Here is a 144,179-nt window from a genome sequence, read left to right on the forward strand (position 1 = left end):
GGAACAATCCATCTGTACTTTGAAAACACGTCGATCACCATGAGCAAATATTTTACGCCGTTGTTGAATTTTGAAAACGATTGCATGTCAACCAAATCTGCAGCTCATATTTCATCAACGTCATTCACACTCACCCTTCTTCTTTTAAAATAGCGAATGACCGGTTTATGAAGCTCCTCTGCAAGCTGATCCGACTATTTCAGACTGCTCTCGGGCATTTTGTTTTTTTTTCGCAGAGACACCCAATCCAAATTTTCCTTTGGCTTTGATCACCGGTGTAATGCGCTTTCTCTCGTTGATTTCTTTTTGAGTGGGATTGGGTATCGAACTCATCTCTTCAAGCATCATTTGATCCACCACATTCCTGTTTTGTCTATCGTTGAAATATTTATAAGCCAAATCATGGTGATACGCTGCATTATCCACTCTGTTCATCAGCTTACTCCATTCTTGATACATGTCCGTGGAAGTCAGTCTCTTGTCCAAATTGGTGCCCGGCCCTGCAAAGTTCGTTCCAGGAATGTGCATTTCTCCTGGAAATTTCGCCCACGGAAGATTGATTTTGCTCGACAGCTTATTAATCGATTCCACCAAGTCTCCTCCTTTTGTCGCTGAAGAAAGAAACTTGCATTTGGTCGTTCCGCAAACATCGCAAGTCCCTTTCAACATATGTCTGTTGTTTTTACTCATCTCGTTTTTCAAGTGAGTCGTCTCTGTCTCTCTTTTGCATTTAGCGCAGTTCATTTTAAATATAATAAAAATTTTATCATAATATAAAAATGGAAGTCATTGATTTGTCATGGAATATCGGCAAAACCAAAAGAAACAACAACGCGCTTTTGCCGGGATGCATTCGAGGAATCATCGTTGGAAATTCCGGTTGCGGAAAAACAACGTTGCTACTCAATTTGCTGCTTAGACCTGGATGACTGGATTATAACCGCTTGCAAGTCTTTGGCAAATCCCTTTTCCAACCCGAGTACAAAATACTCAAAAGCACCTTTGAAAAGAAACTGCGAAAAGAAATCATTCTTGAATTGTTCAACATTCAAAACAAAATCGAACAAAAAAAACGCGAATCCTGAAGCCGTCATTGAAGAAATCTCGAAAAAATGGAACGGAGAAACAGACATGGAGTGCAAGTTTTTCGAAAGTGAAGAAGACTTTCCTGAACCTGAATCCTTAGACTCGACCAAAAACAATTTGATGATCTTTGACGATTTGCAACTGACCAAATAAATGGTAATGCGAAAAATATTGCATCAAAGGAAGACATTCCAACGCCGACTGCTTTTACCTTGCTCAAAATTATTTCATGCTACCCTGACAAACCATCCGAGAAAATGCCAACTTTATTTGCCTCTTTCCACAAGACCAAAAAAACGTCGAACTCATTTATCAAGATCACGTTTCGAGCGACATGAAAAAAGAAGAATGTAAAAAGTTTTGCAGACATTGCTGGTCTCAACCTCACGGATTTGCCGTCATTGATTTGTGCTCCACAATGATCCGTGGAAAATACAGAAGCGGGTTTGACGATTTTTATTTTCCAAACGTATAAAAAACATGTCCGGATTTTATTTGCTTGCAAAATCGAAAAATGATACACCCACGGTATCAAACAGCTTCATCAAAACATACTTTAGAAGACCCATCGAGCTGGATTTAAACAAACAGTACGAAATGGCGCTTGTGGGGCTCGAAACCTATCACAGTTACCCCAACATCACCTTCTAAAAATAACGTTTTCAGATACAGTCCGAACGCTGGCTCAAAAAGCTACCCCATTTACATTCAAGAAAGAGCCTATGACATCAACCAGATCAACGAATACCTTCAAACTGAGTCACCATTACAGCAAACGAGTCTGCTCTGAAATCTGTATTGACATTTGGAAAAGCCTAGAGCAACGACAAAATACTGGGTAGATTTTAACGTGAATTACAGCATAGGACCACTCCTTGGATTCGACAAAAACGAATACACCTATGTTGAAAAAAGAGAAGACCCTTCCAATCCCAATAAAGTCACAAGTGTGATCGACACTTACGAGTCTGAAAACATCGCGAGAATTGAAGATACTGCAGTGATCCGAGTAACCAACGACATTATCGGCTCGTCTTATTTAGACGGAAAAACAACAAACGACATTTACTCCTTTTACCCACAGGTTGAACCCGGCTACAAAATTGTTGAATTACCTTTTCACTTGATATACCTTCCCATAGTTGTAAGCAAAATTTCAAGAATGGAAACGCAAATTGTCGACCAAAATGGAAACTTGATCGATTTTACAGGAGAAGATATCATCGTCAGATATCACATCAGAGAAAGAATATCCTTAACTCTATCCGATCTTTTCTCCGGAAGCGCTTTCAATCAATAATTTTTTTTCCTTTTCTATTAAAAATGAGCATTTATCAAAAGATCAGGTTAAACATTTCGCAAGGACAAGCTGACAAAATTAAAGAAGCCATTCAAGACAAAACCGTCGTCAGCATAAAACTCACTCATTCAGATTTAGAAGGAAATCACATCATCGCAGTCACAAATTCGCAATTGAACAAAATTAGAAAAGCCTACAGCAATGGAATCGGTGTCACGCTTAAACTCAGCAAAAAACAACTCATGCACAACTCTAAAGTAGAAGGAGGATTTATCGGTGCACTACTCCCTTTGCTCGGCATGCTTGGAAGCACTCTAGCCACAAGAGTTGTCCCTGCTCTTGCCACTGGACTTCTTGCCGGTGTTGGCTCTTCTGCCGGTTCTGCCATAATCGACAAAATTGCCGGAAGTGGTGTGGTTTACTTGAACAAAAACGGAAAAGGAATGAAATTAACCGCAGCTGGCTCTGGCTTATACTTAAGACCTTGGTCTAAAAGCGTCAACGGAGACGGGCTCTTCTTAAAAACTTGCAAAGGTTAAGAATCTGTTGGATCCGGTTTATTGCTCGGACCCAATTCACCCTTTTCAAGCATACCCTTTTTAGGCGCCATTCTCTAAAATTTTTTATTTGACAAGAATAAAAAATTTAAAGAAAATACACTTTTACCGTTCAAATTTCTCCTGTGGACGAAATCATCAACGGTCTGCCCTCTTCTACAAACACATCCAACACGCTTGAAAAAGAAACTATTTTTGAAACTCGATACAGCTGCTCAGACCGATGCATTAAATGAACTTTCACTTCATCCTCAGTCTCTTCTCCAAACTTAAAGCTCTCCGAAAAAATACCGCTAGTCTCCATTGAAAATATCAACACCCCTTTCTCTAAAGCCACTCTAAATTCCGATGTAGGCTTTATCATCTTACGCATATCGCTAAACCTCGAAGCCAAAATTCTTCTCTTTGACCGAAAAGAATAGCGCTCACTCAAATTCATGTTTTGAACGCTTTCCGTCGCCACCTTAATATTATACGCAAACTGGTCTAAAGATCTCACGGCGATTTCCAAACTTCCCGCATTCAAAATAGACAAAGTCAACTCGCTACCACTTTTCATCGTTTTAAACGCCTTGCTCATATAACTCTCAATACCCACATGCAACGGCTCCTCAAAATCAAACACGTACTCGTCAAACTGATCTGCAAAAAGTTCCACTTTTGCAGATCAGTTTGACGAGTACGTGTTTGTTCCAATTTATCGTTGTTTTTGTTTTCACACGAATTCCTTCTTTGCCAATGCTCAAACACACCATCCTCATATTATTGAACAAAAGATCAAACAACGCTTTCATTTCACCTGCATGCTTTGTTCTCGTTAAAAACTTTTTTTTTTAAAGAAGAAAATAAATCTAAATCATTGCGGAAGAAATTTTTATTATCACGGCAACAAATATGATGAATTTTATAATTTCAACATAAGAAGAAAACAAATATTATTCCAGCGCACATTTTTTGAAAAAAAGGTAAGTCAACAAAAAAAACCAATCAAACTTATCAACCTGTAGTATGTAAAAATGCTAATGGCTCAGAACCCGCATTTTATATCTACTTTTGTATCGATTCTCTTAGGAATTACTTTTAATGTTTTAATAGTTAAAAAGCTCAATAATAACTCATGTGATGCTACGCCACATAAGTTAAATTTAAAATAAGAAAACTGCACAAACATTTCTTTGAAAAAAAAAAATCAAATAGTTACTAAACTTTAATGATCTAGCCATTCATTTCCTCCTATGCAACGTAGTGAGTTTTTTTATGCAGTTTTACTTTCCAAATTATCAATGTTTACGCAAAGGCTTTTGTTTATTTGTATTCATAAATGAAAGGATATTTTGTTAAAAATTACGTTACAGGAGCTGGGTAAAAAACCACTGATGGCATTTACTTTAAAAAAGACAACTCAGAAACAAGTGCGCCCTAGAAAAACCTAATGGTAATTTACTAAATTAAATCGCAAACAAATCAACTTTAAAAGCTCTTTCTAGATAACAGTTTTTAAGTTTTGCAATGCCGGTTTTTTATGCAGCTTAACATTCGTTTTATTGGTTTTATTTTATGTTAATCTTAAATTTTTTGTTATCTTTTTGCTGTTAGGGTTTTTTTATTTCAAAGAATTTGTAGAAAAAGAATTTTTACTAGCACAATGTTCTTGTAAAAACGATTCGGTTTTTCAGTGGTTTTTTGAAAAACTCCTTGGTTTTTTAAAAAACGATAACATGTTTTTTGGTTTTTTGAAAATCCAATCAGTTTTATGCGCAAGTATTAAACGGGTCGCGGTTTTTCAAAAAACTAATTGTTGCATTCGTCGTGAGCTTTTCGTAAAGTTTTTAAGTTTTGAAAAACTATTATGATAAAGACTACCTCGTTCTATCACTTCAAGATGATGGAATTCCTATTTTATCTGCTAAAACACTCTGAAAAATGGTATTTTGTTAGAAATATTTGCAACTGCTCACAACTTTTAAACTACTGCCATTAATATTGCTTAACAGCATCATCCACATTATGCATCCTACCAGTGGAAAGTGAAGCCTCTCCTGAACCACTTGATGGGTATATAACATCAGTAGGATGCTTGGTTGCTTTAAAAAGTCAGGTTATGTAATAGGTATTGTGTCCGGACTCTCGATTCGATAAAAACTAGTTCTGAACGGAACGGAATAATAATCTTATTCCAACTTACGGTAAAAATCAGTTTCGAGAAAAAAATCTTTCTCGAAAGTCGGAAATTTATCGAATTTATCGAGAATGTTCGTAATGTTTCGGCAATCATACTTTGTCAAAAAAGTGTAAGTTTTTGTCGAATTTTTTTTTTACTTTAATCCACAACATTTTTGAAGTAATTAGCTTATAGGATATAAAAAGTCTAAGGCATAAATTAACAGTTCTAATTGTTAGTTTTTAATTCCACAGCTTTTTACAGAAATAAAAAAAATATTTTATGATAAAACAAACTTTATTTATTGTAATAATTAATCAGTGGACCTAAAATTCAACATTTTATCACTTTTTTAATCTTTTATATCACTTAGAGGAACTCCGCATTTGAGCTTTGACCTTCTCTGGCTTTTGACTGGGTTTGGAACAAATCCTCTGGTCTAATGGACATTCTCTTTTTTTTTTTTGTTGTGAACCTTGTTCTTATGTTTTATTTCTCTTTAGAGGTTTTGGGGTTGATGATGCTTCTGGTGGTTTGGGGCTATCCTCCTTTTCTTCGACTTCCTCTTCCATCATTGCGTCGGCCTCTTCTCTCTCTTCTGGTTTGGGGCTATCCTACTTCTCTTCAACTCCCTCTTCTCTCTCCTCATCATTCAACAGTTTGACCTTAATTTTTTTAACCACCAACTCGTACTTGACCTTGATGAGGGTAAATTTTTTGGAGGTGGAAGGATCTAAGTTCTGCATTTTTGAACTGATGATGTTTCCACTCTGTGAGTAGAGCCTTTCACTACTGCTTGAAGCTGCTGGGACACAAAGCCATTCTCTCGCCAATTCTGACAGAAGAGGCAGATGTCCTTTTTTTTGCTTCCCACCATTTTAATTGGTCCACCTTATGTCTGTCTGGTGCTTGAGGCATTGCTTGGTAAGCATCAAACTCACTCTGCAGAGATGGCTTTTGTTGGCTGAAAGAAAATATTTGTTTTAAAATTGAATTTGTTTTAACAAGATCTAAACAATGGATTTTTCTCTGGTTATATTATATCAGAAAAAAAGTTTATTTTTATATATCTTAAAAAATAGTAAAATGTTTAACTCATAAATATCTTGGGTAGAAGGATGCTCATCTACCAACTACCTGACAATCTCCTCATACAGCTTGTACTCTTTCAGAAGAAGACCGCGGTAGTGAGGGTGAAACAGGTTTCAAAGTGCGTTTCTGGCTCAGCCTTGAATGACTCAAAGTACTTTGTCATTTTGTAGATGGTGATCATGACAATATGCATGACAGGTTCACTGTCTGTTGAGAACTTTTCACTTACGAGTTTCAATGACTTAAGAGCTGGGAGTAATCCTTGCATCAATTCAAAGTCATTATTTGATGGAATAACATCCTGAAACAAAATTGAAACTAAAGTAAAAAATACTTTAATAAAATTATTGGCTATTATTTACTTTCGTTCAATATTTCTATTAAAATATAAACCTATTTTCAAAAGAAGGTGTTTGTAAAAAGTATTCCTATTTGTCACAAAATAACTTTCCAAAAATGTTTTTTTCTTTTTTCTTCTTCTCGAAAGCATAAAAAAATTATCACGCACCTCAAGAAGTTGGTTTCCTTTCTCTCTAAATTGGATCAATGCCCTCTTCATCCTCACAATTGACTCCAACATCATATAGTTGGAGTTCCACCTTGTTGCAGCAGGAGAGATTATTTTGATGTAATCACAATCAATTTCTCTACATTCTTTCATAATAGCTTGACATGCCAGTGATGATCTGTGGACTTTGTTTGACAATTTGGTCGCATTTTCAAGCATTTCCTTGAGCTCTTTGATGTTGTTGATGGACCTGCTGAGGGCTGTGTTCTACAGGTGGTCACCACACAGCAATGAAGAACAGCCACAAACAGTCAGTAATGGGATTGCAGCTTTCATTGGTGCTGCTGCATTATGAACAATTATTTTTCGATTGACATCTGTCAAAACAGGGTATTCTGCCGTCATTTCATCAAGACCCTATATTTTTTTAGAAATTTTTAATTTGTTCAAGATATTTTTGAATTACATGAATTGAACGATAAGTTGATCATTTTAGTTTTTAAACATCATATTATATTTTTGAAAATAGATAAAGTATTTTTACAAAGCGTTAAAATTTTTAGAAAAAAAAAAAAAAAGTTACCTTGGCAATCATGTAGGATGTATGGCGGCCAGTAAAGGTTTCAAAATTCAAAATAAATTTTTTCAAGTCAGTAGTCAGTGCCACACCTCTGCAATCTGGTAGATCCATTTCGAATTCAGACTTAATTACACCCATGATAGCTGAATACAAAAGTGGCAACTTGTACTTCTTAAAAGTGGTTGGGTCCTTGATTGACACCCTAGGATTGAAGAACTTGAAAAAGTCTCTTAAGGATGGGTTACTTGCAACTTCAAAGACCTGATCCTTAAAAAAGAAAAATGCTAACCATATTACAAAACCTGAGGCATTTTCTGGATTTATGCTATCCAAGGTATTAAAACATTTTAGATTAATTTGAAATGAAAATGAAATGCTTTTTGAACTTTTTAAAAGTATATGACTTATAATGTTCTCATTAATAAGCATTTTTAATTTCGCTTGTTAAAAAATTTTATATCTCTTTAAAAATTACTGGTAATTTTTATCTCAATCTAACGCAATTTAAATTGTACTTTTGTTTAAAATACAACTTACAAATTTTTTACCTGTTCTGGCAATTAACTTCATAATTTCCATGTCAGCCTCCAACTGATTTTTGTGTTGAGAGGAGTACTTTCCAAGGGCATATTCTGCAAGAGTTTTCTGAGACCCCATGGCTTTCATTTTCTCATTCTGAGAAAGGGTATAGTGGGCTACCTTGTCTTGAGCTTCGTCAAGGCCAACAGTTGCCTCATGGATTTCTTTGAGGTGCTCAGCCCTATTCTCCTCCCGTTCAGCCATCAGTTTGGTCAACTTTGCAAAGTCTTGTGGGTGCTTTGACTTAAGGTGGTACCTGGCACTGGAGGTTGAAGATTGCTGCATTTTTAATTTTTGTCCACTTTTTTTACATTCAGCAAGGGGGTATTCTAATTTAGGAACAATTTCCTTGTCAAAGAAACTCCAGAAAGCATTATTTGATTTTGGCATTTTGATTTGAGTTCACTAATAATTTTTTAAACTTTATCACAAAAATTTCAACGAACAACAAAATTTCCACGAACAATAAAAAGTTTTTTTTATTCAATATTTTCTTCAAATTTTTGGCTTCTTGCCTTTATCAAAACAAGAGTAGACTGAAGAAAATTTTCTTCATCCTTTATTTTCAACAAACTTAGAAATTTTAAATTAAAAATTAATAATTGACTAGAAATTATTATCAACATCAATATATTTTTTTTTTCGATAAAAGTTTTTACAATCGAGATCATTTACAAATTGTTAAAAACTAACCTTAAGTAAATGCCATGATATAGCATTAATGATACAAATAACAATGATAATAATAGTGATGATAAATTATAAGAATAATAAGAAAATTATATGATAATAAATCAATATCAACTTTAAAATAACAATTGAAAATAAAGCACAGACAGGAAAGTTACAAACAGTTATGTACTGAAAAAATGTAACAGCCTTCCATGTAACTTAAACAATTACTGCAAAAAAAGTAACAATTTTTTAATAAATATAATAATCTTGATATCAATAATCATATAAATAAAAGTAGTATAAATATTTCATTAAAAAAAAACAGTAAATAAACAAATAAAAAACTTTCAATAATACTCACAAATAACGTGTCACCCACTTACACACAAACATTTAGTCACGAAAAATATAGAGTTTTCTCAATAAATGACAATAATAAAATAATAAAGTAAATCATATCAAGCAAACACATATAGTCTTTCAAAGATAATAAAATTTAAAAAATATTCTTTTTCCTTTCTTCATAAACGGAGCAGTTTTTATATATTATTAAAATTCATTTTAATTACTTTCCATTTTCGAATGTTTATTTTCGAATTTTTTTCGAAAATACTCGAACAGAAATTTATAAATATTTTATTCATTCCGACGTTACAAAAAAACTCTGAAACGAGAAATAATAATTTATTTTGTCCGAACTTTTGAGTTTTTATAGAAAATTTCTCGAAATTTCTGGTAAACCAAAATTTTATTCGACAAAGTCAGTACACTAAATTTGTATATTTAATCATGGCTTGCTGAACATTGATGATTTTACACTGAATGAACTGATTTCTAGCATCAAATTATGAACCAAACTCAAAATAGAACTCGGTATTCTTAAAACATTATGTACTCAAGTTATCCATTCTGATTCACCAACACTTGATTAAATATCAAAAATATTTCATTTTAATGTATAATTTATATACTAATACTATATATTAACTGATTTACCTATTAGATTAACTAATCATTACCTATATTTTTCAATTGAAAAAAAATATGCATGTGTGTGTGTGTGTGTGTCTATATACTCACACAAAAGAAAATTATGGCTGAACCAAGAAGAAGACATTGAAGTCCTCTCACCAGGCATCATTTTTGTTGGGTATTTACAATTGTAAATATAAAATGTGTGTAAAACTCTCAATGTGGAATGTTTTATAACTTACTGATATTTATTTTTTAAGTATTCATTTTAGAGGAAGATATAGATAGCACAATTTTGTTTGACATTGATGATTTCATACTCAAGGAGCTGATTTCTAGTATTAAATTAATAATCACATTCAAAAAGAACTCAATATTCTTAAAAGATGCTCTCAAATAGTTCATTCTGATTCACCAATATGACTCAGTGCTTTCAACACATAATTGATTTTAGCCCTCCAGTTATAAATTCAACATCAACGTAAAATTTTATAAGATTTATATAATCATAAGTATGGAATAAATATAACAATAAACATGATAAACAAGAGGGTTGAGTTTATTTGTAAAGCAAAATTACATATATTTAAATACATAACATAACATTACATACATTTAATTAAATTCCCTAAAAATTAATAAACAGGGGGAATCCTAAAAAACTCTGGGAGAAGGGGGTTCAAAAAAGTTAAAAGCATCCTTAGAGTTTTTTGTTATTGTATAAAATTTTATTGATGGAAATATATCTTTGACCTCTGTATTTAATAATTTAAATCATCCTGCATAAATTAACTTAGTTTGCATACTTTTGATTTATTATAACTGTAAGGATTCCTAGATGTTGTTGTACCAATGTAAATACAAAAAAAATCACATTTGTAGAAATATGTTATGTATATTTTTATGTAACATGTCTTGTTTATTTTTTTATTATCTTCATATTTTCAATAATAAAAAACTGTTGTTAGATGATGTTATATATAATACATTTTAGTGGTGAACAACTGCAACTTCCGAATTTCTTGGTGAATGCAATTTCCAGGAAAGAACTAAATTTTGATGTTCCTGAAAAATCAAAATTGAAAACCTCTTTTTTTGACATTATGTTCAATGTTATTCAAAGTTGTAAAATTTTGTGCGCATTAAGTTCATGATATAATATTGATAGGATCTTTTATTTTGCTGTTCAATTTTTTTTATGCTTTTATCAAACAAAATCGAGAACAGCATTTTGTTAAATTGTATTTTTATAATTATATATTTAAATTATAACATTTTCAAATTTAAGAGTGAAATAATAAATTATTATAAAATTTAATATTTATCTTTAATATTTTTAGTGAAATGATAAAAGACTTCAAATCCTAATTTTATATCATCTACTTTTTTTTTTAAAAGAGACTTTTATTCACTAATTGTGGCATTGATTATTACTTCTGATAAGTAACTCTGTTCATTATTGTTTAATTTTCCTTTTTAGTTGTTCTATTGTTAATTTGTATAATTGTTAATTGGTGTAAGGTTGTATTGTGACATCTATTTATTTTAAGTAGCCAAGTAGTGCACAGTTGAGATATGATATAGCACATGAAGTGATTTTACGTTATCTAAATGTTAAGCCAACACATTGAAATGGCTCAGTAAACACAATGTTTTTCTTTTATTTAATTTTTAATTTCAAAATTGTATTGTTTTTTTTTCAAAGTTATAATTGCATTTTATTATGTTATAACTACACTAAGTTTTAAAAATCCAAGTTGGTGTAATCATTAGCACTCTTAAGAAGCATTGTCAAAACAGCACTGTGAAGGATGTTTTGGATAAATTTTCTTGTCTCAAGTTTGAGAAAGTTGTGAGCTAGTATTAGTTTAAAGAAACATGTGCAGTGTTTGTTTATAAATGTAATTTGTCTATATTTAAATTTAGCTGCTTGAAGCTTCAAATGCATTGACCAATGTGGATATCGATAAGAACTTTTTACGGCTTTTTTAAGAGAATGACTGATCGCTTTCAAACTTTAATAGAATTAACGATGAGTCTAAAGACGAAGTGTAGATCGCTTTGAACTGATATCACTGAAGAATCAGTTGAGAGTAAGTGATACGCTTAATTAGTAAATTCATTATATATATATATATATATATATATATATATATATATATATATATATATATATATATATATATATATATATATGTATACATGCATATATATATAAATATATATAATAACCGAAGGTTTAATCTTTTTGTAAGCAACGTCTTATTATTTTTAGGCATCTCAAACAATTTAAGGGCTGCTATGCTTGTTCATCTGTTCTCAGAGAAGAGAAGTCTACTATGTCTTTGACGGTCTTAATGGTCTTGTCATAAGTATGACTAGTGAAAATATTTTGTTCATTACAGTTTATTTACAACTAGATGTTTTACTTTGATTTAGGATCCGGCTTGTCTCACTCCTATTCTCCGGATTAGAGGCCCTGCTCTAAGACCAATATAAATAGATCTTTCTGTTTATAATATACTTGTTGCGAAAGACACCCTAGATTTTTCTTGTGGCGTCAGTGTGGTTAAGGCAGCATATTTTTTATTCGATATTGCTTATCCTAAGCCATCGGAAAAAACACTAAGTTTTATCAAACACCATGTTATTTCTGATAAAGTTAAACTTTGCAAAACTGCTAAACAAATTTCAAAGTTGTGAAAACTCTAATTACAAAAATTGTAATCATCTCAAGAATATTTTCAGCATACAGATTTTTTTTTTCTTAACATTAAAAATTCTTTGTAAATATGATATATGTTAACCGGTATCGTTGATGGTAGTATCGCACATGCGAGACTTCCGATATTCCGATGCTTAATCCCTTTAATGGAATAATGAACTTACCTATTACAAAGATTGATCCTAGCCGTTCATTTTGAAATTAGACAATACAGTGAAGTTGCTTGCTTAGAATTTATTCAGTTGGACTTTGTAAAGGTATATATTTCAAATGCAATATATAAAATAATAATAAAAAATATATAAAAAAGGAAGTTCCTCTTCTAGAACATCCTTTGTAAGTGTGTATAAGCTATTAATGTTTCAATAAAGCACTAATTGAAGCTACCTAAAAATACATTCATACTCCAAGGTACACAAAAGAAAACTTCAAAAATGAAAAAACATGCATACTAAAAAAAAATAGTTTCGTGATTTCTTTACAAAACAGGTAAACAGAACAGTTTTGCGGACGCACAATGCGTATATAGACCAAGACTTTTTAGTTTATCAAACATTCAAAGTGAAACCTTTAGCGCTCACAGTCATTTTTTTTTGTTTTATAATTCTATCAACCTTCTTGTCGAAACACAACACAAAACATTCGATGGCGATAAATGACTAATGGAAAAACTAGGACAAAGGTTAGGGGTTAGGGTTTGAAGGCTAAATACGGCTGAGGGTTCAGCTTAACAATTTTCACCGCTTGTAGTTGTATTTAGCTAAAGTGAAGGATAAAAGCGAGTTTTTTTAATTTTAACAATGCAACGGACACTATTTTTCTATTTGGTCGTACACGACAACCAAATAGAAAATCTGTACTTCCAATACCTAAACATAACCTTTAACCGTAATCTTAAACCTAACCTTAAACCTGACTCTAAACTTCACCCTAACCCTAAGGTAAACTCAATATTTAACACTAATAAATTTAATTAGTTTATGAATATCCCAATTAGTTTATGGGAATCCCAATTTTTAACATAGCCTTTTAAGATAACTTTTTTTTTAGAACTCTAAGAAACCACACAATTACTAGAATACCCAGGGACAAAAGAGTTTTCAATTTCCCCTTTAACAGTTTGCTCGTTAATGAGTTCAATAGAGTTAAACTTGATGTTAGTTTTCCAGTTTTGATTTTCAATATCGCAGAACTCAAATTCCAACTCAGAATCATCTTCAACACTAAATGATTCTAGCTCAAGGAAGTACCAACCTGCATGCAATGTGTCAGCAGCAATATTGCTATGAGATAGTCGGCTATTGTCAAAAACTGATTGGATAACTGTGTGCCAGATACTAGAAGGTATGTTTTCTTCGACTAGAACTGTGTTGCCAGCTTCCTCAACTTTTATAATTCTAACGTATGTCCTGTGATTTTCAGATGTTTGAGGCCAGTCTGCATCTGCCCCAAGATACATGTGAAGACTAACACGATAACGTCCTTTTGAGCAAATGGGAATTCTTTTGATGAAATGTAGCCAGCAAACATTTTTGACGACCACTATGATTTGTTGAAAAGATTCGTTCCATTCTTTAACAAAACAGTCTGGGTTGTCAATATGCGCAAATTCTTCTGCCTCAGCAACAGGAACCTGAAGCGTCTTCCCATTGTCAGATGTTTTGTCTTTTTCCACTTAAATAATAAAAGAACTTTTATTAGATTTTGTTATTTATTTTTAAACTTAAAATTTTCTTTTAAAAGAAGCAAAAAATGATTTAATTCCATGACTTTTGTTTTTGACGAGATATGAAATGAACTGCTGTATAAATGGTGAGAAAATATCAAGCATAGGAATTTTTTATAACTTGCTTATTGGGCTGCAAGTAAAATAGTTGCTTAAATGGTATATATTTAATAACTGGATCAACGTGATGATTCAATTGCACAATATTTCCAGATGAATGGAGAAAATCATATTATATCAAAATTTAAATTTAATGTTAATTAATCGTTAGTAAAAGGAGTTATCGACGATTATAGATTCACTGTATGTTATAAAGATATAGAATTGCTTTTAGGCCAGCATGATGCCAATATGTGCTCACTGAATGTGAGGGACAACTATGAAAGGAAATCAAAATGTTAATTAAGTAATTTTGACAAAATGAATAAAATGAAAGAAGGTTAACTTCTTGAAAACGACTTACTTTTTAAATATGTAAAATAGTATGTGATGGAAAACAATATTTAAAAATATTTCTCATGTAAGAGCATTACAGAGACTCTTGTTTTACCTAGCAATAGCCGTGCTTTTGAAAACAAACATTTCCCAAAAAATTTATAGAATGTTGAGTCATTCTTTAATGATTAAATAATGAATAATTATATATAATTAAATATATTATTTTGCTTCAAAAGTACAATTATGTTTGAAAAAGTGGAATTTAAGTAAAAGAATATTTAATGATATTAACCAATTATATTTATTGAGAAATATATACAATTAGAGAAACTAGTTGTAAAATTAAGGTTTGACTAAGGTTTGCTTATATTATTACTCTTTCAATAGTCTCATAAAAGATTAAAAAACTGGTCATTATTTTCCTGAAAGACATTAACTTTTTTTATTGTCAAAATATTTTAAGAGTATAGCTTTAGTTTTAAAAATGTTTTAGCTTTAATATTTCATTTGAAGTTTATTTTCTTTTAAAATAATGAACTCATTTGTAATAAATATAATTTATTTTGTGATGTAGTGTTTTTCACTCCTTATATTGGCTATGCATTGAAAAAATTACTTTAATACATTTCGTGAAAAATTAGCTGTATCTTGCTCTGTTTGTTTTTAGCTGTCTCTTGTATATTATTATCAAAAAAATATATATATTATATATATATATATATATATATATATATATAAGGGTGTCCCAGAAAGAAAAAAAGTTTTGAATTTTATATTGTGCACTAATTCAATCATCCTTATTTGGTCCCAGTAGATCACCATAAAAATATCCGGGCTCAAAGTCACTGTTTAGCTGAAGAAGGTGTTTTAGAAAAAACTTGCATATAAATTTTAATGAGGTATTTTTCCATTTATTTATTGAAATTCCGGTAGTATTCAATATTTAATAAAAAATTCAAATAAAATTAAAGTTAATCATCCAAATTATTAATTCTGACTGCTATACTTACTGCAACTTTGAAAAAATTTTATAATTATTTGATTTTTTATAATAACTTCATTGTTTTAAAATGTTTTTTAAAATAAAATATAAAAAATACAAAAAAAAAAAAAAAAAAAAAAATAGGTGGTGCAAAAATTATTAAACCTTTGTTGGAAAAAATATATTTCAAAAATAAAAATATATGCAAAATGTGCTTTTTTTTATCTAAATATTTTTCAAGTCTTGTTTAGTGGCATTTTTAGACACCTTCTGCCGGTTGTCTAAAACCACCACCATCGTGTCTTGGAGCCTGTCTTCAGAATGTGTCCTTCCAATGAAATCCTGCACCAATTTCATGTGTCTTTCAGCTCTGTCATTAACAGCAGCTAATTGACGTACACTGGACACAAATGTCTTAAAAGATTTATTGTTGAGATTTTTCTCAAAATTTGGCATTACTGTTCCTTCCATGAGAGAATGTCATCTTTGGTTATACCAAGATGAAGAAAAAAGAGATAAGACTCCTGAGAAACAAAGTCTGATAGCTTTGAGAGGAGACAGACCTGTGTAAAAGGTTTTGGTAGTTCTTTGTCAAAGCTCTTCATTTCTGGAACATCATATTTTAATAATTCTACAAGAATATCCGTCCTCACTTTCTTCTCTAAGTGCTGGTCAGCTAAAGCAAAGATAACACACTGTGGTGTAAAATACCAAGTGTGTCTGAGAACACTAAGATTAAGAGGCTTGGCAATCTTTCCGTTCTTCTTGGAATAAAGTGAGTCTTTCATGATCTGCGATGAAATCTTGAATGCTCTAAGATCATTGGATGGAGCCTGTGCTGCCATTGGACTCTTTAGAAAGAATAAACAGTGAAAGATCACTATATAGTCTGTTGCATCCTGTATCATCTTAATCTCATTGATACTGAGTTGCTTGTTGTAATTCTTGGTAATTTGAATTGCTAACAGATAAAATAAATCAGCAATAAATCTTGCTTCGTGATGAGAACCTGGTTGTAGAAATCTGAAGTTCAGCAAATCTGCTCCAAGGTAAAAAGCTACCAGTTGACATAAATACTTGTAATCCCCTCTGTCAAAAATGTTTGCTTTAAGAGCAGTCGTGCAGAACTCCATTGTTTTATTTGCAAAGTTGTACAAGAGGGTTCCAAACGCAAACTCAGGTCTGTTCCAATCAAATTTCTCAATGTTGGCCAATGTATTCACGTCTTTTTTAATCTTAGACCAAAGATCTTGATATTTTTTGTATAAAGATCGACTGGGTCCCTTTTTTTCTCCCTGTAATTCCATCAAAACATGATGAACATGTCTTTCCATTATATGGTGCCTAAATTTATTACTATTATCATTTTCTATCATTACTCTCAGAAAAAAAAAAAAAAGAAAAAAAATATCTGTAAATATCAGTAAAGCATCATACCTGCAGATTAGCCAAAGAATTGGACAAGGTAGAGAATAAACTGCAATATTTCTAATTGCACCATAATGTTTTCCAGTGTTTGAGCGAATTGTGTCAGCACAACAAGCTATGATCTGGTCTTTTAAGTCATAATATTCCACAAGAGTTTGGATAGCCAGTGCTTGTTCTTTCCCTTTGGAGGAGGGTACCTCAAGTATTCCCAGAAGAAAGTCAAGTGAGTGGGTCTCTGGAGAGGAAACACTAATTGCCAACCTGTCTACTGTTTCCGAAATCTTTACCTCTGTCCTGTACTGCTTGACCAACTTTGTGTCAAAGTGAAGAACAAGTTTTAAGCCCCTTACCTTACCCAAGTTCTGCTCTCTCACTATAAGTGCTTCATTCTCTATAATTTCATGGTTTTTTCTTGCCATCTGTGACTTAGAAATGTTCAAAATGTCAGTATCTACTCCCCCAGCTTGGAATAAGGAAGACAACATTGCTGTTTCAACTCTCACACTAACTTGATACCTAAAAAAAAATACAGAGCATTGTCATTTTTTAAATTATGTAACACTTAAGTTGTTTAAACTTGAAGTTTTATATATACTTTAAATATACTTAACTTTTTTATATATAAACTTCTTTACCTTGTCATAAATGGAATCCACTTATCCAAAACATTAATCAGACTGAGTTGAAGACAAATCTTGGTTGAATCACACAACCTTTTTTTTTATAGTAGGAGTTTCAGTCTGAACCATAATCTGTTCCACTACACCCACTGGAGAATTCCTGCTCAAAATTTCTTCTTCTGCTGCTTTTTCCAGTAATTGACTCTTTTTTTTTTGTTCAACAACTGCTTTCAGTCTCTCCTGCTGTTGCTCTTCTTCTTCCATCTTCCTCAGCAGATTTTTCATTCTTTCCTCACCTTCAGCAAATGTTTTGTCATTTTTGTAAAACATTTTGACCATGTCCCCTTTCAAACATCTTTTCAAAAAATTGAATCCTCCTTCATGGTTTCTTTGCTCATCTCTAAGGTTCTCATCTTTAAAATTTTAGTATACTGGGTATACAGAGCAATGATTCTATTTTTAAATTAAAAGTTACAACATTTAAAAAATGTCAACGTTTTAAAATATAGTATAAAAACTTATGTAATTGTATTTCACCGATAAATGTTTCACAGAATACTTAATTTTTATGAGAGATTTTCACAAGAGAAAATTGCTCAAGGATATTTAGTAACTTACTTAATCGATCGTTCACTGATGCTAAAATTTTCATCAAAGCCTGTCTTATTCCAAATATTAATCAGTTCCCTTATGATGCACACATTTGTTATTTCGTTTCTGCTATCAGCATAACACATACCACCACTGCATTTAAGTTTGCCTGTACTCTCCAGAGGACATCCAATTTTAGATGACAATGTTTTGATTGCAGTTGCATGACTTTAGTTAATCCAGGAAATTCTGCGACAAACTTCCCCGCCGGTTGAAAGTCTATTTGGAGAAAATATCTGGAGAGGGTACCCCAACAGAAAAAGAATTCTTCTTCTACTAGCTTTTAAAACAAGCCCTGCACTTGCCATATTTAATACTATTTTCTATATTATAAAATACAACAGAATTGATCACAATTAAATGTTAAATTACAGAAATGATCACAATGTTTTTGTATGTATTTTACATATATTTAAAAATTGTTACAATTAAATTCATATTACTCAAATTAGAATTAAGTAGCAGTATACAATATATACTGCTAATGTTTTTCAACATCCTAATAACTGATATTTTATTACTTTATATTTTTGCAGAGTTTTAATCAAAAAATGCAAAAAAATTCTCTAAACTCATTAAAATTTATATGAAACATTTTTCTAAATAAACTTCCTCAGCTTAACAATCATTTTAAGCCCAGATATTTTTATAGTGGTCTACTGGGACCAAATTAGGAGGATTGACGTAGTGCACAATATTAAATTCAAAAATTTTCTTTTTCTGGGACACCCTAATATATATATATATATATATATATATATATATATATATATATATATATATATATATATATATATATATATATATATATATATATATATATATATCTTGCCATGTTTAAAAAACGAACAAAGCTTTAACTTGACCAAAATAGTATGGAGGATGACGTAATATAACGCGTTTATCGTGTTTTGAAGGCAAAGCAGAAGCTGACTGTAAATACTTTAAGCTCAGGATAGTGACGCAAAACAGAAAAAAGTCCTTATTTATGGAAATAAGAAGCAGAATAAAACTTTAGTAAGAACAATGGAAAAAACTCCTGATTTGCAGAAGCTTTTACATTTGTAATAATTATCTGTAGTTTCAATACGTATTGATTTAAAGGGCAACTATCCTGGAGTACTGTTCAAATATATGTTTTGATTTATATCTTCTTTGCTTTATAATATTCTGTTTCTCATTATATTCAAACTTAGGCCTTTTACAATTGCTATTTTATCAAGTAATCAAAGCTAATTTATCCAACAGCAGAAACAAAAAAATATGATAAAACCCTTTGGATGTTTTGGATAATTTGGATGTTTTTAGAAACATAAAAATGAATGATGGAGTAAAGCAGAGAACAAAATACCACAAAAAAAGAAGAGTATTTAATGTGCAGAAAAATTAAAATGCATGAAATGTAAGTGGATGTGTGTTAAATGACAGTAATACTTTTGGCGCATATGTTAAGAAAGTTAAATTCATTACAAATGTACCAAGTAAAAACATTAAAAAAATTAGTGGTTTCAGAATTATAGACACTGAAATTCTATCTAAAGTTCTTTCACTGTTAATGTGTCCCCAATGTGAAAATTATGCACTGTACCTTGGTGATCACCATGAAAAAAAGAAAGGTCCAGGATCATAGCTATCTTTGAAGTGTACTACACAATCTTTTGATTACAAACATGAATTTTATACATCATATAATTGTTATAAAGGGTTTGATATTAACAACAGGACAATATATGCAATGAAAATATTATGACATGGTCATACTGGAATTGAAAAATTTAGTCAGCTCATGAATATCCCTAAATCCAAGACACCCAAAAACAAAAAACTAAAAAATAGCAACAAAAATAAAAAACGTTGTAAAAAGTGTTGCAAACGAGACAATGTCAGATGCTGCAACTGAAATAAAAGAAAATGCAACTGGTGAGGATATTGTTGATGTTGGTGTATCATGCAATGGATAGTGGCAGAAAAGAGGATATTAGTCAATGAATGGTGCTTTTACCGTAATTTTAAGAGATAGTGGAAATATAATTGATGTTGAACCTATGAATAAGTCATGCAAAGCATGCTGTATGAAGTAAAATTAAGAAAATCAAATCTTGATGCATATGCTAATTGGAAAAACAAGCATATTTGCTTGTACAATTATCAAGGTACAGCTGGTGGTATGGAATCTGTTGGTGCAGTGAGGGTTTTTAAACGTTCCATTGAAAAGCACAAGTTAAGATAGGGTAGGGTGGTGCAATGTGGTCTTCGGGGTCATCTGGGTCTTATTCGTAATTATATGTTATATTGATAATGATTTTAGTTTTAAAGTTGTAATTTTTACCACTTTGTTATAACATATTAGGCTTATTGATTTTAAAATATAACCTAGCTATGCTGATAGAAACGGCACTTTTTTAGCTAAGATGCGAGATACATCAACAAAGTCTTTTTTTTTCTGTTTTTAAACTTCAGAGAAAATATATTCAAATAAGCCGTAAGCGTATGAAAAATGGTTATTTTGAAAGTTAAATTACTTTATTTTAAGGATAGTATACCTTTAAGACAATAACGCACATGGTTTGTTTAAAGTTTAAAACATAATCAGGTGGGCTAAAGTGTGTCTTTGTATGTATAATATTGATATGTAATTATATTATCGAAGTTGTTGTTAATAACATTATATACCTATCAGCTTCATCAGACCTCACTAATTTCGTGTTAATAGTCCTTTTGTACTCTTATGTTTGAAGTTTATATCTTTGAAGTTTACATTAAGAAACGTGTAATTATTTGTATGAAAGAATACGTTCTCCTACATCAAAAAAAGTCAAATAAAATATTATATAAAACCTATTTGGTGTTAAAATATTTTTTTTGTGATATGTTATGGTTTATGCTTATATTTCACTAAAAATTTAACAGATTTTTCATAAATATTAGTTTAGAAAGTATTTAAAAATGCCAAGATGTTACAATAAAAAAATAAAACCCAAATGCAATTCTGATAGTTTGGAAAGAGCAATTATGTTAGTTTGTGAGAAAAAAAAAAGACCATTTATCATGCTGCTAAAGAATGTTCTGTTCCTAAAGTAACATTGAGACGAAGAATAAAATTTAATGCAAAAAAGCGTGAAGGTCGAAAAAGTGTGCTGAGTGATAATGATGAAGCTATAATTGTAGCTGCGGCGTAGTATTGTCAAAGATATGGTCTTCCATTAGATTCTCTTGACAATAGTAATTTAGTTGCCCAATTTTGCACAGCGATGAGGATAAAAACTCTTTTTAAAAATGGAATTCCTAGGAAAGATTGGACAATTTCTTTTTAGAAGCGTCATGTTGATTAACTTCGATTATACAAACCTGAAGTACTTACATTTTCAAAAGCTAAAGGTTTAACACGTGAAGTTGTAGATAAATTTTTTACTGCTTTATCTGATGTGATTCATAGTAATAACATTGTACCAAGTAGTATATACAAGCTTGACGAGACTGGGCTCTCTTCAAATCACTTAACGAAGAGAGTATTTGGACATCCAAAAAGCAAAGATGCTAATGAACTGGCTGCTTGTTCTGGTAAAGCTATGTACTTTATGCTGTTTTGTGTGTGGAAGACATCTTCCACCATTTGCTGTTTTCAAGGGAGAAGGCTGTCTATATTCTAAATGGATAGAAAATGGACCACCAGGATGTGCTTTTGGGGTAACAGCGAGTGGATGGATGCAAGACTTTCTATTTGAAAACTGGTATTTTTATTGAATTTTATAATTTTAATTTTTTTTCTTTCAACTTTTTTTTTCTTTCCCTTTTTTCTTAATGTATTTACACTGATTAGCCTTTGTTGTTCTTGAAGACGGTATAAATGATTCAGTAGAAGTAAATACATTCTTCGTTTAGGTTTATCGAGCACTTTTTAGCATTTGTTGACTAAGATCAAAAACCAATACTCTTGCTTTATGATGGTCATGGCAGTCATTTAACATATGGTACTATAAAAGCGGCCATGGACAACCATATCCAAGTTGTTTGTTTTCCGCCAAATTGCTCACACGAATTGTTCATTTTGCCAATATTTATGATATGATCGGAATAGAATTTCTAACATGACTTAGGCTTTTGAGTTATTAAGTTTTGTTCTATGGATTTTTACCTTTTTTTGAAAAACCTATTTTGTCTGTAGTCTTTTATTGAAAAAAAAAACACTTTTCAAAAAACTGCTTCGTTCATATCACAATTTTAGATATTTAGAACAGTTCTGCAAAACTTCATTGACACTCCTTTAATTACAAATCTTTATTGTTTTTACGGCGTAAACACAGTTTTTGTTGTATTTTCAGCTATTTTTTTGGTTACCATAGCAACGAGCTACAATTTTATGTGTTTTTGGTATTTTTAATGTCAGTATATTATTTCCTATGTGACTAAAGAGAAAGTAACTTTATTCGTGTAGTTTTGAAATTTGAGGGTAGTTGCCCCTTAAAACCAAAAGAATGTTCTCCAAATACTACCACACAAAATTCTTTCGCTTCAATAAAAATATTCGAAATGACGAGAGACGAATGCGACAAAGAAAAATAAAACAAAGCCGTTTGAGTGAAAAATAAAGCAAACTCGTTTACTCTACTCAACATCTAAGTACAACCAATATTTATATTCAATATCAATTGTTTGACCGATCAATTGTTTTAGCTTCTTTCTAACTTTAAGAAAAAAATAGTACTTACATCATGATAATTGAACAAATTACCACACAAAAAATTTTTTAAAAATTTTTTGCAAAAAAAAACTATTTTAGGTACCTTTGATTGGGCATCTTTTCATGAAGTAACTGTCAATTTCTTTTAAAATTCTTTTCATATTTTCTTCCTTCTTTTCATATAGTTGATAATACATCTTTCCTGAAATTATGAAAGCTAATTTAGAAGAAGATAATTTTAAACTTGTATGGGTATGATTTTTTTCCGGCAAGTTCTAGCATGAGTATACTCTCCTTCACAGTGATATGATTTCTCGTATTCCTCTGAAATTAAAAATAAAATAATATCAGAGTTTGCTACCCCTTTTGCCATTTGACTTTCTAAATCACCAATCATGTTCTTTTTATCAATCCAAACTTTATAACCATTTTCAGTCAAAACTTTGTATAAATCATCTGCACATTTTTCACCCGTTTTCCAATTATATGACACCATTACGTCCCATTTTTTGTTTTCTGCAGTCATTTTGTGCTGTCAATGTATGAAAACTAAATTCAGTTAAAACTCTCAACGTAAAAATTTAAACCTTATAAAAGCTTGTGAAAAGTCTTAACACGTTATTGACTATGTATTGTTGACAAAATGACTTAAACCAGCACGATCAGGAACATGACAACAAAAACATACATCAATCTTAAATGTTTTATTAACGCAAAGTAAATGAAAATTAAATGAAAATTTTTATTGTTTCATGGCAAAACTATAGACATTATTTGGTTAAACCCCGCCCACAATCATTCAAATATAATAAATGTTTACAACCGTTAGGGTTTAGAAAGGGTTAGGAGTAGGGTTAAGGGAAGGGTTAGGTTTAAGGGTTAGGGTTAAAATCTAACCATATATCGTATATCGCCATCAAATTCTTAATGTAGTGCTTTTAGAAAAGTGTTTGCAACAAAAAAAATAAAATAAAAATTTTCTGTTAGAGTAAAAGTTTCATTTGATAATTGGAAAAACCAATTAGCTAAAAACTAGCAGTTTAAGATGGAAGAATTGCGGAAAGTGCACAAATTTAAGCTCTGGGAAGATCCGGCGTCTTGTCAAATCTCTTTACATCTTAACTCTTTAAGAATGCAACCTTAACATGCAGTACTTTCAGAGAACAGGAGTAGTGTAATTTGCTGTGGAAATTAAACAAAATACTAAATCTATGAGATTTAGGGATTAAGGTGGCTTACCCCCGTTTAAAATCAAAAAAAGATTTTTAATTATGTTATTTTAAGTATTGAAGTACAAAATCCATAATATATTTTTACTATTACATGCTTAAAAAGTAACAAAAAATACCATTATTGTGGCTAATACAATTTCCTACTCCTTAGCAACGCCATAGCAATCGTGTAAACAACAAATTTATTCATTCCTTATAGAAGGTTTCAACTTGAAATTTTGAAGTATTTTTCAATGTTAGATCTATTATGCTTTTCTACTGTTCTTTAAAATATAATATTTCTTAAAAATTTCATTGTATCATTAATACGGTTAGCAGATAAAAGTATCGCTCAATAGGCGATCAAAGTTCCTTGCTAATTTAATATAATTGATGTGGAAATTATTCCGATAATAAAAAAATGTGAAAGCATTTAAAAATGGCAAAACAGATTGTTTTTCTGTTTTCAAAAATAATTCTTTTTTAAGTGCTAATATACTAATGTGCAATTTCAAAATAAGACGAGGCAGCCATACATCCTGTGCAAAATAGAAAAAGATGTGTGTTTTTCCTTTTTATCGCAATGAGATAGATGATTTAAACGAAATTTCTCTTCATGTTTATTATCCAATAAAGTACTATGTGCTGTAAATATATCACACAAATGTGTTAGCTCATTTTCAAATTATTCTATTGACTCTAGTCAGATATCAGATGAAGGTATCATATAAACCAGTTACAGAAGCAGAAGGTTGAATGTTGAAAGGTTTTATTATCTTTTTCTTTTTCCTTGTGATTTATTTTTGTTTTAATAAAGTTTTCATCTACTTTCAGCTAGCATAATTCATTTTATCCTACTTAATTTAAAATATTAGATCTATATTTACATCTCAAAAGAACCAGTTTTTTCAGTATCCTAAATTCTGTTAAATTTGCTGCCCATTCAACCCCAAGGAATGTTGAAGTTGAAAAGTATATGTAAAAGTACATATTCGCAGGAGAAACATATTTTAGACTGTTAACAAACAAACTTAATTAAGAATATAATTTTTAGAGGCTTATTAGTGATTTCAAAAGGTTTATAGATAGTAGTTCTCAATTTAATAAATTTGGCATAAAATTTAAAAAAAAAAACTTTATGTTAAATTATTTAGCGCTTAAATTTAAACTATGTTTAATGAATTCGCTTGCATTTCTAGTTTGAATGCTCAGAGTTTACTCCCACATATATTTTTTAGTCAGATATGGACTATTAATTTCTTTAAGTGACTTTAAATGCTAAAAATAATTTGTTCAATGAACCGAAAACCATACGAAGTGTCTTCGTAGAGTGCAATGCGCTCTACGTAGCCATAGGCTGCTCAGAGCGCAATATTGTACACGCATGCGCAATTATTTTATTATAACAGTGCTATTTATATTTCACAATAAAGCTGGTTAGATAGACGATTAGGGTAAGGGTTAGGGATAGGGATAGGGATAGGGATAGGGATAGGGATAGGGATAGGGATAGGGATAGGGATAGGGATAGGGATAGGGATAGGGATAGGGATAGGGATAGGGATAGGGATAGGGATAGGGATAGGGATAGGGATAGGGATAGGGATAGGGATAGGGATAGGGATAGGGATAGGGATAGGGATAGGGATAGGGATAGGGATAGGGATAGGGATAGGGATAGGGATAGGGATAGGGATAACTTCAACAAGATTTAAAAAAAAGAAAAAAAAAATTTAGCGCATGCGTACAAGGTATTGCGCTCCGAGTAGCATATGACTGCATAGAGCGCATCGCGCTCTAAGTAGCAACGGCCAAAACCATATCAGGAATTACGTAGAAACAAAAGCTAATGAAACTGCAGGGTTGCTACACATATCAACTTTGAAAAGATTTTATATTTGGCCACTATGCATCTATTATCAATTTTGTTATGGAAATTTGATGAAAAAAGGAAATACATTTGCACATTTCCTAAAAAACAAATCTTATTTTACAGTTTTTGCTAAATGTGCATAAATTTTGCTCCAACCACTACGACCCCGTATTGCAATCAAATAGTTTTTTTATGTGCCAAGCATTAATTTTCCTTGTTGGCATAAAAATTATGCTGAACTCAATGTTCCCAAATAGCTTCAAATATCAGAGCTTCTTACTAAAATTTAAGTGATTAAAATCTTGTACAAAAAAAATAGTGTTGGAAGATATTTGCCTCATTGCCAAGTAGAAGAACTAATGTCAAGTCTGCAATACTTTTATGATTAAGCAATTTATTTGTAATGTCATTAACAAGCAAAATTTATCATTGCTTTTTTGTTTCTAATTGTATTATTGATTGTCACGTATTAAATCAGCTCTTTTCTTCTTGATCCAGTTTTTGGGAGATTACAGCAAGAAGCAACTGTCTAAATGAGGTTAAAGATTGGTTGCAGCCTGTGGCTCAGAAAATTACTGTTCTCTGCTTAACAAGTTACCAAAGTCACCTTATTAGTGAAGGAATTGTTGAATATTCTGACTCAGTTTGTTCATGCTGTAGGCAGTGGTAAGAGTACCCCAATTATACTTTTTAGTTTTTCTTGTCTATTAAATGGCAGTCAGACATTTTTAAAATCTTTTTAACCTATTTTAAAGAAATTCTGTATGAAAAATTGCTCCTTTACTAACAGTTTTCTTTTTTTTCTTTTTTCAGACAGCATTAGTGAAATGATGAGGCTTTAAAAAAAGCAAAAGAAATGAATAGAAAAAAGCTGATATCTCCATTTACACATACCTTCGATCTAAACATAGAGATAAATGACAAGCCCTTATTTATGCATGCCAAGCACGTTTGCTTAAGAAATGCTGTCCTAGTTGGATTATACCAATATGAAATGGACTTTTGCGACCAATGTCCTACGTTGCTAATTTATTTCTTTAACCTTCTTATCTTTACTGTTTGTAATTCAAATATGACAAAGAATTGTAAATTTTACCGTAGAAGCATAACTTTAATGTACATTACAATACGTTTGTGTACAACTGAAAATATTATAAGATAAATATATGTTAGAATAAATCTGTTACATAAAAATGTTACGTAAAAATTAGTATTCTTCATAGAAAAACTGAATAAGTTGGATTTGGAAGTGTTTTATCCTCGCTGTATATCATATCAAAATAAAGTAGCACGAATACCTCACCAAAATGTCAACATAATTTGTAATTAAAAAACTTTTAAACCCAAATACATTTGTAAAAAAAACACTCTGGCTGTCTAAATAAACGCCAGTATAACACATAAATACAAAAAATAAAATGCTTATATTATTGAACAAGCAATACATCTTAAGAGACACAAAATGTCATCTTTTCTGGCAGAGCAACCACTGGAGAACTTTTTTAGTCAACAATTCCAAGACTTTTCTCTGTGAAAGTCACAGATAAAAACTTCACATCCTAATCATATGGATTCAGAATAAATGCGTTTTAATTGATAGAAATGCAACAATAATAGAAATGGTTTATGCATTGCAGGTGTGTTAATATGATTTAACTTTATGAGAAATAAATAGAAACTAAACTTCTGGTATAAATACATAACAAAAATAGTTTCAAGAGCACGTATCTCAGCAGTGGATTAGTCAGCCATGCAATAAAGAGGTTAAAAGTCTTCATTCGAAGACTTTATGATGGGAAGTGCTTCAGTTATTGCTTAAAAAGTTTTACTTTCACTAACAAAAGTTGCTACAATTTTATAAACAACATTTGTTTTGATTACCAAGAAAAACAAAGGTAAAGAATATCGTGTGGTCTTGTAAGTTTCATCCAAAATAGCCATATCATTCCCATAATTCTTTAAGAGCTTTTTTTGCCAAAATGCTTGTTATACAAACAGGAATTCATCACTAATATCCTTATCCTGTAAATATCTACTTCCAACCTTTCCAAACATTCTTGATCGATGATTGAGTGTCTGAAACATTAAAAAAAGTAAGTCAACAAAAACAATTTAAGCCAATTATAGGATAAAAGAAGCACTGATTAATAGGAATATTTAAAAATCCCTAGTATATAAATAGTTTAACGCAAATAAGTGAAAAACTAGACTTAATTATAAAAATTTGAGACGAAAATTACTCTAATAATATACACAAATCATGCTTGAAAAAAAAAATTAAAATGCTTAGCAGATTTCTATCGTTCATTCGAGGCTATTTCATGCACAAGCATGTGTCTCTGTTAAAGGACCCAAATTTAGCATTATTTGTATAATTTTGCATAAATAATTTCCGCATATATAAGTATAATTTGCAAGTGGACTTTGATCGCCTTTTGAGTGATACTTTTATCTGCTAACCCATTAATGTAATGTAATTTAACTGAAAACTATCTATCTGGATATGGAGAAGAAAAAAATGAAATTAGAAATTTAAAGAGAAAGTATTAAGGAAATAGGTAGATAAGGAGAGCAGAGGAAGTAAATGGTTGTAGCAGGAAATCAGAAACAACAAGTGCATCAAAGCTTAAGAGAGAACATAACTTGAGTGCTGCAACAAATTGTGATACCGAAGTTGACAATTTTTTCTTTATTTGTAACTTTAGAATTATTAAAAGTGTATTTGAACAGTGTTCTACAGGCAGTGAGTGCAATAGCAGAATAACTATTTTTCATAATGAATATATACGTGTGGCATTTTCTATTGGAATTATAATACAATGTTCTAACTGTGACTTTGAAAGTACATTTTATTCATCACCATCTAAAAATCGAAGTGTTTCTAGTTCAAAACTATTAACGCAATGTAGAATTTGTTGGAATGGCTATAAGAAAAAATAAAAATAACCTGCTGAGTATAAAAAATTCTGTAATAGCTGTACTTTACCATATTACAAACTTTCCATATAAAGTCATTTGTCATCATTTTTTTTAAAAGGGAAAAATAGTTGGTGACAATGGCAATAAGATAAAGTTACGGGTAAAACAAGCCATATGGCTTGTTTATGTATGTCTATGTAGACAAATAATTAATTTACCTGTGGCAATTCTGCAGGAAATTAAAACCTATTTCTCAAGAACTGTCAAATCCTAAAATGCTAAGAAAGTGTTTACATGGAATGACACAAAACTGCAAAGAGTCATTTAATGGTTTCATATGCAACGATGCCCAAAAACTACTTTCACTGCGAGGAAAATTCTTGAAGAATTGTTTCTTCTTCTATTTTAAATTTAAATTTATTTAAAACTGTTTCGAAATAGGAACTTACAAAAAAGATAAAAAGCGATTATCAAATATGTGAAGAAAATTGACTGATGTTAATAAAAAAAAAAAACATGTAAGATCAATAAAGAAAGATTATTTAGACACTGCGAAGGAAAATGATAATGTGAATTCTTATGCTAGTGGCAGGTTTTAGTAACTTTTTATAAAGAAAACTTTTTTTTTTTTTAATGTGTTTTTTTAGACTTTCTTATTTTAATGTTTTTCTTTCGAAAACGTTAATATCTTGAGTTTGGTTAAAACTTTTATCTTCAAATTTTTACTGTATGTTGATTAATTTATTTATAAGGGCTGGGACTAGAATTATAACATATTAAGGTGGTTCCTACATAATCAAAAGTCGAAATTTTTTCAAACATTGATATTTTGGCAAATTAGATATTCTAATGTAAAATTTATTGCTCTTTCTCGTGGTATATACTTTTTTTTTAAGTTTGTTTATGCTTTTTACAATATTTTTTATTTTATACAGGTAGGTATAGTTTTAGTGCCTAGCAACGGCCATAGCAACCGTTTTATTTTTTAAGTTAATATCTTAAATGTACTTTAAAACTTTAAATAGTACATCTCTTTTGCTATTCTAATGTTGCCTTATACGTCAAAGTTGGACATGTAAATAAACGAATAGGTTTTCGACTTAGGGCACTAGTACAAGAATATAAAAATACCTCTACACCATTTGGTTGAAAAGGAAAAATGACAAACAACTCCATCAATTCAATAACAAATTATTATGGTATTGCTATTCGAAGAAGTCTAAAATTAAATTGCACTAACGATGAAAAAATTTACTCAATGAAAAAGTGGATAGGTGCTATCCTTCATCATTGTACCAACTTTTCTAACTTAGATAAGCGCCACATGTTTTGTCCACCAGGAGAAGAAATGTGGTGTACTTATAAGAAAAATCAACTTAAAAAACACAAAGAGAAGATTAATTTACCAGAGTGGATGTTTCCTATCTTGTCAAAGATTTTCCAAGATCTTTCAAATGATGATCTTCTTCGCAAGTGCATCCACGGGGAAACTCAAAATGCTAACGAGTCCCTGAATAATATTATCTGGATGAAATGTCCTAAGCAAGTCTTTGTAGAAAGGTCAATTCTACAGTTAGGTGTATATAGTGCTATTCTTCAATTCAACGAAGGTCAATTTGGACTTGTTAAAGTGTATGAAAAACTTTGAATACAGACCGGTGTCTGTTTTAATATTATATCTGAAAAAATGAACCGACGCAGCATCCAAAATTTACTTATTAAAACATCAGAGAAGACAAAATCAAAAAGAAAAAAACTAAAAGCCATCAAGAAGGGTTTATTGGATATAGACTTACATAAAGAGGGAAGAGAAACTTATTTAAAAGGAGGATTTTAGTTTTAAAAACAAATTTTTTTCTTGTTTTTTGATTTTCTACCTTATCGTTTTTCAAGAAAATTGTCTTATAAAAAACATCATAACTTTTGAATTAATTGTGATAGCGACTTGAATTTTTCAGGACTTATTCATCCAGTGTACTGCTAGTGCCTGAATTTTTTTCAAATAAGTTTATTACTTGTAAGTTGTGGTTAGGGAACTAAGATCAGAGGCCTAGTAGCACATTTTTCGAAAATACAGTTGTTTTGAAGCATAACTTTTAGTAGAAACATGATCTTTTAATAAAAAAAACTCACGCACTAGATATAGGTAGCACGAACAAGTATACCAAGTTTGAAAGTAAAATGAGCTTTTACTCATGAGTAATTGTGTTTCTAGTAAACTCAATTTTTAGGGGTTATTTTGACTATTATAGTCCTCTATGTGATCATCAATATATTATTGGTGTTCGAAAATTTTTTTTTTTTTACACATTCTGTACCTACTTTTGAGAAAATTAATGCTTAATGAATAAAAAGTAACTTTTTTTGATTACGTAGGAACCACCTTAAGTATAAATACATTAGTTTGAATGTAGTTTGTTACACTGACACAGGCACTAAATCAATTTCTGAACGTTTAATACTTCTATTTTAGTTTTTTTTAACATTTGAAAAAAAATTTAGTTTCAGGCCTGGAGCAACTATTAAGCTACCATTTGGCAAAATATGTTGTATTCAATGTAATTTTTACTCAAGATATCATTGTTTTAGCTAAGGTAAGATTTTAGACAAATTATGCTGATCAGCATCAAAATATGGAAATTTAACTTTTCTTTTTCGAAGTTAAAGTTTTAATACAATATCTTTATATAAAAATTAAAAAACAAATTTTTAACATTTATAAATAAAAAGTTAGATTTAAAGGGGGTGAGCCACCTTAATTCAAGGAGATTTTAAGAGAATTCAAGTCAACTTTTAAAACAACTTAATTTTAATTTGCTTACGTCATATAAGTCCTATGTGTCTAAAAAACTGCTCTGTTTACCTGTTTTATAGGCAAACCACGAAACATTATTCTTAAGCATGCATGTTTTTTTTATTTTGGAAATTTTTCTCATAACTTTACAGTATCATAGGACATTTACGAAGCTTCAATTAATGCTTTCTTGAAACAGCAATAGCTTCTGAATTCTAATAAAGCACATTCTTAAGAAGGAACTTCCTTTTTTAGTTGTTTTTTCATTTTAAAAAAACTTACGCAGATAAAACAAATAAGTTTGACAAAGACCAAAAAAATAATAGTTAATCAAACAGCTTCACTAAATTACCTTGCTGTGCGAAAACATTAGCTACTGTTTCTAGAGGATCAGAAAAGACTTATTTTGTTTTAAGTGTTATTGTTTTTTTTTTCTGGTTTTATGAAAAATTCTCATAAAGCGTACACTCCCATATCTATTTATTCGGTAATTTTTGTCAGTAATGAATACTATTAATAATTTGCCATATTAGTTCTTGAAAAACAGCTGAGAAGGTTAAAAAGAAGTTAATAGGTTGTCGCCTGGAGTTATTAGATCTCAAGGTAACTACAAGATAAATATGGTGAAACCTGTACAAAACTGTTTGTATGGTCTTAAGAAGTTGTCTTATTATAGGAAATTAAGAATAATGACATTACAAGTGCTATAGAGTTTTGATTTTTTTAAAATTTCCTTTGAATATATTATTTGGTCATTTAAATCTTTTTGAAGAACAAAATTTTATGCTGGTAGAAGATAAATAAGGAGAACTCATTTAAACTAAACAAACGTTTTTTAAACCACGTTACATCTAAATGGTTACCAGTTAATAACTTTCATCAAATTAGAAAACCATTATTAAAGTATATTACTGTTTTATAAAACTAAAAGATTGAGATTCTTAGAAATAATTGTTATTGAATTTAATTCCTTCATTTTTTTTTCCTTACTAGGTTATGAGACCATTTTAAATATCAAAACAAGAGTTCTCAATAGATTTGCCTGGTCAAAAACTTCCATGGAGTTGAACTAATTGCATTAGAAAATTTGACTAAGATTTTATAGCAGTTGAAGAAAATCCTAAAATCTAAATAGGAAACGGACAGCGAATGTTTCCTAAAGTGTTTTAGTGGGTGAAATTATCATATTCTTGCTGGTATTTGTTGGGTTGGTAAGCGCATAAAACTTTGCAGTACATTAAGTGAGAGACCACTTATTAGCAGAGTACACTGTCAGACAAAAATGCAATAATGAATTCCAATAGTCCTCAAAAATTATGTGAAAGAAAAATTGAAGTGAATCAAAAGGTATAGAGAAAAGTTAAACAATAGAAATCCTCAACTTATAAAAGCTCAAAAAAATTTTTTTTAGTTTAACAGAAGGATTTTAAAATAAAAGTAGTTCTATGAAACAGAACAATTAAAAAATAAAAATGGTTCTAAAAAGCAGCAACTTAAAATTGGTTAACGTGAAAACTACATTCGTGAGCGCAAAAACCGTTCACCAATAATTGTCAATACAAAACGCTTGTTCGTAACTGAAAAGTATTTTAGTAATGCCGATGTCTTATAAAAACTATTTCTTTTAAAAACTTATTTATACAATAATTCAAAGTTGAAATGTTGTATAAAAAAAATGTTGATTTAACGTCGCTTATCAATGTTAAATCAACAATCGATTAAGTTGTTTTTCTAATAATATACTTAATAATCTGGTCTTTTGTTATATATATATAAAGACTCCACGGGAAGAAACGGCAGGGTCACATTTTTTCATTTTGAGATAAGTCATTATTAAACTTTTAAACCTATATATGTTTCGAATTTTTAGGAATATTTAGAAAGACTTTAAATATGCATCAAATCGTTTATTTGATTTGAATTCAAATACAAAATATGCTATTATGGTTAGTAAAGCTAGAAAGTGTAAAAAGTCAAAATTTTCAAAATGTGACCCTGCCGTTTCTTCCCGTGGAGTCTTCATATATATATATATATATACATATATGTATATATATATACGTATATGTATATATATATATATATATATATATATATATATATATATATATATATATATATATATATAATATATATATATATATATATACATGTATGTATATATATATACGTATATGTATATATATATATATATATATATATATATATATATATATATATATATATATATATATATATATATATACATATACATATATATGTATGCATTTATATATACGGTATATAACATAAATCATGAAACCGACTTGTGCAATAATATATGTAGCAGAAAAATGTATAGAATTTTCCAGAACATCGTATAACGCTGTGCGCCGTCAGTGAGGACAGTGACGTCACGGTGACGTAATGGTTGGGAAGCTGTAGAGTTCTAAACTTTTCTACAGCTGTTTTGCAGTCTGCTAGAAACTGGTATATAAGCGAGGTGTTCAAAGCGGTTAGTTGAGTTTTAATTGTCTTAATTTGGTGTTAACATTATTATTGCCTTGTTTTATTTATTGCGCATTCTCTATAGTTTAAGTATAAAGAGATCCTTGCATTTTTTGGTAAGTTGCATTTAACTCTTTCGCAAATTATAAATGAGCATGTAATATTTTATTAGTGTCTGCCTTTTTCATTTTCTATATTTGTTATTTGTTTCTTTTGAAACAAAATGTATTAACAATAACAGTTTAATTGAAAACTTATTAACAGTTTCTTTAACTTGTTACGTAATTAACATTGACGTTGAGGCCTTTCCTACTTTAGTTACTATGTAGAAGGCAACATGTCCTTCAAGAAGAGCTCTACTAACACGGAGAAGAAAAAGGAAACCTGGGCAAAGAACTTATTCTAGTTTCAAGTTCCATCAAGAGGAGGCAATATGGCAATTTATAAAGCACCCTTAAGCGAACGGAGTTGCATGCCCCTGAAAAACCACGTCATTGGTCGCTTCAAATTTTTTGAATCCTTTGCCAAAGAACGGAGAGAGAGAGGATCGGTTTAATAGCTGAGGAGATTAAAGACCTATGGAGCAAAACGTTGAATTTCCCGCATGTATCTGATCTAAGCCATTTATGCAAAACTAGCAAAAATTCTGAAAGATTACAAGCGCTGCAGAATAAAACAAAACTTTGGTTCATTAAATGAATTGTTTGGCATAACCAAGATGAAAGGCGAATGATTGTGCAAAGAGGATGAGAACCTCTGCAAACTGCAAATTGAGAGCCAAGGTCAATTTGGTTATTTGACTGGCAAACCTGACAGTGTCAATACCATCCACCCATCCCAGCAAAATAGGGTGATGGTAACGACTGTGTCCACACCTACTAGCTTAGCGCTACCTGATTGTTCCGGAAGAAGCACGGACTCGTCCGTGAACAGTACAGAAAGTCCTTGGGAAGATGACAATGCAGCATCAATGAGCAAAAGGAAGCACAACCCAACAGACATTGGAAGACGTCTTGTAACATGCTCAAAGCTATCGTTCCATAGAGCAGCTGTGGTGTGCCGCCAGCTTTCTAGTGAGGGCATTGAAATCCCAACCGCATGTCAATTAGCAATCCACAAAGCTTTCTATACGAGAGCTGCTCTGGTGAAAAAATACCTGGTGAGCATGCTTCATCTGGAGAAGTGGAGCATTCACTTTGACGGTAAACACATTAAGGGCTTTGAATATCAGGCCGTGGTCTTCAAGAAAGAACCTTAAGAAATTATGTTGACTGTACTAAAGTTGAAAGATGGGAAAGCTCAAACAATCGCAGAAAGACTCTAGGATGTATTAGAGGAGTTAAACCTCTGAGGATCAGTTGTGATGATTGTTGCCGACTCATCAAACGTGAATACCGGTAAAAAGATAAGCCTTGTTGTTTGGCTGCAGCAAATGTTCGTAGAGAAAGGTCACCCAAAACTCAAGTTAATCAGTTGCCAGCACCATGTGCTATACCGCGTTCTTCGCGTTATCATGGACGATGAGCTCCATGGGTCGACTAAATCACCAAACATCGAGTATTTCTTTGTGCAGGATTTGATAAGAAATTACGATGAATTAAAAGCAGCCTTCAGCAACGGTAAAACTGAGATTAAGGAACCAGGACAACCTCCAACTGTAATTCATCCCCTCTAATGACATTTATCGTGAATATTTGACTTCCTTGTGCGTTTGATGATCCTATGTAATGTTCAATGCATGTGACTCTACAGCTTGTGTTCGCATTTGAATCTGTGACTTCAAAAATTTGGCCTAAAAGCTAATAAATAAAATTCTGAAAATCATTTTGTGCGTGAGGTTTGGAAACGAGGTTGTATAAAAGTCATCTCCCTAATATATATACATATGTAATAGTATAACATCTTATATAGCCATTTTATTAAAGTTTTTGTTGACGGCGGAAAATTAAGAGTTGGAAACTCGCATGACTGATTTCTGCAACCTCTTTGATGTAAAACAATAAGTTGTACATAAATTGAAACTTGTAGCTTTACATCAAATCTCTAATATATCTATTGTTCCTATTAAAGACGAAAACAGATTGTAGTAAAATGCTGAGCACTCAATAAAAATTTTAAAACCGATAGAATTAGGATTAGGGTTAGGTGTAAATAATTCTTGCTTTAATTTTTTTTTTTTTTTGACAATAATTGAGAACTATTTTAACTTAGTTTCTCTCTACCTTGTAACATCGTGTTAACTATAAAAATATAACCGTTATAAAAAAATTTTACAATTCAAAATTCTATCATCAAGAAAATCCAAACAAAACCGGTAAAAAAAGTAACAAAGAGCCGTATATAATATAACACTTTTAACACCCCTATGTTTACATGGTCAATTAATAATATAACTCTTTAAAGCGCCGTAAATTTTCGCCTGCGCTCGCTGATTTTCTGATCGGCCGCTTACAAATTTACTCGCAAGTTTCACCGGTGGCAATAACACCTGGTTCATCTTCGGTCAGTCTACTAATTTTATTTTCATCTAATTTCGTTTGATTTGATTTCAAAAGGTATTAATAGTTGAATAGGTCAGAAACAGGTTGTTCTAGTTCCTTCTTTAGATAAAACTTGCAAACGTGCACCTCGTACTTATCCATCATTTGCAAAACTTTTCCCATACGAGTTCCAAAACTTTTCCCATATGACTTTGACTTCTAGGGATATTGGTTTCATCTCGTATATCACTACATTGTTTACTACTAGCTATTTGGTGTATGAAGTTTTACTCTTTTCTTATAAATGGTATTATTTAAGTTCATTACGATAAGAAGTTGCAAATCTTTTCCAAAAGCTTAATATCGTTGTTTTAACAAATATATCTCTTTTCGAAATATCTTCAGGTAGTATACAGTTTTCATTTATTTTATTATGAATGTTTCGTCCGAACATTAAATGGTATGGTGTTAATGCTTCTTCAGTGTCATCCTCGGTTGTGTAAAATAGTGAACGACTGTTTATCACAGATTTCATTTCACATAGTGTCGTTTCTAGTTCTTCATAAGATAAAAAAACCTTTCCATTTTTTTTCTTCATTGTAATTTTAACAGGTCTAACTATACGTTTGTAGAGGCCGCCCCACCTGGTGATGGGTGGTAGAATAAATTTCTGTTGCACATGTTATTATTTTCTTAATTTTTCATAATTTCACTTTCAAAAAATTTTAATTCATCAACAATTAGATTACATTTTGAGTTTTTATTTTTAATTGTTTCCTTTTTATTAAAATAATTTTGTAATTCCTGATCATTTGTAATCCATTTTCTTAATTCGAACCCATCATTTTTTATAAAACATATTTCTTTCTGAAACTATTTCACAGCCAGAGGATTTATCATCAACATAGAGATCAACTATTAATCTTTCAATAAACTTTTTATCATTTTTTATGTACATATTGATATTTTTTAAAGTGCAATTAAAAAGAAAAGAACTACTAATTAAACCAAAAACAATTCTAAGAAATCTATATACAATTAATTTAGCCTCCTTATCAGAAATTCTTTCGTACCAAAAGAACCTTAAGTAATCTCTGTGTTCAGAAGAGATTTCAATGTTCAAGAATGTTTGTTTTACATCAGCAATTATCACCAAGACATTAAGCCTAAATTTTAGTAAAGTATCAAATATTTGAGATAACTCGAACCTGAAAACAAACAAATCATTTTAAGACGGTCCTGTTGTCGAACATGATGCATCAAAAACATCTCTAATTTTGGTAATATCTTTTTCTCTTCGAATGACAGGCCTATAAGCCAAATAATGCACACACCCTGGTTCTTTAAATATATCAGACTCTTTAACTCTTTCTATTACATTATTCTTTTCATAGTCCACAAAAGTTTGATTATATTCAATATTCATTTGTTTATCATTTAATCTTATTTTTAAATTGGCCAGACTTTCTTTACAAATATTATAGTTATCAGGTAAAAGATCATGATCAGTTTTAAAAGGTAACTTTGATCTTTTTCAAACTGATGCATCACACTCTCAGGAGATTCTATGGTCTCAACAGACCAAAACTAATTTACATCTTGCCTAATCTCATCTATTTCAATCTCAACCTCACAGTCCATTGAATGACTAGCGAGAAATGGTTTTGTATTATGTTTTTTTTAATACCCAGACCACCTATTGGACTTCTAATGATTCTTCCAGAAATAAAACTATGATAAAAGTCAATACCTACTAAAATATCAACATGAAAGTTAAGAAATCCACCGCCATGATCAGCTAATGAAAATTTAGGTATTTGTTTAAATTGATCACCGGCTAATGACACGTTTTGCCTTTGCAGAGGACTGGATATATTAGGTAAGCATAATGCTTCCACTTAAACACTATGATCTTAATATTTATGTTTGACCTTAAGCTGAACAACATTCAATAATTGCAACCTTTGTTCATTATCTTTCCTAAATGATTTTACTATAATTTTCTCTTTTCTAATAGCTTTTAAATTTATGCGTTTTTGAATGTTTTCACTTATATATGACCGTTGGCTTCCTCTATAAGGTAGGATTCTTGCCTTTAAAGATTTATTTTCTTAAACTGCACTGATGTTTGCTTTAGCTTTTTGCAACAAGATAGTTTGTTGGGAAATGTTATTTGTCAATCTATTTCTTCACCTTTATTGTCAATTATTTTATTCATAGGTGGGTCTGTGTACTGAATCTTTGGCACAGTAAAAACCTCCTCAGTCCGTCTTGGTGTGTATTCTTTTTCAAAATTCATTTTAGTTATCCTTACTTTATCACCAATTGAAAATTTTGGTTTAACTGTTTTTGATAGTACATTTCCATTTAGATTTAACCAAACAATATTCTTATTCTTTTATCGCTAGCTTCAACTGGAGTCATTTCAATTGAAGAGTGTCTTGTGTTATTGTATTTACTTATCGGTTCATCTAAAATGTCTATATATTTACTAGTATAACTAGTTGAAATGTACTAAAACACTTTCACTTTCATAGTTCTATTCCAACGTTTAACTACACAAGTTTTTCTTCATTTTCAGTTGAATATAATTTTGAAAAAGATTGCATGCCAACTGAATCAATGGCCCATATTTCATCTATATCATTTACAACAACTTTTCTTCTTCTGAAAATGTTTAAAAACTGGTTCATGAAGTTCGTTTGCAAGTTTGCCAGTCCATTTTAATTCTTCGTTCTTGTCTTTTTTATAGGGTTTGGACTGTCTGCGTAGATCTGCGCAGATATGCGCAGACAGTATAATTTGTCTGCGCTGACCTTGGCGCAGACGTCGGCGCCGACAAAGTTTACTGCTTTGCAGTCGATTTTTTGAAATCAACAAAAAAAGTTTTAAAGTTATAAAATGTTTTAAGTAATATTTTAACTTTATTATAAAATCAGTGATTAGTAACAATAGGAGTTTTCAAAGATTCTTATAGTAATAAAAAAATGTAATGCTGGCGCCTATTCGGTGATTTCTTGACATTTAATTTCATTGAGAACTACACCTTCTTCAAGAATGTAATCAGTCTTGTCATTTGTGTTCATCAGCAAGCTATTGGTATACAAGAATACCAGCTTTTCAACTCTCTTATTCGTAAGACGATTTCTTAGTCGCGAGTGAATAAATCGAAAGGTCGACCAAGATCTTTCTCCTGTAACCGATAAGCAGATCATTTCGTTAATAGGCTTAGCAATTTCGTAAAGAACAGGATATTTCTCGCGACCAATAGTGATCCAATAATTTCGCGCGTTCATCTTGAATATTGTTTCCTTTCTTCTCTCAGGCAGCCCAGCCATTTCACTTATAAAAGCAATCAATTCATCCTCAGCAGTGTCAGCAATTTCAGGTTTGATCTTTTTGGCGAATTCAACTGTAGCAGTGATAAAATCGGTTTTATCTTCATTCAAATATAAACCTTCTGCGGCATTTTTGGGCGTGAAAGCAATTTCAATACCTGGTGTAAAGAGAAAATCGAGGCGAAATTGCACTTTTTGTTGTATGTCTTTATCGTCCATAAATGAATTGTACATTTGACCAAATTAATCATACACGAGAGACAATGGAGCTTCATCACTTTCTTGCTTTCCGATCACGTTGGAAAGAAATTCAATGCTTTTGACAAGCTTAGAGAGACTGTCCCAAAATGGGTTAGATTATATCAATGCCATACCATCAGCAGATGTATTCTTTGGTTGAATTTCCTTCAGTAATGTACTTTCTTCTTCTACCAACTTAATAAGAACGTATTTTGATAGCTGAAGACTCCTTATTGATTTATAATAACTAAACCATCGTGTAGATACAGGCATGGACAATTAAAGAGAAATATTTGCTGCAATTCGTCTTTCATCAAACTGCTTTCACGATGTGATGATTTTTCACATACTTGATAATTTTTTCTGCATCTTTGACTGTTTTTGTGGCCTCAGTTGAAGAAACTATGTCCTTCACAAGCAAGTTGACTCCATGAGCTCCACATCCGCTAGCCGAGATGTGTGGATATTTCTCTTCAAAGATCCTCCACGCTGATTTCATAACAGGAGCGTTGTCGCTTATGAAACTGGTAAATTTTTGTGAGCCAATCTTCTCAATAACTTTTAAGATTTCCGCGGCAATTGCAGATGAATTTTGAATGATTCCGAATGTATTTATCGAGGTGTAAAAAAAAAAGGCTTCTGATTGGGCTCTTTAATACAAAAATTCACTATGTGATCGCCTCTTATGTTCGTCCAGCAGTCAGACATCAGTGTTAAGTTTGTTTCAGAATTCAAAATTTCATTTACAGAAGTAGAACATTTTGTGTATTGCTTGTCGAGCAGAGATCCTGATAAGGCTTTAGCATTCGGGATGACAGATGCGTACGATGGATTGAGCTACTTAACGAAATCTTTAAAGGCCTCCGATTCGACTAAACGAAATGATATACCCGTACGGTAAAAGAAATTAGCAAGCTTCGTATCGATATCACTTTTGAGCTCTTCATTAATTGGTGGATGTACACGCTGCGTCGGTGAATCAGTCGTATACGGAACTTGCTGAGAATCATTGATTAGATGTGACAATTCATAATTACTCTTTGAAAACAATCTTTTTTCCTCGACACTGGCGTTTGGACATGTTGATCTTTTATGCGCTGCAAGGCGTTCCTTTGACCTTTGAACAGTTTTGTTGCATGCTAAACAAGTGCCAGAACGCTTCTCTCGATCAAGATTTGTCAAATAATTCGAAATTTTGATGTTTTCCATTTTAAATATTTTGAATGACGAAAATACAAGATTTCTTGATTCTAAATCACTTTAAGTTGTAGTAAGAAACACTTACAAAAGCTTATATCGATTGATTATACGTAGCTCGAACCAAAAAGAGATAAATAATGAAAAACTCGTAAAAAGTAGATAATTATGCAAAAATAATTTCAGACATTTGATTCAGATAATTTAAATTTTTCTTTTCCATTAAAGTATAAAAAATATGGGCATATCTGCGCAGACGTCGGCGCCGACGTCTGCGCAGATATGCCCATATTTTTGTCTGCGCAGATTTACGCAGACTCATTTTCCGAACCCTACTTTTTTACTGATCGTTGGTAATTTTTTTTTACGCCTAATCCAAACTTTGCTTTAGTTAATATAATAGGTTTATAATTCCACGTTCAATTTTTTCACGTGTTGTGGGATTTTTTTATAGAATCCATCTCTTCAAGCATCATTTTATCAGCTTCATTTCTCATTTTTTATCAGTAAAGTATTTGTAACCGAATCATCATGGTAAGTTGCATTATTAACTCTATCTATAGCTTTACTCCATTCTTTAATATGCATCAGTAGAAATTTATCGTTTATCAAAATTAGTACCAGAACCTGCAAAATTCATACGAGGCACTTCTCAAGGGAACATTGACGATGAAAGTTTTATTTTATTTGTTGCTGAGTTAATTGAATTAACCAAGTCACTTACTTTTTTTAATGATACAAATTGACTTTTGTAGTTCCACAAATAGCACAAATTCCACGTTGCATATTTCTATTATTTTTACTTACAACATTTTGAAAATTCAGTGTATCTGTGTTTCCTCTGCATTTAACACTGTATATGTTTTATGTAAAGTAAATAAAAATTGAAATTATAGATTTGTCATGCAATGTAAATAAGAGTAAAAGAAATAATAACAAGTTATTACCGAAAAGTATAAAAGGGATAATTGCTGGAAATTCTGGTTTTGGAAAAATTACTTTACAATTGAATTTACTGTTAAGACCGGGATGGTTAAATTATAATAATTTACAAGTTTTTTGAAAAACTTTTTTCAAGCAGAGTATAAAATAAAGAAAAGATCTTTTGAGAAAAAATTACAAAAAGATGTTATTCTTAAACTATTTAAGTTTCAAGACGAAATAGAAAAATTAAATGCAAACCCAGAATTAATAATTTGAAGACATTTAAAAAAATGTGAGTAAAAAAACAGATATGGAGTGCTAGTTTTTTGATACAGCTGCTGATGTACCAGATCCTGAAGATCTTGATGTTGATAAGAACAATTTAATGATATTTGATGATTTACAATTAACAAAGCAAAATAAGTGTGAAAAGTATTTTATCAGAGGAAGGCATTAAAAAAGCATTAAACTGGTAAAGGTGTAGTTTACCTTAAAAAGAAAGGTCAAGGAGTTAAGATTGCAGCTGCAGGATCTGGTTTATTTTTGAGACCATGGAGTAAACGAGGATCTTTAGGTGATGGAATGTACTTACGTAGTGGAAATGGATATGTAACTAAAGGTTCTGGTCTGTTGTTAGAACAAATTCACCATTTTCGAGCATTCCATTTTTGAATTTGATTCTTTAATAGTGGTAACACTCCTCATAAATTTATTTAAACTCATTTAAAATTTTTTTCTTAGCATAATAAAATGTCAAGAAATATTGCTTAAATCATAAAGTTTTAAAGAGTAATTTAGCTGGTTACACTACTCATAAAGTTTTAAAGCATAACGGAGCTGAAATTGCTCAACATAAATCTTGAAAGAAAAATAGAGTAGAAACTGCCTCAATAATTTTAAAACCACACAAAGATTTAGCACATCCACCAGTATTAGTAAATGGAAGATATGAAATATTTGCGCAACAGGGCATTAAATTAAATTTGTTATCACAGCAAAAAGTTGCTTACATGATTGGTTTATTAGCCATAAAAGTTATTGCATTTGTGACACTAAGAGAAGAGCTGAAAGTTAAACTTGATTATTTTAGTATATTAGCAGAGTCTAGTGATAAAATAATAAACGTTACTTATAATTCTAATTCTGACGTGTAAATTAAAAAAGGGGAAAGCTTATGTTTTACTAATTTTTTAAACTATTACGTTTGCTCATTAGACTTTAAATTTTTAAATTTTATCTGTACTTAATAAAATGGAATATAATAATTATAATAAAATGTATCCAATTCTTCCAAATGCACCTGCTGAAGATAATATATGTGATATTTATAGACTACAAAAAATTAGTGAGATACAAAAAGATATAGAGCGTGAGAAGGAAAAAAGAACAATATTTAGTAGGAAATATCATAGAGCTGTAAAAATTATTTCAACAGTTGATAGTGCTTTGCAACCAAATAATATTGCACTTGGTACTATTGGAATAGGGTTTTTAACAAAAATAATTGTAGCACCAGTAGTTATTGCATGTGAGGGTGTAGCATTAGGTGCTGGATTTTTATCAATAATAGATGGGCAAGTTAACTGAAAATTAAACTTTAAAGCAGAAAAGCATGAAATGATTAAAGTGTTAGCTGACTCAAAGCTAAGTACAACAAGTGAATATATTTCCAAAGTTTTAAAAAGATGGGAATATAAGTGATAATGAATATGAATTAATTCTTGGTGAGCTTCAAAAGCTTCAATTAATGCTTGAAGAAATTAGAACAAAAGTTTGAGAACAGATAGATGAGCAGACTAAGGAAGCACTAATTAACCTCCTTAACAATTTGATTTCATTTTTTAGTGATCCTAAAAAAAGAGATCAAATTGTTAAAGAGTTCTTAGATGTTAACAAAAGAATACAGCAAAGTAGTATAAATAATAATATTGGTGAAATCAGTTTTCAGGCTGACCAAACAAAATTGTGCAAGCCATTAATTGATAGTCAAGATCGAGTAAAAGAAATTTTTCTAAAATTGCATTAAGCTAATAATAATAATTATAACTTTTCTCTCACTTTTTAAAATGCTTACCCTGAAATCATGAATGAGGTTAACTCTTATGAGCACACACATAGTGTCCCAGCTAGCACACATACGTTGGGCCGACGTTGGACCAACGTCGGAAGCGTTGGCCAATTTTATTAATTTAGCGCTGAAGTTGAACCAACGTCGGGCCAACGTCGAAATACGACTATTTTTAAATGCGTACAGTGTGAACCGGGTTTAGCGTTAAAAACGTTTTCATCCATTTTTTAAAAGCTGTTGTGGCGCAACTTTTTATTAGAGTATTTTATTGTTTTGAGTTTCATGATTTTATAATAATTTCGTTGTAATGGAGTATTGAGTAATTTCGAATTTAATATCAAATCATTAAAAAAAATAAATAGAAACATGCTAATTTTTATATCTATTAAGATGCAGGTTATTTTTTCTTTAAAACAAGAGTTTATTTAATTGAATAATGTTTATAATGTCATTATGTATAATTATGTTTGTAATGACATTATGTATAATTATGTTTATAATGTTTATAATGTCATTATATTTAAATTGTAATGTTTATAATGTTTTTAGTTTATAATGATATTATAAACTAAAATTAAATAAACTCTTTTTTTACTCTTGTATGTAATACATACATTAATAATGTATGTACTTTACAAACACATAATTTCAATTTAATCACATAATCACAAAATTAATTTCATTTTATCATTCAAATTAATCACATAATTTAACATTCAAATTAATCACATAATCACAAAAAACAAATTAATCGTGTATACGATTAATTTGCATGATATCATGGATTAGTTTTAAAAATCATGTAGTTTGTATCAATAACATTATGTCAATGTTATTGATACAAACTGTAGGATTTTTAAAACTGATATATGATACAATCAACTACAATGTTGTTAATTGCATCATCCCTCAGTTTTATATAGTTAATTTATATATATATATATATATATATATATATATATATATATATATATATATATATATATATATATATATATATACTTAAAAATTAATTTCAGATAATACTATCACATCGTATAAAGAGAAGCATTTAGATTTTTGAGTTGAAAAGTAAGGACGACAGATTTTTAAGGAAAATGTCTGCGAAGAGGGTAATACATTATTATATATAAATATATGTTTAGTTTGTATGAACATTTTAATGTAGTAATAAATATTGTAACAAATTTGATTTTTCTCTGTGTTACAAAGTTAAAGATGCTTCTTTGATCAGCATTAATGTTAAATATTTATTTATTAGTAAATCCATGTGTTTAACAAAGATAATATATTTTTAGTAGATGGTTTTGTTTTACAAAGATGTTAATAAATGCATTTGTTTTACGAAGATAAGATATTGGTGGTAAATATATGTGTACCTCTTTCCTGTATTATAATTCTTATCTGCATTATAATTGCATGTTGCTAAAATGTCCTAAAGTTATAATATGTTATATAACTTCTTGTTTCTGTATAGTTTTTGTATTGTATGTTTTTATTATTTATTGTTTCATTATTATTTATTGACATTTATAATTATTTACTGAATGAAGCTTTTGTTTAAATTGTTCTTTTTTTCAGTTATGTTCAAAGGGGCGTTTATTTTTGAATTCATTTGGCAGCTGTTAAAGAGGGAGAAGGTAACAATTATTTGGTAGTGTATTATTTATATATATTTGTGGCATTTTAATGATAATTGGAATTCTTTTAGTATTTTTATAGTAGAGTTTTGAAACTTGTTGTCTCTAATTATTGCAGTGAAATACTAATACTATTATTCGAAAATTTTCTGTATAGACCATGACTTGAAAAAATGAATGCAATATCAACAAATGAACCTATTATTTTTTCACCATTTTTGTGTATAAAAAAAATTTTTATGTTTTGATTTATGTGCATTTTACACTCACAAAAATATATATAACATAATACTTATAATTTTAACAGTAGTTATGGCAATGCCTAAAGCTCATCAAATGAAAGATACAAAATCAAAGATTATCAAATTAAAGATTATTAAAGACTATCAAATTGTATTACGAGGAGCATTTGAACGTTGTAGTTGCTCTCAAGCGAAGTAAAGATGCAAGATTCGTTAGGATGCCAAGCAGTTAGAAAGAACATTATTATGTTTAGATATGTATATAGTTTAAACGATTATTTTAACTTAATTATAATGATTATTATAACAAATTTTGATTTTCTCTGTGTAATTTTTAAATTAAAGTTGGTTTATTAATCAGCATCAATGTTTACTTTTGTTTCTTAGCGCCAAATTTTATTTTAACTTTTTTGGACATTTTAATAAACATTACAAAGAAATAGTTGCGCTTTATTTAAATTAATAGTTGCACTTTATTTAAAGAAATAGCTGCGTTTTCTCTAAAGAAACAGTTCCACCTTTGTTAAAGAAATAGTTTACTAATAAAAGAATTAGTTTTAATTTGTTTGCAAAAACTATTGATTCAAAAGGTATGCACATCTTTTGTATCAAAAGCAATAATTTTGCAAACAAATTAAAAACTAATAATAGTAATATTTAACGTAATATTTTAATAATAATTATTATTAAAATGTTACGTTGGGCCAACGTCAGAATGCGACGCTCGCCCAACTTCGAAATCCGACGTTGGGCCAACGTTAGCCCAACAGTTGGTTTGGACGTCGCGCCGACTACCAAATCGACGTTAAGCCAACGTCGGTTATCGACCATCGGCCAACCAATTTTTCGACGTCGGCCCGACGTTGGCCCAATGTATGTGTGCTAGCTGGGGTACCTAAATACAAAGAAATAATGCCTTCTGAAGATAGATATTTAAATTTAGGAAGTATTGCAATGGAATATCTTATACTCTACACAACAAATAAAAAGTCTACTGATACTGCAATTGAAATACATTCTAAAGGTGATAAATTATTCATAGGAAAAATTCCAATATTAATTAAAAATGACTATTGATATAAATGATATAACTATTGATGGTATAACATACATTGGTACACCAGGTCTTTGGGAGCTAATACCAAAGTTTAATCCTAATAAACGCATATATTGAAAATGATCTTAAAAATTATGAAAGTGTATCATTACAAACAAACGAAATATCTTCTGATTCAAATCCAGGTAAACCAAAGTCACCTAGAAGTGAAAAAAATAGAGAAGTGATAGCTCCAATTCGGAGAGCTAAAAAATCTTTTGTGTCAAAATATGATTCGAAAGGAACAGGATTAGGAACTATAATTCTTCATAGTGATGCTGATTCACTAGTTGAAATGCTTGAATTACGTTTTGCCGCATGGAAAGCTGGAAATACTGGTTCAAGAAATGAAGCTGAAACAATTTGTAATGAACTTTTACGATAAGCTGTTATAAATAGTGAAAAGTACAAAGCAACACAGAATATTCTGATTTGAGCAATAGTAGGTACTATAGTGTGCCTATAAGAATTATGAATATAAAAATATATACTTTATAAAAATGATAATTGTTAGTAATAAGAGGTATGTAAAGAAATATATTGGTGGTAGTGGAATATTTGATACTATTAAGAATTAAATTAAAAGAGCGGCAGTATCTAGAGCAACAAGATCGTCTTTATCTATACTTAATAAAGTTTGTTTCCAGTGAATAAGTTAAAGATGCAATATATGCTGCAAAATCAGCAGGAAAAGAACTTGCTTCTTCTACCATATCAACAGCTAAAGTGGTTGCAGTTAAAAAAGGAAAAAAAAAATTAATTGAAAAAGCATATTCAATAACAGGAGCTTGTAGGTCTGAAAATTAAAATATTAATGAAAAAAGTAAAGAAATACTTTCAAATTTAGTAAATAGTGAAAACACACATATCGATCCTATGACAAACATACATAAACTAATGTTTAGTGGATCTTCAATAAAATCATCAAATGCTATAAGAGTAGAAGATATTGTAAAATACTGGAGAGGGCTTAGGTTAGCATAAGTCATTTTTAAATTTCACTTGTGAAAATAATTAATTATATATGAGCTTAGCGTAAAAATAAGTTAATAATAATTTTTGCATTTGGTATATAAAAAACAAAATGTCAACTTCTGATGTATTAAACTTTACAGAGATCCCTACAGTAAATGAAAAGATTGAAAGATTAGAATTTCATGAGTATAAGTCAGTCAGTATTTAAATTAAATTTAAATTTAAATACTGCTCGAGAAATAAGAATCAACGTTGAACAACAAAATTTATTCACACTTCCATCTGAGGGTTTTCTAATGTTTGAAGGAAGACTTAAATCTGATTGAACATCTTATGCTAATACAGATGCAGTTTCACTTGCATATAATGGTATAATCTAGTTATTTAATCAATTATCAGACTAATTATCGAACCAAGAAGTGGAAACAATATATAGTCCCGGACAAGCAACTACAATGCTAGGAGTGCTTAAATACCCTGTTGAATTTCAATTGTGAGAAGGAAAGAATCAGTTGTGGTATAATGATACTACAAATAAAGTAGTTCTTGGTGATAATCCAGGATTTGCAATAAGGCAAGATTACATAATTCAGAAACCTACAACAAAAGGAAAATTTTCGTTCTGCATACCCTTAAAACACATTTTTGGTTTCTGTGATGATTGCGATAAATTTGTATATGGTTTTAAACACACACTAACTCTTGTTAGAAAAAGTAATTGTGGTGCAGTTTTTAGAAATGCTGCTGCAGCCGCAGGAAAATTAGAAACTAGTAACATGTAACAGTTTATACTACATCTTAGTCCATCAGATATGGAAAGGGTTAATCTTTATAAGTCTATTGAATTGAAAGTAACTGTTTCAGTAGCTTTTAGGTTAAGACAGTGTGAGACTACTATTGTACCTCAATCTACTTCAATCACTTGGAGACTTAGTGTAAGAACATCTACTGAAAAACCAAGATATATTATTGTAGGTTTTCAAATAGATTAGGATGGACGTCAAAAACTAAATTCAGTATTTGATCATTGTGACTTAAAAAATATGTATGTTACTCTAAATTAGGAAAGATATCCTGCTGTTGATTACAATTTATCATTCCCAAATAATCAATACTCAAGAGCTTATAGAGATGCATCCATGCTCACTGAAAAATCTTATGGAATGACTGAAATAGTTACACAACCAAGATCATCTGCTATAGACTACAGGCATATATATATTTAAATTTTGAAGTTAAATGATTTTTTTTTCTTTACGTAAGGAAAACATGAAATGTTCAAAGAAAAATTTAAAAAATCTTTTGAAAAAAAAACAACATTTAAAAAACGTCAGACAATTTAATGACATTGCTGATGATTGCAATTGAAAATGGATTGATTGATAAAGAATCGCTAATGTCAGATGTAAAAGAAGAAAAAGAAAAGAGGTCTGTGGGAAGACCTAAAAAATTTCTTGAAACAGATGAAGTAAAACAAGAAAAAGTAATAGATCCAAAACATGAAGGATTAAAAGCAATTAGAAATAAACCAGTATCTGTTAAATTAACAAACATGGAAACAGGAGAAGTTAAAATTTATAATTAATTGCATTGCGCTATGCGTGAAACTAAACATGGTTGGAGATATTTCGAACTACGTGATGGAAAGGTTGATAATGGGTTTAAAAAAGAAATATTAAGTTCTATAAAATTAAATTCTAATGTGTATTAATTATGATGTTCCATAATTGTCTTACCTACTAAATTTCACTATTAAAAAAATTTTTGTATGGTATATTTACTTTTTTTTGTAAATATTTTTTAACAAGAAAAATGAAATTTTCAAACTGGCTTAAAAAAATCTTGCTATATAAAAAATGGAAAATAAAAATGTCAAAGAGTTGCGACAAATCGCAAAAGAGCGAAAAGTAAAATATTACTATAATATGCGAAAAAGCAATCTAGTAAAAGCATTACTATCTACTTTGCATTTAACTGTTCCACAATCTACTTCGGTCAAACACACTCCGTTAAAAACTATATCAATCGATCAAAGTACATCAAAAAATATAATATATAAACCGATTCAGAATATAATTAATTTAACTCATACATCCGAAGTATCTGGTATTTTAACAAAGATAAAGTCACCAAGAACTGCTGTAACAAATGGCGTCCTATGTTTCAACCAAATCCTAAATTTCAATTTAGAACTGAATATGAGAAATTTTTATTACACAACCGAAAATATTCACAAAAAAAGTTATTACCGAAATAATTTCAATGTCATATATGATTTATGACTAAATTTATGACTTAATGATTTATGGTTAAAGTTTAATACTTTTGTAATATAAGTTTAAAGCGCTGCCTGTTTGGAATACAGTCTTAGATAACAAGTTGAAAAATAACATTGTTTATTTTCAAAAACATATCGTAGTTGGTGGAATGATAACAACAGAATGGAATATCAAAAAGTTGAAGGTGAAAGAAGAAATTCATTCCTCTACATAGCTGGGAATAATTGGTATGTAAAAAACAAGAATCGCAGCGGTTATATTTATTTAAAATGCAAAAACTATCAACTGTATTATGGAACTGCAAAAATACGCAAATAAAGTGATTTACTTGAGACAATACGAGGGCACTCTTGTGATTCCAAAACAGAAGATTTTAGCCATTTTGAAGCGCTGGAAAAAATGAGATTGAAAGCTGCAACTACACAAATTCCATTACGCCAGATTTACTTGGAAATGATTCAAGATTGTCCTGAAAATGTTAAAAGTTCTTTATCCTACTTAAAATGTGAACAGATACTTCGTGATGAAAGAAAAACTCAGTATAGTGCAAATCTCAACAGCGTTAGAAGAAGCAGAATTGGTAATACCTGACCCAAATCCATTTACCAACATTCTGAAAGGAATCGTCAGATTTGAAGACCAGTTGGCCATGACTTTTTGTTAAACTTTTTTAGAAATTGATTAAACATATTTTAACCTTAGCACAGAATATTCTATTTTTGTAATACTTTTCAACACTCTAACAAGTTTTTTCGTTTTTTTCTGGCTTTACAATTATTTTCATTGATGCAACATTTTGCGTTTTTCCATGCATCTTTAAAGGAGGTCAACTACTAAACATCTCGATTGTGACATTGTCTTTCCTGTGTTTCATGTACTTATGACTTGGAGAAAAGAAGGTATTTACATCGCCATATTTAGAAAAACTAAGGAAATTTCAAGTGACTTTCAACCTCGAATTTCTATGGCTGACTATGAAGCAGCAATTGGCAGTGCCTTGAAGGTCGTCTTCCCTGAAATTGACTAGTTGCCGGTTTCATTACGGCCAAGCATTTTTGAAAAAAATCAAAGCCGTTGGTCTTCAATCTGAGTGCATCAACAACCCTGCCATTAGGAGGTGGGACCGGAAATTCTTTGCCATGTGCCTCTTGCCTGGTGTTCTCTTCAGAGCAGAAGTAGATTTACTAAAAACCGAGATGAGTCAATTTGCTAACATTGAAACTCGTGAAAAAATGAGAAAGTTATTGTATTACTTTGAGAAGTATTGGGTGACATCACAAACCCCAGCTTTTTTTTCTGTGCATGGACTTCAATTCTGAACCAACAATGTCTCGGAAGCACTGCATTCAAAAATGAAGAGATGGATGATTGTTCACTCTAGCTTCTTGAGGTTTCTAGACAATATAAATCATCAGGTATTGCCATATTTGAATGAATATTGTGTAATCCATCGATTAAACTCATAACAAAGTAACTAAGATTAATTTTCAATTCATTAAGGTATTAGGATCTCTTCTGATATGTGTAAATCAACACATAAATTAGTTATCATAATTTCTTAATCGCACTATTTAAATTTGTGCTAACAAATATTTTACAAAACAAACCATTTGCTCATATTTTGAAACAGGTTGAAAGTATGATTACGATGATTTATTTGTGACAATTTGCTCATATCTGCCCTTAACAATATTTTGATGATATATATGTAATCTTTATTGCATTTGCAATTTCAATCTTTGTTTGTTTGAATTTCTTATAATAAAAATGCATCAAAAGATTTTTTTAATGAATTTTTAGATAATTCTAAATGCAGAACTGGAACTCAACCAATCACAAAATGGTTATCAATCTCGAAGAGGACAAAGACGAGAGTTCGATCTTTTGAACGAAAACAAAGTTATGAAGAAAAACTTTGCACAGGAGAGTGGACTCCGACAAAGTTTCTTGAGGCTTCAGCTTTCTTCTTTAATGACATCAAACTCACACCAGTGGGATATACAGAACGAGAGCAGGTAAAATAAGTTGTCAAAACTCATGTTCATTATAAAATATTTCTGAATATGAAATAACTTGGTGTAGTAAATGTTTCAGTTAAATATTTTAATACCTCGATAGGGTGATTAGACCACATTATCATTAAAATAAATTTTATGTTTTCGGACGAAAACATAAAATTTTCTGTAGTATAATTTTTATCGTGTAAAGTACCATTAGAATGTTTTTATCTAATTTCATATTTGAAATTTGATTTTAGGACGAAAATCCACATGAGAATGTTCAGGATTATCAACAAGAGACCAGGCCTGCGGGGACATTGTGCAAGATATGCGTTGCACTTCATTTAGAAGTTGTTAATCTGCCGTGTAGACACTTTTGTATGGGTCTTCGGTGTTCAAATATCCTTTCAAATGACAGAAACAAAAGATGTCCAGTTTGTTGTTCTGAAATTGAACACTTTTTAAATGTTTTTGTGTCTTAGTAGGAGAAATTGTTTGAATATTTACGATTGTAAATTATTTATAGATCATATACATATATATAATATTCCATCATACATAGATTTTATTACAATTGGTGATTTTAATATGAAACCTTCGGATAAAATAATGAAGGAATTCCTTCAACTTTATCAATGCATTAATTTAATTAAACAATCAAGTTGTTTAATTAATTGGTTAGTAAACCTTCATGTATAGACTCACTTATAGAAAGTTGTGCTTACAACATTCGTATACCTTGTGTACTGGTTTGAGTAATTATCATCATACACAATGTTTAGATCTACGTTTTATAAATTATCACCTAAGAAACTAATATATAAATCGTTTAAAAAGTTTTCAAGCGAAAAATTTCCAACAATACTCCATAAAAACTTAAATTCTTGTTATGATATATTATTTATTTGAAACATTATTTATGCTTTAATTATAGCTTTGAGGAGGTTATTTCTCGTTTGCAAAAAAAAAGCAACCAATACCACCAATTGGTTTGAATTAAACTCTATGGTTGCTCATTCACGCTCAAGAAATTTTTTTTACTCCATGATAAGTCTATTTTGCTGTTTAATGCTTTTAATTTGTCTAACTTTGGATGTTTTGTTAAAAAAAGCCACAATCAAATAAACAGAATTCATAAAAAAGCTCTAAGTATAGTCTCCAAAAGACTTGATTTGTCATTGGATGAATTATTAAATTATGATAATAGTCCAAGAATCCATTTAAGAAATTTGAGATTTCTTATAATGGAAACCTTTAAGGCTGTTAATTATCTAAATCCAATATTTATGAAAAATCTTTTTACGATAAAAAATTTTACGTATTAACTCCGTTGTAGCAAAAAACTCATTTTTCCTCCAAAGGCTCCATATATAATGATTCTTGCTGTACGTTAGGTAGAGCCACCTCGCTCTGGAACACTATAAATAATGTCCGCAAAAAGTGTTAAGGTGTTCAAAAAACATATCAAAAATTGGTATGGTAATAATTGCGGTTACAAAATTTGTCATTTTTAAAACTTTGTTTTATTTCATACTGACATCTTTAGATAAGATTGTATTGTTATAAATATATATTTTTTTAATTGAAGCAGTTGTAAATTTTCATGACATTTTTTTTTTTTTAATGAAACAGTTGTAATTTTTTTATGACATTTCTATGTGTATGCGTGTGTGTGTAATGTCTATTAAGTTGTGTTTGTGTGTAATGTCTATAAATGTGTTGATTTAAATTAGTTTTAGTGTTTACTAAAACTATCTTGTAAAAATCAATTTCTAATAAAGTTTTTAAATTAAATTAAATTAAAAAAAGAAAGGATTTTGTAATTCGATCCAAATTTTTTCGGCTGTAAAATTCGGTTTTTAATCTTTCGGCGCAAGGAGGATTTTGTAATTCGAACCTGCAATGAAAGTATACTTTTCGGTTCTAAGTTGTTCGGTTATAAAATATTTCGGTGGTATTTTTTTTTTAACTTTTGCAATAGATTTACAATTAGAAATGATATGAAAATAAATGTTAACTCGCATGGCGATATATACAAAAAAGATAAAATAGAATTTAAGTTATCACAATCAGCTATTTCTAATGTAACTAAAAAAATTTACAGCTTCAGGTATAAAATGTTATGACGCTTTACAATTTATGAACTATGTTAAAAATAGTGCAATTTAAACAATAGATGAAAATAGAAACACAAAGGTTTATAAAGATTTTTGTTGTGAAATGGAGCGTACTAATTTTAAAACAGGAACAACTACAACAAAAAATAATTATACATTTTCAACTGATAATGAGGTTGCATTAGAATCAACAGATTTAGAAGATTTGTATGAAAGATCAAAGAATATAATTTGGAAAAATTAGCAACATCTTTAAATTTAGGATCAGGTTCTACGTTTGTTTCTTTTTTAAATATGGATATAAATTTTATTGAATATAATCCTATGAAAGCTAAATCATACATTCCACATGATAAAAAATTATCAGATAAAAAGGCAATAATTAACCCTTTTCCCGTTTGTGTTGCATATTTGCAACAAATGATTTGCTGATAATTTTTTTGGTTATAAAGTTTATCCACAACATTAGCAGTTTTGAAATATGTATTTTAGATCTTTCTATTTTTATTTTGACGCAATATAACCACAATAACATTTTCTTTTGAATAATGGCAGCTCAAAAGAGAAGTGCTATTTTTAGTAAGTTTTAGTTACTATCGTTAATGCTCATTTTTGAATATAGGAAAACCCATACTGACGCTTAAAACTTTTTAATTGTTATGTGCTATGATTGAAGTTTTATATTAGTGTCATTATAAACTAAAACAAGCATAAGATATTGTTAGATTTACCTCCTAATTTATTTGTTGCAAATGTGCAACATTGTCGGATCAAGGTATAAAAAATGATCTTTTTTTTTTACTATATGATTTCTCTGGTAGCTCCTACAAAAACTTGTAGAATTCGAAATTTTACTGTACAAGAAGCTGTTAATTACGTACTTGAACCAGATTCTGATTCTGAGTTATCAGACTTAGTGAAATCAGATGAATCAGGGAATGAGGCAGAACTTGAAATTGGCAATGTTGTTTTCAGTTCTGAAGAATCTGAGTGAGTCAGTTTTGATTACCATTGATTTGCTTTGAGAATTGATGTAAATTTACATTAATTTTTTTATCTTTAGGACTGAAGAAGAAGAAGAAGAAGAAGAAGAAGAAGAAGAAAGTGGTTTTTCACCATTCAACATGACTTTAGGATCCGAAGAGTCATGGTATGTATCAATTTGAATAATGAATCTCATATTTAAAAAATTATATATATACATATTTCCAAAATGTGAGATTCTTTATTCAAATTGATAAATACAATGCCTCTTTAAATCCAAAAGTATATTTCAAGCAATATGTATAATATATATATATATATATATATATATATATATATATATATATATATATATATATATATATATATATATATATATATATATATATTATACATATTACTTAAAATAAATTTTAGTGATTATGAGGATGATGTGATTCTGTGGAAAAGAAAGTCTGCAAAGAAGCCAGTCTATAAATGGAGGAAAACGCAACTACCAATATTTGATGCAGCGTTCCAAGGAGAGGAATTTTCTCTACCAGAACGCAATGACATGACACCATTTGAGTATTTTAAACTATTTTGGGATGATAGCATCACCCAGAACTTAGTTGAACAAACTAATCTCTATAGTGTCCAGGTAACAGGCACTAGTATAGCCACAAACTTAAAAGAGATTGAGCAATTCTTAGGTGTTCAGATGTTGATGTCATTAGTTCGCCTCCCTAGCTATGAATCGTTTTGGTCAACAGAACTTCGATGCGATGCTGTTGCTGATGTTATGAATTTAAAGCGTTATGAATGTCTTAGAAGGTTCTTGCATGCAGTGGACAATACTACAAAAAATAAATACTCTGGCAAATTGTTTAAGGTTAAACCTGTATTAGATGCTGTTCGTAATAACTGCATCAAAATTGAACAAGAGCAAGACCAATCGGTAGATGAGCAAATGATACCTGCAAAAACAAAACGCAGTGGGATATGTCAGTATATGCCCAAAAAAATCCACAAATGGGGTTTTAAAAATTTTGTTAGAGCAGGAAAGTCAGGCATAATATGCGACTTTTTCATCTACGCAGGTGCTACTAGTGCAGGTGGCCAAACTTGCGGTGCTGAGGATATAATACTTCGACTAGTTCAAGAAATGCTTAAACACAAAAACTTCCGTATATACTTTGACAACTGGTTTTCTACATTGCCATTAATTAATAAACTGAAAACTATGGGAATATTAGCTACAGGAACTTTCCGTAGTAATTGAATCGGAAAATGCCCACTTTTATCTGACATAGTATTGAAATCTCAAAGAAGAGGATCATGGAACTACCAAGTGGATCAGAATTCTGGGATACATTTAGTAAAATGGTTTGATAGCAAAGCCGTTATAGTTGGATCAACACATGCTGGTGTCGCAGGATCAACGAAAGTCAAATGGTTTGACAGCAAAAAGAAAGTATATGTTGATGTCAAAACTGATATTGTTGTTGCATACAATGCGTCAATGGGAGGAGTAGATCTGGCAGACATGCTGATACCATTATACCGCACGAGAATAAACACTAAAAAACGGTGGTACTTAAAATTGATTTTTCACTGCATTGACATATCAAAGATAAATGCTTGGTTGTTATACCGAAGGCACTGTACTAAACTTCAAGTGCCTAAAAAAAAACAGCTGACTTTAAGAAGATTTATTTTACAGGTAGCAACAGCGTTGAAGCTCAAAGACAAAGATCCAGAAAAAAAAGTTGGTCGTCCCAAAAGAAGTTTCTCACCTTTAAAGACTCTCGGAAGAAAGCCATCAAACCCAAAACCAATTAGTGATATAAGATATGATGGATTCTGCCACTGGCCCGAAATCAAGGATAAAAGGGGGCGGTGCAGAATATGTAACATGACCTGTTCTTTTGCTTGTTCAAAATGTAAAATACAACTTTGTTTGAACAAGGATAGAAACTGCTTCAAAGACTTCCATGTACAATAAAATTAGATAATATATAACTAAAGTAAGAAGAAATTATTTTAAAACTACAACGGTTCTATTAAAAATGCCTGAATTTACCCATATTACTATTATTATTATTATTATTTTTTAAAAAAAAAAGCGTTATTTTCTATACCTCTTTTCGGCAAAGTTGCATATATGCAACAAATCATAAAACAATAATAATTATCAAAAAGATTTATTTTGTGTTTTTTTCTAGCACATAATGCCATATTCTTACAAAAAATTCATTAAAAAAATTTTTTTAGTAGTTTGATCATAATGTGCCGGATAGAGGGTTAAAATAACTAATAAAGATAATGAGTGTTTTAAGTGGTGCGTAACAAGAGCATTAAATCCAAAAGATAAATATTCTGAAATAGTTGATCAAAATTTTATAGAAAATCTAATGAAAAAAATTAGGATGAGATGGAATTTCCTGTTTAAATCAAGTCACAAAATTTGAGAATAACAATACAAATATAAGTATTAACGGGTGACAACTAAAAAACGAGACTGGATTTAAAGACACATATCTTCTCAAAGGAATAAGATTTTAAAAATAGGAAAACTGTTTTAGAAGGTATTTTTATTCTAGTTTTTAAATATTTTATGTATTTTTAGTTTTTATAGAAAAATGAATAAAAAAATAAATTTAAAACAAGAAGAGATTAGAAAACGTGTGTATGAATTTTATTCAAATTACAAAAATGCTGGTAAAAAGTTCACTTATGACCACTTTAAAGTTGAGAATATACCTAAAAGTACTATCTACAAGATAATTAAACGTGCTGAAAGTGAATCTGGGTACCAAAGAGTTCAAGGAAGTGGAGTAAAAGCCAAAAAAATGACCAGGACAAATATTGAAAGGCTCAAACTCATGTTTGACCATAAAGACGGAGTTTCTCAACGACAGGCAGCTAAAAAGTTCAACTGTACTCAGCAACACATTAGTAAAACATTAAAAAAAAGAACAAATATTAAGTCAAGAAAAAAAATGACGATTCCTAAACGCTCTGACCAGCAAAAAGCAGCAGCTAGAACTAAGTGCAGTCGATTATGTCAGAAATTCAAAAATCGTAAACCAATCATTGACGATGAGTCTTATTTCACGTTAAATCGCTCCAGTATCGATGGAAATGATATTACTAGTAAAAAATGATTTTATACTAGTGATGTAAAATCTACTCCATCTACAGTTAAATACCAAACAAAACAAAAGTTTCAAAAAAAAAATACTTCTATGGATTGCTTTTTCTGAAAATGGAGTTTCTCGGCCTTATTTTGTACCAAGTGGACTGGCTGTAAATAAAAAAATCTATTTAAACAAATGTATTAAGAAGAGACTTATTCCATTCATCAATAAGTTTCATTCAGATGGTGCATATGTATTCTGGCCAGATTTAGCATCATCTCACTATGCAAAAACAGTAATCATGTACCTAAACAAGGAAAACGTGCATTATGTTGAGAAAGCGGATAACCCTGCAAACTTGCCAGAATGTCGTCCTATCGAAAATTTTTGGAGTATTTTGAAAGGCCTTGTCTACAAGAATAATTGGCATGAAGAAAATCTTAAAAAATTACGTTCTAGAATCAATTATTGCCTTAATAAAATTGATATTGAGCTCATACGGAGCCTAGCTCAGTCTATACCAGGCCTAGTTGATAAAGTCAGAAGAAATGGTTTAATTGAGAACAACTGATTATATATATAAAAACTAGAAAAAAATACTTTCTTGAACATTTTTCCTTTTTGTTTTATCCTACATCTTTAAAGAGATATGTGTCTTTAAATCCAGTCTCGTTTTTTAGTTGTCACCCGTTAATGTATTTGTATATGAAAACTCATCAGTTCATATTTTGCGTGTGTCAAAAAACAAAAACCGCAAACATTTAATAGATTTATTACTCATTACAATTGATGAAACGTATCACTACTGTTTAATAAAAAATTTAAACAGATTACTATCTTCACAAACAACAAATAATCAACATAAAATTCACAATTGTAGAAATTGCTTAAATGGATTTCATTCTGAAAAATCATAACTAAGCACAAAATGTTTGGTGAAACACATAAATCAGTATATATTAAACTTCCAGAACCAAGTTCAACAATGCAATTCAATCAGCAAAATAGAATAATGAGAGTACCATTTCTAGTTTATGCAGACTTTGAAAGTTTTATCAAGGCAATCAATGCATGTAAGCCAAATTCAAATAAATCAAATACTAAACAATATCAAAAGCATATTCCATGTTCATTCTGTTATTATATTAAATGTTTTGAAGAGAGAATTTATCAAACCAGGCTAGTCACATTTCCTGCAAGTAATGAAACAGATGATGTTGCGCAAAAATTTGTTGATAGCTTAGAAGAGGATATAAAGAACATTTGTGGTATAATTAAGTATACAAAAAAGACTTCTGAAAACATAAATGATACAACATCATGTTTTCGGAACAACACTGTATAAGTGGAAAGTATAGAGGTTCTGCTCATGAAGGTTGTAAAATACCAAAATTCTTTCTAGTTATTTTTCACAATTTATTTGGGTATTACTGTCATTGGCATATAAAGAAATTATCTGGAGGAAAAATAAACTGCATACCAATCAATAATAAATCATCAATGAAGAAAAGTATATAAGCTTTTCTAGAGAAATTAAAGTTGGTGAGTTTATTAATAAAGATGGTAAGAGTGTTGAAATTAAATGCAAATTCCGTTTCATGGATAGCTGAAGATTTATGCCTTCTAGTCTAGACATTTTATCAAAGAATTCAACAAAAGATCAATGTAAGAATATCGTAATATTTTATTTAGGTGAAAATTAGATTTGTTACAAATAAAAAATGTGTATCCGTATGATTGGGTTGATTCTATTAATAAACTTTATGAAACACAATTATGTATGCAATTATTAATGCATTAAATGTATCAAAATGACGCGATTTTGAAAATGTATAAAAAGAGAGTGTAATTTGTAATATGTATGATTCGCAGTCATATGTAAAAAATATTATCAAGTTCATAAGGAAAATGTGATTCTTTAGTGTCTCAGGGAAAGTCTAAATAACTCCCCACACGCTTTTTATCTTTTTTGGGAGCTCGTTTTTTGAAATAAACACCTCCACAAAACACTAGCATTTTAAAAGTGCTACTTAAAGAAGAAAACCCATCATAGTAATTTAAGATTTAACAGATATTTCAAGAATTTTCCTTGTTATAAAAGTAGTTTTAGGGCATCGCTGCATTTGAAACCATTAAATGACTCTTTGCAGTTTTGTGTCATTCCATGTTAACACTTTCTTAGCATTTCAGGATTTGAGAGTTCTTGAGAAATAGGTTTAAGGGGGAAAGTTCCTCAAAATTTAGGAATTTTATGATTTTTTTTTTGCAAATATGAAAGTAAAATTATTAAGAAATTAAATGGTGAAAACAGTTTTTAAAAAGCAAAACTTTTCGTTAAATAAATTACATTTTTGTATGGTCATCTGTGTCATTTTTCCCTAGCAACGTCCCTGGTTACAGGAAAAATATCAATAAAACCCCTTTTTTGGCATTATTTTTTTTCAGTTTTGTTTGAAATGCAAGCTACAAGTCATATTTCAAAACCTGATATTTGAAAATTCCTCATTTTAAGTCATCTTTTCAAGCTACAAATCTGTAATTGTCCAAATATGTAACTAAAATTTGGACTTTACGATGCTATTGGAGTCTTTAATATAGGATTAAAGTCTAGTATCCTTATGTTTGAAAAACTTTGTATGATACCAGGACAGTATACCATTTCTGGATGCAATTACTTGAACCAGAGAAGAGTCAGCATGTCAGTATATAAAAACAAAGACACGATCAAGAAACGAAGAATGATTTTAAGAGGCCGCAAACATTAAAAATCAGACAAATTTGAACAGAAAGAAGGAAGTTTGTATAGGGCTGGTGTTTATGATTAAAAACTAATAATAATATGCTTTTTTATATTATATTTCTTTCATTACTGTTAGTTTATAATGTTTTTCATTTTAATTTTCTCTTATTTGTCATTTTTCTCAGAACGCAGGTTTTTAACCTCCCGGCAGAAGTATCTTGAAAACCGTTTGACCGATTTATATGAAATTTTCAGAAAGTGCTCCTCTCATAAAGATGTATACAATAAGCAGACAACTTTTTTAAAATGTTTTTTAAACAGAAAAAAACTTAGAAAACGTTTATAATTTTCGTGCTTAAAATGATAGCAAAAATTAAACATGGCCACCACCTGACAGAAAAGTTGTTAACAAAAACTGTCTGTTTATTGCATAGATCTATCTTTCATCAATAAACTGGGAAAAAAATAACTATTAATGACTTTCTGATCGACTGCAATCTTTGCCAGGGTGAAGGAACTAATTTCCCTTTTTTCCTTAGTTACCAGGTTACCATGGCAACATGGTGCTATATTTTTTGATAGAACTTTTTAATTTTTAATATAGTTTTATTTAAAACATAAAAACTTTGTAAATGCTTTGCTTTAAAAAATAGTTTTTTGAGGGACTTTCCCCCTATATTCCTGCATAATTGCCACAGGTAAATTAATTATTTGTCTACATAGACATACATAAACAAGCCATATGGCTTGTTTTACCCGTAACTTTATCTTATTGCCATTGTCACCAACTATTTTTCCCTTTTAAAAAAAATGATGACAAATGACTTTATATGGAAAGTTTGTACAATGGTAAAGTACAGCTATTACAGAATTTTTTATACTCAGCAGGTTATTTTTATTTTTTCATATAGCCATTCCAACAAATTCTACATTGCGTTAATAGTTTTGAACTAGAAACACTTCGATTTTTAGATGGTGATGAATAAAATGTACTTTCAAAGTCACAGTTAGAACATTGTATTATAATTTCAATAGAAAATGCCACACGTATATATTCATTATGAAAAATAGTTATTCTGCTATTGCACTCACTGCCTGTAGAACACTGTTCAAATACACTTTTAATAATTCTAAAGTTACAAATAAAGAAAAAACTGTCAACTTCGGAATCACAATTTAATGCAGCACCAAAGTTATGTTCTCTTTTAAGCTTTGATGTACTTGTTGTTTCTGATTTCCTGCTACAACCATTTACTTCCTCTGTTCTTCTTGTCTACCTATTTCCTTAATACTTTCTCTTTAAATTTCTAATTTCATTTCTTTTTTTCGCCATATCCAGATAGATAGTTTTCAGTTAAATTACTTTGTATTAATGATACAATGAAGTTTGTAAGAAATATTATATTTTACAGAACTGTAGAAAGGCATAACAGATCTAACATTGAAAAATACTTCAAAACTACAAGTTAAAACCTTCAAGAAGTAATGAATAAATTTGTTGTTTACACCATTGCTATGGCGTTGCTAAGGAGTAGGTAACTGTATTAACCACAATAATGGTATTTTTTGTTACTTTTTAAGCATGTAATAGTAAAAATATATTATGGATTTAATACTTCAATGCTGAAAATAAAATAATTAAAAAAAAAAAGAATTTTTTTTTGATTTTTAGTGGGGCCACATAAATGGGAGCAATCTTAAACTTGTATACCTTTTGCTGACTCAGCATGTTTTAGAGTATGCTAATACTTTTTGTTATTTTTATTCATTATGTTTCATTAAAGCACATATTTTTTAACAAATACTGCGTCAAAATTGAATATATTGACTGTTTTAATTTTTCTGGGGTAGTACCCCTTAAATTGTGGAACAGCAATCTTGTTTGGATAATTCTTACTTTTGCTGTAATGAGTAAACAATGTTGTTACTTATCAAAAAGAGAGTATTTTAATGAGACAACCATTAAAATTAGTGTTGCTAAACATATACAATGAGATATCCAGAGAACTGGAAAATCATAATGATAAATATGGCACCATATAAGATATTTTGTGAGGAATAGAAATCATCATCAATGGCTTGCCACATTGTGAGCAAATTACCCTCGAGCTTAGTGGTCTATCCTATTAAATTCAAACATTTCTTGAAAAAAGATTTTACACCGTAACCGGATTTATTATAGAAAGTGTATTGATAATGCTGGCTAAGAATTGAAGTATCGCTTTCGGTGTGGCTTTGATATTATTTTATTAGTGTGAAAAGTTTAATGCCGTAACAGTCTTTTTTTCAGTTTAAACCTAAAACTTGAGTAGTGCTAAGAGGCCGAAGTTTTGTCTGTTTTCTTCATTCTCTAATTCTTTATATTTTGATTCAAACTTTCGTAAGTGAAATGTTTTTCTTAGAGACGTAGCATTTGCATTTCTGATGATATATGTGCGATGTGTTTATTAAATCAGCTCCTTTTTTAAGATCGTTTTCATGTAATGAGTTTGTATGTTTAAAAACAAGATTTGGATTTTTGTCTATTAATGCTCTGTATATGTGATAAGTGCTGCTGAAAGAAGAAATAAATATGATCAAACCCCGATTAGCACTCAACAAAGTCTGTATAAATTAGTTTTATTTGTTTAAGGTAAGACCATCGGCTTTTTCCTCGAGAAGTAAACATTAAAAACCTTTTCCAATCAGAAATCTATTTTCATACTGCTAATTTTATTTATCTGCTTAATTAAGTTTTTATAGGTTTCTAAACTTTTCATTTGCAAGATTTACATACTTTCAAGCAGGTCAAGTGATTAAGTCTATAAACTATCCTGGTCAATATACAGCTTAGCCAAGTTTAGTAAATTATATTGATGACTTTTCATGGTCGCATGAAAGTAACCATTTTTGACATAAATATATAGCAGTAGCATTAACCATCGCAGGTAATACTGGTTTTGCTGTGAGTTAGGCTTACATCAATCAAAGGTCCTGATCTGAAGAGTTGATTTAGTTTGAAAGTACTTTTGCGTCACATCTATGGAATTTCTGGGGATTGTAATACAGTTGTATATGGCATTAAACATATTCCAACAATTAAAAGAAAGTTTGATTATAATGCTATCGTGATAAACAATGCACCAAAGGTTGTTAAAGTAATACTGGATAGAGTTTATTAGTAGATGCCAGTTTTACAATCCGGACGAACTTCTAGCAAGTTCAAAAATAATTTCATCTGTATTTAAAAATCCATTCCCAATTTTGTTCTTAATGTTCTTAAACAACTAGAAAGAATAAAGTCATCTATAACTGATATTCATATCAAGTGCTTTTTCTCCCAAATACTTCAGCAAATACTCAAGCTATTGCAATTGTTTTTAGTAATAAATTTGTTGACTGTGAATCTGTAGGAGATAAATATAAGTTGGCGTATTAATTGGAGCGATCATCAGGATCCCACTGATTCAGAATTTTTTTGCTGCAAAAATCTATTGATATATTATTTTTATTGAATGATGGTGATTAAATGGTTTGATATACACCGCGACCATTTTCTCTAGACGCATGTAGAATTTAGCGGGTTTACAGTGTTACAGTGGTAATAAAATTGTTCTAACGGTACTTTTGAATAAGTATATGTTAGAAAACAATGATTCATTACGCATCTGATTATTAATTGTCTTGATTGTATTAAAATAATGAAATTTTTAATATTCATGTGGCAATTTTCTATAGACGCATTAGAGTTTTTACGAGTTTTGTCGCAATTTGCTAAATTAAAAATGCAATTTGCTGAATTAAAAATGCCGAAGATAAAAGAATTACAAATTAGCATAAACAGCCTAGGCATAACTGGTTACTCAAACTGAGAATGTCTGAGCTGTTAATTTGAAAAAAAAAACAACAATAGTAAAAGAATTAAAAAGTAGAACTACATGCTTAGGTCAAACAGACAATTCCAAAACTCAGAAAGCCTTGGCTGATTAATTAATCATCATTCTTTAATCATGCATTAAATCAAGAGGTGGGTGATTTAGTGGTATCTCATGATGAACCTGTACCCAATACTGCACCTTCAGTGGTACATGACACAATAAATAGTGCTGCAGACAACGACGCTAAAAGCGCTACATGAACTCACGGGGATAAGTAATTAGTTGATGTTGATTATAAAATTAAGAAAAGTAAGAGGAAAAATATTAACAATGACTTACAATAGGTCAAAATACAGATTTAAAAAAACATACGAAATGCAAGATAGAAAAAAGACCATTATCAATAAAAAAAAAACTCTGTTTTAAAAATTGGCAAATGTTTTTACTAAGGATGTTGATGTATTGCAATGAATTATTGGTGAAACGCAGAGATCTCCAATCTTTCTTTAAATCTTCAAAATCAACAAATCTGTAATAACACAAAAACAAAAATAAAGATGGTACTAAAATATTTAATTGAAAAATATGCAGTTGAACCGATAAAAATAGATGCTTAGTTTATTCAAATTTAGAACCAATTTTAAAAGCTACTGATTTAGATTACTTTTATGGTGACTATAATTGATCTTATTACTAATAATTTTGAGTAGTTTTGTGGAAATGATAGTTAAGTATAAGTTTCGAAAACATGTCTAAAAATTCAGACATTTAAATATGTTCAATTAGGAGTTAGTTCATACATACCACTACCTAAACAAATAGATTCTAAAAAGGATGATATATAAGATTAAGAATGAGGGTAAGAAACGTTTCCATTGGTCTGTGTTAAGAGCTTAATATCCTTAAGACCGTAGTAATTAATGTGTTGCTACCATTTTAAAAGCCATAAAAATGAAATAAATATGACAAGTACCCAGTGAGCACCAAGACGTCTATGAGTGTTATTTAGTGTTTCAGATGTCTTGAGACATCAGGTATAAAACTGAGACATCTAAAAGATGATTGCACATTAGGTATGTTGAATTCCGAATTTTCCGTAGCCAAATTTTTCCGGAAATTCTTAATGCTGCATTTTTGACATTTTTCAACGATACTCCTTTTATGATTTGGATGGTTTTACATTATTTAAATTATTTTTCATGATAATAGTTTAAAACTTTTACAAAAAACATTAGTGCATGATCTCATATTTTTTAACTTAATTATTAATCTCATATGTTTTTTAACTTAATGCTAAAAGTTTAAATATTAGTTTTATGTGTTTGTGTAATCATCGGATTTAAAATTATTATTAACTTTTAGGTAAGAAACTTGTGTTTTCAAACTTTTATCAATAATAAAGTGTTCATTAAACTTCTTTAAAAACCCACGCTGAGTGAAATCTTATTTATATTGATTAATATTTTGCTTCTCCTTTGTAGCTAACCCTATTCCACTATAGAACTTGATAATAGTATTATTATATAAAGTCAAGTGACTCTTTGGTTGTGAATATATGACTGTCGGATTAAATATTTCAATTATACTTCAGGGTATGAAAAAAGCGTTTTGAAACTATAGCTTTCTAGCAGCGAACACAACAATAAAGTTCAACATTTTCTCTTCTACCGTCCTTTACATAAGCTTCGCGTTCAATTTATAATTACAAAATATCTCAAAAATGCTCATAAAAAATACTTTACTAACAATATTTCATGGAAACGATGTCAATGTCCGCTTTACGAAATTTCTTCCGCGTAATTTAAGTATAAAAACTTTTTCCTAACGATAGCTTACTTATTAATCTTCTTTAGAAACCTTGTTGTTTGTCTTTTATTATTAGATATGTTTTGTTTTACATATATTTTTACTAACTTTTACATAAAAAAACAACGGAGGAAAAGTATGATAAGAGGGTATTGAATAAGGGACATTTACGTAAAACAGGAAAGCTTCACATCATTTTCAAAACTTATTTAGGGGAAAATTTTTTATTATGATTTTTTTCCACCATTACTGAAACATTTTAAATAATTTAACAACAAAGGTATTAAGTATTTTTTTCTCAATCTGTTGATATATATATATATATATATATATATATATATATATATATATATATATATATATATATATATATATATATATATATATATATATATATATATATATATACTAAAGGTTTTAATCTATACAACTTTTATAAACTAAAATTGTATTTTTATGCATGCTACTACTATTTTACTGATTTGAAAATATTTAGTAAAAAAAATTTAACATCAGTTAAAAAACGTTTTCGATTGGTAACACCCATGTGAAATAATAATATAACTCACTTTTTCAACAATATATAATATTTAGAAAAATAATTACGCCAAGGCAGAAAGATAATTAATTCTAAATGAGATCTTAAATGAGAAAATATTGTAATAAAAAAAAGGTCACGATATTGGGAGTGACAACTTTGAAGTTGAGACAAATCATTCCGCTGAAAATGTTGAATTGCGTCAATTTTGAAGTTAAGACAAATCATTGTTCTGCAAGAAATGATTTATGTCAAAGCAGTCAAAGTATTAAACATTTTGTGTTTGATTAAAGCAATGACTTTGGGTATGACATTTCAGATACACATGCTTTTCACATGGAAATAAGTCGACTTATCAGTGGAAATAACTGCTAACATTTGTTTGTAAATGGTTTGCAAAAAATATTAAGAAAGAATGGGCACCATCATTGCCTAAAGACTTAAGAACTTTGCTAAAAACTCTTAGAACAACCCATGAAATAGAAAAATGTGGAGATACTTTTATACATTTTGGTATATAAGCAGGTATTGAAAAGTACACACTAGAAAATACGGATTACACACTAGAAAATACGGAGTAAATTAATAATAACGAAAGCATTGATTTATACATAAATGTGGATGGTTTACCACTCCTCAAATGAATTGGATTTCAGTTTTGGTTGATATTTTGGTTGTCTTGGCGATGTTATAACTTTTTGTTTTCTAGTAAGAGTGAGCCAGTTAGTGTGCATGAATTACAATTTAGCTTGAACAGTTATTCTAAATCAAAAACGTTTTTCTCTTTTTTTGAAGAACTTTGTTTGTGATGCACCTGCTCGTATATTCCTGAAATGTATCGTAAACCAAAATTGTAAACAAGGTTACAATTCCTGTGAACGGTATAAGATTGTTGGCACATGTTCAACATAGAGTTAAAAATCAAATTGACACATTGTAAGTATTTTGAAATGAAACAAAACTTGTTTGTTTGTGCTCGTTTTATCTCTCACGAGTGTTGAGATTCCAAATGTCTTTTCAATTTTTATTGTAACAATCTATAATCAGGATTATAATTACTAAAAATTTGAAAGCGATAACTATTTTCACTTATGATTGGGTTAAAAAAAGGTTGAGGAAAACTGTGACCAGAGGGTAGCTTTACCACAACCACCTGCTCTTTATCAATCAAGGGGAAAAGAACGCAAGAAAAAAAGACCTTTTATTTCTTTTGATTTTGAAAGTGATGATATTGATGTACGGGAGAAAATATCTCGAAAACAAAGCAAACCCCATATCGATGTATCTACAGGTACCATTTTACTTTTAAAAGTAACAACTAGGTTTTCCTTGAACACTGTTTTATGAAACTGCTTTTTGAAGTTGATCAGAGTACGATTTTTTTTGACAATAGTTTAAAAAATGTGGAAGATAAGGAATTTGTACCTATGTCAAAGTCAAGTGACTATGACATTAATTTTTCGCTTAGTTTCGTTTGTTTAGTGTTTTTTAAAAAAACAGTTTATCTCAAACTGATGTAATGTTTAAAAGTTCAAAAAAATTGTAAACGCTATGTTATGTTTCGAAATTTGTAACTTTGTAGTGATCCATGTTTAAAATATATTTTCTTTGGTTTCCAGATTTCCTCAGTTCTTTCTTTTCAACGGAAGGTTCTTTGTTGGATGCTCAACAACGGGGGCAGAGTTGAAAACAGTTTAATAAGCAGCCCAATTAACTGAACTTTGATTTAAGATATGGATATGGTTTATACAACCAATAAATATAGGGAACTTGAAAAGAACCTCTCGAATGACACACTTCTATCAGTAAAAGTAAGGATAATAATAAGAATTCTTAATAAATGCATGGAGTGGTGATATTCAAAAGTTTCAACAACCGGTACGCTTAAAAACAAAATTTAGATTATATATATTTACTTTACACATATAATTATTTATTTACATTAAGTATAAACAATATTATTAAAATTCTAATTTAATAAGCTTCATATTAAATTTTGGTTTTTGCAAGGTGTAATGGGGTTTGCTTGTTTTACGCTTGTATCACTTGCCAGATGATGTCCTAGTCGCAATCATAATTTAACGAATGGATTTTTACATAATTGGAAGTTTATATAATTTATATAAAAAGTTACGTAAAGCGACAGTGAGTTATATCTAAATATTGTAACTAGTCTTTTGTACAACACACAAAATATAATTCACAATTTAATGTAAAATACATATCATATTATCAATTTATATAACTATATATCAACCGGTACGGAAAACTTTGCAAAATTTTAACAACCGGTACGGTCGTACCGGAACGTACAGGCTGAGTATCACCACTGGATGCATGTATACTATTAGTTGCCTAATAAACTCCGGGGTGTCGAAAGAAAAAAAAATTAATAAACATACCCTTCCGTTTATTAGGCACATAAGAACACATGTAAAATTCTCTTTATTTATGTATTAAAATCCATTTAACTGGGTTTTACACAGGGAAAGATAAAATTACTTTTATAATAGGGGCACAAAAAAAACAGCAAAAAAATGTTTAGGGGATTTATTATGTAAACATAAATTTTAGGCTTTCCCTTTTAAAGCCCAATTAACTGAATTGTTATACATAAGAAGATCTTTTTTTTATAAAAAAAGAAAAAAAAAAAGGTGAAGTTTTAGCCTAAACCAATTGCTTATCATTATGGCTGATGCAACTTTGTCAAGTGGGTGGATGCGACTGGAAATACGAAAATCTACCGCCTTATATACAACGCTTTACTACATAAATATCCGAAAATAATGGAAACTAATATTTACAAGAAAACTCAGAGCATAATAAGAAAATCTTCAGCACACAAGAATGCTGAACTAAAAAAAAGATATATTGATATAAATATTTAAGTTTTAATTAGTTTTTAATTATACTGTACCTTCTAATAAATGCGTATTGGATGTTTTTGAAATAATACTTTTCATCTTAACAATATTAATTACTCATCTGATACTTATTTTACAAAACACTAATTAAGTCCAAATCTTTTAATACTTTTGTAACCTTTTTAGAGCAAATTAGCCGTCTTCGAAATAACTGGTATGAGGTGTCTAGAAGACATCTGATAGGTAATAGTCTTACGATGAGTAATTTGAGATTCCTCAAATACATCTGAATTCAGACATCTAAAAGGTGTTAAAGTAATAGCCGTCTTTAAGATTACTTGTTTGAGGTGTCTTGAAGACATCTAGTATGCAGATGTCTCACAGATAATTGATTTGAGATGTCTCTAAGACATCTTAATTCAGACGTCTAAAAGGGGTTAACATTGAGATTTCGTTTAGATGGCATTTAGACACTAGTCTGAGACGTTATTGAGATGTCAAATAGACATCTTGGTGCCCACTGGGTATTTATTATCCTGAAAAAAAAACAACTTAACATGCCAATCAATTTATACAAATATGAGTACGGAGTGATTGGAGTTATGAAAACGCCATTGTTCAAGAAATTTTACTATTTTATATTGCTTATATGAGCAAACTATAATTATCACAAAAAACACAAAAGAATTGTGGACAGTTCTTCTGCTTTAAAAATCATTGGACAAACATTTCATTTCATTTACAAGAATCATCGGAAAAGTATAAGGAGTATTGTTACACTAATGCAGCTGTTAGAGTAGAAAATGCCAAAAAGCGATGCATTTTATATTATAAAAGTTATAAAACGATGACAAGAGCACCTTTTTATGTATAAGCTGATTTCTAATCCATTATAAAGTTACACGAAACAATTTCAAAAACATGTTCCTTTTAGGTTATGTTATTACATAAAGTATTTTGATGATGGCGTCTACTTCTGTTACATAATATGAAAAACAAAAAGGCAAACCTACTACATATAATGCAACAATAGATTATTAAGATGTTGCACAAAAGTTTGTGGAAATGATGGAGCATGATATTAAAATCAAGTGTAACATTAAAAAAAAAAAAGAACTATTATAATTGGTAAAGATAATAAGAAAGACTTTGAAAGTGAAACAAAGATTACGATATGTTTGGATAACTTTTCCGAAAAAGATAGAAAGGTAAGAGACCTTTTACACTATACTGGAAAGTATAGGGGAGCAGCTGACAACTCTGGCAACCTAGGTTTAACGTTACTAAAATTAATTCCAGTCGCCTTTCACAATACAGGATTTGACAATCATTTATTCATAAAAAATCAAATGTCTTATTAAGTGTGTTCCTTGCAAGGAAGAAAAATTTATAAGCCTTTCAAAGAGCGTTATGAATTTTTTTTAAAAGTAGTTTTAAATCTCTTGCAAAAATTTTTAAGCCCTATCAATATCTAAATTTATGAAAATGTGCAACACGTTATCATCTACCTTAGATGGTTATGAGTGGATGACAGAAGATAAACTTAATTCATGGGAAAATCATGTTTGTTTCTAAGAAGTAGATTTAGAATATCCATAATAATTGCATGATTTACATAATGACTGCTCTCTAGCTTCTGAAAGAATACAAATAGGTAATGCTAATAAGCTAGTACCTGAGCTAAACAATAAATTTGTCTAAAACTATTTGTGAAATATGGTATGATAATTGCACATATTTAGAGAAGAAAACTTAATTAAAACCATATTAAGCAATGTTAAATGCTGACCTAAGAAAAAGGCTGATATTGATTTTGAAGAGGATTTTTGTAAGCTAATGGGTATACCCATATGTGGAAAATACACGACCTAGATTTGATATCAGGTCAGCTATTAACGAACTTAAAGCAAATAAACCAGCGGTCCAAATACTGAAATACCATTGATAAAAATCGAGTAAGTATACATTTGAAAAATGCAAAGTTGGTATTTAACAAACCAGTAATTTCAGGTATGAGTATTCATTATAGCAAGAATTTACAAGGTATGACTTTTATTATTGTTATATCAACATAAATATGCAGATAAAGAAGAATTATTGTAAACAAACACAGACAGTTTAATATATGAAATAGAAATTTAAAACTTTTTACTGAGATATTGCTCCAGATGTTGAAACTAGATTTGATACGAATGAGTTTAGAATCGTAATGGTATTAAGACTGGATGTTTAAAAGTTTAATGGCAAGTTCAAACTTGAGAAGGGTGTGATTATTGAAAAGATTGTTCATTTCAAGTCTAGAGTATATTCATTTTTATGCGATTTTATTGAAATACTATGAAATATTTCCATAAAATCGCATTGGAATCCAACTTTATTATTATCTTTATCATGTATTTTTTCAAACACTTCAAATATTACATTATTCTTATTTTTAATATTATCATATTATTATTAAATGAGTACTCCAAAATTAAAATGGAATACCAATTTTTTTTGTTTATAACACTTTTCGAATATGATTCAGTAGATATAGAATCTATTTTACTGTATATGGGCCACATATCTTCTATTTTTTTGTTATATTCAAACATTTTATTAAAAATATAATTTAATATTTCTGCATTATGTGAAGTTTCAATTTTATTTGTTCTAAGAAAATCTTTTAAAACTTTTACTTCGTATTCATTTGTTATTTCTTTTTCTTCGAAGATTTTTTTATTGCTTTTTAAATTATATTTAGCAGAATCAATAAATGAATATGTTAATAAAATTTCTTTTGGAAGTTCTTTATCATTTGGGTTAATGCTTTTTTTTCATATATTTTGTTTTTTTTTATTATCTTAATATAATTAGCACAGAACGTTTAACGTTTAATGTTTAACGTCGTTTCGTCATTAGTTACTAGGCTTTAAAAAAGCGCGTTCTCTAAAAGCACGCGGCAATCAGAAAAAGATCTCTTGAGCGAGTTGAAACTTTTTTCCTTTCGGAATTTAATTATTAGTTTAGATATATTACATAAAGAATCATATTAAGATAAATGATAATCGTTAAGATCATATTATAGTTGAAGTAAGTATATAAAATAGTTATATATACATTTTTATTAGATAAAGTAGAAAGGATTTAAATTTTTATCAGAAAAAGTAGAAAGGATTTTAATCCTTTAAATCGTTTGTATTTTGTTTATTTTAGCTTTTCTTTTAGCAGTTTTATTTTTGATATTTTATTTTTTAGAAGGAAAATAAGGGTATGGATGTTATTTAAAGTTATACTAATGCTATTTCCATAAAATGGTTATTACTACTTTGAAATCATTACTACTTTGAAATTTCTGTGATTCTATTAACTATTATTGTTCTTTTTTAGAAAATTTAGAAAAGTAAATGAAAATTTTGTGCCAACACTGACATGGCATGTCACATGTTACTGTATGTAAAGGTTAAATTTTGTTGTGAGGATTACAGTTCTTATGAAAAAAAAAAGAAGGTAAAGAGTATTGTTTGTAAATATATATTTTGTATCTTTTTAAATTTTCTGGCATCATTTTTAAAATTTATTTATTTTTTTATTTATTTGCACACTTTAGCTGTTTTATCAATGTGTTTTTACAGTAATGTAAAGTGTTTTTTTATTGTTTGTGTATGTGTTGATATGTGTTATATGATTGTTTTAAAAATGTGTCAAAATATGTATATGAGGTATATATATTTAACCTTATATACATATTTAAACATATTTATTGTGTTTATAGTTGGTACATATGTTTATATTATGTTGTTTCCGTGTTTTCAAAGTGCTGTTACTTGGTAAACGTGTAGAGCAATATTTGTCAACTTAGCCAGCCAAGTGATGTACTTTTAACAGAGGGTTACACGATGGTGTTTAGTGTCAAACTGTTACTGCTTTAGGTCTAGCTGTTTTCAAGCCTTTATTATTAAAGATTATTCTAAAAATACATAATAATGTATTTTAATAACATTTTGCGTAATGTTGTTACTTATGTTTTGTTTTATATGAATGTTAACTTACTTAAGTTATTATCTACATATATTATATTAACTTATGGTGTGTGCTATTGTTGTGTGCTGTTGCTGTGATGTTTTTTTGTTATCTTTTGAGTTAGTAGACATTTGGCTTATCTTCATGTTGGAGTCTATTGTTAAAAATGGATAGGTAGTTTTATTAAAAATCAATAATGTAAAAGTCAATACAAATTATTTTGCCATATATACAATTTGATTTATCTCAATTTGATTTTTTGTCTTTAGCGCTGTTTACTACATGATTTTGCTATAAATATTCTGGAATCATGATGTTCCAGCATGAATAATTTTGTAAAAGTTAACATAAAATAATAATATTTTAGAACTTCTTCTTTGGTAAATCATTACAGCTTTTCTCTATAAGGTATATTGATTTTCATTTTTTGTATGTAATGTTTTTCTTGTTAACTTTTTTTACATTTTTTGTTTTAGATTTATAAGATGATGTATTTACGTAGTATAGAAGAACAAAATATTGTAAAGTTTAGTGAATTTTTAAATAATCTTAGCTAATAATTTTTTTTTGAAGAAATAATGTTAAGTTTGCAAAAAAGGGTTTATAACGTTTTTTTTTTAATTTTTCTTTTTTGGCAGTATGTTAATTATTAGAATTGCATGTTTTTAATAATTTTTTAAATTATTTGCTAAGCTAATTTTTTTCAAACATCTCCTAGCTGATATATATATATATATATTTTTATAGTCATAAGATTATTGTATACTTTAATTTAAATGACAGTCTGTTATATTTAAAAATTATTTGCGTGTGCTATTTAGAGTAGAAAGGAAATTATATAGGAAAGATCGCGATCTTCAGGATTCGTTTCTTTTCTGATTCGTATAACTTTCATTTGAAAGTGAAGTTTAAATGGATGATATTAGGCTAGAAGCAGATATTAGTTTAGAAAATGGAAATGTTAATAGGCAAGTTAATTGTCGCAGAAATGAAAGAGATAGGCTCAGGCGAGATGAAATTAATAATCGACAAAATGCTAGAAATGCTGCTCGGCAAGCAGCAAATAATTCAAACCCAAATGAGGAGAGCTTAATTAGGCGAATTGAAAATAATCGTCGCAGAAATGAAAGAGATAGACTTAGGCGAGATGAAATTAATTATCGACAAAATGCTAGAAATGCTGCTAGATACGAAAGAATGTATTGTATAGCAAGAAGCAATACTATTCCAGATTATAATTATTTAGGAGAAATGAATTATGTTTGTCAGCATTGTGGTGCCAAGAAATTTCCTGATGAAACACATTTTTTATGTTGCAATAATGGAAAGGTAGTTTTGTCGCAACCTTCATCATTTCCACAAGATTTAGAAGATTTATTTAAAGGAAACTATGCAGATAGAAATGCCAATCTGAATTTTTTAAAATATATTAGAAATTATAATGCCTGTCTTTCTTTTGCTTCATTTGAAGCTAATGTAGTTCAACCCATGAACCATGGGCCGCCATTTTTTAGAATATGTGGTCAAGTTTTTCATCGTATAGGTAATCTAAGACCAAATCAAGATGTTCTGCCAACATATTGTCAACTATACATCTATGATCCACTTGCAGCAGTAAGTTTTAGAATGCGACAACGTGGTAATGATCTTTGCTTAAATGATTTAATGTTGCGATTGCAAACTATTATTAGTGAAGAGAACCCATTTGCTCTTGCATTTAAAAACATGGCTGAAGTGGAAGATGAAGAAGTTCGTCAAGCAGCTCTAGAAGGGCGCTCAGTGTCAGTTGTAAAAATGTCTTTACTTGAAGGGCAAGATAGACGTCGCTATAATCTCCCTTCACATAACGAAGTTGCAGTTGTATTTGTTGGTGAAGATGGTGCACCACCTGCTTCCAGGGAAGTTGTTATTTACCCAAGAGGTCATCCTCTTAAAACTATATCAAGTTTGTCTGCCAACTTAGATCCTATGGTTTATCCTCTATTTTTTCCGAGGGGTGATGCTGGTTGGCATAATCAATTGGTTCACAACCCTGAGCGTGCTACATTGGTTAGAAATCATGTTACATTATCTCAGTATTACAATTATAAACTTTCAGTTAGGCAATTTTTTTCTTCACTCTTTTATGGCAAAAAACTGTTTCAGCAATATGCTGTTGATGCGTATGTTAAAATTGAAGGCCAGCGCCTTGCTTTCATCTGAAATAACCAAAACAAACTGAGAAGCGAGCAGTATGATGTCTTACACGACCATGTAAACAACCTCGGAAATGATCATAATGTTAGACCAGGGCGTGTTGTAGTTTTGCCATCAACTTATGTAGGAAGTCCTAGACCTTTAAAAGAAAACTTTGAAGATGCTATGGCTATAATTAAAAAGTATGGTAAACCAGATCTTTTTATTACTTTCACTTGCAACCCAAAATGGCGCGAGATAACTGAAAATTTATATCCAGGTCAGACAGCAAATGATAGACCTGACTTTGTTATTCGAGTATTTAAACTTAAATTAAATAACCTTCTCAATGCATTTTTAAGAACGGTGTATTATGGAAAGTTGCAACACATGTTCAGGTTATTGAGTTTCAAAAGCGTGGTTTGCCACATGTTCATATTTTTTTTCACTTTGCAAATGATGGTAAGCTTGAAACAGCGCATGATATCAATAATTTGATATCTGCAGAAATTCCAGATCCGATTGTTAATTGAGACCTTTATGACGTTGTTAAAATTTGCATGATTCACGGTCCATGTGGCATACTGAATCCAAATTCTCCCTGCATGAAAGATGGGGTGTGCAGCAAAAACTATCCTAAAGAATTTAATGCTAACACAGTAGCAGTTCATAATGGTTATCCGCGATATAGACGTCGTGATAATGGTTTGGTTATAAATATTAAAGGTAACAATGTAGATAACCGCTGGGTGGTACCTTACAATCCATGGTTATCAAAGAAATATCAAGCTCACATTAATGTTGAAGCTTGCATGTCTGTTAAGGCTGTTAAATATTTGTACAAATACATATACAAGGGTCACGACTGTGCCAATATTTTAATAAGTGAACAATTAATCATGATGAAGTAAACACTTTTTTAGATTGTCGTTATGTTAGTGCACCTAAAGCATTGTGGCGAATTTTTGAGTATCCAATCTGTCAAATGTCACACACTATTATACGCCTTAAAGTTCATCTACCTGAAAATCAGTTAGTGTATTTTAAAGAAGGAGCAGAACAAATGGCTTTAGATCGTGTAGCTCAACGTGATACGCACCTAACAGCATGGTTTAAGTTAAATACTGAAAATGAAAGAGCGCATTGCTATTTGTATGTAGACATTCCTTATCACTTTGTATTTGATGATAAACATTGTAAATGGAAGATTAGACAAAGGGGTGGTGATAAGGTGATAGTAAGAATGTATAAAGTTAATCCAACTGGAGAATTGTTTTCTCTTAGACTGTTACTTTTGCAAGTAAAAGGAGCAACATCTTGGGAGGATGTGCGTACTGTTAATGGAATTGTCCTTGAAACGTTTCGTGAAGCATGTGTTTTGAAAGGTCTGTTGCAAGATGACACTGAATGGCAGAATACTCTTTCTGAGGCGGTTTTAACACATATGCCAAAGCAAATTAGACAGTTGTTTTCAGTTATTTTGACCTTTTGTGAACCTGACAATCCTTTACATCTCTGGAATCCATACAAAGCTTTTATGATGGAAGATTTCATTCACCGCTCAGTCCCACTTCTAATAGCTGAACAAGCTACTCTTCATCAAATTGAGAAGATTATTAATCAAAGTGGTAAAACGCTGGCTGATTACAATCTGCCTGTTATTGATGAGTTTATAGGCTTAAATCTAGAAAATTTTAATGAAAATGTTCAACAATCTATTGACGAAGCCAATCGAATGAGACTGTTGCTTAATTTCAATCAATTAAATGTATGTAATGCTATTCTTGCTGCACTGAATGAGCAACCAAGTGTAGAAAATCAACATTCTAGATTGTTTTTCATGGATGGACCAGCTGGTAGTGGAAAAACCTTTACTTATAATTATTTGATTGCTGAAACCATAAGTAGGGGCTTTAAATCTGCCACAGCTGCATGGACTGGCATAGCAGCAACTCTTCTTTCGAATGGATCTACATTGCATGGCTTATTCAAACTTCCTGTTCCAATATTAGATAATAGCACATGTAATGTAACTCCTAACTCTATGCACGGGGATTTTTTGAGACAAGTTAGTTTGTTTTTGCTTGATGAAACATCCATGATACCTAAACATGCGTTAAATGCAATTGATAGGTTGTTAAAAGATATTTGCAACAACAACCATCCGTTCGGAGGAAAAATCATTCTTTTTGGTGGTGACTTTAGGCAAATTCTGCCTGTTGTGAAAAGAGGACAACCAGCTTAAATAGTGGAATCGTGTATAAAATGTTCTTTGCATTGGCAATGGGTGCAGAAGTTTGCATTAACTGAAAATATGAGAGTACAAGATGGGGAAGGTGAATTTTCCCAATGGCTATTAAAACTTGGGAATGGAACAATACCTGTCAAAGAAGAGGATCCTTTTAAAGGATGCATTGAAATACCAAATCAGTGCATTATTAGAGAAAATGAATCGATTGTTGAAAAGATTTTTGGAGATGCTGATCAAAATGATTATTCTAAACGTGTGATTTTAACACCAACCAATTTTGATTCATTATCAATCAATGAAGAAGTGCTTGAATGTCTGCCGGGTGAGGTCAAAATTTATTTAAGTGCTGATCAAATTGATACTGATGACCCTAATGAAAGAAATAACTTTCCTGTTGAGTTTTTGAACAGCTTAACTCCTTCAGGTATGCCACCTCATTGTTTAAAATTGAAAATTGGTTGTGTAATTATGCTACTTAGAAATTTAGATCTCAAAGCTGGGTTATGCAATGGTACTCGAATGAAGGTTTGTGCTCTTCAAAATAATTATATTGATGCAGAGGTTTTGACAGGTGTTTCTGGTGGTAAACGGGTTTTTGTTCCTCGAATTCAATTGGCTCCATCAGATTCTAATTTACCTTTTGTTCTAAAACGTCGTCAGTTTCCTGTCAGATTGGCTTATTCAATGACAATTAACAAAAGTCAAGGTCAAACATTTGATAGAGTTGGGGTATATCTCAAAAATCCGTGTTTCTCTCATGGTCAACTATATGTTGCATGTTCAAGAACTAGAGCATTTAATAGTTTGTTTTTCAAAATTGATAAACATCTCATTCAAGGTGTGGTAGGTGAAAAGTGTTACACAAATAATGTTATATTTTCCAATGTTCTTAATTTATACTCTTTAGATTTTCATTTCGAAAATTTACTGTTTGTAGGTTGTGAGCATATTTTGTATGTATAACTTTATTTATTATTTTAATATTTTTTTTCATAGTTTTTGATAAATATATCTGTCATTTAATATTGTTATAAAATGTGTTTATATGTGTTATATACCACCATATTTGTTTATAGTCGTATATATGTTTAAATTATGTTGTTTCCATGTTTTCAAAGTGGTGTGACTTGGCATTATGTTGAGCAAGATTAATAATCTTGCCAGCCAAGCGGTGTACTTATAGCAGAGGTGTGACTTGGCAGCATTTAGTGCCAGGCGGTGTTACTGCTTTAGAGCTAGGTGTTGTCTAGCCTTTTTTAATTATTCTGGAAACACATAATAATGTCTGTTAATGTTTAGCGTAATGTGTATGAGAGAGTATGCAACCGTGATCTTTAAATCTAGGGTGTTTTAATGTCCTAAATTTGAAGTAATTGAATAACTAATATTGAACGTAAAAACAAATATACTTTTATGTAGTTATATGTTGAGTAAAAAGATAAATATATAGTTAACTTTAAATTGGTTTTCTAATTTTCCCTTTCATATTTTAATTTGGTTTGTTATTTTCGCTGGATTTTAGGATCGAGGGTGTAAATATTCAATTGTTATGTGTTATTGTTGTGCTGTTTTGTGTTGATAGACTACTTGGTTTACCTTCACGTTGGTGTCTATTGTTAAAAATGAATAATAGGTAGTTTCATTATTAGAACTTACTGCTTTTGTTCATTTACTAAAAGCCAAGGCATCATTATGCCAAAAATGCAATTTATATCTTAATTTGATTTTTTTTTTTTTTTTTTTTTTTAGAATTGTTAATCCTTTTGTACTTCGAAACAGATTTTATAGTTACATTTTCATGTTTAAAATGAACTGTTATTTGAAAATAGGTTACTATAAATAGGTAAATTGATTTTCAGTTTTTATGTGGTGTTTTTTTTTTTGTGTGTAATTATGGTATCATAATTCCTTTTTTTTTTTTTTCTTTAAGATTTACGATTGACGCTGATTTCTTTTTATTGTAAACTTTTGTCAGTTAAAATGATATAAATATATGCAATTAGTTCAATTATTTTAAAATTTTCTCTATTTTATCTCTAATAATTTGTTGTACCTAATTTAGGGGACCCTTTTAAACGGGGGGTCGCAACTAAAAACCTTTAAAAACATGAATATGGTAGTTTTGCGCATTTGTCAAATATCGAGTTATTTAAATTTTATAAGTTGTTTAACTAATTAATTAGCTTAGTTTGCATTTGCAACACTTTTGAGGAAAGAAAAAATTCTTATATATGTTAAATTCTTATATATACTAAATTTTTATATATATTAAAAAGAAAAACTCTTTTACATGGAAATCATTGTTTTATATTTTATTATTTTGGTAAAAGGTCTTCATCAAAAACTTGATTTCTCTTAATAAAAATAACTATTCTCCTGGCCACCATTAAAGCAAAAACGGGGAAGGGAGGTCCTTTATTAGTGTCAAAATATTTAAGAGAATTAAATTTCGAGTAACAAAAGGAATTTTTAGTAAATGGTAGCAAATTACCGTTTACCAAAAACTATTGCAACAAAGAGGCCACAATAGAAAAATGGTCTGTTGAACAGACTTAACAAGACCCGGGTGCGGTCAGCTTGGTTAACAGACATCCCAGCGGGCACAAGCACGTTCATTGTACGTACAATGTACGTCCAATACTTGTCCGTCCGTCTTTGTACTGAAAATAAACCTTAACAAGAGATTTTTTTTTTTTTACCAAAATAGCAACTATACTATATATATTTATATAAGCTTAGCCGTACACATGATAAATTTTGTCATTATCGTCTACTGTAATCATGGTTTAAGAACCATTTTCCTTTCATTTTTATTTGAGTAGTGTGGCGTACAATCAGGGTTCAGTAATTTATAAATTTTAAAAATGGCATCGTGTGTGAAAAAATGGAAAGGTATTAATAAAAAAGTAAACACTCTTTTAGATTTATCAAGTGATGACGAAACAACTGTAAAAGAAAATGCTGATGTTGATTTTTCATTAAGTCCAATAAATTCCATAAATAGTGACGACGAATCGTCGAATAATGTAACAGACGATATTTTTTTATCTGACGATTACTTAACTGATGAATATTATCCGAACACCAGTAGTGAATCTGAAGGTGAAATTACAGACCTTTACTGTAGTGATGATTATTCTGATGATGATTATTCTGATGTGGGCGAAATCTCACTATTAAATAAAAAGTTGGCTCAATGTGCGACAAGAAATCGTTGGACTCGGTCATCCGTAAATGAACTTTTATCTATCCTTCGTGAAAATGATTCTTCTCTTCCTAAAGATGCACGAACTCTCTTGAAAACACCGAGAAAAATACCAAAAGAGCAAAAATGTGGTGGTGATTATGCATATTATGGATTATGTAATGGAATTAAAAGTGTCCTCAACGATAAGAATTGTGTTAGTAATGTTATAAAATTATCAATAAATATAGACGGAATCCCACTTTTTAAATCATCAAGTAGGCAGATTTGGCCGATACTTGCATGTTTTGATAACTCTGACATATTTATCATTGCTATTTTTTGTGGTGATCATAAACCGAACAATATTAATGATTACTTGTCAGATTTTGTCAGTGAATGGAATCAGTTAAGACAGAATGGCATTGTGTTTAATGGGCACCACCTAAGTGTAGAAATTAAATCTTTCATTTGTGATGCACCATCTAGGGCCTTTTTAAAATGCGTAATTCATCATGGAGGTTATAATTCATGTGAAAGGTGTATCATTCATGGAACGCATGAAGGACGAGTTGTTTTTAATGAAGAAGAAGACTTTCAATTACGAGAAAAAAATACTTTTGAACAGTTTGGCTATTGTGGTAATCATCAGCAAGATAGGTCTCCTTTAATTAGAATTGGAATTGATTGCATTAATTCTTTTGCACTAGACTACATGCATCTTGTGTGTTTAGGTCTAATGCGTCGCATGTTGAATTACCTGAAAAAAGAACCATGTGCAAAAATATCTGCTGCTCAAATTTCAGAGGTATCTCAAGTACTAATTTCTTTTAGTGGATGTATGCCAAGTGAGTTTGCTAGACAACCTCGAAGTTTAAAAGAATTAGATAGATGGAAAGCAACAGAGTTCAGACAATTTTTTATTATATACTGGCCCAATTGCATTGAGAGGTGTTGTCTCAAAGGAGTCATATGAACATTTTTTAACCCTAAGTATTGCTATGAACATATTGTTACAAGATGATGACGATAAGCGTGTTACATATTTAGATTATGCATGTGATTTGCTAAAGTATTTTGTGTATCAAGCCAAGTATATATATGGTAACACATTTACAGTTTATAATGTCCATAATCTTTTGCACTTAGTTGATGATTGTCGTAATAATTTTTGTTCTCTCAACAGAATATCATGTTTTCCTTTTGAAAACTTTCTTCAAAAAATCAAAAAGAGCATACTTAATTCTTCCAATCCAGTCGCTCAAGTATCAAAACGGTTATCTGAGTATAAACATTTTTTTGGAGGGTTACCCACAAAAACTTTAGAGACTAAAATCTCAGCTAACAGAAAAGATAGGTGTTTTTTGCTGCGTAACTCTTCTATTGCATTTGTAAAGGTTAAGAATAGTGATGGTACATTTCAGTGTAATGTTCTCAGCACTAAATATTTAGACAATGTTTTTGACACTCCAGCTCCATCAATGCAATTTAGTATATCAATATTTCGAACTATAAACTTTAATAAAGTTGTCCAGAGAACACTAAGTGTTGCTGATTTTCAAAGAAAGTGTGTTTGTTTAGAAGAAAAAAGAGGCTTATCAATATTTCCATTACTACATTATGATGAGAAATTGAAACCATGACTTGTTTTTGATATAATCATTTAATTTTGTTTTTCTTTTTATTCAAAATTCTTCTTTTTGAAAATTAAGGTTTGTTAACTTTTATAATAAACAGTTAGCAGTAGGTTTAATATATTTTTTATATGTTCAGTTTTTATTACTTAAAAATTACAAAGTATTGTTTTAGAAAAAAGTTGTAAATCATTGAAACTTAAAGTAATGCCAATTCAATATATATATATATATATATATATATATATATATATATATATATATATATATATATATATATAGTAGAGACTTCTTTAAATCAAAGAAGTTAATTGTTTAAGTTTTACTTATCTTATTTTTTTTGTCAAAAAATTGTCGAAATGGAAATAAGTTTTTTTTTACCAACTGAATATAAAAAGGACTCAAAAACGTATTCAGCAAGTTTACACAAAGCAGACGATTTTTTTTTTTTTTTTTTCTAGATAATTAAAATGAATTTTTTTATTTTTTGCTCAATTAGATAAGCACTTTTTATAACCCATATGGGATCAAAGATGTTATATATAAATACACACAGACAAAACCGCTATTATTACTAATTGCTGCTGTTAACTGCCACAGTTTAAACTACAGGAGTTAATATCATATAGTTATACTATAGTTATTATTATAGTAAGTACTATATTTAAATATTATAAATATTATTATAGTAAGTACTATATTTAAATATTATAAATATTGTTATAGTAAGTACTATATTTAAATATTATAAATATTATTATAGTAAGTACTATATTTAAATATTATTATAGTAAGTACTATATTTAAATATTATATATACTTTATTTTACTTATAGTAAATACAATAGTTTTTATTATAGTACAGTTAAAATGTCATGGTGCCGAGCAGTTTGGCTAGAGGGATCAGTAGAAGAAGAGCTGACAATCCCTTCAGTGTGGATTGAAGGATCCGTAAATGAAAATCAGTTTGTGAGGTGGCCTAATGGTATAAATGTTTTAAAAGCTTGTAAGCAACAGGCAATACCACAGAACGATTGGTTTTGCTTTCCCCTTCTTAAGGAGAAGTGTCGTCATAGTAAGTATTGCAAAACTTTTCACTAACTCGTTATTAGCAGTTAATTATTCCAAATCCAGTTTAGACTAAAGAACTCTTCATACAAGTCTCAAGTTTCTACTTTTTTTCAACCTTTACTTACTGTTACATATTCATTTAAAATTATATATGTTTAGATGATAAAGCAGTGTGTGAAGGGTTTGATTTTACCAGTGAGGAATCTGAAGCTTCTAACAAGATTGAATTTGGTCAATTGACCCATGAAAATAAAAAAGGAACTAAAAATCAAAAGATACATAAAATACGTATGTTTTTTTTGTTTGTTTTATTCTATTGGTATATGATTTACTATTCTTGAGATATGTTTTGTATTGAGATATGTTTTAAATATTTATTGTATGATAACTTATAACTTATAATACACTTTTAAGTTTAAACTGCCATTTATTTCAATTAACTACAGTACTTTTATAAATAAGTTTGATAAAGTCACATCTTTAAAACAGTTTATATATATATATACTGAACATAACTTTTATTTAGCTGTATGTCCTGAAAAGCCCATGTTTGTCAGAGCTAGGTCGCGATCTCCTTACAGTGTTTCTTCTTTACAAAATCCTTCAGTAGGATCTCTTGCTATTCCAGAACTTGAGTCATGTTTTAAACAGCCAATTTCAAAATTATATGGTTCAAAATCTTCAACACAGTCACAGTCAATAATACCTACTTCTTCTAAAAGTTGTTTTACCTTTTTGTCACCTGCTCTAAAATCAACCTGCCAATCCCAATTATCATCTTCAGTAAAATCTAAAATCCTAGTAAGACAGTTGTCCCAACCAACATCTTCAGATTTAGTAAACCAGTCATCAAGCCAAGCCAGCCAAGCCAGCCAAGCCAGCCAAGCCAGCCAAGCCAGCCAAGCCAGCCAAGCCAGCCAAGCCAGCCAAGCCAGCCAAGCCAGCCAAGCCAGCCAAGCCAGCCAAGCCAGCCAAGCCAGCCAAGCCAGCCAAGCCAGCCAAGCCAGCCAAGCCAGCCAAGCCAGCCAAGCCAGCCAAGCCAGCCAAGCCAGCCAAGCCAGCCAAGCCAGCCAAGCCAGCCAAGCCAGCCAAGCCAGCCAAGCCAGCCAAGCCAGCCAAGCCAGCCAAGCCAGCCAAGCCAGCCAAGCCAGCCAAGCCAGCCAAGCCAGCCAAGCCAGCCAAGCCAGCCAAGCCAGCCAAGCCAGCCAAGCCAGCCAAGCCAGCCAAGCCAGCCAAGCCAGCCAAGCCAGCCAAGCCAGCCAAGCCAGCCAAGCCAGCCAAGCCAGCCAAGCCAGCCAAGCCAGCCAAGCCAGCCAAGCCAGCCAAGCCAGCCAAGCCAGCCAAGCCAGCCAAGCCAGCCAAGCCAGCCAAGCCAGCCAAGCCAGCCAAGCCAGCCAAGCCAGCCAAGCCAGCCAAGCCAGCCAAGCCAGCCAAGCCAGCCAAGCCAGCCAAGCCAGCCAAGCCAGCCAAGCCAGCCAAGCCAGCCAAGCCAGCCAAGCCAGCCAAGCCAGCCAAGCCAGCCAAGCCAGCCAAGCCAGCCAAGCCAGCCAAGCCAGCCAAGCCAGCCAAGCCAGCCAAACCAGCCAAGTTATGATGCCACCAGTAAATGCAGCTCAAAATACTAAAACTTCAATGTCTAGATTTCCTCTTCCTGAAGCCAGTAAAATTATTTATTTTTAATATTTTTATTACACAAGTTACTCATTCACTTTTTCTACCATTAAGTTGTATTGTATTTAGTTTTACTATGAAGATTTATATTAAGAGAAATTAAAAATTTTTGGTGTATTATTTGCCTATTTACCCCAATATTTATCTTAATTATCTATCAATATTAGGTACGTTTTGTAAAAAATTTAAATTTATAAAATAATAATCGAAAATTTTAGAATTCCAATACAAAGTACTTCATTTACTCACAAATACTTGAAGAGCAATGCAAGATTGGAACACATTATGAACCTGAACATTCTTTATACCATGTGCAGCAGTTTGATAATTTGGAGGAGTTTGAGCGGTTTGATGAAGAACTTTCTGATGTAGCAAAATGTCAACTTTTAGTAAGTAAATGTATTAATGTATTTTTTAATAATAAATGTATTAATACCTTTTTTATCATTAATGGTTTACTCAGCAAGTTTATTATCACAGTCACAACCTTGTATTTACTAATAAAAATATACTTTCGAGAGGTGTAAAAACCACAAACTTCCACTCCACTTCTTGAAGCTACTTCAGGAAGCATTATGAATAGCGAGGAATCCTGAAACTTCAAGTCCAAGATAAAGTTACATAAGTGTTTTTTATTAGTTTATATATATATGTATATATATATACATATACATATATATATATATATATATATATATATATATATATATATATATATATATATATATATATATATAATTTCACCTCCCCAAGACAGAGGGGGTTCTACCGTCGGAGGAGGTTTACACACACACACTATAAAATCATTGATTTTAGAAAAGACGGTTAACAATGGTTGGCGGCAAGTCATGCCATGCAAATGTCAAAGCGATACTTTTAAAGTAAGTTTGTCAAAAAAAAAACTTTATTATCCATAGACAATATGCTGCTATTTACATTTTCTCTGCAAGTTTATGAAAGTACTTAGTAATTATCCTATAGTATTAAAATGTGAAAACAATTTTTTATACAGAAAACGATTTTTTATACATATTTTAGACTCATGACTAACAAGTTGATGGCCAGTTACAACATGGAGGGTAAAAACAAAAAAGCCTTTAAGAAAACAAACGTAATCAGAGTGATTGTGGGTATATTATTTTCTGTTAAAAGATATTTTTAAAAGATTTTTTTACGTTTTTATTTTAAAAAAGTGTTTAATTTTCTGCAAAATTATATTGCACGACTTGAATTAAATAAAATATATTTAACACAGACGGTTTCTAGTGAATCAAGGAAATCAGATATCAATCTTACATATAGAATATTAAAACTATTAGCCAAGTTATTTTGTTCTTGCTTTCAAAAAAAGTATATAGTTTATAGCTGATAAATTTTTGTGTCATTGTAGAAAGTATGCCGAAGTATACACTAAATGAGGTGCACCAGGCGATTGGTAATGTGTTGAAGTGCGCACCAGATAGAAAAGATGGCGGTGGACGCGGCTGTAAAGCAGAAGATCAAGATTTATTTTAATAATAAATCTCAATTATTCTTAATGAGTTGCTTTCGTTTTTAGTTTTATTGATGTTTTAGACAAAATGATGTCGATGATGATGTTTTGAAGTGGAAAGTTTTGTAATTGTCACCTAGAACAATACTGAATTTTCAAAATTGATTTAAAAATTTTCGCATACCTGACTATTTATATGGCATTTTAAGTCGAATTTACTCGAAATTAACTTTTTAAAGTTTAATTTGTAATAGCAATTTAAGTCTAATTTGAAAAATTCTCGACTATAATTTGAGCGTGAAGAGTACGTCTGAATTTGAATTTGAATGTACAGTGTACGTTCTAATTTGGACGTACATTGTACATTCAAATTTGTACGTCATTCAGTATTTCCAATCTGAGGCAAAATTGAACTGAAATTGTGCGTTCCGTCCGGACGTCTTTTGTACGTGCAATGAACGTACCCGTGCCCGCTGGGATGAAAGTATGTCAGGTTAAAAACTATTTTTACTGTTCTATCACATTTTTGGAAGCTAAATGTGATAGTGCAGTAAAAATACTATTTTAAGATTTTTTGGCTCATAAAAGGGATTTAAGACTTAATCGACTGTGGTTTCCTATTAAACCGCAATAAACAACGATTAGAAAGCAATATGGCCCAGACGGAATATGCGACATAAATATCAAATTTGTATTTTACTCATTCACAAAAAATGGAGTTAAGACAAATTGGCTCTCATGTCCAGATATGTTTACTGCACATATTAGTAAATAAACTAATTATTTGCGTAATGAGTTAGACGCATTGATGAGTTATTTTAGGCATTGATTAAATGAATATTCATTGTACACAATGAATTTGGAAAACATATATAAATTGTAAAAGCTGAGAAGAATTTTTATATTAAATTTGTTTCTTATATTTCTTTTTGTTTTTATATCGAACTGATAGAATGTCCCAAATCGTCGATGAAGGTTTGTATTTATTTTGATGTGTGTCATGTTACTGATTCGTATCATGTTAGGTAGTTAGTTCTTAAAGATATGTTTATTTTTAGTCGCTGAATTACTAAGAAGTAAGTTTTGTTCCCTTTTGTTATAATGAAATGTTACAAATTGCAGTTCGTTTATGTTTGTTGATTTAAATTAACTTTACAATAATAAATTGGTTTAGACGAAAATCTATGTAAATTAATTCAATCCAGAAAGATTAAATAATTATTTTAATATTGAAGTAATTAAAGACGTTTAAGAAAGAATCGAATTCAATATTTGTTTGCTTTTCTGTTTAGATGACAACATTATAATTGAAGAAAGTAAGTTTTAAAAAGGAAAAGAAAAAACTTTTTAATGTGTTTTTTCTTTTGAAGAAGGTTTAAAATTTCAGGTTTTTAAAATCTTATATTCTTAAATATTTTATAATTAAAAAATATCTATGTTAAATTTTTAAAATCTTATAATCTTAAATATTTTATAATTAAAAAATATCTATGTTAAATTACACCAGGTTGTAGAAAATAGTTATAGTTTAATGATAAGGTTGTAAACAGTTAGAGCCGATTGAATAGATCAAAGATCGATTTAATCTACTTAACCTACTACCATAGTGAAAATTCACTATAAATTGTTTGTTTTTCTGTTTAGTTGGCAACAATGTAGAGAGAGATAGTAAGTTTTAAAGGATTTATTTTTTTAAAAAGTAACTAAAATGTTTTTTAAAAAAACGTTGTTGACTTTAAAGTAACATAGTAGGTTTTTATAATTTTTACAATAAGCCCAAGAACTTAGGTTCTACTTAAAATTGTCAGTAATAAAGAGAAGAAATTTAAAATTCTCAATAAGAAAGCTTTTTATTATATTATATCAAGTAAGTTTAATTAAGATTTATTTTCTTTAGTTGATAAAGAAAGAGCTAATAATGGTATTAATTACATTAGTTAAATGAGTTTATTTTTAAAAAGTTAAGTAGATATTTTACCTTCTATACATTTAAGTGCTTTGATTATTTAGATACCGAAGTCAAGAAAGAATTAAGTCAGTGTTTTTTGCTATTAGATATTTGTTAACAGGAATTTGTTTATTTGTACTGTAACTGGAATTTTAAAACTTCAAGTACTTAAGCTTTATTTTTTCTTTTAGGAGAGTTGGAAAAAAAACTAAGTATAAATTATATGATTATGATTAGTATAGTTAAGTAAATGAAGTATTTATATCTGTACCTCAAAAGTCCAAGGTCAGTTTTCACACTGTAGAAATTGTCCAGGAGAGAAAAAATAGTAAAATAATTAGTCTTTATTGGCTTATACTTGATGGTTAAATTTGTTGTTTTTTCGTGTTTTATTTAATTTTTCTTGAGGCACATTAAATATACTTTTGAAAAAAATTAAAAATAAAAAATTAAAAAAAGTGAAAAACTATTTCTGAACAATCAACCTTTGTCTTCTGAGGTACAGATACTAAGATTTAAAGTTTATTTTAGTTTATACTTTTGGTTTAGTTTATAGTCAACTTTGGTTTAGTTTTTGTTTGTTTTAGCTTCAGTTGTCTTTTTTCTTACTTTAGACAACTTTATGGAGGAAATGAAAGGATTAGGTAAAAAAAATTATAATATATTAATGTAAATATTATTTTATCAATTATTTTGAGGTATATTTTTTATCTTTAGTGTCTGGTAGAAGTACAACTGGTAGGACTGTGTTTTAAATTTTAAGTATTTTTTTCTGGAGAAATATGTGTTATAAGTGAAAGAATTATTTAATTTATTAATATTATTAAGATAAATTCAAATATGACATCTTTAAACTTCGCATTTTACTCATTTTTATTAAGATTTAATTTTTTACCAGTTTAACTCTTTTTTATTTTTTTATTGTTTTTATCTTTTAAACATTTTTAGCATCCTCTTCATCCTGTGAAAATGGTGAGGATATGCTTTATATTTTGATTATATAAAATTGCAAATATTTTTAATTTTTATTATATCCTTCTATTTGTAATTTTAGTTCCGTTAACTTTTGAGCGATACAAAAGATATCGCTCCCAACACCCAGGGCCTCTCTCGGAGAGGTCCTTTAATAAGTGGCGTACCAATGGCGGTATAGATGAGCCATCCTTTAAATGGAGGGCCCATCCATACCGGGGGGTGTTGGGAGACACCGAAGAAAAAACAGCGACCAAAAGGTTGTAAATGTCTTCTACCAGTGAAGATATTTATAACCTTTTTGTTGCCGCTTTTTTCACTTTTTTTTTATTATTTTAATTTTTTATTAATTTTCTTTAATAAAATATTTTGTTTATATGGTTTGTTTTTGTCTTTTTTAATTAAAATTTTATTTTTACCAATTAAACTTATTAATTAAACTTAGATATAATTAACTTGAACCAATACTCAATCAGCATAACATGATATCATAAAATCACATTCTTTATAATGTAACATTCTTCATAATATAACAATATTTTGTTAAAAATAATTCATTGGTAGTTTAATTTATTGAACTCTCTGCTTTTAAAATTTCTATAAGCCAAGACAATATGTTTTGCTATATAAATGCAATTTATTTATATCTCAATTTAATTTTATCTTTTTTTATCGATTTATTGTTAGGCTATTTGAAGTATTAGTTATTTTGTTTTTTAGTTAGTATTTTAAATCTATTGTAATTTCTTTTAAATTAAACTAAATACTACTAAAAGCCAACATGAAATAACGTCATAAAACAACACCGACAAGCTGCATGACAGTAGCTTAAGTACAACAACAGGTTACCGAAACTCAGGTATATTGTCTTTCAGTTTGTTTGGTTTTTTTTTTCTTTCTCTCCCTCTCTCTTCATTTTATGTCTACTTATATTTTACAATTTTTTATTTAGGCTTATCGTATGACGCATTAATGCAATATAAAAGATGAAAGTTTACATATTTTTAAATTTTTTATACACATGTTTGATTGTAAATTAACTTTTTTTTGTTTAAAACGTATTTGTACTCAATGGCTTAGTTATTTTTTATAAATTTATTAAGTAATGTGTATTTAACGTTTTAAAGTTGATTTCCTTTGTTAAAGAAACATGTAACAATTAGCTACTAAATAATTAACAAATCAAGTATAAATTACGTTCGTTTTACGTTAATGTGATTAAATAAACTACATGATATAAAAATATAACAATATTTCTGATTTATTTTTTCGTCAATTTAAAGCATGTTGATGCGTTATTATTTTGTGTTAGTAACTAAAAACGCAATATGTTGAATTAAGTAATGTAGAGGAAAATGGTTTTGCCCTACTCTGATATGACTCATCTCATGTAAATTACGAAAATAATGTTAAATAATTGGTAAATTATTTTACCTCCGCAAATTTTTTATTTTCTTTTTACAGATGGTTTAATCTTTACAATTTAAAGGGCAAAACCTTAACTAATACCCTAAAAGGGTATTAGTTAAGGAGTTGCAACTTAAAAATTGTGGAAAACAGCCACTATAAATTAAGTAACAGACCGACCATAACCCGTATTACGGGTTGCTTTTTGCTAGTAGATATAAATAAGAAATAGTTATCATTACATATAAGATTATACTGTGATTTTTCACTAACATTTCTGATAAAATTTATTGTTTTTTTGGTTAACTCAGCATTTTCGTCGGTATTTTCATCATCCAAAATAGATGATATTATCTCATTATTTATATTTTTTAGTATTTCTTCTTTTTTTTCTAAAGGATTACCGAATTCAATTAATACTGTGCATATTGTTTTATGTAACGTCAAATAATATTTATTTATTTATCTATATCATTAATTTCAAAATTAATTTCGCAGGTTTTATCTTTTTTATCGGCTAAATTTGTATAAAATAGTCTATGAAATATAGATCCATTTTCATTAACAAAGGCTATATACAATAATAAAGATTTAATATTATTAGAATTCATAGTTTTCATATAATTTGAATTTTGAAATATATCATAATCATTCGTTGGAGTTGGATCACCATTATGTAAAAAGTAAAATATTTTAGTATTAATTATATTATCATTCGTTAAAATATTTATATATTGATTCAACATATTTTTAATGATTTGGTTTTTGATTGAAGCAAACGTATATTTTTCTTCTGATAATACAAAAGGAGATTCTAACAAATTATTTCTGGATATAAACATATTGTTCATTTTAAATACTATGTCATAAATTTTTTTTAATATTTCACTATTTTCGCAAACAAATATTTGGTTAAATAATAAGAAATTATTTTCATATATTTCTACAGAATAATAAAATATTTTATCGCAATCTATTTTTTCATTAACTAAATACTTTCTAATATAATCAATATTAAATTCTTGCGTGTTATATGAGTTATAAAATTCCTTTTTACAATCTTGTTTATAAGAGCATACAACACAATCTATTTTTTCTTTTTCATTTTGTTCGATTTCACCCATTATATCTGGATTATTATTATATTTATTCATTTTAAGTATAACTTTATATTTTATCAGTAAATTTGATTAATGCAAATTCGCAAGATTGTTAGTTTTTTTTATTAGTTTAGAATTTCAAATTTGCATATATAGCGTAGTAAATAGCAAAAAAATATATAGCATAAAAAATAGTAGTATACCTAATGGATCCATTCGGAACTCCGTCCCGTCGGATTTTTCTCAGTTTTTCGGAGTTTCGGAGTTCGAGAGAAATTGAGAAACCTCGACGGAACTTCGACGAGGTTTTTAGAAAATATCAATTTTTACTCATAAAATAATTTAATTCTTATTTTATTTCTACGCTGATTTTACAATAGTTCATGTTGTTTTCAAAATGTAAGTGTTCTTTTTGTTCAATATCAACACAGATTTACATCGCAAAGCAATTAGTAATGCACAGTGGGACAGGTGAAGGTGGTGGAAAAAACCTCAAAACAAAAGCTTATTCTATTCCAAACCATATTATAGAACATACTCGTACTTTTCCATTGTACTATTTCAGAAACTCTTTTGATTACATTAATTTTTTAATTTATATCAAAGTTTTATCGACTCTATTAATTTTTTAATTTATATCAAAGTTTTATCAAAGTTTTATCGAAGTTCCGATTTTTTCTCGACTCCGAAGGAGTTTTTTCTCGATTTTTCTCGACTCCGGTTTTTCTCGATTTTGGATCCTCTGAGTATACCTTAACTTATTAAATAAAGTTTTCGAATTCTTTCGCATGAGTTAAGAAACTATCTTTCTTGTTTTTATTTGGATTACTAGATATATCCTTTTCGATTTTGAATACATTTAATATTAAAGATTTAATAAATATTTTTAAATATGATATATTTATCAAAAATCTAAAATATGGCGAATTAAACAGAGAATATTTCCGAGTAGCCGCTTCATGAAAGAATGTTTCTGAGAATTTTGTTTTTTTATTTTTATTTCCTAGACCCACATTTTGAGAAGTCATATAATAATTTTTTTTTTTTTGCGGCATCGTAAGAGCAAGACGTGTTTTTGAAAAAATTTTCAATATGGAAGTTACAATGAAAAATATTGAAAAACTAATAACCAACAAACTGGAAGAACAAAAAAAAGGTATTCTTAGTGAAACTATCAACCTTTTAAAAAAACAGGAAAAGATATTTAGCGATATCATAAGTGCAAATCTAAAAATATTAACAGATCGGCTTGACAAACTTGAAAACGAATTTAATAAAAGCAAATCGAATGTTAAAATAATTGAAAAAGACATCAACGATATAAAGGAAAGCATCAACTTTCAGGAAGAAAATTTCTTAAAAAAATTATCGGAAACAAACAGTCTGATGGCTAGCGAAATTAACAATTTAAAAAAAAAAAATATTGACCTTGAAAATCGTTCACGCCGTAATAACCTAAGGATTGATGGCTTATCTGAGCTGCCCATGGAATCTTGGAATGACTGTACAAAGAAAGTTAAAGATCTATTTAGAAATAAACTGGAAATCTCTGAAGACGTAATAATTGAAAGAGCTCACCGCATTGGAAAAATAAATGAAGATAACTCTCCAAGAACTATAATAATTAAACTACTAGACTTCCAAAATAAAAATAAAATCTTAACGCTATCAAAAAAACTCAAAGGAACCGGAATATTCATTAATGAAGACTACGCGAACGAAACGATGGAAATAAGAAAAAAGCTATGGGAAGATGTTAAAAGATTCCGAAAGGAAGGTAAATTTGCTATAATCAAATATGATAAAATATTCGTCAGAGATTTTCGTAAATAACTTTAATTTTAAAAAAGTACTTAATCGAGATATGTGAAATAGTTCTGTACATTTTTTATTATGCTAGCACGTTTTGATTTATCGCACTTTACGCTATGACTGACGCAAACATAAACAAAACAATAGATTTTGAAACGCTGCGTTTCAATGCCTTCGAAACTGCTAATAATATTTTACTAAACGATTTTTATGACTCTGATGCGCAAATTTTTCACAGAAATAATTTTGATTCGAAATATTTTGAAACTGAAACTTTTAAAATTGAACTCGAAACTTTAAAAAATAATTTTACTGCAATACACATAAATATAAGAAGTATAAATAAAAATTTTGATAAACTAAAACACTTTCTAATAGATTGCAATTACTCATTTAGTATGATTTGCATAACCGAAACGTGGTGTTCTGATGAATTACTTCAAACGAACACAAATTTTCAAATTCCAAATTATAAACTAATATCTTTTGAAAGAAAAACAAATAAAAGGGGAGGAGGGATCGCAACGTATATCCGAAATAATCAAGTGTTTAAAGTAAGACAAGACCTCTCTATCTCTGATACTGATAGTGAAGTCTTTACTATTGAGATAACGGGTAATAAATCAAAAAGTATTATAATTTCCACTTGCTATAGACCTCCAGAAGGTGATATAAATAAATTTACAAATTTTTTTAATGAAATCTTTCTCAAAATAAATGATAAGGGAAAAAATATTTTCTTTATAGGGGATTTAAATATTAACAGTTTAAACTACAAAGAAAACGCTGATACTAAACTCTTTTTTGATAATCTGTTTCAATTGTGTATCCTCCCAATCATCAACAAACCTACCCGAGTAACCCCAACCTCCGTTTCTGCTATAGACAATATATTAACAAATACATTTCTAGAAACCTCTTTAAAAGCAGGAATTATCAAAACCGATATATCAGATCATTTTCCTATTTATTTTTCATTATCTCAAGATCTAAAAACCTTTAACAATACCAAAACCAAAATTTATAAAAGAAAAATCAATCAAATCTCTATCAAAAATTTTAAAGACTCGCTATCTATAGTAAATTGGGATGGAGTATATCAAGAATGTAACCTTGGACACACAAACTCCGCATACAATTTGTTTATTAATATTTTTCTAGACCACTACAATAAACATTTCCCTGTTGAAGAGAAAGAAATAAAGTTAAAACATTTAAACTGCCCATGGATAACTAACGGGATTAGAAAATCATCAAAAACAAAACAAAAATTATATATCAAGTTTTTAAAAAACAGAAACGAAACTAACTTAACTACATACAAGGAATACAAAAATCTGTTTGAAAAAATTAGAAAGAGTTCTAAAAAAATATATTATTCAAAACAACTACAAAAAAGCAAAGGTGATATTAAAAAAACCTGGAACATATTGAAAGAAATAATAGGTAAAAACCATACAAAATCAAATGATTTACCTGATAAAATTATCGTTAATGAAACTGAATATATCGACAAAAATTCTATCGCTGAAAACTTTAATAGCTTTTTTGCAAACATAGGCCCTAACATGGCTTCAAATATTCAATGCCCTGATATCTCCTTCGAAACCTATATCACAAACCAACATCTCTGTTTAAATATTTTCTCTGGACTAAACCATGAAGAACTAGAAATTGCAAAAAACTCACTTAAGACGTATAAGGCTCCTGGGATAGACGACATTTGTAGCTATATAGTTGTAAATGTGTTTTCAGTGATAAAACAACCAATATATGAAATATTTAAATCTTCAATTATTACAGGATCTGTACCGAATAAATTAAAAATAGCTAAGGTAATACCAATATTAAAAACCGGAGATTCATTTACACTAAATAACTACAGACCAATCTCAGTTCTACCTGTATTTTCAAAACTTTTGGAGAGAGTAATATACAATAAACTGTATAAATATCTAACAAATAACAAAATCCTAAATGAAAAACAGTTTGGCTTCCAAAAGCAACATTCAACCGACCACGCAATTCTAGATCTTATTAATAATATAAATAACTCCTTTGAAAACAAAAAATACGTCCTTGGAGTCTTTGTTGATTTATCTAAGGCGTTTGACACAGTAGATCACGCTATTTTAATTAGGAAAATGGAAAAATATGGGATAAAAGGTGTTGCACTAAACTGGTTCAAAAATTTTTTACTAGACAGAAAACAATGCGTTATTGCTCATAAAAAAAAAGCTTCAAAATTACTCAAAATAAAATACGGTGTCCCCCAAGGTTCCATTCTTGCACCTCTTTTGTTTTTAATATACATAAACGATCTTCCTAAAGCCTCGAGTAAATTGGATGTCATAATGTTCGCAGACGACACTAATTTATTTTATGCATCCTCATCTATTACAGAACTTTATGAAACTACAAATACTGAACTTGAAAAAATAAACAGTTGGTTAAAATCTAACAAATTATCGCTAAACACAGAAAAAACCAAATACATTCTTTTTCATCCTAACTTTATAAAAATACCTTCCGATTTACCTTCGTTAAATATAGATAATAAAGAAATAGAGAGAACCCGAGCAACTAAATTTCTAGGGATACTTATTGATGAGAACATCTCTTGGAAATCACATATAGATATTTTAAATACTAAAATATCAAAAAACATTGGTATCCTTTACAAAGCAAGTTCTATACTGTCTCCTGATAATTTAAAGTTCTTATACTTCTCGTTCATACAAAGCTACTACATATACGCTAATGTTGCATGGGCGAGTACACATAGATCCAAACTAACCACACTATATCGAAAACAAAAACATGCTGCAAGAATAGTTTTTAATAAGGATAGACTCTCGCATGCTGAGCCACTATTAAAAAATTTGAAAGCATTAAATGTATATCAAATCAATATATTCCAAAATTTGTTATTTATGCTCAAATATAAACTTGGACTTGTTCCTTCTCACTTTTCAAAGAATTTCTTTCAAAATAGCAACAATAGATACCATACCAGAGGAACGGGAAACTTCAAAGTACCTTTCCAAAAAACTACTCTCTCGCGCTTTTCTATTTCGTACCGTGGTCCTTGTCTATATAACAAATTAGTATCCAAAAATACCCAACTGGAAAAATCGAATAACTTAAATACTCTGAAAACATTATTAAAAGATCTTATTTTAAACACTAACAACTTTATGAACTTTTATTAAGCCTAAAACATTCAAAACTATATATAAAACTAACTTTGTTCCGAAACCAATATCAACTCTAATAACTCTAAAAACTGTAAATAACTCAAAAACAAACAACAACAACAACAGTAATAAATTATATTATTTATCAACACTAATAAATAAATAAATTTTTATTTATCAACACTATATATTAAAAAACGACTTTATATTACCTATTTAGCAAATCGTGTACCTACTTATATTTATGTGTATTGTAATAAAATTAAAAAATTAAAAAAAAAAAAAAAAAAAAAAAAAAAAAAAAATTTTTTTTTTTTTTTTCTTTTTTTTTTTTTTTTTTTTGTTTTGTCTGCATTCTTTGTTTTTTGCATTTTTACTTTCATTCTGTCGAAACTGATGACATGATTTTTTAAATATAAATTTATTTTAAATTGAAGTATCCAAAAATATTAATAACGAAAAGCGGTTTCTTGATGACAAGACCATCGGTCTTCTGCAAGTTTCCCGCGTTCTTTGAAGTAATCTAACACTTTACAGTTTTATTTCATATAATATTTGTTATAACGTAATCTTGTGATTTTTAACTATACTTAAACTGTAAAGATTGTATTATATATTACGAGTTTATAAAGATTAAAGAACAAAAAAATAAAAAAAAAAAAAAAAAAAAAAAAAAAAAAAAAAATATAGACGTCGTGATAATGGTTTGGTTATAAATATTAAAGGTGACAATGTAGATAACCGCTGGGTGGTACCTTACAATCCATGGTTATCAAAGAAATATCAAGCTCACATTAATGTTGAAGCTTGCATGTCTGTTAAGGCTGTTAAATATTTGTACAAACACATATACAAGGGTCACAACTGTGCCAATATTTAAATAAGTGAACAAATTAATCATGATGAAGTAAACACTTTTTTAGATTGTCGTTATGTTAGTGTACCTGAAGCATTGTGGCGAATTTTTGAGTATCCAATAAGTCATGTCACACACTATTATACGCCTTAAAGTTCATCTACCTAAAAATCAGTTAGTGTATTTTAGAGAAGGAGCAGAACAAATGGCTTAAGATCGTGCAGCTCAACGTGATACGCACCTAACGGCATGGTTTAAGTTAAATACTGAAAATGAAAGAGCACATTGCTATTCGTATGTAGACATTCCTTATCACTTTGTATTTGATGACAAACATTGTAAATGGAAGATTAAACAAAGGGGTGGTGATAAGGTGATAGTAAGAATGTATAAAGTTAATCCAACTGGAGAATTGTTTTTTCTTAGACTGTTACTTTTGCAAGTAAAAGGAGCAATATCTTGGGAGGATGTGCGTACTGTTTATGGTATTGTCCTTGAAACGTTTCGTGAAGCATGTGTTTTGAAAGGTTTGTTGCAAGATGACACTGAATGGCAGAATACTCTTTCTGAGGCGGTTTTAACACATATGCCAAAGCAAATTAGACAGTTGTTTTCAATTATTTTGACCTTTTGTGAACCTGACAATCCTTTACATCTCTGGAATACATACAAAGCTTTTATGATGGAAGATTTCATTCACCGCTCAGTCCCTCTTCTAATAGCTGAACAAGCTACTCTTCATCAAATTGAGAAGATTATTAATCAAAGTGGTAAAACGCTGGCTGATTACAATCTGCCTGTTATTGATGAGTTTATAGGCTTAAATCTAGAAAATTTTAATGAAAATGTTCAACAATCTATTGACGAAGCCAATCGAATGAGACTGTTGCTTGATGTCAATCAATTAAATGTATGTAATGCTATTCTTGCTGCACTGAATGAGCAACCAAGTGTAGAAAATCAACATTCTAGATTGTTTTTCATGGATGGACCAGCTGGTAGTGGAAAAACCTTTACTTATAATTATTTGATTGCTGAAACCATAAGTAGGGGCTTTAAATCTGCTACAGCTGCATGGACTGGCATAGCAGCAACTCTTCTTACAAATGGATCTACATTGCATGGCTTATTCAAACTTCCTGTTCCAATATTAGATAATAGCACATGTAATGTAACTCCTAACTCTATGCACGGGGATTTTTTAAGACAAGTTAGTTTGTTTTTGCTTGATGAAACATCCATGATACCTAAACATGCCTTAAATGCAATTGATAGGTTGTTAAAAGATATTTGCAACAACAACTATCCGTTCGGAGGAAAAATCATTCTTTTTGGTGGTGACTTTAGGCAAATTCTGCCTGTTGTGAAAAGAGGACAACCAGCTGAAATAGTGGACTCGTGTATAAAATGTTCTTTGCATTGGCAATGGGTGCAGAAGTTTGCATTAACTGAAAATATGAGAGTACAAGATGGGGAAGGTGAATTTTCCCAATGGCTATTAAAACTTGAGAATGGAACAATGCCTGTCAAAGAAGAGGATCCTTCTAAAGGATGCATTAAAATACCAAATCAGTGCATTATTAGAGAAAATGAATCGATTGTTGAAAAGATTTTTGGAGATGCTGATCAAAATGATTATTCAAAACGTGTGATTTTAACACCAACCAATTTTGATTCATTATCAATCAAAGAAGAAGTGCTTGAATGTCTGCCGGGTGAGGTAAAAATTTATTTAAGTGCTGATCAAATTGATACTGATGACCCTAATGAAAGAAATAACTTTCCTGTTGAGTTTTTGAACAGCTTAACTCCTTCAGGTATGCCACCTCATTGTTTAAAATTGAAAATTGGTTGTGTAGTTATGCTACTTAGAAATTTAGATCTCAAAGCTGGGTTATGCAATGGTACTCGAATGAAGGTTTGTGCTCTTCAAAATAATTATATTGATGCAGAGGTTTTGACAGGTGTTTCTGGTGGTAAACGGGTTTTTGTTCCTCGAATTCAATTGGCTCCATCAGATTCTAATTTACCTTTTGTTCTAAAACGTCGTCAGTTTCCTGTCAGATCGGCTTATTCAATGACAATTAACAAAAGTCAAGGTCAAACATTTAATAGAGTTGGGGTATATCTCAAAAAACCGTGTTTCTCTCATGGTCAACTATATGTTGCATGTTCAAGAACTAGAGCATTTAATAGTTTGTTTTTCAAAATTGATAAACATCTCATTCAAGGTATGGTAGGTGAAAAGTGTTACACAAATAATGTTATATTTTCTAATGTTCTTAATTTATAGTCTTTAGATTTTCATTTCGAAAATTTACTGTTTTTAGGTTGTGAGCATATTTTGTATGTATAACTTTATTTATTATTTTAATTTTTTTTTTTCATAGTTTTTGATAAATATATCTGTCATTTAATATTGTTATAAAATGTGTTTATATGTGTTATATACCACCATATTTGTTTATAGTCGTATATATGTTTAAATTATGTTGTTTCCATGTTTTCAAAGTGGTGTGACTTGGCATTATGTTGAGCAAGATTGATAATCTTGCTAGCCAAGCGGTGCACTTATAGCAGAGGTGTGACTTGGCAGCATTTAGTGCCAGGCGGTGTTACTGCTTTAGAGCTAGGTGTTGTCTAGCCTTTTTTAATTATTCTGGAAACACATAATAATGTCTGTTAATGTTTAGCGTAATGTGTATGAGAGAGTATGCAACCTTGATCTTTAAATGTAGGGTGTTTTAATGTCCTAAATTTGAAGTAATTGAATAACTAATATTGAACGTAAAAACAAATATACTTTTATGTAGTTATATGTTCAGTAAAAAGATGAATATATAGTTAACTTTAAATTGGTTTTCTAATTTTCCTTTTCATATTTTAATTTGTTTTGTTATTTTCGCTGGATTTTAGGATCAAGGGTGTAAATATTCTATTGTTATGTGTTATTGTTGTGCTGTTTTGTGTTGATAGACTACTTGGCTTACCTTCACGTTGGTGTCTATTGTTAAAAATGAATAATAGGTAGTTTCATTATTGAAACTTTTCTTTTGTTCATTTACTAAAAGCCAAGGCATCATTATGCCAAAAAAGAAATTTATATCTTAATTTGACTTTTTTTTTTTTTTTTTTTTAGAATTGTTAATCCTTTTGTACTTCGAAATAGATTTTATAGTTACATTTTCATGTTTAAAAAGAACTGTTATTTCAAAATAGGTTACTATAAATAGTTAAATTGATTTTCAGTTTTTATGTGGTGTTTTTTTTTTTTGTGTAATTATGGTATCATAATTCCTTTTTTTTTTTTTTCTTTAAGATTTACGATTGACGCTGATTTCTTTTTATTGTAAACTTTTGTCAGTTAAAATGATATAAATATATGCAATTAGTTCAATTATTTTAAAATTTTCTCTATTTTATCTCTAATAATTTGTTGTACCTAATTTGGGGGATCCTTTTAAACCGGGGGTCGCAACTAAAAACCTTTAAAAAACATGAATATGGTAGTTTTGCGCATTTGTCGAATATCGAGTTACTTAAATTTTATAAGGTGTTTAACTAATTAATTAGCTTAGTTTGCATTTGAAACACTTTTGAGGAAAGAAAAAATTCTTATATATGTTAAATTCTTATACATCCTAAATATTTATATATATTAAAAAGAAAAACTCTTTTACATGGAAACCATTGTTTTACATTTTATTATTTTGGTAAAAGGTCTTCATCAAAAACTTGATTTCTCTTAATGAAAATAACTATTCTCCTGGCCACCATTAAAGCAAAAACGGGGAAGGGAGGTCCTTTATTAGTGTCAAAATATTTAAGAGAATTAAATTTCGAGTAACAAAAGGAATTTTTAGTAAATGGTAGCAAATTACCGTTTACCAAAAACTATTGAAACAAAGAGGCCACAATATAAAAATGGTCTGTTGAACAGACTTAACAAGACCCGGGTGCGGTCAGCTTGGTTAACAGACATGAAAGTATGTCAGGTTAAAAACTATTTTTACTGTTCTATCACATTTAGCTTCCAAAAATGATTCAAATTTGCTTTAAAGGCTACGTTACGTAACCTTTAAAGCCAATTTGAAACATATTTGGAAGCTAAATGTGATAGTACAGTAAAAATACTATTTTAAGATTTTTTGGCTCATAAAAGGGATTTAAGACTTAATCGATTGTGGTTTCCTATTAAACAGCAATAAACAACGATAAGAAAGCAATATGGCCCAGACGGAATATACGACATAAATATCAAATTTGTATTTTACTCATTCACAAAAAATGGAGTTGAGATAAATTGGCTCTCATGTCCAGATATGTTTACTGCACATATTAGTAAATAAACTAATTATTTGCGTAATGAGTTAGACGCATTGATGAGTTATTTTAGGCATTGATTAAAATTGCTAAACAAAATGTAATTAATTGAATATGCTAACCGTAATGTAATTTGTAATGATGTAATGCTAAAAACAAATGCGCTTTTACTTTTTAGTTACTCTTGGTTGTTTTGTTACGCTTAGTGAAGGACAGGTTTTGTTTGTGCGCTGTTAGTTTTTCTTCTGTTCTGGAATTTTGAGATTGGAATTTCCAGTTATTTAAAAAAGCACGTTTCTATTATATCTGTTCTATTACATCTTATCATATCTTTCAAATAGGTTATATTCTGTGTTGTAATTAGCGTAAAAATTGCATTATTGTATCGCGCATCAGAAGGAGCGTTGTGCGTGCGTCATATATTCATTGTAAAGAAATTCATTGTACACAATTAATTTGGAAAATATATATAAGTTGTAAAAGCTGAGAAGAAAGGAGAGAATTTTATAAATTGTTATTGTTATGACAACAAGGTCATCTTGATTTTACATACTCTTATATCTTAATATGTCTATTTTTATATTAAATTTGTTTCTTATCATATTTCCTTTTTATTTTTATATCGAATTGATAGAATGTCCCAAATCGTCGATGAAGGTTTGTATTTGTTTAGATGTGTGTCATGTTACTGATTCGTATTATGTTAGGTAGTTAGTTCTTAAAGATATGTTTATTTTTAGTCGCTGAATTACTAAGAAGTAAGTTTTGTTCCCTTTTGTTATAATGAAATGTTGCAATTGCAGTTATTTTGTGTTTGTTGATTTAAATTAACTTTACAATAATAAATTGGTTTAGACGAAAATCTATGTGAATTAATTCAATCCACAAAGATTAAACATATATTTTAATATTGAAGTAATTAAAGAGGTGTAAGAAAGAATCGAATTCAATATTTGTTTGCTTTTCTGTTTAGATGACAACAGTATAATTGAAGAAAGTAAGTTTTAAAAAGGAAAAAAAAAAATTTTTAATGTGTTTTTTTTTTTTGAAGTAGGTTTAAAATTTCAGGTTTTTAAAATCTTATATTATAATCTTAAATATTTTATAATTAAAAAATATCTATGTTAAATTTTTAAAATCTTATAATCTTAAATATTTTATAATTAAAAAATATCTATGTTAAATTACACCAGGTTGTAGAAAATAAATATAGTTTAATGATAAGGTTGTAAACAGTTAGAGCCGATTGAATAGATCAAAGATCGATTTAATCTACTTAACCTACAACCATAGTGAAAATTCACTATCAATTGTTTGTATTTCTGTTTAGTTGGCAACAATGTGGAGAGAGATAGTAATTTTAAAGGATTTATTTTTTTAAAAAGTAACTAAAATGTTTTTTAAAAAAACGTTGTTGACTTTAAAGTAAAATAGTAGGTTTTTATAATTTTTACGATAAGCCCAAGAACTTAGGTCCTACTTAAAATTGTCAGAAATAAAGAGAAGAAATTTAAAATTCTCAATAAGAAAGCTTTTTATTATATTATATCAAGTAAGTTTAATTAAGATTTATTTTCTTTAGTTGATAAAGAAAGAGCTAATAATGCTATTAATTACATTAGTTAAATGAGTTTATTTTTAAAAAGTTAAGTAGATATTTTACCGTCTATACATTTAAGTGCTTTGATTATTTAGATACCGAAGTCAAGGAAGAATTAAGTCAGTGTTTTTTGCTATTAGATATTTGCTAACAGGAATTTGTTTATTTGTACTGTAACTGGAATTTTAAAACTTCAAGTACTTAAGCATTATTTTATTTTTTCTTTTAGGAGAGTTGGAAAAAAAACTAAGTATAAATTATATGATTATGATTATTATAGTTAAATAAATGAAGCATATATCTCTGTAACTCAAAAGTCCAAGGTCAGTTGTCACATTGTAGAAATTGTCCAGGAGAGTGAAAATAGTAAAATAATTAGTCTTTTGTGGCTTATTCTTGATGTTTAAATTTGTTATTTTTTCGTGTTTTATTTAATTTTTCTTGAAGCAAATTAAATATATTTTTGAAAAAAAATAAAAACTAAAAATTAAAAAAAGTGAAAAGCCATTTCTGGACAATCAACCTTTGTCTTCTGAGGTACAGATACTAAGATTTAAAGTTTATCTTAGTTTATACTTTTGGTTTAGTTTATAGTCAAATTTAGTTTACTTTTTGTTAGTTTTAGCTTCAGTTGTCTTTTTTCTTACTTTAGGCAACTTTATGGAGGAAATGAAGGGATTAGATGAAAAAAAAGTGAAAAGCTATTTTTGGACAATCAACCTTTGTCTTCTGAGGTACAGATACTAAGATTTAAAGTTTATCTTAGTTTATACTTTTGGTTTAGTTTATAGTCAAATTTAGTTTACTTTTTATTAGTTTTAGCTTCAGTTGTCTTTTTTCTTACTTTAGGCAACTTTATGGAGGAAATGAAGGGATTAGGTAAAAAAAATTATAATATATTTATGTCAATATTATTTCATCAATTATTTTGAGGTATATTTTTTATCTTTAGTGTATGGTAGAAGTACAACTGGTAGGACTGTGTTTTAAATTTTAAGTATTTTTTCTGGAGAAATATGTGTTATAGGTGAAAGAATTATTTAATTTATTAATATTATTTAGATAAATTCAAATATGACATCTTTCAACTTCGCATTTTACTCATTTTTATTAAGATTAAATTTTTTAACAGTTTAACTCTTTTTTATTTTTTTATTGTTTTTATTTTTTAAACATTTTTAGCATCCTCTTCATCCTGTGGAAATGGTGAGGATATACTTTATATTTTGATTATATAAAATTGCAAATATTTTTAATTTTTATTATATCCTTCTATTTGTAATTTTAGATCCGTTAACTTTTGAGCAATACAAAAGATATCGCTCCCAACACCCAGGACCTCTCTCGGAGAGGTCCTTTAATAAGTGGTGTACCAATAGCGGTATAGATGAGCCATCCTTTAAATGGAGGGCCCATACATACCGGGGTGTTGGGAGACACCGAAGAAAAAACAGCAACCAAAAGGTTGTAAATGTCTTCTATCAGTGATGATATTTATAACCTTTTTGTTGCCGCTTTTTTCACTTTTTTTTTATAATTGTAATTTTTTATTAATTTTCTTTAATAAAATATTTTGTTTATATGGTTTGTTTTTGTCTTTTTTAATTAAAATTTTGTTTTTACCAATTAAACTTATTAATTAAACTTAGATATAGTAAACTTGAACCATTACTCAATCAGCATAACATGATATCATAAAATCACATTCTTTATAATAAAACATTCTTCATAATATAACAATATTTTGTTAAAAATAATTCATTGGTAGTTTAATTTATTGAACTCTCTGCTTTTAAAATTTTCTATAAACCAAGTCAATATGTTTTGCTATATAAATGCAATTTATTTATATCTCAATTTCATTTTATCTTTTTTTATCGATTTATTGTTTGGCTATTTGAAGCATTGGTTATTTTGTTTTTTAGTTAGTATTTCAAATCTATTGTAATGTCTTTTAAATTAAACTAAATTCTACTAAGAGCCAACATGAAATAACGTCATAAAACAAAACCGAGAAGCTGCATGACAGTAGCTTAAGTACAACAACAGTTTACTGAAACTCAGGTATATTGTCTTTCAGTTTGTTTGGTTTTTTTTTTTCTTTCTCTCCCTCTCTCTTCATTCTATGTCTACGTATATTTTACAATTTTTTATTTAGGCTTATCGTATGACGCATTAATGCAATATAAAAGATGAAAGTTTACATTTTTTAAGTTTGTTATACACATGTTTGATTGTAAATTAACTTTTTTTAGTTCGCAACGTATTTGTACTCAATGGCTTAGTTATTTTTTATAAATTTATTAAGTAATGTGTATTTAAGGTATTAAAGTCAATTTCCTTTGTTAAAGAAACATGTAAGAAGTAGCTACTAAATAATTAATAAATCAAGTATAAATTACGTTCGTTTTACGTTAATGTGATTAAATAAACTACATGATATAAAAATATAACAATATTTCCGATTTATTTTTTTGTCAATTTAAAGCATGTTGATGCGTTATTATTTTGTGTTAGTAACTAAAAACGCAATATGTTGAATTATGTAATGTAGAGGAAAATGGTTTTGCCCTACTCTGATATGACTCATGTCATGTAAATTACGAAAATAATGTTAAATAATTGGTAAATTATTTTACCTCCGCAAATTTTTTATTTTCTTTTTACAGATGGTTTAATCTTTACAATTTTAAGGGCAAAACCTTAACTAATACCCTAAAAGGGTATTAGTTAAGGTGTTGCACTTAAAAATTGTGGAAAACAGCCACTATAAATTAAGTAACAGACCACCATAACCCGTATTACGCATACTTATCCAAAAATGGTCCCAACCTCAATTTTGAAGACCGAAAAAACGACCGATGGGGCATTAATCTGCAATGTCTCAGATATCACAAGATGAAAAAATTAAAATCTAATCTCTATAGCCAAAGGAGTAAAACACATTTAAAGTTTATAGCAATTTGCGCAACTCATCGCACTTGGAGCCCCGTCGTAAATCTATTTTGTTTTTTTTTTCACCTTAGGGTTATGGAGTTTTTAAAAAATATCAAAAACTCTTCACAAATATGTGTTGGCTATAACCTAACTAAAAATCAGCTCTTTAACACTTGTGGTTTGTGTACAGGGACCTAAAGTATAGGGTATGGCACTAAAAGCCTCTTTAAAAAGAGACAACGGATGCTTAACGTTTTTATTCTAACCTTATTATCGACTATGGAAGTTTCAAAATTTAATAGAATGAAGCCTTGGCATTTATCTTTCAGGCAAAAGAAGTAAAAGCAAGATATCTTTTATCTGTGCAAATACATAGCTATTAAAGTAGGAATCTCGCCTTTGAAAAAACAGCCAAAATATAGCAGCTTTTTGTGGTTTTTATGCTTTTTAAAGATTCAAAGTTACGTCAAATAACTAATTTAGTAACAACATCATGTCACTAGTGGATATGGGATTCTATGGTTGTTAGACTTCACATTTGTGTGTGCTTTGTCTGCAAAAAGAGTGCTATTTTTGTCCAAGTTTGCATAAAATATGGGGAAGAAAAGACAGTTAGAGGCATTTTTTCTAATTATTCTGAATTTAAAACACATAAAAACCTCTTTATATTTTAGTTGTTAAACCCACAGGTTTGCTTAGTTGTTTTTGTTTAAAATGAGTGAACAAATATTGGAAATACACACAATAATGGCAACTTTTTTTAATTTAAAAAAGAAATATATCTTTACTGAAATAGGTTTTAACAAGATATCAAACATATGAAAATCCCATTTAAACTTTTTCTCCCATTGTAAAAACACATACAGACATGAAATGATTTCCTTTAAAAAATAATTATGGTGGTGTTGTGATGTGTATTACTTTTTCTTCAAATTGCTGTTGAGATTTTTTTATTTAGTGCTTGCAAAATAAGATATATACTTCTGATTAATTTGTTGTAAACTTACGATATTTTATGAAAATATAAATAAATTGATACAGTGTAAAATATAAACAAAAATTTTACACAAGAACGAAATTCTAGAAATCACTGTTTAACTGCTTAAAAAAAAAGTTTTTGTTTAAAAAATCTAATTCAAAGATGCTTGCTCTTATAGTCAATAATACATTTCAGTAACTGGCCTTCCTAACGAGGGTGATCAGGGTTTCTTTTGTACCTAGCCTATTGAGCACTGAAGATTGAATGTAAGGCTTCTGTTTATTGCTCACTAAAAATGCCCAATCCTTTAAAGAAATAAATTCAGGAACATGGTAGAACACTGCATGGGCTTTTGGGGTGACTGAAACTGGGAGTTGAAGATATTTGTTCTTAAAGTCTTTGATATGTTGAACATATTCAGTATTTAATGTCATTCCAAAACAGGAGCTAACAGCACTCTTAAAATTTTGGAATGTTTTCACAAAACGAAGCATATGGTCTGCCTTTTCTCTTTCAATAATTTTTTGCAAAACATCCGTATTTTTCAAAAGCTGATGACAATCATTCCCAACAAACTCTCCACCATGATAAGGTTGTAATTTCAATTTGAGAAGTAATGGCCAATCTTTGCCTTTAGGCCATATCTTTAGCAAAAATTTGTAACAATTCCAAGGAGACGGTGAAGTTCCATTGTGGGAATAAACTCAATAACTTGTTTGAGATCTTCTTGGTCAAACAATTGGTTTTGAACAACATTATGAAAATCTTTTACACACATTTTTCCATTCTCTTTCTCAATGAATGCTTTGTATTGCATTCTAATGGATTTGAAGTTTCTTGGAGTTCCCTGTTCTTTGAGGTCACTAGATTTAATATCACACCAACAGCAAGGGTGCTTGCTTGAGTGAGACTGAATGCCACAGATGATATTGGCTTACTTCATGTCACATGCAATAAAGAAAGGCGCATCAATTTTCCCAAATAAACTTAAAATTTTTTTGACATAAGTTTCAAAAGTTTCTGAAACATTTTCAGAAACAGCAACAAGTAGCTGACGCTTGGCAATTCTTACTTTCCCATGTTCTATAGTCAGTAAGCTTTTGTCATTTAAGGCTGAACTTGTTTTGGCATTTTGACATCCACCATTGGAGATAACAATCAAGCTGAACTTGAGGAAAGTTCCTCCACCATCAATACCTAGTTTGATGAGAGGCGGTGAAGTGGTTCCTCTAACTCTGAGAATTGTGTTATAAAAATCCCCTAAACTCTTGCAGTGAACAACCTTTGCCAAATAATCAGTTTTTGTTGATGGCCTTGTAAGTGAGATTTTGGAAAGTTTGAATAAACTTTCAACTTTTCGACCAGCCATTGTAAAATTTTCCCTAAATTTTGTTTCAACAGTTTTTGAATTTGTAGTCTTGTTTAATGTTACAGCCAGTTCTTGCATCTTTTTATTTGAAAGACCAGTATTGATTTGAACTTGAATCATGTCCAAAGTATTTAGAGAAGTTCTTGATATGCACTGAGCTCTGGAGGGACCTGGAGTGATTGTTAAAGCTCTACCTCTTTCTCTGCTCAACCTAATAGTGGCCTGTGGAGAAGATACATTTTCAGTTACTGCAGAGGACGCAATTTTTTCAGAAGTTCTGGATTCAGTTGCTATCGTTTTTTTTAAATTTTCAAACATGGTGGCTTGTGAACAATTATGTGTTATTCCTCTTTTGACTGCACTGAGACAGTTTGAGCATAGTTTATCAAAGCTACTTGATGATTCTTTCAAATCTTGATCGGTTGAAAAAGTGAGCTTTGTAGAATGTCCTTTTAGTAGGCCAACCTGGCAAATTAAACAATTACAAGAATCAAACCCTCTGGTCTGTGGTCTAATAATCACTTGTTAAAGTCATGAAGCTTGGGAAGAGGCAAGTTTCTATCTCCTTTGCCATGCTTTTGTACCATTGCTCTGCAGGAATTGCATATCCCCAATGGAACTCTATCATCCTTAAAATCAATGGAGTTTCCAGAAAAAATACCTAGTATTCTTTTTTTATTGAAATCAGAAATACGCCTGTCACATTTTGAAAAACAAAAGAAGCATACAGATTGCCGACAATCTTGGTGAGTTTTTCTTTTATATAGCTTTTCAGTGCTTAAAAAATTGATCTTTGAAAAAAAAATTCAGTACAAGCTTGTGTTGATAAAAAATCTTTTTAGTTGTTTAGACTGTTGACTGCTTAAATGTAATTACTTTGATGCTTTTTCCAGATATAAGAAACATTTGTTTACACATTTTTAAATAGTCGAAAAAAACTTGGCCAAAGCAATGAAAGATTTTAGGAGATACTTCAATACAAGAAAAAAAACCACAAGATTAGACATATTTGATTTAAATAAAAAAAAATTGATTCTAGAATTAACTTTGAAATTATTTTATAAATTCCAATTAATTTTGAATTTAAGATTGTAAAGTAATTTTAACAATATGAAAAAAAGTTTTTATTATATCCAATATTTGTTCACTCATTTTAAACAAAAACAACTAAGCAAACCTGTGGGTTTAACAACTAAAATATAAAGAGGTTTTTATGTGTTTTAAATTCAGAATAATTAGAAAAAATGCCTCTAACTGTCTTTTCTTCCCCATATTTTATGCAAACTTGGACAAAAATAGCACTCTTTTTGCAGACAAAGCACACACAAATGTGAAGTCTAACAACCATAGAATCCCATATCCACTAGTGACATGATGTTGTTACTAAATTAGTTATTTGATGTAACTTTGAATCTTTAAAAAGCATAAAAACCACAAAAAGCTGCTATATTTTGGCTGTTTTTTCAAAGGCGAGATTCCTACTTTAATAGCTATGTATTTGCACAGATAAAAGATATCTTGCTTTTACTTCTTTTGCCTGAAAGATAAATGCCAAGGCTTCATTCTATTAAATTTTGAAACTTCCATAGTCGATAATAAGGTTAGAATAAAAACGTTAAGCATCCGTTGTCTCTTTTTAAAGAGGCTTTTAGTGCCATACCCTATACTTTAGGTCCCTGTACACAAACCACAAGTGTTAAAGAGCTGATTTTTAGTTAGGTTATAGCCAACACATATTTGTGAAGAGTTTTTGATATTTTTTAAAAACTCCATAACCCTAAGGTGAAAAAAAAAACAAAATAGATTTACGACGGGGCTCCAAGTGCGATGAGTTGCGCAAATTGCTATAAACTTTAAATGTGTTTTACTCCTTTGGCTATAGAGATTAGATTTTAATTTTTTCATCTTGTGATATCTGAGACATTGCAGATTAATGCCCCATCGGTCGTTTTTTCGGTCTTCAAAATTGAGGTTGGGACCATTTTTGGATAGGTGTGTACGGGTGGCTTTTTGCTAGTTATTATAATTATTATTATTATAATTATTATAATTATTATTATTACTATTATTATTATTATTGTTATTATTATTATTATTATGATTGTTATTGTTGTTGTTATTATTATAATTATTATTATTATTATTATTGTTATTATTATTACTATTATTATTATTGTTATTGTTATTATTGTTATTATTATTAGTATTATTATATTATTATTATTATTATTATTATTATTATTATTATTATTATTATTATTATTATTATTATTATTATTATTATTATTATTGTTATTATTGTTATTATTGTTATTATTATTATTATTATTATTATTATTAGCAATAAGCAACCCGTAATACGGGTTAAGGTGGGAATGTTATTTAATTTATAGTAGCTGTTTTCCACAACTTAAAGTTGCGAAACCTTTTCTGATATCCTTTTAGAAAAGCCCCTACAAATTCAAAATATTAGACCATCTGTAAAAATAAAATAAAAAGTATGCAGAGGTAAATTAAGTTACAATTATTCAGCATTATTTTAGTAATTTACAATTGACGTAAGTCATATCAGAGTAAGGTTAAACCATTTTTAAAAAACCTTGTCTCGTAATATCTCGAAAAACATCGGAAACTATTTAAAATCTCGTCAATTTTCTCGTTATTCTCGTAATATTGTCATGTTTTGAGAAGGGAATATTAGTGGCTAATTCTCAATCGAAAATCTTGATACTTCTCGTAAAACCTCGAAACAAATTCTTGAAAGTTGTAAAAACCATATCTCCATCGAAACTATTCTTGAAACTCAGCGTCATTTCGAGATCTCGTATTGTAATGTCTTGAAACAAAAATTTTTTCAAGACGCCCGAGCTAAGCTAAATCGGCGCTACTGCAGTTCCTCCACCTTCCCCACCTCCACCTTTTTTTATGATTATTTATGTTAGGGATTTTTATGCTGATTCAGAAAATAATAAAAACATACACCTGAAAAAAAACTGTTGAACTCTTTTTTAATATTTATTACAAAAGTACATTACTTGCAATAAAGTTTATTCTCTAATATATTAATAAACGGCTATTTTCATTGCCTCAAAAAATAGATAAACATACTTTTACGACTTTTTTTAACATAAAAACCATGCTACTAATGTATTCCTTTTCTCAGCAAAAAGATCATTAACTTATTATTTTCAAAATGACGAATATAAGGGTTTTTAGTGAGATTTTTTACAACTTTGACTTCGAATTAGAGCACTTTCCGTTGATTTTCAGGTCTATAATTTTACATTTTTCTGAATCAGTATAATATTTCTATCATAATCAATGATAAAAAAAAATGGGGGCGGGGGGGGGGAATGTAGTAGTGCCGCTATATCTTCATTTCTAGATGATAATATAAAATCTTTATTAGATCTTCATTCTGTTGATGATGATTTTTCGTTCTATAAGTTTCTTTTTTAACATTTCAAAATCTAGTTGATCGTTCTTTTATACTTCGCTGACGTTGCTTTTCTCGCATTTTCTATAGTTCAAATTTTGTCATTAAGTAATGAAAATATTTGGGAAAAATTTTAAACCTTTAAATTATGTAAAATGAAAATTTACTGAGAAAAGACCCGAAGAAATAAAGCCGAATATAAATAACCCGAAAATATAAGCTCGAATAAAAGTTGGGAAAAAAAAGCCCGAAAGTCTTTAAAAAATGAACGCGAATTGCAGTTGAGGTAGTAGCATGATAAGTTATACAATGTTAACACTGTGAGGCACATCGTTAACACCATTATAAACATCGATATGTTCTACATTCCGGACGGACTTATATTTATCAATATCAATTAAAATTTCTAGATATCAGTAATCTGATTCTCCTACAGGTTACTTTGATAGCTGGGGTGTTACGTGATGAGGCACAATATAAAAGATAAGTTGTACTGTGGGAAAAGGACCAACAATAGTTAATACATGTGCATTTATTTTTTAAATGCTGTAGTTAGAATTTTAAAAAATGATGTTTTGTATAAAAGTAATCATTTCAAAGAATTCACGGCCTGGTTTTCATTTTGTTAGAATGAAGACTTTGAATAAAAGAATATGAGTATTCATTTGCATTTTATTTATTACGTCGAAAGGGCTATAAATTAGTTGTCGAGAATATCTTATAAGGTTTTTTTTTTATTAAATATGTTTAAAATTTCTGTTAGTGACTTTTTAATAAAGTAACTTTTAAAATAGTTAAGATTGTTTATTAGCAAAATGTATGGATTTAAAACTTTATTTTTATATCTAATACCTCAAGTAAACCCCCCGCAAATTTTTAATTTTAGTATGTATTTTTATTCTAAAACGAATGTTTCTGAATAATTATTCTGTTTCTTCATTTATCAACATAAAGTAGTAAAATAAGGAATATAAAAGTGTTATCGTGGTATAATGATTGTTTATTAGGGATTTTGAATCAAACGATGGGGTTTGGGTTAACCCTTACCCTAAACCTAACCCTTAGGGTCATGGGGTTAAGTCGGGTCTGTTGTTATTTTAAATTTTATTGGAAGTTTTGAGTCTCATTTAGGTTAATAAGGTGGATTTTTATTATCTTTTCGTATATATGTTTAAATTTCAAATGTATTAGGGATTGCAAATAGGGATTTCAAATGTTTTAGATATTTGTAATCACAAATGGATTAAAAACGCTATTATTTAACTTTGGTAATTTATTTCTTCAAGCACTGTTGCAAATGTTCCATAATGTTTGCGCGTAGGCCATATATTCTCTTAGAATATCGTGGCAGACTTCGTTGGCGCTACTCGACTTTCTCCCCCCCCCTATCTTTATGATTGATTCTGATAGAGAATTTTATGCTGATTAAGAATTGTATAAAAACATGGGTCTCAAAATCAATGGAAAGTGCTCTAATCTGAAGTTGAAAGTACAAAAATATACGACAAATCTCTAATATTCGCCATCTTGAAAAAACTAGTTCTACGGTTGGTTTTATTTTCAAAAGCAAAAAATGCCAGCCCGGTTTTTACAATAAAAAAAAAACTTTTTTAGGTTTAATATGAACGGCTAAGTTTCCTCGAGTATACACTTTTTTTTTTTTTTTTAAAATAAGAAAGTAGTACTTAAATCTTAAGAAACTATTAGTATTTAGTTACTTTCCGATAAGAAACTTATTTTATTAAGGTTCGAGGAACATCTCCTAATTTGTGTTCTGTTCAGGGACAAACCTTAGGATTATATGACAGTGATGGAATTCAAGCTATTTTAGCTGACAATGAAACGTGATAACATGTTTTCAAAGTTCATTTTATGTACTTTTTCTCACTTTTTCTTACTACTTTTTAGTATTAGAGTTGAAAAAATATACTCTTAAAATAAGAAACTTTCTAGTACAAGCTCATTTGCTTCGTTTCTTATGTGTAATCGGACAGAAAAACTAGCTATAAAGCGTGTTACTCTTGCGAAACATGATTCCTTTTTATGAATTTTAAATTTATAAGAGATTTTATGACAATTCTCAGATAATATTAAATCTTTAATAATAAAGAAAGAGTAATTGAAAAGACAAACTTCCTTCGAATAATAAAAATAGAATTCCTTATGTTCTTTGCAAAAATGTTTTAGTGAATGTAAGTGGCTATGAAAATAGCCGTTTTTTTGATTTACCCAGTCCTCGGCATGAATTATAATGCTAGTAACGTTTAATGCACACAGCAAGCTTTCGAGGAAGTCAAACAGGATACGCTGCCACAACCTGATCCCAAAAATGAAAAAACCGATGTTCGGGGAATCTCTGCATCCACATATATTCAGACAAATAGTCAGCTATCATTTCACGGTTAGTTGGTCCCATCATTGACTTGATTTTTGCTTTCGCTCGACACCACAGCTTCTACACGATTTGTTGTCACGCCAGTCAGAGGTTCTACAAAGTTTCGAGTGTGGTTGACAGTGCCATGTAAATATGCAGGAGCTTGCAAATCATTATAAGCTGCCCACATATCACTCCAGACAATAGAGCCAGGAAGTATCCGTTGATTTACGATTGGAATCAATGTTGCAGAGTCGCGATTTTGGACGGGAATTAAAAAGCCTTTTTTAGTAGCAGGTCCATATCCGCCAAATATCCACTGCTGTGGGATTACTCTACCAACGTGATACTTCCTTCGACAGAAAACAGATTCATCTAATTCAACAATGCACCCTGGACAACCTATTGGATCAGGGTTATTGATGAAATATGAGACACAAATATCTCTGCAAAATTGATTCCAATCAACAATGGTGTCATCGCTTCCTATGTTAAGCTCTTGCCTTATATCGCTAATTGATAATCCCCGACTCTTACCTGCACTTCTACCCCAAACGTAAGTTAATCCTAATATTTGCCAAAGTTGTAGGTGGGATTTCTCAAAAAAGCTGCCTTTTCTTATGCTGAAGGTTTGATGATAGGTGCAATATACCGAAAACCTTAAAATCATATGACCTAAGAAAAAGCCCATGTTAGTGCATTGGAATGCGGTTTTTGTCGGGTTCAGTATACTAGTGTCGAAGGGAATAATTAAAAATAAAATCGATATTAGTGTTGTTGTCGATGGTCTCGCTGTCCCAACCGGTTGATTAAACCAATACGGTTCCAAACGGGTGTATGAAAAAAATGTAAAAACGGTCAAATTTAGTGTGATAAAAAACTAGAAAAGCGCAGTATACCGTATAGAGAGGAAATAGTTTTCATATTTGTGTATATGTTAGTGTCGTAAAAGTGCGAGTGATTTAAGTGCGGTGAAAAAATAAAAGCGAAAAAATTGCACACTAGTGCAGATCGTACGATAGAAAGTATCAAATTTCTGTTTTCTATTTGTTTCCGATATGTGAGACTATTTTTTTTTTTTTATTTGTTTTAGATGCGTATAAAAAATTGTTACATTTTCGCTAGGTGTTTATATCAGTTTGTACGGTGAAAAAAAAAATGGTTGTTAAACCGAGTGGAGAAAAATCGTTAAAGCTAGAGGACAATAAAAGAAATAAAAAAGTCAAAACTAGACTTTCGATGAAGAGAAAATGTATTTATATTTCGCCTGGTTTTGGAGCATGATGGATAGATCGTACGATGAATAGGATCGGATTTCATATTTCTATTAGCGTCGCATCCGTGATCAAAATATTTTATAAGATTGGGAATATGGAGGAATGGTCAAGGTGTAGCGAATGCCAAAAAACATTTTTAGAAGAGCAATTGATTAGAGAATATTGCAAATTTTGTTTCTTGAAAGTAATGCGAATACCGTGTGTTGAGGATGACGAAGAAAAAGTTAAAACGTATTATGATGTTTTTTGCAAAATGTGTCACCAAAGGAATAACGGTCATGTGAAAATTCTCTGCACTAATTGCAACAGTTTGGTGTGTTTACGTAAAAAATGTTTATCTTTTCATTTTAAATTAAATCCCAGTAGAGAGGAAATAGAAACGAGTTTTAAGTGCATGACGTCTGGATCGTACCATCGAAAGGTTCGAATTTCATTATAAATTGTTTTCCTTACGTCATATAGAGTCAGTAAAAAAAAAAATGGTTCGCGTTTTATATTTTCCAGAAAATCGAATTCATTGCAACCCTACGTTTCTCGATATTGATAATCTTTCGACCGATAAAGATTTAATCAATATTTGGTTATATTCTACTCACGTGGTGTCGTTTTCACCTGGCGCAAAAATCGAAGAGTATCGCGAGGACTCCAACGAAAAAAGTTTGAAGTTTATAACTTTGACAAAAAAACAGGATGTTTATATTTCTAAGCGCGATGATGATAATAAGCTTAAGGATATAGAAGAAAATTTTTTGGAGGAACATTTCGAATTCAATGAATACGGAACTGAAGAATACGTTTATATCGTTTCCGATTTCTGTTTATCCATAGAATAATTGTAATAATAAAAATTTATAAAATTTATATTGTCTCCAGCTAAATTAGTAATTTTTTTGTTTTTTATTTAATATGGATTTAATGTCTTTTTTAGTGATGCCTTGGATGTTGGTAATGAATAGTTTCACGTTGATCCTTTCAAACTGTTTATATTTTTGAATCCATTCGGTGAGCATGCGTAGTGTTTGCATGCTGTTGTTTTCGTTCAAGTCTTTAGCTATGGTGTTGATGGCTGTTTTGGAAGCTTTTATTTTTAGGGCGATAAGGGGGCATATTGCAGCCATTTTTGAATTTGAAATAACTCGGAAAAAATCTTGCCATTGTAAAATGTTTTTAAAACGGGTTTGATTCGAGCTCATTTTTTTTAAGGTGTTCACCAGTTTCTTTTTTTCTTCATACAAGGCATCGACGTTCATTTTTTATTTTAAGCAAATATTTGATGCAATACAATCGCTGTTAAAATTCCAGCAAAAATTCCCCAACCGATTCTTTTCACGCGAACGTGTTTGTTTTTTCTTTTGAATAAACAATCGCAATCGATAACAGCGTTATTCGGATGTTTATTTTTTATCTGAAATAACATAGCTAAAAAAGATTGATTTTTTAAGGAATTAAGCGATAAACTTTATTTAAAATACATCAACATTTAAAATATTTCTTGTACTTCTCTGGAAGATGGTTCGTTGGTGTCTTCGTTCCAAATGTTGTCATCAACACTGCGTGGCAAGGTTCAAATTTTTTTTTATGAAGAAAAAAATTCAACATTGGTTAAGCCGAAATGAAAAGTTGGTGTTAAAAAAAGCAATCTCGAGAGTGGTTAAAAATAAAAATAGCGGTTCAGTAAAAAAATACGAATGGATTTCTAATCTAACTAAAATGAACTATTCGACAGATGTGGAAAGTCTAGTTATGTTAGAAGATTTGCAAAATTTGATGCAATGCATGTATGAGAATGAAAAAGGATTTACGTTATCGGAGTTTTTATTGGGTTTGTATTTTTACGAGAAACGCTTACTGAGAAATCATTATTGTAAAAGTAAATTTTTTTCAAGCTTAAATGGACGATACGAATCCGAAGTTTTAGGACATACTTTAAAACAATGTCGTTTTTGTTGTAATTTATTGTTAGAACGTATTAGAAAAATAATAGAAATGGTTCGAGTTTTGTATATTCCGATCAGTGAACAAGAAAAACCTTCGATTCGTAAAGTGAAAGAAATACCCCGCATGGAAGAATTTCTTTGCATTTCTCCCCGCCATTCGGTGTTGTATAATGTGCATGCTACGGATGTGTCAAAAAATTATCATGTTCGTAAGTTTGCGCTATTGAAAGATATAAGAGGAGAAATATGGATTGTGAGAAATGATGAAGAAGGAGAACCAAGAGATGTGGAGGAGAATATTTTAGAGCTATTGCCGAGCATTATGCGAAAGGACGAAGAAAAAAGAAAAGAATTGTGGGAGTTCATGTCGAAAAGAAAATAACGCAAAAAAAACTTTTTTAATAGTAGTACTTAGTAATAAATAAAATAAATTATTTTTTTTATAAAAATCTTTCCCAAGTGAGATCGTTTATTTCTTTAACCGTGTCTACAAGTTCTTTGTTGTAGGTGTTATTATGAAAATCTTGCATGTGTCTTAAGGAAGGCGTGATTTTAAGTAAGTAGTTGTTATAATCGACAGTGTTGAGGTATTGCGCTGATTCGTTTTGAATAATGGTTGGAATGTGACGAATGTCGTTTCCTGATATTTTGGTGTCGTCATAATCATTGTTTGTTCTCAACAAGTCTAAACTTGTCAATATGTTTTTGGCGGCGTTTTGTTGAGCGTTAAATTCTTTGAGCGTATCTTGTTCGGGTGTAATTTGATCTACTTTTTGGTTCATTGCATTTTTTACATCCTTTATCATTACATTCTATTATATCATGATTGATTTCTTTTTCTATGGCTTTATAGTAGTTATTTTCTTTTGGAGTAAAATTATGTAATATTATAATTTTGCAAAGAAAATCATATCCTTTTTTGTTTTTTCTGATTCTTTAATATTTTGGTTTTTTATATTCAACATTGTTATTAAAATTATTTTAAAATTTTTAAGCTCATTATATATTCTATCAAACTCAGAAGCAAATTTTTCATTTAGACCGCTATGTAAAAATCATTATATGATTTTGTATTTTTACGTTTTTCTTCATTAAAGGCTTTAGTTATTTTTTGAAAATCATTTAAATAAGACATTTTTTTAGATATTATTCAATTTTATTACTTATAATATTATAGTATTCAAATATGTAAATAAAGTCTTAGTTTAACAGAAAAAAATATTTAATAGCGCGCCGCCTTTAAGAAAGTAATATAAATTAATTTATTTTTTTTATGTTAATTTAAGTTTGCGCAAATTAAGTTTAACAAAAAAAACATTTAATGACGCGCCATCTTAAAGAATAACATAATTTAATTTATATTTACATGGACTAATAAAAAAATATTTTAATAAATAACCGCTAAGAAAGTAATATAATTTAATTTATTTTTTTTTATGTTAATTTAAATTTAATTTTATCTGCTGCTAAATTAAATAAACTAATGTGTTTTTATTTTTGATTTTTAATTAAAATAAGTAATAAAATGGCGTTTGAAGTTAGATTTAACGAAAATAGCTACATTAACATAAATGGAAATTTAGAAAATGGATTTTATATTAGAATAGCTTCAAAAAGAAAAAATAAAAAGAAAATATTTTATTTTCATTTTATATTAAAAGAAGAAACACATATATATGATGATGACATTATATTACCTAATCAAGATGAATCTGAAATAAGAAAGTTAAACGAAAATGAATTTAATAGTTTAATGCTTTTAAATAATAACATAAATGAAAAAGAATCAATTGAAATATTTACTGATATTTATAAACAAGCAATAAGAACTTATGATATTTTACTTTACAAAGAAGATGAAAAAAAAATGAATATTGATGATATATATAAGTATAATGATGTTTACATTTTAATTAATATTATAAAAAATCTTTCATTAAATTCTGAAGAAAATCCAAATATATATTTAATCAGAGATAAAGAATATTATGACAACAAAAAAATAAATAATTTAAATAATTTACTTAAAATTGCACTACATAATGTAATAGACTTTAATTATAATAATGTTATCAACAACTATAATCTTTGTTATTATTATAATTATTATAATGATTACCATAATAATATTTCTAATAATGTTAAAAAACAGTTATTTATATATGTAAATTAATAAATATTTTAACGGGTTTATATAATAGTATTATGTGTTCTACATATGAAAAATTTTTAAAAGATGCAAAAAAAAATACAAAAATACGCAAATTTGTATATAAAATATCTGAAAAATATTTTTCTAAATTAATAGAAAAATATAATGTAGTAGATTTATTAACATTATATTAATATTAAGCTATTATTAATTAAATAGATGAAATAATATTTTTCGCCAATTTAATTTTAGCTAAAATCAAATACGCGCCAAATTTAAATTAGCATAAAAAAATAAATTAAATTAAGTTACTTTATATGGAGTATACTAAATAAAATATTTTTTCTTTTCTGTTAAATTGATTTAGCTAAAATATAATATATTATTAAATTAAGATAAAATCGAGTTTAATAAAAAAAGAAATAATAATTCTTTTGTTTAAATATCTATGCGCGCGATGATGTTTATGTTTTTGAATATTATTATAATAATATTTAAAGATTAGTATTAATTTAGATTATTATTTAAAATGACTGATATCTTGGATGTTAAACTTATTAATTTCAATAAAGAAAATAATGATATATCATGTGATAATACATTAGATGATATGATTAATAAAAAAGAAGAAATTATAAAAAATGAAAATACTATTAACAAAATAATTAATAGTATATATAAAAAAGCAATAGAAAAAATTCTTAATAAAGACAAATACTATTTTTATATTTTTAAATGTTTTAATAAACTTAGAAATCACATGACTGATGAAATTATACAAAAACAAATATCTCTGATATCAAACAAAAATATAGAAGAAATTTCTGATGAAGAAATAAGTTTAATAATTAGACAGAGAAAAAATGAAATTTTTGTTTCAGATATGTATGACTATATTCCTGAATATTTTAAAGAAAAATTAAAATCTTTAGATAAAACAACAAAAAACTACGAAGATTTAAAATTATTCTATGAGCAAAAGAAAAAAATAATAATGGAAATTTCTGATTTCAAAAATATATTAGATTATATTATTAAAGAAAAAAAAATATTAGAGGAAATTACAACACCGTTAAATGAAAAAATTAAAGAAGATGTTTTTAAAATAATAAAAGACAAATTCTTTAAAAAATATAAAACAAATTTAGAAGAAAACTGTTATTATATAAAAATAAAAGAAAGAATAGATGAATATTCAGCTATTAAATGCTCTAATAAAAACTGTATAGATTGTAATCGTTTTATTTTAACATTTTATATTACAAAAAATGATATTGAATCAATGTTAATAAAATATGCATCAAATTAATTGGTACTTAAAACAGATAAATATCAATAAATGTTAATAAATCTATATAACAGATAAAAAAAATTAAATTAACTTATATATAATAAATTAAATAAATATTCTCTTCTGTTAAACTTAATTTGACACGCGCAAATTTAAACTAACATAAAAAAAATAAATTAAATTATATTACTTTCTTAGAGAGGCGCTATCAAAATATTTTATTCACTGTTAAGTTAATTCAATAAATAAAAAAAAAATATATAAATACTATATATTTTTTTTATTATGTTTAAAGATTATATAAATAAATAAATATTTTATACAATTATATAAATAGATTAGTTTGGTTTCTTTTTTTAGATAACATTTTATTACAATATACTTCACACATTTTATTTATAAAATCACATGCATTTTTTTCTTCTATAGCATTTATATTTTCTATATTAATGATAGAAATATCATACAGCACATCTAAGGATAATAATTTTTTAAAAATATTTTGAAATATAGTAATCATTATTTTAGAATCATATACAACATATTTCGGAAGAACTGTAGTTTTATTTAGTCTTTTTTCTTTAATTTCTTTTCTATTACCTGATAATTCTTCATTATAATATTTATTTTTATTATCTTCAAAACCTCCGACGTTGTGCCGCACGGCAACATTATTAGCATCAAAAACAAGTTTGAAGCCGATCACAATTCTAAATTTTGCAAATCCGCAAGAGAACTAAGCACTCAAGTCATCGATACTTTGTCTTTGCAAAACATTCGAATATCCTTCGTGAACGCTCCCGGAGACAAGTACGAAATAGATTTTAAGAAACCCGAACATCGAGAGTCTCTTTACGCCGATTACGTTTCATTTTGCAACGGAAACACTCCCACTACGTACAACATAGACAACTTGAAAGATTTATACGATCCCGAAAACAACAATTTCATTCCGACTATCAGTTCCTATTTTAACTCGGATACCAATTTCGATCAATTCGTATATATCGATTTGACCTCAGACAAAAATTTCATCAAAGACAAACCTCCAGCCGTAGTTACCGGACAAAATTCAACAAGATTGATTCTTAACCTAAAACAACAAATGACAGGCGTTGTGTCGGTTTATGTCATGACCATGGCTGGAGTTATTCAAACTCTATACGGCAAAAACACGCAGTTGACCTTCTTCCCTAACAAAGTTAAAGCCAACTAAATTTATTCTATTCGCGGGCGTACTACCCGTTTTTTTAAAACGTTATTTTTTTTTAAATCAAATCAACATAAAAGTCTAATCTCTCTATTCCATTCGTCATTAGCATTTAGTATTTTGTTTCGTATAAAGCAAAACAAAATATATAAATATCAATGAGTATTCTAATATGAAAAGTAGAATTCGCAGAGCATTCAAAGGAGGCAGACGACGAAGAACTCATCATAAAAAAAGAGGAGGGAGTAGATTAGCCAAAATCAAATCGCTTTTAGACAGAGGATTAGCTTCAGCGTTAGGCGGTCAAGCTTTAGATTATCTCGTAAAAAGAAGAAGCAGTTTACCTAAATAAAAAAGAAAACGAAACAATTTCGAGTCGCGCACAATCCCATCGTTAATTTTTTTAACGGAATACAATACCGAATGGAAAAGATGAAAGGAGGAAACAGACCCAGACGCACTTTCCCACCCATTCAAAACTCCCTTCCGAATAGAGGTGGAAAAAAAAAAATTCGACATAAATCACCTCGTTTTGTCAATCAAACGTTTAAACACGGTTCACCCGTATTCAAATCCAGATATCAACGCGGAGGCATTTTACCTTTCTTACCTTTATTAGCCGGACTTCTTCCCGTAGTTGCTAAAGGAGCTCTAGCTGGTGCTGCCGGACTGGCCGCTTCTAAAATTCTCGGCAAAGGAAGACGTCATCGCAGAAAACACTAATTTTTAAAAAACGCTTTCTGTTTTTTTATCTCTTCATTTGTAAATAATTTATAACATTTTTTTTTTTTAGTAAAATTAAAAGAAATTATCAAACCCAAAACACTTTCTTGTTATCTATATTAAAATTATATTTATCACGCAACTCCCGTTTGTCTACATTCTGCAACAAGTAACTATAAAAAACTTTAATTTCCATCAAAGGACAGTGTCTAGTTCCGTTTCTATGAAATCCGCATCCGTTCGCGTCACCCGTTAAAACGAATTTGTTTAAAATATCATCATAACGAGGCACATTTAATTGTTCAATGTTGAATTCTTGGCATCCAATTTGAACCGCTATCCATTTTTCAATATCTCCACCCTTGTACATTATTGTATCTTGAGGTTTTATTAGGTTCTTCAAAACACGTATTGCGTCTACACACCGAAGCGGATTCGTTTCCTTTAACGGATAATAACTCAAGCCATGCAAGTTGTAGAAATTGTGGAAAAAACTATCCCTGTCTTTTTTACATTTCACCATATCTTCGTAAGATATGCAAGGCGAAAAATGAATGTTTATTGTTGACAACGAGTGCGTATTCAACATAGCCAATTCTCTAATGCATCGATGCGCGCGAAATCCGCTATCGCGAACATTAACATATTCCACATCCATCAAATAAAATTGGGGTGTCTATAATACAAAAAAAAAATTTATTTTTATTATTTCAGGAGGTTGTAACGGACAGTATAAAAACTGCGCGATTCGTTTGAATGTTTCATTTAAAACTCAAACTCGACACAGAAATGACCTCTGAAAAAAGTGAAGAAATTCCTATTCAACATTCCTTCGAAAAATCTTTCGAAGAAGAGGAGGACGAGGAAGAATTAAAAAGCCAGAAAATACAATGGGAAATTTTTCTGAACAATTTATCGAAATGGAACAATTGCAATTTATGCTACATGACTCATTTGATCGATTCTTCTAACGAATACGCTCTACGCGATTACAAAAGCGTTAAAGAGGAGAGCTTTTACGACTTTCACGACAACGTAGTTCTAAGCATCGAACTTCACGTCGTGCTGGACATTTACAAAACATTTTTAGAAAATTTTATATTCGAGCGAGACGTTTTAGATTTAAACGCCAACGATAATACAGACGGAAGCTTTTTCGAATCCGCAATGAACCTCTTAAAATTATTCAAAAACAAATTGGTGACCGCTCAAAAAAGTTCAGGTTTCAAACGAGACATTGAAGGACTGTTGAAAAGCGTGAACGAAGAAAACGTTCACCCCTTAAAATTTATTCACGCCTTTGTTAACATCATTTTAGAAATAGTTTTTGCGAAAATAAAAACAGATTGAAAAAACATTTATTCGCATTTCGTTTACTGTACTAATGCGCGCTATAATAAGCAAATAACTCGCTTCCCCTATTATTATAGCTAATAAAACAACCAGTATTTTTTTTTAAACAACATTAAGAAAGAAACAGCGCCGCCCGAAGAATGACATCTAATTTTTCGCTCATTCGATTTTTTTAAAGACCAAACAAACGAAAGACCCTACTTTATAAACGTGTACGCTTTCGATGAATTAGAAAATGCAATTAAGTCGAACGACGCGTTGGGCAAGAATTTCAGCTTTCTTATTTACAATTCCGAACCGAGCTACAAAGGAGGAATGCATTGGAGAGCACTCTTTAGAATAAATTATAAAAAAAAATAAAATAATAATAATTATTATATTTATATTTTTTTTTATAATTTATCATTATATAATTTTACAATAATAACTTTATTACTTAACAATAATCAAATAAATAAGTGATATTTTCTTCTATAAATTTCATTTTATTTTCTTTTGTTAGTTCTTTTTCTTTTTCTATTATCTTACTATAGCATTTTATTTTTTTCTTTGTATTACTTTTTTTATTTAATTTTTCATTATGATTATCTTTTACTTTATAAATATGAATATTTAACAGATTAAACAACATTTCCTTTGTTATTATATCTTTATTTTCCTTTAGTTTATAAAAATTATATTTATAACCAGGACCGCATATATCATATAATCCTGAATCGTATTTTTCATTTATATCAGGATAAATATTATCTATCATTTTCTTTAAATCATTTATATTATATTTTACTTTACAATATAAATATGTATATATTATTTGTTCTTTATTAGCTAAAATTTTTGTTTTAAACGATTTTTCTTTTATAACACCTATTATATTTAAACAAATATCAACATTAAAATATGTTATTTTTTTTTTCGCTCATTTTATTTTAAAATATTAGTTTAAATACCAGTAAAATATAATTATATTAAAAAACATTTAAACTATTCAAATAAGAAAAGATAACTATAACAATTTTACCAAAAAATTAATCAAATTGAATATTACTATTCTTTATGTTAATTTAAGTTTGCGCGAATTAAGTTTAACAGAAAAAAATATTATTTAACGCCGCCTCTAAGAAGGTAATATAAATTAATTTAATAGAAAAATATATTATTTAAAAATAATTTATAATTTATATATTATTTCTTGATATTTTATTTAATAAAAAAAAATATATAAGAAATTTTATACACATTTTTTTGTATCATAGTTTTAATAAAACTAATCATAAATGTATTTAATAGATTCTTATATATTAAAAAACTTCGCTGGATTATATTGATTACATGTGCTAGTTTTTTATATTATTTACAGACTATAAATATAAAACTTAAACAAAATTAAATAAATTAAAATTAGCTGAAAGCATTTTACATAACAAATAATTATTTATATTATATAAAGTTTCTAAAAAATTTTTATCCATTGCAGTTTTATAATACTCATTGATATTAAAAAAGGATATATAATTACTTATCTCATCTGAAATATAGCGTATATTTTCTGCTAAAATAGACCTGGAATTTTCACTTGATGGAGTTTGAAATGTCACTTTAAAGTTGAATTCTTTATTGTTTAATTCATTTTTTATAGTTAAATAAACTATATGATAGAATATTTTATTTACTTCATATTCATTTTTTTCTTTTTCATCAAAAAACAATGGTGCTTTTTCTTTAGAAACGATAGATTTTAACTTTTCAATAAAATCTGAAAAATTGAGATTATTATCATTTATTTTCTTAAAAGCCAATTCATAATTAGCCATATTCGTTTTCTTAGCGACTAATTTTACAATTAGTTATTTATTTTCAAGTCAAATTATTTATAAAGATGAAATTTCAAATAAGAAAAACATAATAGAAAAAAAAAATAAAATAAAAATCAAAATTATACAATATAAAAAAATATAAAGAAATTTTTAAAATGCTATTTAATTATATTATAACTTATTAGAGTCATTTTTAAATAGCATTTTAAAAATTTCTTATATACCAAAAAACTCATTAGAAGTAAACACTAATCAAGATATTATTTCATCGTTTATAAGATGTAAAATAAATTAAAAATCGGTGTGATATATAACTAATTCATTATCATTTGAAATAATACATCTGTTTTTATTTTTCTCAATAATTTCATCTATAAAATCTCCAAAAAGTAGTAAAGTTTCATAAATCTTAACATCATTATAAGAAGAACGACTAATTAGTATATTTTCTTTATGACACCTTTCGGTAATAAAATAATATATTAACTCAAATAATTTCGATATTACTTCTTTACATTCTTCTACCAGATTTTCATTTTTTATTTCAAAAATAAAAAAGTTTTTGATTTCATATAAGTTTTTTGCTTCTTCAAATACAAAAATAACATTAATTTTTGCTGTATATTTATTTATTATATTAGTTTGAAAGTCAAGTTTTTCAACTTTTATCACCTTAATACTGTTAAGCGCACACTTACAAATATCATCTATTAATTTTATTAAATTAGATAGATTAATGTTAACAGTCATTTTAATTAATTTATATTTAAATATTAAAATAGTAAGCGTAATTAAATTTAATATTAAACTAAAATTTAAAAAATGTAAAATATAACAAAAAAAAATAACAGAAATAAAAATCAAAGTTATAACAGTGTAAAAATAATAAAAAAGATATATAAAAATTTTTACGTTTTTATATTATCATAATCTTTATTAAGATTAATCATAAACACGTTTGATTTCTATATATCTCAAAAACTTAGCTATTGATTATATGGATTATAGGTGTTAGTTTTTGTGTTATTTACAATGTGCAAAGTGAAAGTAATATATACAGAATATTAATAAGTTTTAATAGAGTTTGTATTTCTAAATTTACCTTCTTTATTGTTAAAATTAAGAGCATCACATACAAATTTTAAAAAATCATAAATATTATTAAAAACTGTAGTATTTTCTTTTCTACATTCTTCACTTTGAAAAAACTCATTTAAACCCATACGTATTAAGTTATACACTTTACGCATTGTATGTTTATTATAAGTTATATTAACAAATTCTATGCGAAAATTAGTATAATAAGATGATGAGTTATCGTGATTAGAAAACATGAAAATGAGGGTTAAATATTCACCATGACATGTATCAGATATAATATAATCATAAGCAGATACCTTTAATAGATCACCTTTCAAATTTGTCATTTTTTTTATCTCTTCAATTATTTTATTCGTTATCACACTTTTCATTATTTCTAATTCTTTTTCAATACTTAGTATTTCTGACATTTTTTATTTTGTTATATTTACTAAAAACAAATAACAAATTAATTATAAATTATAATTTTAAAAAAAAGAAAATATAACATAAAAAAAAATATAAAATAAAATCAAAATTATAAATAAGAAAATTTTAATAATATATTAATGGTATATAAAAATAATTTTACAATAGTCAAAATTAAATAAAAGTAAATATTATTTATTAATTAACATATATTTAATTTAAATTAGCGTAAAAAAATTAAATTAAATTATATTACTTTCTTAGGCGGCGCGCTATTAAGTATTTTTTTTTCTGTTAAACTTAATTTCATCTAAATAACTTATGTTTATTTATTTTATTTTATTATTTATAATTATAATAAATCACACTAAAATGTTTTCACTAATCACAATAGTAAGCAGTTTTCTTCCTAATAAAAATCAGTACAAAAGAAATAAAATAAATTTAAACATTAAAAAATGCACTGACTTATCTGAAATATCATCTTTAGATGATGCTAATTCTAAAGAAAAAAAATCTAAAATAAAACTAACAATTAATTATAATGGATATTTTAGCACATATGAAGAAATTTTTAATTTTACTTGTGATGTTAATATTAATTTAAGCGAAAGTGATAATGCAGACTTAATCAGTTTTTTTTATTTATATCATTTAAAAAGATTTTTAACATATTATCATACAATAAACACAATATCAATTGATATATATAATAATCAGGTATATAATAATAAAAGTAAAATTAATTTATTTATATCTTATATAAATCATTTATCATGTCTTTATGAATTATTTTATAATCATAGAAATATAGTATGTAACAAAAAAAAAGAATATTATGACGATAAGAAATTTAAATTAAGTAAATATTATGAAATTATTGAAAAAGGTATATTTCATAGTGAAAAATCTTTTAAAAAATTTATGATTGATTCGATCCTTTCAGGTCTTTATAATATTGTAAATATTAAAAAAACAGCAGAAGAATATAATCAAGAAATTGAAAATTTTAATAAAAATATGACAAATACTTATAAAACTTTTGTAGAAAATTTAAACAAAAATAACAATTTATTTATTATAGATGATTTTACAGAAGAATATAAAAAAATTATAAATAATGTTATAATATAAATTAAAAATATACTTGATTCTTTTGATGCTTAATATTTCAGTTTAAATATTATTATTTAAATCGACCTCCATATAAAAAACACAAATTTGAACATGTCATTTCACTATCTTCTAAAAACAGAGGTGAATAACAAAATTTGCATTTTTTTTGTTTCCCTTTTAGATTTTTATTTTTTTTATTTTTAGAATCTGTTTTAAAGGTCAAATCGGATTTTTTATTATTTATATTAATTGGGCAAGATAATTTAAAATCAGCAGTGTTGTTAATCATTATTAGTAATCAAATATAAAGTAATATATTCACTTATATACTACTATATTAATATTTATCTGCTAATTGTAGTTATTATTTAAATTAATTCAAATTTACAAATATATATAATTTATTCAGATGTAATTAAATATGTTTAGTTTATTTTTGCGACTATAATTTGACATCAAAATAATTTTATTTTCATTTACTTTTATTATATTTTATTAATTTAATAATATAATAATAACAATTTCCAATAATATGTTTTTAATAATTCTTAGCGAAGAAATAACATAGCTAAATATTTTTTTGTTATATTATTATATATTTGTTTATTTGAAATATAAATAACATAGTTAAAAATATAACAGTTAAATTGTATAAATTTAAAATAATTATATAATAAAATGTATTCTGTTAGCTTTGATGAAATAAATGAAAATGATTATAAAAATTTAGTTTATTACACAAAAATAAATGATAGATCATTTAGTCGTCGTGGTAAAATTACAAAAAAACTCATGGATCTTACTTCTATATGGAATAATATAAATAAATTTATTGAAAATTGTTCTAAAAAAAGAAAAAGTCCTATATATTTCTTTATAAAAAATAAAGTCGACTATTATAGAAAATCTGAAAAATGCAGAAAATTAATAAAGGTTGATTGTCTCTCCTTTAAAGTATATAATAGCTATTATGATTTTTATGAAAAAAAAGCATATATATACAATGTTAATATTACATTAGGTAAAACAAAAGAAAGACGCGAAAATATGATAAAACATCTTACCATAATAAATGAATGTTTATCTAAGTCAATTTATAATTATATAAACGATATAATTAAAAATAATTATATATCTTTAATAAATGTAGCTTATATAAATAAAGGAAAAACTCCGATATTTGATTTAAAAAAAGAAAAAAAAACAAACATGCTTATAAAATGTCTTATTTTAATTTATAACTGCTCTATATTATACGGTTTATTGAATTTCTTCGAAAATGAAATAGAAATAAAATATTAGTAAAAGAATATAATAAAATATTTGTCTTATGTTAGTTGATTTTAGTTAAATTAGCATAAAAAAAATTAAATTAAATTAGGCTGCTTTATATACGCAATTATAATATTTATTTTTTTTTCTGTTAAATTTATTTTTAATAAATAGCGCTGATAAATAATAAACATATATAATTATATTAAATTAATAAAGTAAAAAATAAAATAATAAATTAATATGAATTTCTTAAAACTAATATATAATATAATATAATATAATATAATTAATTATATAATAGCATTTGTTGTTATATTAGTTATTATTATATTTTATTAGCTATATACTTGATTTTTTATCTTCGTTTATTTCCTTTTCAAAAGTTATTTTTTATTAGCTTACAATTTGTATATAAAAATAAATAAAAATTAAAATTTGTTAATTATCATATTATTTTATTTGAAATTATTAATATGTAATTTAACGTTAATATCGCTAAAATGTATAACCTAGAGTCAATTTTATTAGCAGCTAAAATTATATTTAATATATACTATTATTTTATATTTGTTATTTTATATTTTTATTTTTGTATATGTATTTTGTACTTTTAATGAAAAAATTTATTTAAGTATCATAAATGTTGTAATAAAAAAGTATTTTTACGGATGTTAAAATAAATAACTAATAAATATATAATATTATAATATTATATTAACAGTAAAAGGTTATATTAATTATTAATATAATTTTTTCTTCTAATAAAAATAATTTGAAATATATACTAATTATCAAATACTAATATACACTCATTTGCGGCTAATATGATTTTTATTAATACACCTGCTAACGCGCAAAATAGTATTATAAAAAAAGAAAAAATAATAGAAGTTAATATGGGGCATTTAGATGAATATGAAAAACCAGGTATGTTTGATGTTGGAGATGATAAAATAAAAATCAGCGACATAGATGAAAGATGTAAACCTTATAACAGATCAAATGAATATTATAAACTAGCGTGTCCTTCTGAGGAGTTTAGCAATTATTATACTGAAATTATGAAGTATTACAAAAAAAATGAAAAAAGATATCATAAGAGTTCTGATATACAAGATGAAATAACACTAATGTCAAAAAAAATGTTTTTGAGCATATTAAGAATATATTACTGTACAGATGAGTATATTATAAACTCAAATGGAAATTACGATAGATATATAAGTATAATAGAAGAAACGAATGAAAATAATAGAAAACATTTTATAGATTATTATAATATTTCTGTTATTGGGCTTAACGCCTTTGCTATTAGTAATTTAAATTCAACAAGTAATAAGGAAAAAATAAAAAATAAAATATTAGAAATTAATTTAAGAAAAGATTTTAACATATTTAATATTAATAATAACTATTATATGTTCGATAATGGTGTTAAAATAACTAATATACATGAAGAGTTTAAACCATATAATTATACAATAAAATATTATAAAATAATATATCGCTCTGAAGATTTTGAAAAAAGCTATGGAGAAATTATAAAATATTTTAAAAAAAACAGGGAAAGATGGTATACAAGTGAGAATATACAAAATAAAATAATATCTATGTTAAAGGATATGTTTTTAAAAACATTAAAGATATATTACTGCATAGATGAGGATCTTATAAACTCAAGAGGAAATTATAACAGACATGTAAGCATAGTAGAAGAAACAAATGAAGATAATAAAATATATTTTATAGATTATTATGGACTAGATTTATGCGCCTTTTTATATGTAGATGAATCGATCTGGTTAGAAGATTCAGATGATTATATAAATAATATCCCATATAAATATTTTTAATTGTTTATTTAACATATTTAACTGTTATAGTTTTTATATATATATATTTTTATGTATTATAAATTTGATTTTTATTCTTATTATTTTTTCTATTATATTTTTTTTTTTAATTTTTTGATTTAATATTTAATTTAATCTGTTATTATAGTATTAGAATAACTGACTTGAATACCAAAATGGATGAAAATAACTTGAAGGAAATACAACATTTGGTAAATAATATTTTTGATATTGATTGTATCAGTAAAAGGAAATTAAATATGGATGGAATCTATACCCGTTTTGTAGTAAAAAATTATACTATTCTTTTTAATATAATATTTTCATTTAAAGATGAAGAAGAAAAGAAAGATTATATATTTAATATTGATCTTATTTTCCAAATTGAAGAAGAGGAGAATATACAAAAAAACGTATTGAAATAGCGTCAGAATCATTTAAAGAAATTTATAATACTCTTACCTGTAAATGTTATAAAGTTGGGTATTTAGAACTTTTAACTGATATTATAATTTTTATGAAATCAAAAATTGAAGAAATATACGAGGATTATAATTCTTAAGAAATTGAAGGAGTTCCAATTTATTGTAATTAATGTTAAATTTTATTTTACTTATTCGTATATGTAATGTATTAGTATTTGTAACTTCTGTATTTAGTAATAACATAAAAACTGGCGCTTATAATCAAGTATATTCCTAGCCAAGTTTTTAAGATATGTAGAAATCTTAATGTGTTTATGATTAATCTTAACAAAGATTATGATAACATAAATAGTGACTTCAGATGAAGTAAGACAAACGTAGAGATTTTTATATATCTTTTTTTTTATTATATTATTCTTTTTGATTTTCTTATTTTAATATTTAACTTTAACTAAATAAGTAAAAATGACTGATAATATCGATTTTAAAAATTTAGAAAATTTCATAAATGATGTTAGATCATATATTAAAAATAGTAAAAATGTAATAAAGCAAAAAAAATTGATTTTAAATATATTCTATTAGATAAATATATAGTAGACTTAAAAATAAATATTATATTTGAGATAAAATCTCCCTTTAAATTAGAAAAAATTAAAATATTTAAATTGTACAATATTTTTGGAATTGAAATAGAAAATAATAATATTACAAAAGAATTTATACATATAATAATGGAATCATTCAAGTTAATATATAAACATGTTTATAATGATTTTTTTATAAAAACCCATGATTGTATAATAAATTTTAATGAACCTGCACATGCTTTAATAGATTCTTTAATGACTATGTATGATAAAAATACATCTAATGATGTTTCCTTAGATAATATTACATTATAAAGTTTTACTTTATCATTATAAATTTAAATAAAATAAAAAATTTTATAATTAAATTTTAAGATAATTTAAGATATTAAATATTAACAGAAGAATATATAATAATTTTATATATTTTTTTGTTATTGTATTAGTTTGATTTCATTATAGATAAAAAAAACAAATAAAATGAATTGCTTTAAATTATATACTTATTCACTTAATAACAAATCAAACGAAGAAAATCTAAATAAAAAAAACATGATATACGAAGAAACTTTCTCATCTCAAGTTATTAAAATGAGTTTAAATTTTATATCTTCAGTTCAGAAAGAAGATGAAAACAAAAAAAATAGCAAGTATAACTTAGATAGATATCCAGATAAATATACATTTTTTAGCTTTGTTAAATTAATAAAAGATGAAGAATTAAATGAAAATTTAACTCTAGATAATATTAATGAATATATAAATTTTAAAACTATAAAGGATTTTTTAAATAGAACAGTAAAAAAAGAAAAAAATATATGTATAACTTTTGAATTAATAGTTGACTTTGAATATAATATCTGCTATTTAAATAACAAATATAGCAAAAAAAATAATTCAATAGAGGTTCAGAATAATATATCTTTGATAGCAAAAAAATATTATAAAATAGAATATATAAATTTTAAATATTACACTGATAAGCGCCCAAAAACAGAAGAAAATTTAGAATGTTATATAAACAAATATACATGTGAGTCAGATAAAGATAAAAAATATTTAGATTTATTTATTAGCGAAAATAAATATAATATAGTTAAATTATATAGCAAAAAAGACGCGGTTAAGCTAATAGCCGGCGAGGATATAAGTGAAGAAAAAATAAACAAAAATGGTATTTTCTGTTATGTAAATCATGACAATATTTATAAATTCTTGGAAGAAGAATATAAATCTGCGGCTTTCAAAGAAAACAATATGATTGATATGATATGTTTTACTATGTTTATTGATGCAAAAAAAAAAGAAATATATTTAGTTAATTCTTATTCATAATCTAAATATGATATTTTCTTAATATAATCATATATAATTAAAAAAGACTCATAAGTGTTGTTATTATTATATTTCGCGTTTGTTTTATCCATTTCAACTAATAAATCAGATATAAATTTAAGAAATCCGCCATATTTAGCAAAATCATTTCTAATTTCAAGAGGTTTTTTATCATAATATGTCTTTATAGTATAATAATCAGACGAAATTTTTAAAACACTATTGTATTCTAAAAGAATGTTTTTTAAATCTGCTTTTATATTTTCTATATCTTGATTATCTTTATTTTTTTCTATTGTATCTTTTATCTGTTTATTTAAATATAAGCCTACTATAATACCTTTATCTAGCTCTTCTAAATCATGAGATAATTTTAAATTATAAATAGAAACAGTAATAAAGTTAAAAATATCTAATGTTTTTGATAGATTATTTAACATATATTCAACAGTATATAAATCGCTATTAATATCTCCCTTTATAAAATCTTCGAACTCCTTTATTGAGTCATTATATAGTTCTAATATTTTTTCTTTATCTGTATAACTCATTTCTTTAATAGCGAAAAAAATTATATATTATTAATCTGTTAATATTTGATTTAAAATAAATTAAATAAACATGAAAAAAGATTTAAATATATCAGATTATATATTGATTATATTAACAATTAATATGTATTTTTATTATACTGATAAAGCAAATACAATAATATATATTAAAGATAATTTAATTGCTATTTTATTATGCTCATTTATTATTACTATATTTGAAATACTAAAAGATTTAACAAAAAAAATAGCAGTGATAATTATAAATAGTTATAGTAAAATCTTTATTCTATCTAATATGATATATAATATATTAGAAATTAGCATGCTAATAATATTAATTATTGATATATTAGATGTTTTATTTCCTAATTAAAATATAATTGATCATATATAGATTTGATTTTTTTAATACATTCATAAAATAATTGAAAAAAATGTCTTCGAATAATAATACCAAAGAAGAAAATTTTTATTTTGATTTTAACAAAAAAACAATATTAGATAAAAAAAAATAATAATAATTATGAATCAAATGATAGCGAAAATATAAATAATAATGATAATGATGATATAAAAAAAATAGTATTAAAAAGTATAAATGAAATAAGTAATAATCCTTTGCTAAACAAAAGAAGATCGCAGTGTTATAATTAATTACCATAATAATTATAAAATATTACCAAAAATAAAAAAAAAATATTTACTTGCGCCGCTATAAGAAAGTAATATAATTTAATTTAATTTTTTATGCTAATCTAATACTGCGTAAGTTTAACATAAAAAAAAATATTTACTTGAATTCTAATATATATTATAGTAATTTAATTTTAATTTAATCTAATAATAAATAAATCTTATATATCCTAATAATACATTTAATAACAAAAATATTAAACATATATTATAATTATTATTTTTTTCTTCTTCTGTTATATTTTTGTTATTTGGAGCATTATCATTTGTTTTTTTTTTCTCCAATATAAGTGTATAAAATTTTATTTATTAAATCAGATACGTAAATAATATCATATGTTACGCTAAATAATACAATTTTATCAGCATAAATATCATCTTGAGTAATATCTAAATATAAATTATATATACATTCAAATATAGAAAATTTTTCATATTTAATTTTTCTTCTATAAATAATAAAATCGTATAATTTTACTATTTTTACACAAATATATTCAAATATTTCTATATATTTTTCATCTGTTAAATTATTATTTTTTATAATTTTATTTATTTTTTTTATATTTTTTTTCTTTACTGATATTTGATTTCCATATATTCTTTTATACTTTTCAATTAATAAATAATATTTTTTACTATTATTAATACTTTTTAAAATCATTTCAACAGTATTTTCTATATAATATATATTATTATTTTTTTCAAAGTACACTAAAGGAATTGTAAATTTTATTTTAGGGTAAAGTATCAAATCTAAATTATCCATTTTATAATTAAATAATAATAAACAGTAGTATATTTTATTTTATCTGATACTGCAGCAATAGGTAAACAGTTATATATATAATTTATTATTCAAAAAAGCAAATATAATAAGTTTATCATAATATATAATGGATAATCTACTAATAAATATAAAAAAATATTTAAAGATAATATGATAATATTTAAAAATTGCGCGCTAATAATAACAGTTAATTTTATTAAATATATTTATTCATACGAAGAAAAAAACATTCATGATTTAAATAATATAAGGAATATAATCGATAAAAAACATATTAGTTTGCTTGAACCAATAAATAAAAATAAAAATCTTAATAAAAATAAAAAATTTAATATAATAATAGAAAAATTCATAGAAGAGTATAAAAAATTCAATAGATATTATTAATAAAAATACGTAAAAATGATTAATTATTTATTATTTTTTTTCTGTTACCTCAAATTTAACACAAATTAAATTAAGTTACTTATATAAATATATTTAAAGTAAATATTTTTTTCTGTTAAACTTAATTTGACGAAGCGTAAATTTAAATTAGCATAAAAAAAAAATATTTTAATTTAAATATTTTTTTTTATTATTTATTATAATTTTATTTGATGTAACATAAACTAACACCAGATATTTCATTTAGATTTATTAATAGTCTTTTATTACACGAATTATTTTATCTCCACATAAATCACATTCATATACCTTTTTCTTCTTTTTCTTCATCAGATTCATCAGATTTATTAGATTCATCATCTGGTAATAAATCTGATAAAACGTATATATGCTGATTACAAGTACTATCATCTTTTTTTTTTCTATAGTTTCTATTTTTTCATTAGATAATTCGTTACAATCATTTTCAAATTCACTATATCCACATTTCTTACAAGAATATTCATATTTATCACAATAATTTTCATTAGTTTCACTAGTAATCCATACTTCTCCTATAAATTTCATATCATGTTCACATTTATTTTTTTCTTTTATAATTTCTGTTTTTTCGTTAGACATTTTACTAGATTTTGTTTATTACTCTCAATTTAACATATATGTTATATAAATTTAAATAAGTAAACATGTTTATTATTATATATTATATAATAAATATCAATAATAAATATTAGAAAATATCAAAGAAATTGTTCTATTTTATAGCAGTATATTATAAAAAAATAATATACTTACATAATATAAATGGAAATCACAAAATATATTTACATTATAATTTAATAAATATGTTAAATATACTAAATAATATATATTAAAATATAATAATATAAATTAAATACGCGCGAATTTAAATTAACACAAAGGATTATATAAAAATAAAAATTAAATTAAATAAAAGCACTATCTAAATATTTAATAATAAATTTGAATTTTTTATTTTAATTAAAAAATATACAATCATATTAAATACAATAAAATGGATAATACCATAGATTTAAAATATGATATGCATATGATTATTAGTAGCATTAATTATGATATAGATAATTTAAATGAGATATTTCATGATTTAAATGATATACCATGTAAAAATGATATTAAAAAATATTTTTATATATTAGGATTATGTCCAAATGATATTACTAATCAACGCGATTGAACATATTAGTAAAACAAATAAAAAAAATAATACTGATATTATAATAAAAATTATAACAAATATTATCAATTCAGATTATAAATTCTGTTTAAATAAAGTTTTTAAATGTTGTGGAGAAAAACTATCTTATATATACAATTGCGATAATGATATTTATGAGAAAAATAACGAAGTTAAAAATATGTTATTTAGTTTATATAATTTAATACTTAATTTAACCTGTTTAAATAAATCCAATAATCAAAATATTATAAATTTCATCAAAGATTCATGTAATTTACTTATTGCTGATATGTAATAAAAAAATAAATTAAATTAAGTTACTTTATATAAAGTGTATTAAATAAAATATTTTTTTTTCTGTTAAATTAATTTAGCGCGAATTTAAATTAGCATAAAAAAAAATAGATTAAATTAAATTACCTTACATAAAGTCTACTAAATAAAATATTTTTTTTCTGTTAAAATTAATTTCAGCTAAAATTAAATACGCGCGAATTTAAATTAGCATAAAAAAAAAATAAATTATAAATTAAATTTATAAAAAAATATTTATTATTGTTATTTATTATTTTTTTTTTAATTAGCATATAAAAATAATTTACTAATTTCATATAAATTTAACAAAAAAAAATATTTTATTTAATATACTCTATATAAAGTAACTTAATTTAATTTATTTTTTTTTATGCTAATTTAAATTTTGCATATATTTAATTTCTATTAAAATATTTAAATAACACATATTAATAATATGTATATTAATTTGAATACTTAATATAATAAAAAAAAAAGGAAGATATTGAAAATTTGATATTAAAATCTGTACCATATATATTTAATTCGCTTTCTTCTGGTAAAGAAATAGTTAATAATAATAGTAATAAATATTGTTTAGCATATGAATATTATCTTGATGAAAATAAAAAAAAAATAGAAAAGGTTATTATTTTACAAATTATTCCTAATGTAGTAGAAGATATATATAATGTTGAAGAAAACTTGAACAAAATAAATAAAACAAAAGATAATTACATTGATTTCTATGAAAAGCAAACAGAAAAAAATATAGAAATTCTAGAAAAATTTTTATATGATCAAAAAAATACAGATGAAAAAAAAGCTGAAATACTTTTAGAGAAAATTTTAAAATATGTTAGTGATAGTTATAATATGATTATTTATTCATATTATTTGATACTAGGAGAAAAAAATATCTTATATTCTGATATCACTAAAGAAGATATCAGTAAAGATACAGAGTTATTAAAAGAACTAAAACTATTTATATATGTTTTAAGTAAAATTTCAAAAAAATCAAAAATACATAATAAAATAATAATGACAACGCCAGACAAGTATATTGAACAAAAAAAAATGGACATTTTACCTAGTTTTAATTTAGAAGATGAATTTATTTCTAACTCAAATTATAAATGTATAAATATTAAAAGAGTTAATGATTATTTATTTGATTTTGTTGGATCTATAGTATATTTATATAATATAAACCAAGTAAGTAATGAAAAATTATGCAATTATATTATGAAAATTTTTAAAACATATATTGAAAAAATAACAAAAAAACAAATATAATTCTTTATTAATCATAAATTAACATAAATATATAAAAAATAGATTAATTAATTAGTTTATTTTTTTGTTAATTTGTATTAATACATTAGATTAATATAAAAAAAATTAAATTAAAATAACTTACTTTATACATAATACACATCAAAATATAATATTTTTTCTGTTAAATTTAAATAAATATATTTTTATATGTTATTATATATAAAAATTGATTTTTACTTATAATGTATAAATTATATATAATTTAAATAAAAATGGATATAAATCAATTAAATTTAAAATATATTATTAACGAAACTGATTATGATTATATTTTATCAAATACAAATTATGATAATTTTTTAGAAGAAATGTCACATGATCTTCATAAATGTTATTTTTATTCAATTAGTTTTTGTAGAGACGTTAAAAATACAAAAATGGAAAAAAATCTTCAAAATTATAATAAAACTGAAGAATACATATCAAAGCATAACAGAAATGAATTATTTAAATGTCTTGATTTTGATCAAAAACAAATGTGTAATTTATTAATAAAAATAATTAAAGATATAACATTAGATAATCATTTTATGCTTAATAAAATTTGTTTTCATCCTATACATCATGGTGAAAAAACAAGAATATCATTAAATAAAGAATGTAATACCTATAATAATTATACATTAGATTACATATACGATAACAAAAATAGTACACATAATGAAGAACAAATTAGAAATAAATTATATGTTTTATATAATTTAGCGAAATTAGCAAAAATAAATACTAAACTATGTATTGCAAAACGCAAAGAAATAATACAAGATATGTGGTTATTCGATGAGTCTAATTATGGTGAAAAATGTATAAATAGACATTCATATTTAAGAAAATATATTGAAGAAGAAGTTATAACAGAAAAGAAAAAAGAACTATATAAAAAAATAGTATATGATTATATACAATCTATTTTAGGATTAAAATTATATAAATTTAAAGATGAAATAATAGAAGAATTTATTAAAAAAATTAGCGATTCTTGTATTCTTAGTTTATACAACGAATAATAATAAATAAAAAATTAGGTAAATCAAATAATATTAATTATAATCTTAAAAACAAAATTAAATTAATTACTTTATATTATTATTACTATTATAAATAATTACTATATTACATTATCCTAATAGATAATAAGATCATATAATAAAGTATATATAATAAATAAAATTTTTTTCTTGCTAAACTAAATTCGCGCTAAATTAATCTAACAGAAAAAAAAATATTTTATTTAATATACTCTATATAAAGTAACTTAATTTAGTTTTATTTTTCTTGCTAAACTAAATTCGCGCTAAATTAATCTAACAGAAAAAAAAATATTTTATTTAATATACTCTATATAAAGTAACTTAATTTAGTTTTATTTTTCTTGCTAAACTAAATTCGCGCTATTTAAACCCGCATAAAAAAAAAATATACCAAATTAAGCCGCTTATACAGATTACATTAAATAAAATATTTTTTCTGTTAAATATTAACTCACTTACCAACTTAAATTAACAAAGATAATTATAAATTAAATTATACATCACATACATTATACATTATATATCATACATTATAATAACATTATATCCATTATACACGTTATATATAAATATTTTTTTTTCTGTTAAATTAATTTAGCGCGAATTTAAATTAGCGCAGAAAAAATAAATTACAAATTAAGTTACTTTACATAGAGTATATTAAATAAAATATTTTTTTCTGTTAAATTAATTTAGCGCGAATTTAAATTAGCGCAGAAAAAATAAATTACAAATTAAGTTACTTTACATAGAGTATATTAAATAAAATATTTTTTTCTGTTAAATTAATTTAGCGCGAATTTAAATTAGCGCAGAAAAAATAAATTACAAATTAAGTTAATTAAATTAAATTAATTAAATTAAATTAGCAAAAAATAAATTACAAATTAAATTAATTAAATTAATTAAATTAAATTAGCAAAAAATAAATTACAAATTAAATTAATTAAATTAAATTAATTAAATTAAATTAGCAAAAAATAAATTACAAATTAAATTAATTAAATTAATTAAATTAAATTAATTAAATTAAATTAATATAAAAAATTAAATTAACATAAAAAATTACATTAAAACAAAAAAATTACATTAAAACAAAATTAAATTAAATTATATACATATATATATAATATATAACTAGTTAAATTAATTTAATTTAATTAATTTAATTTGTAATTTATTTTTTTGCTAATTTAATTTAATTAATTTAATTTAATTAATTTAATTTGTAATTTATTTTTTTGCTAATTTAATTAATTTAATTTAATTAATTTAATTTGTAATTTATTTTTTGCTAATTTAATTTAATTAATTTAATTTAATTAATTTAATTTGTAATTTATTTTTTTGCTAATTTAATTTAATTAATTTAATTTAATTAACTTAATTTGTAATTTATTTTTTCTGCGCTAATTTAAATTCGCGCTAAATTAATTTAACAGAAAAAATTATTTTATTTAATATACTCTATGTAAAGTAACTTAATTTGTAATTTATTTTTTCTGCGCTAATTTAAATTCGCGCTAAATTAATTTAACAGAAAAAAAAATATTTATATATAACGTGTATAATGGATATAATGTTATTATAATGTATGATATATAATGTATAATGTATGTGATGTATAATTTAATTTATAATTATCTTTGTTAATTTAAGTTGGTA

General features: G+C 28.0%; 4 protein-coding genes, 3 long non-coding RNA genes and 6 pseudogenes across 11 annotated transcripts; 11 read left to right on the plus strand and 2 right to left on the minus strand.

Moving 5' to 3' along the window:
- The first annotated feature begins 10,613 nt into the window (after positions 1 to 10,613).
- Positions 10,614 to 12,222, plus strand: LOC149887728 (uncharacterized; annotated as a pseudogene).
- A 239-nt stretch (positions 12,223 to 12,461) lies between these two features.
- On the minus strand, positions 12,462 to 23,393 carry LOC149887729 (uncharacterized). The gene is made up of 3 exons (XM_090088122.1): positions 23,123 to 23,393; positions 22,865 to 22,963; positions 12,462 to 13,909 (listed from the first exon to the last, which is right to left on the minus strand). Exons 2-3 carry the CDS (start codon positions 22,956 to 22,958, stop codon positions 13,290 to 13,292), a joined length of 714 nt encoding a protein of 237 aa, XP_089944248.1. The 5' UTR covers positions 22,959 to 22,963; positions 23,123 to 23,393; the 3' UTR covers positions 12,462 to 13,289.
- On the minus strand, positions 16,360 to 17,768 carry LOC149887730 (uncharacterized; annotated as a pseudogene).
- LOC149887731 (uncharacterized) lies at positions 21,027 to 22,149 on the plus strand (annotated as a pseudogene).
- A 21,913-nt stretch (positions 23,394 to 45,306) lies between the features above and the next one.
- On the plus strand, positions 45,307 to 46,397 carry LOC149887732 (uncharacterized). 2 transcript variants are annotated; one of them, XR_016452862.1, is made up of 4 exons: positions 45,307 to 45,404; positions 45,591 to 45,655; positions 45,874 to 45,932; positions 46,240 to 46,397. It is a non-coding gene; the product is annotated as an uncharacterized LOC149887732 (long non-coding RNA). The 2 variants fall into 2 exon arrangements; XR_016452863.1 differs by lacking the exon at positions 45,591 to 45,655.
- A 4,526-nt stretch (positions 46,398 to 50,923) lies between these two features.
- On the plus strand, positions 50,924 to 53,006 carry LOC149887733 (uncharacterized; annotated as a pseudogene).
- A 2,030-nt stretch (positions 53,007 to 55,036) lies between these two features.
- On the plus strand, positions 55,037 to 55,724 carry LOC149887734 (uncharacterized). The gene is made up of 2 exons (XR_016452283.1): positions 55,037 to 55,220; positions 55,463 to 55,724. It is a non-coding gene; the product is annotated as an uncharacterized LOC149887734 (long non-coding RNA).
- A 19,647-nt stretch (positions 55,725 to 75,371) lies between these two features.
- LOC149887735 (uncharacterized) lies at positions 75,372 to 77,040 on the plus strand. The gene has a single exon (XM_090087451.1). The coding sequence runs from the start codon at positions 75,464 to 75,466 to the stop codon at positions 76,751 to 76,753; it is 1,290 nt and encodes a 429-aa protein (XP_089943577.1). The 5' UTR covers positions 75,372 to 75,463; the 3' UTR covers positions 76,754 to 77,040.
- A 7,625-nt stretch (positions 77,041 to 84,665) lies between these two features.
- Positions 84,666 to 88,095, plus strand: LOC149887736 (uncharacterized; annotated as a pseudogene). The gene is made up of 8 exons (XR_016452936.1): positions 84,666 to 84,870; positions 85,026 to 85,154; positions 85,393 to 85,678; positions 86,405 to 86,526; positions 86,756 to 86,926; positions 87,354 to 87,418; positions 87,576 to 87,667; positions 87,928 to 88,095. The product of XR_016452936.1 is annotated as an uncharacterized LOC149887736 (transcript).
- A 1,544-nt stretch (positions 88,096 to 89,639) lies between these two features.
- Positions 89,640 to 91,233, plus strand: LOC145189595 (uncharacterized; annotated as a pseudogene). Its single transcript, XR_016452937.1, has 5 exons — positions 89,640 to 89,697; positions 90,592 to 90,621; positions 90,695 to 90,715; positions 90,926 to 90,949; positions 91,032 to 91,233. The product of XR_016452937.1 is annotated as an uncharacterized LOC145189595 (transcript).
- A 3,279-nt stretch (positions 91,234 to 94,512) lies between these two features.
- LOC149887737 (uncharacterized) lies at positions 94,513 to 95,425 on the plus strand. Its single transcript, XM_090087452.1, has one exon. It carries the CDS (start codon positions 94,549 to 94,551, stop codon positions 95,287 to 95,289), a length of 741 nt encoding a protein of 246 aa, XP_089943578.1. The 5' UTR covers positions 94,513 to 94,548; the 3' UTR covers positions 95,290 to 95,425.
- On the plus strand, positions 95,117 to 98,695 carry LOC149887738 (uncharacterized). The gene is made up of 2 exons (XM_090087450.1): positions 95,117 to 95,233; positions 95,357 to 98,695. The coding sequence occupies exon 2, from the start codon at positions 95,385 to 95,387 to the stop codon at positions 98,478 to 98,480; it is 3,096 nt and encodes a 1,031-aa protein (XP_089943576.1). The 5' UTR covers positions 95,117 to 95,233; positions 95,357 to 95,384; the 3' UTR covers positions 98,481 to 98,695.
- A 5,354-nt stretch (positions 98,696 to 104,049) lies between these two features.
- Positions 104,050 to 106,177, plus strand: LOC149887739 (uncharacterized). 2 transcript variants are annotated; one of them, XR_016452503.1, is made up of 8 exons: positions 104,050 to 104,301; positions 104,385 to 104,402; positions 104,618 to 104,641; positions 104,975 to 104,998; positions 105,340 to 105,363; positions 105,474 to 105,494; positions 105,897 to 105,978; positions 106,094 to 106,177. It is a non-coding gene; the product is annotated as an uncharacterized LOC149887739 (long non-coding RNA). The 2 variants fall into 2 exon arrangements; XR_016452504.1 differs by lacking the exon at positions 105,340 to 105,363.
- The last annotated feature ends 38,002 nt before the right edge of the window (positions 106,178 to 144,179 follow it).

This window comes from Hydra viridissima, unplaced genomic scaffold (genome assembly GCF_058129835.1).
Source record: "Hydra viridissima isolate aposymbiotic clone 2 unplaced genomic scaffold, HvirCarnegie_v1 scaffold_5, whole genome shotgun sequence".
NCBI lineage: Eukaryota > Metazoa > Cnidaria > Hydrozoa > Anthoathecata > Hydridae > Hydra > Hydra viridissima.

Coding starts and splice junctions, on each gene's coding strand:
- LOC149887735 (XM_090087451.1), top strand. CDS start 75,464: ATGGATGATATTAGGCTAGAAGCAGATATTAGTTTAGAAAATGGAAAT.
- LOC149887729 (XM_090088122.1), bottom strand. CDS start 22,958: ATGTATTATCAACTATATGAAAAGAAGGAAGAAAATATGAAAAGAATT. Junction 13,910..22,864: donor GAAAAGATGCCCAATCAAAG/GTACCTAAAATA, acceptor TTATTATTTAAG/TGGAAAAAGACAAAACATCT.
- LOC149887737 (XM_090087452.1), top strand. CDS start 94,549: ATGGAAGTTACAATGAAAAATATTGAAAAACTAATAACCAACAAACTG.
- LOC149887738 (XM_090087450.1), top strand. CDS start 95,385: ATGACTGACGCAAACATAAACAAAACAATAGATTTTGAAACGCTGCGT.